Source organism: Pithys albifrons, chromosome 3 (genome assembly GCF_047495875.1).
Source record: "Pithys albifrons albifrons isolate INPA30051 chromosome 3, PitAlb_v1, whole genome shotgun sequence".
Taxonomy (NCBI): domain Eukaryota; kingdom Metazoa; phylum Chordata; class Aves; order Passeriformes; family Thamnophilidae; genus Pithys; species Pithys albifrons.
In genome coordinates this window covers 62,981,466-63,120,524 of record NC_092460.1, presented here as the reverse complement: position 1 = coordinate 63,120,524, position 139,059 = coordinate 62,981,466, and the positions used below count along the sequence as shown (strand labels likewise).

The 139,059-nt window shown below is 40.0% G+C and overlaps 2 protein-coding genes across 2 annotated transcripts; one reads left to right on the top strand and one right to left on the bottom strand.

Annotated features, from left to right (window-relative positions):
- The first annotated feature begins 25,198 nt into the window (after positions 1–25,198).
- On the top strand, positions 25,199–91,281 carry ZDHHC17 (zinc finger DHHC-type palmitoyltransferase 17). The gene is made up of 17 exons (XM_071552182.1): positions 25,199–25,306; positions 42,662–42,765; positions 46,963–47,085; positions 52,310–52,387; positions 53,813–53,957; positions 59,330–59,394; positions 60,736–60,898; positions 65,453–65,578; positions 66,831–66,973; positions 69,670–69,772; positions 76,835–76,957; positions 79,876–79,938; positions 81,026–81,119; positions 84,708–84,791; positions 85,196–85,353; positions 86,129–86,223; positions 88,146–91,281. The coding sequence occupies exons 1-17, from the start codon at positions 25,244–25,246 to the stop codon at positions 88,282–88,284; spliced, it is 1,869 nt and encodes a 622-aa protein (XP_071408283.1). The 5' UTR covers positions 25,199–25,243; the 3' UTR covers positions 88,285–91,281.
- A 2,907-nt stretch (positions 91,282–94,188) lies between these two features.
- CSRP2 (cysteine and glycine rich protein 2) lies at positions 94,189–103,000 on the bottom strand. Its single transcript, XM_071552181.1, has 6 exons — positions 102,892–103,000; positions 99,015–99,145; positions 96,910–97,078; positions 95,787–95,919; positions 95,090–95,183; positions 94,189–94,497 (listed from the first exon to the last, which is right to left on the bottom strand). The coding sequence occupies exons 2-6, from the start codon at positions 99,124–99,126 to the stop codon at positions 94,421–94,423; spliced, it is 585 nt and encodes a 194-aa protein (XP_071408282.1). The 5' UTR covers positions 99,127–99,145; positions 102,892–103,000; the 3' UTR covers positions 94,189–94,420.
- Positions 103,001–139,059: the final 36,059 nt, after the last annotated feature.

Sequence of the window (139,059 nt, the reverse complement as noted above, 5' to 3'; positions counted from 1 at the left end):
ATTTTTTTTTTTAAGTTGATAGCTGGAATAATTTGAGATACCATGACAAAATAAAATAAAGTAAAAAGAAGTGTTAATAAAGTAACTGAATTGCCACTGTCATCAAAATGCCATTTAGTAATTGAATCCATCTGTATTAGTGCACATTGTTGTTTTAATAATTAGCTCATGAAATATGTTCCACCCTCTGCTTGGAAGGGAACACTTCTTCTCTGGACAATTATTTGTTTATTTTAGCAGAACCCCTAACAACAAAATCAGCTGGGCAAGGTTTTATGAAGAAGTAACTGCTTTTATAATCAGTTTTCTGTCCCAGTTGCAGAAACTGAATTTGTGAAATAATGTCTTAGAAAAGTGAAAGGGGAAAAATTAAGAGAGGTCAAAGAGAAGAGCCTAATATATTTTTACTTTGAGTCAAGTCTGCCAACCTGTAAAGTTTCCATTGACTGATTTTCCTTTGTCCTGACTGCCCACAACATTTCTCAGCATGGCAAACAGTAGCAGTTAAATGTATATTTAACCACAAGAGGTCTTGGGAAAATATCCTCAAATCCCAACCACCCTGGGCTAGAGCAGCAGAAGCTTTTGTTAGAATTACACAACCCTTTGGGACATGTAAGAATGGCGCTGTTATGTGTAGAGAGCAGCCACTGTGTTTGTAATGGATGGTAAATGAATCCTTTTCCCACAGTCTCCATCTGGAATAATGTCACTTTAGAAGGATTACATTATCTTCCTGTTGCTTTTACCAACATCATTTATGTTTGTTAGCCATGGGGGCTGTACAACATGCGTGGGCATGCAGAGCCTGAAGAAAAGGAGTTCTTGAAAGTCCTTGGGTTTTATTGCTTTCAGATTCCCTCAGCAGCCCTGACTGATAGTTTGCTTTCAATTTCTCTGTGTAAGAAAGCAGTGACTTGCCTTTGTAATCCATGGTTCACATAGATATTGCCTGCTGCAAGCTGTGCTCTGCTAATCTGCTGGGACACCTTCATCAGCCAGAGGGGAGGATGTTTCTTCATTCTTTGGCTTGGGGTGCCTTGGAGGCTTTTGGATTAAAAGACCAGATCAGCGAGGCATGAGTAACAGGGGAACTTCAGAGCAGTTCAGAGAGCTCTGTCTCACACACAAGAGTGAAGTTAACTCACTGTTGAGAAAAATCTGCCTGTTACATCTTTGGCAGCCACTTCTCAGAAGCAAGCATGCTCCTGAGCTCTTCTACTATGCCTCCCTCATGGGAACAGCACTTCTTGCAGAGCAAGGGTATTTTTCATAGAATCAAAGCTGAAAAGTTTGTTTTCTGCATTAACAGTATAGTCTGTTATGCTGCAGGCTGTTCTCAGTCCCATCTGTACCAGTGATGGTTTTCTGCATCTCTTTCTGCCACCCCAAGTATAAAATAGCAAAAGAAGGTCATACCAAGCTTTCACAATATTGCAGGCCATTGTGCTTAATTATGTGTGATTTAAAAACATTGGCCAATCTTCCAGACTTTTTTTGAATGGAAAATACTCCTTCTCTACTCTTCTGGGTTAGGAGCTGGCTGAAGGGCTGGGCCCAGAGAGTGCTGGTGAACGGAGCTGCATCCAGCTGGTGGCTGGTCACTTGTGGTGTTCCCCAGGGGTCAGTGTTGGGTCCAGTCCTGTTTAACATCTTTATTGATGATTTAGATGAGGGGATTGAGACTATCATCAGCAAATTTGCTGATGACACCAAGTTGGGAGGGAGTGTCGACCTGCTGGAAGGCAGGAGGGCTCTGCAGAGGGATCTGGATAGACTTGAGAGATGGGCTGATTCCAATGGGATGAAGTTCAATAAGGCCAAGTGCCGGGTCCTGCACTTTGGCCACAACAACCCCCTGCAGCGCTACAGGCTGGGCACAGAATGGCTGGAGAGCAGCCAGGCAGAAAGGGACCTTGGAGTACCAATTGACAGGAAGCTCAACAAGAGCCAACAGTGTGCCCAGGTGGCCAACAAGGCCAATGGGATCCTGTCCTGTATCAGAAATAGCGTGGCCAGCACGACCAGGGAAGTGATCCTTCCCCTGTACTCTGTGTTGGTGAGGCCACACCTTGCGTACTGTGTTCAGTTCTGGGCCCCTCAGTTCAGAAAGGATATTGAGGTGCTGAAGTGGGTCCAGAGAAGAGCAACAAGGCTGGAGAAGGGACTGGAGCACAAGCCCTATGGGGAGAGGCTGAGGGAGCTGGGGTTGTTTAGCCTGGAGAAGAGGAGGCTCAGAGGTGACCTCATCACTGTCTAGAACTCCCTGAAGGGAAGTTCTGGCCAGGTGGGGGTTGGTCTCTTCTCCCAGGCACTCAGCAATAGGAGAAGGGGGCATGGGCTCAAGCTCTGCCAGGGGAAATTTAAGTTGGATATCAAAAAAAAATTCTTTTCAGAGAGAGTAATGAGGTATTGGAATGGCCTGCCCAGAGAAGTGGTGGATTCACCATCCCTGGAGGTTTTTAAACTGAGCTTGGCCGTGGCACTGAGTGCCATAATCTAGTAAATGGACTGGAGTTGGACCAAAGTCTGGACTTGATGATCTTGGAGGTCTTTTCCAAACCAATCCATTCTATGATTCTATGATCAAAGAAATATCCAATTTAGTTTTGACTTTCCTCTATAGTTCATGTAATCAATTCTTCCTTCTTAGTAGGTGAAAAGCAATTCTGGTCCTGCAGAAGTAGTTTATCCATTTATCATTCATATGTCTGGAAGTACCTGGTGAAAACAGCACAGAGGAGAGAGATTTTCAGGAAGACTTTTTTTAAACACAGGAAAAAAGAATGAGAGAGATTATGTAATGGGACCAGCAGGCAAGGTTTTGTGTCACCAAGCCACCACCATAATGGAAATGAATTGGCATCTTTTCTACAAGGAGGTTGTAAAATTGATGCAATGATGCTTAGCAACTTTAAGTCAAATAATTTATTTTTAAAGAAACATGCAAAAAAATGAGGACAGTCTTTTGAAGGTGGCTATACCATGGCTTGTTATACACTCTGTAATGATAAATTGTCATGAAAGATTTTTAGTGGAAGCTGTATTTATTTTTTTCTGCCCAGCCGTTAAACATCTGCTGCCCTAATTGCATTGATATAATTCCTTATCATAAAATGAAACTTTTCCCGTGTGCAGCTTGTAATTTTTACTGTCTCTTAGAACTCTAGCATCTACTGCATGTTTATATTTTTGGTTATTCTAATCAGAAATTCACAAATGAACAATCTCATAGTTAATGAATAAACCTTTTTCACTGGATATCTGTTGCTAAAAGAGACAGTCTTGAAATGTGAATAAAGACACACAAAGGAGACCAACATGCAGAACACTCAGAAATATCCAGACACAATTGACACAGGCAGCCACTAACAAGACTGTCAAGTGCCTGTCTTATTTCAGATGTTTTTGTTGTGAGGTTTGGGAGTGCCTCTGACCACTGCCAACAGATTGATAAAATAACCCCAGGAACACACCCTTTCTAGGTCAAAATCAACTGAGAAGCAGAGTGCACTGTAATTATAGTGCACTAAATGAGTTACCGCTTGAGCTAATCACACCCCACTGAACTAAAAAGCTGTAATTACACAGGGAGATAAAGTGAACTTGGCAGGACCTCCTATGCCAGCCTATGGCTTTCAAGGAAGCCTCATGGCCAGTTTTCTGGTTGCTGCAAGCTGGAGCTCAGCTGGGCAAATTTGCAGTTCGACAGGTAAAATCAAGTTTGTGCTCAAGAAAGATCAAAATTTAATGGTATTTACAAAGATAATTTCAATTTCAAATAATTTCAATTGCAAATTTACTTGAAATTAATGATATTTATCAAACCAACCAGTATGATACTGGTTTTATGACACCATTGTGCTGTTTGAAGGAAGTTAATATAATTGATCAGTGTAACTTCATAAAGAGCTGAGGCTTCTGTATGTTCCTCCTATACTGAAACAGGAATCTGGATGAGTTATTTGATTTAGGCCTTCACATTTAATTCTTGATTTTCTGATTTTCTCAAAGTCTGAGTTTTACTTTATCTTTCTGGAAAGGTACAAAATACTATTTAGGCAACTTTAACTTCATGTCATTAATATTTTATTATTGATTAGATTTTAATAAATGGATGATTTTGGTTCAGTTTGTGAGGCATATGGACTGTGTTACAAGCAGAGTATTTGATACATGGGACCTTCCTAGGACCGTAAAAGTCCCACAGGGAACAGTTCACAGAAATAGCTATATTAATCTTAAACAAAGTGCCAGATTGTAATATTTAAGAACTTCCTGGTGACCTCTTCTTCCCAAAGAAAGAAGCTTATCAAAGCTGTGATAAGCATAAGTAACAGTGGAGATCTTTACATTCAACAAATAGCAGCAGCCTGATGTAGTTGAAGCTGTTCCTGCTCATTGCAGAGGCCCTCAACTAAATGACCCTTAAAGACCTGTTCCAACCCAAACTATTCTAGGACTCTAAGAAATAGGAAGAGAAAAGGAAGAGAATGGAGAAGGAAAAGTCATTAATGAAATATTGGGTGGCTAACTCAGGAGAGTAGTCACAGTGCATAAGGTGAATCCTGAGCCTCTTGATGGAATATTTTGAAAGGCAGCCTGGCAGACAGTGGTCTTAAGAGTAACAGCTTTTAGTCTTGATTCACTCCTTTAATTGGTGGAAAATGGAATTTAGACTTTGTAGTCATTCACACAGTAGCACAAGCAAATTATTCTGCTACAACAGTATCTGCTCCAAAATCTCCTGTCTACCACAAGTATCACTGTTGCTGTTAAATACAATCTGATTACTCGCTCAACTAAAATGCTGCTTTAAATTTAGTGCCTGTGGGCACTGCTTTTCACTGGGGGATGTTTCTGTGTCACATTTCAGCTTTCCCCTCCAACCCTTTGGCTGCTAGAGAGAGCTGTGCAAGAAATGCTGCTCTAATTTTCTGGAAAATATCGCTTACAGAAAAGGACCAGATGTTCATGTGTGACACTGGAAAAGAGGTCCTCAAAGATTAGTGGCTCTGCCTACTTGAAGATGTTGTACTTCTGATGGGATTCTGAACAATCTGTTCTAACCATACTTTTTTTGAGCAGGCACCTCCAGAAGGTCCTTCTAGCTCAAATTACTCTATGACTTTATGATCTTGGCAGAAAATTCCTCTCTACTGGGTCATATATAGAATTTTATATTATTTGTAGATAGCTAATAAAAGATGCTTTTATTGCCTTACTTGTTGGAATTACAGTTGGTTTCTTGTTACTGTATCTCTAAATAACTGCTGTACTTCTCTGACCCCAATAACAGAGGAGTTAACAGAGGTCTCTGAGGAACACTCTCCATATACATTGTTTGATTTAAACCCTGTGTTGCTGATCCTATGCAGGATGGTGCTAGCTTTTCCAATTGTCTACTTTACCAGGGCATGAAAGGGCTTATGTCCTAAGCTATCTAACACAACAAGAAAAATAGCAAATAAGGGTTTTTTAAGAAATCCTTGGCATTTTAACAAAAGTACTCAGGCTGGAATGATTTAAAGCGTACAGTGAAAGTTACTTGGAATCCAAGACCATTATGAAAATCAATGACACAGGTTTGAAAGTATGAAAAACTTGCATATTCTTTTGATCACTTTCAGCAAACTGTTTCCAATTCTCTTAATGCATGGAAGGGTAAGGTATTTGTGCTGCACCCCTTCAATGGGGTTACATCTAGGATAATGTTGTCCATCTTTCACTGTCAGCTGGGGAATATTTCAAACCAAGACCCTGATTAAGTGTACAGTATTCATGAGCTGTGTCTGTGTTATTTACAGGAATTGCACTTAATAAACACATTTCCGTATTGCATCGTTAATGACAATCAGCATAATTACTGTAACCTGGATAGACTATTGCTTCTGAATTATCATGAAGCATTAAAAAAAAAATTACTCCAAGACTTGAGAGAATAGCTTTAATGGAACATTACTCTTTTTTTCCATTTTCTCCCCCCTCCCTTTCTTCCAAAGTCCAGTACTTTTAAGGCAATTCACCTCAAATGTGCAATTTAGAAGACCATAATCAGCAAAGGGAAGGACTGGAAGGCTAGAATTGCTTATGATGTTATCTTTAATGCACGTCTCTGGCTCATCCTTACTACAGTAGCCTTATCAAAATAATATTACCAAAATATAGAGAGCGTATGTACAAACATATATGTGTGTATCTATGTACACAATCACATGAGGCTTATATATGCAACAGCCTGAAAATCTCTGTGTGCTATACTTTAATGAAGAAAAAGGCAGGTTATTTGACAAAGGTATTAAAGGTCCTCCAGTATCAACCTAAGGGACATCCGATAGCTGCAGCCTAGTTTTTGCCAGCAAAAAATAAAGTGTAATTACTGGCTATTGCATTCAGTTACACTGTCTTGCAAGATTTAGATAGCATGAAGTGGTTCAGCCTCATCAATACAAAGAGCACTTCCTTTCATTGGTCATGTTTTTGTACAGCCAAAGAGCATCAGTAGCAACATAATCCCCTCAGCCAGCAATTCCCTTGCATATGGGGACCCTCATCTGCTCTGGGTTCACAGTTTCTTTCTCTGCTTATGTGTCTCACAGAGAAGTTTCACCCACCCAATTTTTCCAGACCTGTTAATGGGATTCAACATAAATTGCTAGGTTATTTCCCAAATTGTATCAATAGGCACGTTTAATTTTAGGTAATGAGATCCTAAGTTTATTCAATTTTTTCAATACCTGTTTCAATTTACAAAATACATAATCTTCCCTCAAATCCATTTCACTTCCTTTCCCTCTGTCAAAAAAATTAATATTCATGCTTCCCTACTTATTCCTTGCAAGGAAGCAACCAAGGAAGCAACACTTAATTTCTGAGAATTCCTGAACCAGTATTAAACACTAAACAAATGCCAAAGACAAAAGCTCTAGGCAACTCTTAGAATTATTTTATGGAAATTGAGGCTTTAGTCAGCACAGGACTTGCTTGAGATGATTCATTTATATGTTTTCATGATAGATCATGAATGACAAGCTAAAATCTTTCATCTCTTGTTTGTACATAGTTGCTACATCTTGTCAATAAGCAATTTGGATTTTGCCCAGTTCTTGCAAATAAATGCTGAAATTTCTTGTTTAAGTGAAAAATATTTACCTTGTACAAATAAGGGTATATTAATTACATATGGATTCTGAGCATGCTGATTTTGATTACATTGATTTTCTTCCACATCTTAAGGATTACTTTTTATCTTATCAAGATATCACAGATCTATTATAATTCCTTTTTTTATTGAGTCACCACTGAACAAAGCTATATTTTGATTTTTGCTTTGTTTTAGTTTGGTTATTATGTTGTGTTTGCATGATAAGGTTTTGGTATCAGGGAAATGCAGAAGCCCGGAAAAGCCAACTTTAGTTGCATCCACCCTCTGCTCAGGCCACACTGTGATCTGAGAGGCTGTAGGGGTGACTTCTCTGAGATTCTGCCAGAAGCTTCCCCCATGTCCAACAAAACCAATGCCCACCAGCTCCAAGATGGACCCACTGTGGACCAAGGCCAAACTCATCATCAGCAGAGGTAATGCCTCTATGATAGCAAACTTAAGAAGGAAAGAAAGTTATTGCACAGAAATAGTTAGAACCAGAGAAGAAAGGAGTGAGAACATGTGAGAAAAGCCTTTGCAGACACCAATGTCAGCAAGGAAGGAGGAGCAGGAGGTGCTCCAGGCACCAGAGTGATCTTTCCCTGTACTTAACTCTTGAGCCTTTTGTTGTTTTTTCTTTCTCCTGTGCTGCTGAGACAGTGATAGAGCAGCTTTGGTGGGTGGGTACCTGTCCTTCAGCCAGGGTCAAATCACTACAATTATAGCTTGTAAGCAATTTCATTACTCCTTTACTTGAACATAAGCAATGGAAAGAATGTTAAGGAACTTTTTAATTTTCTTGCCAGATAACTGAGGACTTTCATCAAGAGGACATGCAAGAGAAGAAGGGCATATTCTACTCTGGGATAAGTTTTTAATGTGAACAGTCTATGAAGAGATATGAAGAAAAAACCCACACAACCCAAAGCAAGAAAAAAGCAGGATTTCATTTTGGGGAAAGAGATGTCTAATACATATAAATAGGTGTGGGAATAGTTAGCATAGTGTCAATACTCAAAGAGTGCTTGCACAGACAGCCCCGGGGGAAGAATGCACAATACACGGTTTAGGTGTTGAAAACAAGGTAGAAGCATCACTGTGCTGTTTGCCTGGGATTTAATGTCAGTTGTTTCTCCACAGATCTAGTTAGCTGAGTGAGCTTCTTCAGAAAGGGAGCTGTGGTCTGTTCAGCTGATTCTGTGTCAGCACTGGTACATCACTATCTGTTGTGTTTTATAGACACCAGGGAGATGTCTGAAGAAATACCTGAGGGATTCCCTTAGGGAATCTCTGGCTGAAAGCAAATGATAAAACAGATAATGTTCTACCTAAGGTGAAAAGGAAGGAACAATCAGGAAGAAAGACACAGCACCTACATGAAAAAAAAATCACTGAATCCCTCCACAGGATAAAACCAAGGTTAATTTTGCCAACTCTGATGGGTAGTACTTGTTAATTAGTACCAGATACAAATATCTAACATCTGTGTATTCCAGTTTAGTGGAGAACAGAAAAATAAACAGGCTGAAAAATGTTCACTCTGAGGGTAAAACATGCAGCTGTCTCATTTGCTTAGTAGCTAGTCAATGCTCAAGAAGCTTTTGAGCAACCGAGGTGAATATCTGTGGACAAGTGAGGGTCTGTCAGGGAAGTGCTGGGCTGAGTGACCAAAAGGTTGCTGGCATGGAGGCTGATGACCTGAGAATTTCTTATTAGAATCAGATGATGCTAAACCTCAAGAAAAGAAAAAAATACAAACGAGACATTGTTAGGGTAGTACTGGAAGCCTCAAACACCTGTATTGGACAGAACAAGGTTAACAAAAGCCACCAGAATTAGGATTATGAAAGTCAAACTGCATAGTTCTCCTAGTTGATGAAGAAAAGGAATTTCAAGCAAGATACAGCTTTTCCAGTCTAATTAAGCACCCTACGAGAGGAAAACTACAGGAACAATGACACTAGTCCTGTAGGTAAAAAAGAGTGCAGACTCAGACACTGCTTTCTTAGCTGCTAATTTACACCAGGAGGTGCTGGTTTCTTATGATCCCAATGAGAAAGGCATTCAGACTGACAAGCAGTGTTTAAATGCTATTTATTACTATCAATGTTATAGAGAATGACAGGGTAATATAGGTAATCTTATGTCCTTTCAGATGCTAGCAATACTGTGTTGTGCAGCTTCAGACAGGCCTCCAGATCCCATCCACATAAGAGTTGGACTTCCTTTTATTTTTTGTTAATTTGAGCTCTTTCAGGATTTTCTTAAAACCAAACAACTCTATTCATAATTTGTGCTGTCAGACAGAAAGGACTTTCACAAGAGAACTTGTTGCTGCAGTTTCAGATAAAGGCAAGAGCATGCAGGTGGTGTGATCACAGTTACCAAGTCAGAGCTGCTTGCAGGCTCCTCTGTTTCAAACCACCACCTAAGTTTACCCTGCAGTGAAGGGACCTGTGCAATGCTGCACGGGTCAGAAGACCAAGCTATGGTGGAGCACACCTGCTTGGGTTAAATGCTGCTGCATGGATCACTCATGCATCAATGTACAGTGGTCTTCTGGTCATGAACACAGTACCTGCTTGCTGCATCTGCTTTCGGTAACTCAGTAGCTGGGTTTAGCATTTCTGTTATCATGTCTTTATATAATTAGGCAAATTTTATAAGCAAATTATATAAAATGTAACAACATATAAAAAGGAATGCAATTGCTTCTTAAACAGAGGAGGTATTTGCCTAAGTTAAGCTTACATTTCACTTGGAAGAATGATGTATTTGGCACATGTGAAGGAGTAACTTTAACTGAACAATAAAGGTTAGAGAGATTAAACCTCTGAAACATGGTTGCTGGCAGGTTTGGATGCTTCTCTCTGGAGACCCTTTAATAAATAACCCTGTATAATGGTCTACTTGTGCAGTGACAGCCATAAACATGCCAAGTGAAATGCAGCTAATTAGAAAGCATTTATTCTAGTCCTCCAGAGTGTATTATGATGGAAAGTATCACGTTCAGTCTACAACTTACTCCTTTCTTATTGTCCTATTTTCCTGTTGTATTGCTAAGATTCAGTGACAAGGCAGTACATCTAGCAGGCTTTTCAATGTAGATTTCTTTCTGTGGTCCTGCTGAGTAGAAGTCATTGTCTGGGGAAATTCAGTCACAAAAGTTCTTGAGGAAGCATGGTGTCAGCTTTTTTTGTCCATCAGATCATTTGCCCCTTACTCACCCTTCCCCTAAGCAAACACACACGTCTCTTTAAAACTCAGAACTGGTGGAACTGGGCTACCTCCAGCTGGGGCTATGGGATTTATGAGACTCCCAAAAGATATTGATACCTGCTGGTGCTGTATGCTGCTCTGCAATGGGATAACGCAGTAGTGACTCCCCTACAACTATGCCAAGACTACTCGTTGAATTTACTTGGTGAAGCAAAGGATCAAAAGAGACCAAATACATTTATTTAATGACAAGCAAGTTATTTGGAGATAGGATGGTGAAATTGTTCAAAACTGGACAAAGTTAAATTAAATCATATCTTTATATTCCTGATATTTTGGAGATAAAATATGAACTTCTAGCATCATTATAATTAAACTAACCCCTTCTACAGCATTATCCATGCCTGTGGTTCAGTTACTGGAGCATTACTTCAACTTTGGTTCTGTCTGCAACTTAGTCTAAGATAGACTTGCTTGAGCTATTCCTTACAAGTGAAAATAGCGGCTCTATTGAAAAGGGCTGGCATTTCACTCCAGCATAGTTGAAAAAATGCATTGTTTGTGCACTGATCCTATTTCTCTTAAGCTATACTTTTGACCAATGATCTCATCTCTCCTGGCCTTGTTTGAACACCATCCATTAGAGAAGAAGAAAGTAGATTAGAATAGGGCTGGAGTGTTTGAGTGTTAAATTTTCATATTTTCAGATTTAGAGAACTGGAAAGGGGAACTGGCCTTTTTAGCTATTGTTGAAGGTTATCCAGCTAGAGTTTGACTGCAGTTGGAGGAGAGGTATTGTTATAGGAGAGGAAAGTAACCTTTGAGATGAAGGGTCTTCATCTGGCTTTTGGGTGAAGACCGGAATGGACTACTTGGATTTGAGTCCTCAGCTGACAGGGTGTAATTGTGTAAGGTGAACACAGACATTAAGTTTATTATTTCACTTTTACTTATGGAAAGTTAAATGCCTCCCTGACATCCGATCCTGTCAGATCTCAGAAGCTAAGCAGGGTCAGCCCCGGATTAGTACTTGGATGGGAGACCTCCTGGGAAATGCCGGGTGCTGTAGGTTCTAGTCGTGAGGACTTCACTGTCACTGTCCAATCTCGCTCGGCTGTGGCAGATGGACCTCAGGACTTAAACGGTGGGGCCAGTTCTGCGCACCCTGAACCTCACCTAAAAAATCCACTGCGCAGGCTGAAAGGGCACACCCACGTGGGGAGAGCCCTGCCCAAATCTTCGTTCACGAAGATGAGCCACACACTTGTGGAAAGCCAAAGGCTGTGACTCTACATAGGAGAGGATAAGCTCCTTCTGTGCTGGGTCAAGGGTAGGGATGGTGTGGTAGCCACTATGTTCATCATGTAACTAAAGCAGGATTTGGGGACTGATGCATAAATCAATCTCTTGCCAGGCTTCTGGGAGTGCTGCAGTTCTCAGGTCTGACCTTGAGCAGGAAAGAAAAGAACAAATGAGGGAAAGCACTGTCTTGCAGAGGTCATAAAATTTGAACTCTTTATTCCTGATATCCTCTATTGTAGGGGATATTTGGCAATTGCACCATGAGGGATGGCCAGAGAAAAAGCTCTGTGGATCCACTATATCTGACATCTAGTAAGATTTACCACAACAAGAGCTTGGTCAGGACCACAGTCTAGCAAATCTCTCAGGGTGCTGGCTGCCACACCTTGCTCACATTACCGGGGCTAAACAAGTTGTTAGTTTTAGTGTTTATTTCACAAGAAAGGAAATTTTTCCTTCATGTCAGATTGGCAGAGGCTGAGCAGCTTTTGATTTCCAGAAGAGCATTGTGCAGGGTCCATCTGCTAGAAATTCTCCAGGGATGTTTCAGCTAATGGCACTGCTGTGACTTTCTTATGTTTTCTTTAAAGAGATACCATGGCATCGTTTTTGAGGCTTTTTGCCTTTTGTACTAATGGTCTTGTAATTGTTACATGGTCTCAGAGACTGCTTTATGGTATGAGGTTTAAGTGGGGGAGTGGGTAGTCTGAGGATCCATCTGGTCCTAATGTTGATGCCATGACAGTGTGATTGCAGGGAGTTAAATTCAGTCACACCCAGAGGTTCCTTTCCAGTCCCACATACTGCCTCACCCCCTGCCAGCTCACAGGTATCATATATCACCCTTTCTGTTTCATTTCTCTATTTGTCTGCTGCTCTTTAATTTTCTCTTCTTTACATACATGCTTCTCTACCTGCATATGAGACTGCCTAACAGTCTAAACAGAACATTTCCAAAATAATTGAGTATGGTTAATGATAGCATCGCTGGAAACTGTACTATTCTGATAGTTCTTACCCATATCTTTAAATTCCTGAATTAGCTTTGGAGCCAGTATGTCCACAAAGTGTTGGAGCTGGAGATGAATGCTTCATGTAGCTTGGAATCTGTGACTGTATGTTTTCTGATGAAACATGGTGTTATTTCAAACATAAATCATTTGAAATCAGCAGCCACTTAAATTAGATCAGAACCAGTGAATCAATGCCAGCAGAGAGGATGTTGGTGAAATAATGTGATTTTTATCTTTATAATCGCATGAACCACTGAGCCTAGAAAACAAACTGCTGAAGATCTTTGGAAGGCTGGACCAGATGATTAGCCCTCTAGTGGCATACTGCATTGATTTCTGTTCTTGATGATCCTGAGTCATCAATAGTCAATGAATTTTCAAATCAGACAAAAACGTAAGCCTTTTCCTGGACAGGACAGGATGTTTTCTGCATCTCAAGTGTCTTGAACCACTTACTTGATATCATCCAGCCCTGATGAAATAAAGACTAGCCAGCATGAGTAAAGAGAACCTTAAATAAAGAGGTTTTGTTCTCATAGTGTTGGAGAGGAAGCAATGCAGACAGAGATATATGAGTAATTATCTGCATGGGGCTTTCTTTTGAAGGGGTGTATTGTGAGTGTAAAGCTGCTCTTAAACATGCGCTTCTCAGGCAATGGCACTAATGGTACACTATGCACACAGTCTTCAGTTTTAATAATATCTGCGTTTTTAAAAATGAGATTCTGTTGCCTGGTTTTCTAACTCTGTGTGCCTTGCTTTTGGAAATATAGTTTCTGTGCAAAGCCTTGGGGAAAGAAAGTAAATTCTTTTCCAGTTTTGAGTGCCTGGGATTTGCGAACCCTAGAAACAGACCAAAGCTTTGATGCTATTCTTGACATTTTGAAGTTGGCTAAGCTAAAAGTCTAATACTGCTTAATCACAAACAAAAATTATGGCTTGTATTCCACATCAGATCATGAGACCCCATGGCCTTGTTCCCTTGCCCCAGCCTGTGGGCAGTATAATTTCTGTAGAAGATTTAGTACAAATTAAAAACTAAAAAGTAGTTCCTTTATGATTAACAAACACTGAATGAAAAAGAAAACTTCCTTTCAAGAGACAATGAGTAAGAGACTCCGTATTCTTTCTCCAGCCACCCTTCTTTGGCTTCTTTAGTACCCTTTCTCTACCGTTTACTGCCTGTTGTAATGGTTTGTCCATCATTTTCTCCCTTTCCTCCAAAGTCTTACTGACTCATATTCTTTCCTTTCTACTCAAAGACCTTTTTCTGGTTTCTCATGTGCTTCCCACCCCCTGTAGCCCACCCCTTAATTTGCACCTTGCCTGTTCCTCTTTTTATTTCTCAGCCTACTTATTGAGATTGCTTCCAGCTTGAGACAAGGCTAGTGGCAGAGGGCAGGATCTGGCTTCACTCCATAGGTGAGCTCTTCAAGGAATAAACAGTTTGGGAAGTCAGTCTTCAGTAATCTGCAGTGTGCCCTTGGAGAAAGCTTGAGGCTCATTAGTGCCTAATGCAATAAGCACAATCACAGGGTGACAAGGTGTCACTGGAGCAAAAGGGAAGAGCAGATACTCATCTCAGAGCATTGACTGATGGAAATCTTAAGCAATTTCCTCGATATTCATGATATCATACTGTCTACATCAGTGCTTGCAAAGATACCCACTGCAAATACTGGGCCTGACTCACAGCTATCTTTGCTGAAGTTTTGTACCAGCAAAACATCACTGCTCTCAGTGGAGACAGGCCAAGTTTAGTGATATGAATGAGATCAGAAGTAGCAAACCTAGCCTGTGTATTTTCTCTGAGTGCTTTCCAAAGTCTTCAGTTGTGTTTTGAGAGTCTCTGCATTTCTGTTCAAATTCAATTATTCATGTTTGACAGAATGTGCTCTGGCACTATTGTCCTTTAAAAGCTGAAAACTCCTCCAAGGTATAGTACAGAAAAAAACCCCAAAACCTGCTATTGTCCTTGAAGGAAACACTGCAAGGCTGCTGGTTCTGTTCTTTCAAGCAGAATGATAGCTTTTTGTTCTATTGTGTCTGTTCATGGTGGCTGAATGTATTCTAAAACATCTCAATTATTTTCTATTTTACAGACATTTTTATTAGATCTATAATCTCATGCCTCATATCCATGAACCAAGAAAGAGAGAAGGCAGTTTTTGATGTCTAAAATTCTCATAAAAATTCATTTCATGTTTCTGCTGACCTCCTTCTTGTTGATTCACGGCAGGTAAACAGAACATGTATACCTTTTTTCCTCTGTTATAATGCATCAGAGGCCAGGTTCCTCTCTTAGACATCCTATTTGCTGCAGAATAACAGGCTACAGAGTGGCAGATAATTTTGCAAGCTTTCATATTTCAGCTGTTCTTTCTATCCAAGCCTTTCACCTTGTCCTCTTCATATTCTGGAATATTTCACCGACCATAGGTAGTCTTAACCCCCCACCAAAGCATCAACACTGAAAAAGCATGTAAATGCTGTTCCCAGAACATGAGACTTCGTATCTGTATGTTGGGCTCTGCATTTTCCAAAGCAAAACTACACAGGAATATATTCCCAGCTTTTAGGTAAAGGTGTCAAATTCATTAATCATCTTTCTAGTTAATATGAAGTCTAAACTTCCATTGTCTTTCCTCTAGTCATCAGAGTAGCCATGTCATAGATATAGAAGACTTCTTAGAAGCATTGCACATGACATATTTTATTAATATAGTGGGCAATTTCAAATAGGTATTTCAAGGAATACAGGTATTAATGAATTAAAAGGACAGCATGTGAAGGAATCTGGCGAGACTTCTCAGTCTCAGTATTTGGGAGATGTGCTGCCAACTGGCTGCTATGAAGTTGCCAAAACTACAGACTGCTGACATACTTTAGGATCAAAGGAGAAGATGGGGAACAGGGAAGACAGCAACACTTTGAGAAATGAAATATCAAGACTATCACAACAGACTTTCTTAACATAATTCCAGTGACTCCTTACTCAAGCATCTAAGAGAGTAGCATTAGGTTTTTCACAAAAAGGCTAATCACGACAATGATTTTATTGATTATGCTGAAAAAGGGCTGCATTTATGTCTGCAAAAGTCTCACAATTTGAGGCTATTACTGCCAAGTTTTTTCACTTACTGATCCTGTAATTCTGAATGCCTTCTTCCCCATGCATTTGACAAGCCCTTGAAATACCACTACAAAAAAAATGCATACAAATTCAAGCCAGCATCCTCTTGCATAAATGTATTCTCTTCAGAAACACCTGCATTACTTTGGAGCCAAGGTAATTTTTAACCATGTCTCTCAGAGAACTGAGAGTGAAATTATATCATTTCCCAGGAGAGTACCAAAGGCAGTAGCCTCTGTTGGGGTCACTCACATACTCTTCCAGGCTAACACAGTGTCTCTTAGGCTGACGCCTGAGCAGTGCAATAGCTTTCACAGGCAGGATGTAGGGTCTCTCCCATAGCCAGAGAAACTGGCTTTTTTCTACTTAGGGAGCATGGGAGAAGTTGGACTGGCTCCATCATGAACCACCTATCTCACCAGTAAAACTCTGAAAACCTTAATTCTTGCCAGGCAGCAAATGAGAAGGACATAAATATTCATGGTCAAGAGTAAAATATTTAATGTTTCAAATTCATTGTTTTGGGGTTTTTATTGCACCAAATTTCTTGCAAAGGTTACCATCTACCTACTTCCCAATTCTGTCAGCTGCCTGTGTCTAGGAAAATCCATGTCTTGGTAAAAAAGAAGCTCACAGCTGTAGTTTTCAACTGCTCAAGCCTGATAAGAGATAGTTTTCAGGTTTAGAGTGACTGCAGCTTCAATATTGTGGGTCTTCCTGTATTGCTTCTTAAAAAGAAGAACACAGTTGCAGGTAGCTCCATTTGCTGTATTTTGCATTTCTGATCTGCCTTTTATTTGGACCTAGCAAGAATTTAGGATAGGAACTGGACACATGCAAAGGGCAAAGAGTGAGGGCTGACTGAGTTTCCAACCAAACAGTACAGTGCTTATACAACATAGCTTACTATGAGTTGTGCTTCTTTGTAGTGACTCTGCATTATGCTGTCTGAGGTCTCTTCATTTCCTCTTTTAGAACAAAGATCTGTTTTGATTTGTTGTCTCTCTCTTGTAAAACCAATATTTAAAAATCCTTGGACCTTGGGTCTAATGTGCATCTCTGACCCCATGTGCAGCTGGCTCTGCATGATCCTGACCCTGAACTGAGTTCACATGAACCTGCTCTGCTAATTCTGGAGCTGGGAGCCTTAGGCTATAATCCATCTGGCATCTGCAGAAGTGCTGCTTAGTTACTTCTTCTGCCACTCAATGAACACAGTGGCTCAGTGCTGCACCTGAGGGGCACTCGAGCTCAGGTTAGCCTGTACGAGGGCTCTCTGTGCTCTGTTCCATCCTGCAAAGCACCGCCTGTCCCTCCTTGACACAGTAATGCACAGAGGGGCTTTTAGGCAGTTTAGCTGGGTTTGGTTCTCTTTTTTCAGTTTCAATATTGTATGAGTGGCAGAACAAAACCGGTGATGATAAGTAATTGACTGCAGAAGGTGTAGATTATTATTTAGATTGTGGGTATCTATGTTTCCTTCTTCTTCAGGAGAATATCTTGGGGCAGAAATGGTAGAAGAATATTTGCCATACAATTGTGAGGGAAAATGAACCATGAAGTCAGAAGAGAGGATTTTATAGATCTACTCAGTACATGGAGGACGCAATGGCACCACCAGCTGTGTGTGTCCCTGCCCACGCTCCTGAGACTTCCCCCACACTGCCCTCCCCATGTCAGCACTGTGGGGCCATCAGCCCCTGCTGCAGACATGCCACAGCAGGGCCAGTTTCCAACTCCCCACAGCTGTGCCCATCTTGTCCCCATTTCCAGGGCAGTGACCAATGCAGTGCGTAGGCTGTCCCAGTGACCTCCAGCTGCCCCACTCCCAGCCCACTGGCTGCCCAGGAAGCAGCAGCTCAGCTCCTTTGCCTGGAGATACAGGGCATGGTTCTAGGAAGAATTACTGGGTTAAAAACTGAGAACACCAGACAGGAGCTGTCAAGAAAAATGAAGATATTCCTAAGAAACTAAGCATATGGCTACTAGGTCTGTAATACATTTCATTTCACCTTCATGGAATTACCGCTTCTCCCTCTGAGACAGGCAGGGACTGGGTTAGTGTTACACCAGAGAGCTCAAATCTGTGTTACTGCCAGAATATTCCCTGTTGCAATGTGCCAACCTGCAACTTTACAGATGAAATTGATTATTTTTGCTGTCAGCACTCTCTTCCTCTATTAAAATTCAATTTTATGGTGTAACAATCCCTATGGACATGTTTTGTCATTTGTGTCCAAAACTGGATGGAAGCATATATGTGCTTCTAGCAAATGCTGAAACCTAGGAGAAATAGATTATAAATTAGCAGCAGCATGTTATAACAAACAGCTTACTTTTTCATTACAATATCATATGTGACCATTTGTAACAGTTTTGAACCCAGCTATATACTTATCTATTAAATACCATTCTGTGTGCCAAGCCTTGTATTTCCACTGTATTAAAGCATGAGTGAGCCTTTTTTCTTTTCCTTTTTTGTTATAGGACCACTAAAAGCCTCAGCAGTAAACAAAGCCCGAGGTGAGCAAGGTCCTGCAAGTTCCCAAGTGTCGGCACTTCCCATTACCATCAAGATGTGCAGTTAGAGTGCTGCAAAATCTCTTCAAGTGATGGCATTTTTGAGAACAGGGGCTAAAAGTCTTAAACTTTGCAGCAATTCAAGGGAAGCCTGTGTCATCAAGCTGCAGGAATCATCAATGCTATTTTGACTGTGTTACCTCAGCATAGGAAGGCGATAACACAGCCATTACACTGAAAATGTCTCAGTATCCTGAGACTAATTTTTTTTAGAAAAGAATCATGAAAGAGGGTTAAATCATCCAGTTTGTTCTGGAATTATATACATTGTCAATGTTTTTTGATCCTTCTGATCAGGCACAGGTTTTGACCTTCGTCTGCAAGCTCAGAAAGGCAGAGTGGAAAGAAATAGTGCATCTGTAGAATTCCATCCTCTCCTAACCCAGATTTTTGCACAGCAGATTAGAGATGTGTAACAAGGCTGTCAGCTTTAATGTGACAGCTCAGTTCTCCCGCATTTATTCCAAAAATGGTGCCACTGGTTCATTTCCTACAGCTCCTACTATACCAGCTATGCACCTCCTCTCCTCTCCTCTCCTCTCCTCTCCTCTCCTCTCCTCTCCTCTCCTCTCCTCTCCTCTCCTCTCCTCTCCTCTCCTCTCCTCTCCTCTCCTCTCCTCTCCTCTCCTCTCCTCTCCTCTCCTCTCCTCTCCTCTCCTCTCCTCTCCTCTCCTCTCCTCTCCTCTCCTCTCCTCTCCTCTCCTCTCCTCTCCTCTCCTCTCCTCTCCTCTCCTCTCCTCTCCTCTCCTCTCCTCTCCTCCCCTCTCCTCTCCTCCCCTCTCCTCCCCTCTCCTCTCCTCCTTTCCCTCTCCCTTTATGTAATTTAATATAAATATTTGGAGCCCAATTATACTGTGGGAAACTACATGCAAAGTCTCCATTTGAATTAAATGGGTGACCATTTCACCATGCAAAGGCATTTCTGGGTTCCAGTAGTCAAATGGAAATTTTGTTCCCCCTAGGAAAATGAGGGTGAAAGAGCACAAATATATTGCTTTTCTAATGTTTCCTATCAAACATCATCATTGGGCCTCTTTTAAGACTAGCAACCTCCTGGAGTGTTTCCAAGGGAGCAAAAGACTATGTAAGAAAAGAGCGGACATCCTTGGGCAGAGTCATCCTGTTCCATACTACTAATCCTGCAAAACACCTATCATATGCAGACCAGTAGACAATATTATGGTTTCCTATCTCATCAAAAGAAGCTTGTCTCCCAACAGATTTTCTCAGCAAGAAAGGGGAAGAAGGTGGCGCTCCCTTTTTTAGTATCAGTGTTCTTGCAGTGTATGCTACAGGGTACAGTGGTTGAGGGAGCACTCAGAGGTCAGATGATAGTTCAGCAGGGATTTTTCCAACATTTATGCCCCTGTTTTAGGAGGATTGCTTTATGGTATCTAAAACTGCCTGGTTTGATATGTGGTATTTGGCAAATAGTAAAGGATGGTGTAAATATAGCATCTGACTTTCCTTGCTTCACAACAAAGTAAATGAAAATGACCACCACTGGAATTCAGGAACGCATTGCTATAAAACTGGTTTAAGAGCACTGTCAGGCTCTCTTCTGTGATCCTCAGAAACAAACTGCCTAACATAGCCACTGTGCCTGTCCCTCGTCACTGGCTGTGCAGAGAAGAGCCTGACCATGCTCAATAGCGAGGCAAATCACATCACCCACTGCTCTCTTGTGCTAGAGCACTGACTGACATGCAGCAGCACATTGCACGGTCACACAGCCAAGTGACTGCTGTCCCCAGTCGTGCTGGCTGACAGATGCTGCCACCTCAATCCCATCATGAATCCTGAACTGCCATGGCTTGCAGCCCAGGACACTGAAGATTCATGTTACCATAGAAGAGAGGGCTAAAGCCTGGTTCAGAATTGGACCCACTGAGAGATCTGATGGCTCTGCCTTCCAGGAAGAAGCAGACAGTTGGGACCAAAACCACGTTTAGTCACTCAAGTTTCATTCATATTCACACAACTGTCAAGCTCTGAATTATCACAGCAGCAATGCCTGCAGCTACAGGACGCAGTGCATTGAATAATTTCACTATCTGTTTTCTTTTATCAACACTGTATATTTAATATTCTTCTAATACACTTGCTTTGAGAGCATTTTCAGCTGGATTATATTTTTAAAGACAGATTCCGTTGAGCTGTCACCCAAATTCACAGGCTTTCCTGTCACCCAAACTGATCCAAACTGTGAGAAGTGGGTGCTCTCCCTCTAGGACTGAATGCAGAGAGAAAGCATAGACTTGGACAAACCCAAGCAGGACAACATGTTTTATGCATTTATTTTGGCATACACATTTATATTGGTGGATTTCATTTCCATTACGTAAAACACAAGGCTCAAACAGTAATGTGACTAGAAAATGCAGCATAGATAGAGAATAATGATGATTAGTCATAGCCTCTCTGCAAACATATATAGATCAGAGATATGATGTGGTTTCCCCAGATATTTTAGCCCTTGATAGTGAACCTAGTTTTTTTGGTCACTATGCAAGGGAAAATTTCAGAGGTGCCTCATTATGGCGGCAAATCCACCACATGACATATTAATTAGTACAGGATTAATCAAAACTGTGTATGAAAGTGAAGGACACACAACTCTTCTGAAAGTATTCATTCTTGCAGCATTAGATAGCGTACTTTTGACTTATTACCCAGTTTTTAACTAAGACAGTGGAATATTTTCAGTTTAAGTTTTGGCCTGTCATGAGAATAAACACTTAGCTTTATTTGCTGTATTTACTTGCAAAGGCAAACATGGTTTACTCACGCTTTTAGTTGTTTTAAGTGGTAATGGCATATTACAAAACTACTACTAAGACATGCATGTTAAATGTTTTTTTTATTTTACTGTCATATTTCACAGTTTAGTAGAAGATTGAAGCTAAAATAGCTGCACAGTCATCCCATACTGAACCATGTAGTCTATAAATACCTCTTGCCTCTGCCAAAGGTTTCCTATTTTCTTAATGGTTTGTTAAAGAAGATAAAATTCATGTTGCAGGATAGAGATTCCTAAGACTCTGTGTCACTTATTTCCCAGTTTGTCTGTCTTTAGGCTTACCTGAAAAATAAAAGGTATCCAGACCTTGTGCCCCTTTTCACAATTATTAATGTGAAGCAAAATAAATAGAAGAAAATCTGTGTGTCCATGGTACTGGTGAATTGTTTTCCTTTTGTGATAATAGGACCTAAAATGATTTTCTATTGTGTATGGTGTTTAACCAGTATTGCAGACCTGTCTTTATTGCATGCCTAGTAAGTAGAATTTGATAAAACCTCTTTGGTCAATATGGAAAGCACTTTCACACATCAGTTATGGACCATTCAATGCAATCACATAGAAGAGCATTTTCTACCATTGATCAACAATAATTCCTGACAGTTACAAAGTATCTTTAATCAGAGAGATAAATTTGCTCTGCAATGATAATAAATTCCCAGAGTACTCCCCTGAATTAGAGGACAAAGTATTTGATTTACAAATGAGCAAAGTAAATCACAGAGGAGTGAAATAATTGTTCAAGGTCAGATAGTAATTTCTTTGTCAGAGTCCAGAAAAAACATCTAACCTTACAGCGTTTTAGATTTGTGGAATATAAGGGTAAACTTTGTTACCATAGCAGATCATTGGGTTTGTATCTGCCGTTCTCTTCTGCACCGATGTTCACATGTCTGTAATGTCAATGCAAGACAGTGAATTACATGTTTCCATGTAATCGTGTTACAGATTAGGAGATGACAGGGAATGCTTGAAGTGTGGAAAACTTTAAACTTCTGAGTAGCTTTTGAACAGACCTCTAGTGCAGAGACACCTTAGCACGTTCCCATATTCTAATTCTGCTGTTTGTTGGTGGTAAAAGGAACCCTTGGTTCTGAAGAAGAATGTAATAGGCTGCACATGAACTATATACACAGACAAGGCCTCAGTTTAAAGGCAAAAATTTTCTGTGCAGATATATGAGGGAACCAAATTGGTTTCAGAATGTGTAGACCTGTGAAGAACAGATTTTAAATACCTAGTCAGATGTCAGAGTATGTGTTCGCAATGCAGTTCAGAGACATGGGATGAAGCACAGGTTCTTCAGAGTTACAGGGAAAACTAATCTGCATAGTAAAAGTACTATAAAGATTTTTGGTTATTTTATCACCCTTGCTTTTATTAGAAATAAGAGTGATGAACTGTTGTGATTGATAGGATTTCTATTTCTGGGGTTTGCAGGGGGATGAAAAACCTTTTCCTCATGCAAATCAAATTGCAAATTATATCTAAGCCTTAGTACATTTAACAATATAGACAGTTAAAAAAAGATCCTCTCCTGTATGCTCTATGTCTTGTTCTGCTCTTTTAGCACTTCTGTCCTTATGGTTTCAAATATGTGCTTTGAGACCTCTTTCACACCCCCCTGTCTAAATCCTGTATCATTCTTCTTGGCAATTTTGAATTTAAATATACAGCAAAAAAAGACATTTATGGTTTAACATTTTAATAATGCTGCAGTCAGAATTTATTAGTGCTTCTCTGTTACATTTTCCATGAGATAGGAAAGAGTAATGAAGAGAATATCATTGTGGAGTTTTAGGCTTATGAGCTTAATGTATTATGATACAACAAAATGTATTATCTGAAAGTCCCTTTCTCACAAAGGCGAATGGGAACACCATATATATAACAATATAATGCAGCAGTCAAACCAGCAATAACGTTCCATAATTGCAAAAACATTTTTGATTAAAATGTAATTTATAAAAAAGAAATAAATTGAAATAAAGAGCTTTAGGATTCCTAATCCTGGAATTATGTAGCCTGTAAGACCAGAAATGACCATCTAAACAGAATCAAACCTATTTTATAATTTGTCCTCTGAATCTGCAGCAGATACTTGGCCAGCTGGAGGGTGTTGTATGTGTCTGGATGTAAGAAACCATCAGTTTGGGAACAAATGTGCCCCAGTTGGGTATGAATGATTGGAGGGAATCATTTCCAGGCGCCTTCGGGACTTTTGGAGGTTTTCAAACATTCCTGCATCTGAGAGCAAAAAACTTCTTAAAATCTTCTTGATTTCTTCCTGTGCTCTCTTTGCTATCCAGCGAGCATGAAGATAATCCCAAAAAAGAATGGACAGATATGGTTTACTGTGGAAGGAAATTTACATGAAATGCACAGGGGAACTCTCCTTTTGCTTACATTCCAACTTGCAATGACCTTAATTAGGCTGAGTGCCTCCCCAAACATAAATTCTACTAAATATTGATTCCAGGAGTACTGATACTGGTATCTCAAAAAATACAGGGTCTGTATATACATATATGCATATACCATATCTATATAATATGGTGTGTATATATATATACACACACATACGTCGGTGTATATATATTTACACACACATGCGCACACACACGTACATGTATATATATTTACAGACACACACTCACACCCACACTCACACACTGACACACACACTCTCGCACACATACACACATTCTCACTCACACACTGACACACACACTCTCGCACACATACACACATTCTCTCTCACACACTCATACACACACACTCTCACACACATTCTCCCTCTCACACACACATTCTCTCTCACAGTCTCACACACATTCACACACATACACACACATTCTCTCACACACACTCACAGACACACTCACACACGTATTCTCTCTCACACTCTCACAGTCTCACTCACATACACACACATGCACACACACAGACACACACACATTCACAGACACATATTCACACACACACAGACACACACAGACACACATTCACACACACACAGGCACAGACACACATTCACACTCACACACATTCACACACAGACACAGACATATACACACACAGAGACACAGACACACAGACGCAGACACACACACACACGGACACAGACACACACACAGACACACACAGACAGACACACAGACACACACAAACACACACAGACACACAGACAGACACAGACAGACACACAGACACAGACACACACAGACACACAGACAGACACACAGACAGACACACAGACACACACAGACACAGACACAGACACACACACAGACACACACACTCACAGACACATATTCACACACACACACACAGACACACACACACACAGACACACACACAGACACACACACATTCACAGACACATATTCACAGACACACATTCACACACACACAGGCACAGACACACATTCACACACACACAGGCACAGACACACATTCACACACACTCACACACACACACACACAGACACACACACATTCACACACAGACACAGACATATACACACACAGAGACACAGACACTCACAAAGACGCAGACACACACACACACGGACACAGACACACACGCAGACACACACTCACACTCACACAGACACACACAGACAGACACACAGACACACACAAACACACACAGACAGACACAGACAGACACACAGACACAGACACACACAGACAGACACACAGACACAGACACACACAGACACACAGACACACACAGACACACACACACACAGACACACACACACACAGACACATATTCACACACACACACACAGACACACACACACACAGACACACACACACACACACACACACATTCACAGACACATATTCACACACACACAGACACACACAGACACACAGACACACAGACAGAGACACACACAGACACACAGACACACACACTCACACACACAGAGACACATACACACTCCTGTGTCTCTCATCGCCGCCGGGAGCGGACGGGGGGAGCGCGCGGGGGCGCGCGCGCGCAGTTCCCGGCATGCAGCGGGCGCGGGGCCGGCAGGAAGATGGCGGCGCCGCTGGAGGAGTACGAGAAGGAGGCGGGATGCGTCCCCATCCTGCACCCGGAGGTGCGAGCGCCGCGCCGGGCGAGCTCGGGGCGCGGCAGCAGAGCTCGGGGCTCGGGGCGCGGTCGGGGTGGCACCCCCGCTACCGGAGTGCGCGGGGCCAGGCGGGCCGGCGGGCGGGGTGCGCGCGGGGCGGGAGGTGCGTCCCCCGCCGCCGGCCTGGGTGTGCGCGGCGGCGGCGGCCGGGGCGGGCCGGGTAGGGCAGGGCAGGACAGGGCAGGGCAGGGCAGGGAGGCGGCCGGGCGGGGCGGTGGCTGCGGGGTCCCTTGCGCCCTCCCCGGCGGTCCTGCCGCCCCCGGGCCGGGCCCGAGGCGGAGGCGGAGCCGCCCCGGGACTACCGCGGCACCGGGCCCCCGAGCGGCAGCGCCCCGACCCGGCCCGTCTGCCGGGGGGAACAGGGTCGGGAAGGAGGAATAAATGTTTCCCCTTGGGTTTGGCTGGCACTGGCCCGCGGCTTCCCTGCAGGTCGGGCCTGGCCCCGTCCAGCCCACCCCGCGTGTCGTGGGTTTATTTTGAGAGCAAACGGCCTCTCTGTGCCCGTGCGTGGGCCGGGCCGTGCGGGAATGGTTACAGGTAACGTGTAGAGGTCGTTTCGTGCCGTATTTTATATCCTTTTCTTGTGCCGCCCACGTTTAACAGCAGCATGCCTGCATTCTTGAGGAATAGTATGGTTGTTTTGAGATGTATTTTAAATAGTTTAGAAAAGCTTTTACGTGTGGAGTTGTCACCTGATATAATAAGGACTGTAAGAATAGATTTTTTTCTGCCTACAAAACGGATAAGTGCATATGCCAGGCTCCTGTTTTTCCTAAGCAGATGGTACTTTTTTCCTTAAACAACATCCTAAAAGACACCTTCTAGTTTATTTCATGACTGAAAAGGCTCTGTAGGCCTCTATATGTTGGTTGTGTATCCTGCCCACTCTACTTCTCTAAACTGTGCTCATGACTTTAGAATAGATCCCTCTATTCTAAAGTTTAAGTAGCAAAGTAATAAGCCCCAAATGAGTGTCTTGATTATTTTGGGGGGAGAAGGGTTTATTTTAAGTACACTGTTGCTACATGTTTCTTCAGACTAACTGGAGAATTACCCTCCTTAGCAATGTCTGATGTTTTTCAGAAGTGACACAAGTTTTCAGTAACAATCCAGACTGTGATGTTGATGTTCTTTGAAAGAAAGTGTTCTTAACTTGCAGAAATTTTAGATGGGCAGTCTAAAAATTTAAAATGGAATAAAAAGCATCTACAGTCTGTCAGAAAATCATTGTGTTTTAAAGATTGAAGATCAGTGTTTGTTAAATTAACTTTGAGTAATTACTATATAGCAAACTGAAATATCTCACTGTAAGTTGGTGATTTTAACTAGTTAATCTGGTAGAATTCTGTGCTATTACTTGTATAAAGTTGAATGTGTGTACAAAAGACGGGGAAGAAAGATAATACACGTTATGTGCTTTTACATCAACCTGAGTGTTTTAATATGCAATAAATATCACTTATCTAACTAGTTTGGAGGGAGTTTTATTTGGTTTTCCTGGAAATGCTGAGTATCTGACTAGACCTTATTTAGAGGGCAGTGTTTACATGGATGTCAGTAGGTGTTCTCTTATTTCTTAAAATGTGTTTGTGCATATAAGCTTCAGAAGAGAAGCATGTTTTTTCATGTTGGCGGTGAGACAGACTGGCTGTTCACAGATACTCCAGAAAAGCTCTTTTAAAAACTTAAGGATTCTGTGCCATAACAGAACATTATTGTCCCAGACCTGCCTGCTGAACAGTGCAGGGCATCTGTGTTGTCACTTTTGAAGGTCAGGGGCCTTAATACCTGGTGATTTCCCAGTTTTAAGAAAATATCACTATGTCCTTGTGTAAGTGGTGATGTTGGAATATTTAATCAGTTCCAACATTTGTACACATTTAAAACTGATGCTTTTTATAGGGCTGACAAAATCTCTACCAGTTTTTTTTATGTTTCATGCTACTGTTGTCTGTGTCGTGTGCCTTTTCCGTGTATTTTTTCTCTGCCTTTTTTTTTATGAGACTTGTTTCTTACTGTCTTGTGTCGACTTACTGTGTTGAGTAATTTGGATTACTTTCAAAATTTTTGAGTGTTGATGCCACAGTTTTCTTCCAGTTGTAAGATTACTAGTGGAACAACAAAGCTTACAAAAATAATTTTAGTGGTGAAGTATAACAAATAACATTAATTGCTCATGTAATAGTTATAGAATGATCTTACATGATAAATGCATGGAGAGGTCCTGGGTAACTGGTACAACTTGGAAATAGTTGTTAGAGAGGGTTATTTCTGGATGTCATTGTTCCTGAAAGTATCAGAGGAGGTAGTCTATTAGGTTCAGATTTTTTCATTAATGGTTTGGAACTAATATCAAAATGTCATTAATAAAACTTGCAGACAAACAAGCCAGGTGCTAAGCAGGGAGGACAGAACTCTACAAAACTATCTGGAAGTCATTTTATGCTGATAAAGCAAAGTGCACCTTAGTGCAGCTAGATTCAAATTGGTACTTAGAAGGTAAGGAACGTAGGCATGGGATTGTACCCCAAAATTTGTTGACTGGTGCGATACAAATATGAACAAGCAGTTCAGCAGAATTTCCCAGTATAATGCCTTGATTAAAAATATGTAGGAACAAGGAAATGGTTTTTGGCCGAGTGTGTGGTAATGGTAATGATGGAGGTTTTGTGTTTTAAAAGTCATTAAGAATATGAGAAGGAGTTAAAAATAATAATGCCTTATGGTAAAGTGCTTACAAAAACTCTGTTCATGTTGTTTGAAGTAGAGAGAACCATCTTTTTTCCCCCCTTCAGTTACTCTTAACAGGATCCAGTGACTAGAAAGTGAAGTTGAATGGGATCAAATTGAAAGCCACAAGTGGTAAATGCTAAGGGTGAGAAGTAACTGTAACAAAGAAAGAAGGGCAGTGATGAATTATCCGTCTCCTAAGGTTTTCAGCTTGTATTTGGATGCCTTTCTAGAGACCATATGCAAGTTTGTGAATTCCACAAATGGATAACTGAGCAGTGTTTCAAATATGGGAATATAGAGTGTAGACTGTGTTGGAGTGCCCCTGATTCTGTGATTGAGATACCACCACTTTCATATACATGAACTTTTCTGTGGGGTTGTTGAGTGTGTGGATGACCAAAGCGAGCCCTGTGGGTGTAGCTCTCCAGGTCGACAAGGCATTGGCTGCCTCTCAGTGTGAGGTGGTAGCTCCAGTATGAGATGTGCAGGGCACCACAGGATGGCACAGTAACACCGCACTAAGTAGTTCCTGCTGGCTTGTTTCCTCCCAGTGTGCAGGTTTCTGGTGACAGAATGGCAAGCTCTGCTTCATTTGATACAGTGTAGCCTTAGTAGGGGAATTCTACTCATGCTAGTTGTGCTTGTTATCCTTTGACTAAACTATTTTAATAGGCCTGTGGCCTACTGGCTTTAAATTCCTTGGGTTTTCTCAACAAGAATGGCTTCCTGACTGTTCTGTGGTAGGTGATGATAGGTCTGGATGTTTTATTCTGAAATTCAAGGGATGGGAAGGGAGAAATCTTTAGAAAATGGATTTTGTTTGCATTGCTTCTTTGTGTTTGGAAAATATTCTAAATGTGGCCTAATATGGGCTGAACTGAAAGGTATTTCAGCTGTTGAAGGCTGCATCTCTTCCTAAATGATAAGAACTATTACTGGGGAGAAAGATCTGTTCTGTTACTGCAATGTGGTGCATTCACCAGTGTCAGGTGGTGTGGGATATATTTGAGAAAGATTGAAGTTATTGGTTATTACAGATCTCTTTTGGCATTAGAGAAGTCTCAGCTGAGAACAATCTTCCTGCAAAGTTGGAAGGAAATTTTAGGAGTTTTGGGCTCTGTCAGACAGGGTTTTTTCCAGATGGAAGCCTTCATTTTTATTGTTGTTTCTCTCCCTGTAGTTCAATTTGTAACTACCGAGGAAGCCAGAAGCGTGATATCTCCTTGTATTCCTTGTTGGCAGTTTGAAGATCACAGGGAAACCTATTGTAGATAGCTTTGGCTCTAATTTTTTTCTGTTTAAAATGTCAGTGAAAGCCCTGACTTTACAGTCCAACTCTGTTCCCTGTCAGATTTTGTAGATATTGTTGGGCCTGTACTGGGGTGCAGATTGTTCTTAGTTGTCCTGTGCAAGTACAGGACTTGCTGTGTCGCTCAGTCATGATCACTCCAGCAACAGGTCTTACATTTGTGAGCTCATTCAAAGATCAGGTATCGGTTATTATATTACTTAAAAAGGAGGATGGAAATGTGATGTCTCAGACAGATTAGGATGCTTAATATTGAAGAGTGAGCCTTGCTTTGTGTATCATGGGTGGCTTCAGAGGCTGAGGCCAGAGACAACTGCAGATACAATCCAACCTTATATCGCAGGTGCTGAAGTGTGAGGGTTTTTTTTTAATGTTTTATTGCCAGAATAATACTTAAAAGTAAAGAAAATAAAAAACACAGTAATAGATCATATTGTACAGTTGGGAAAGTTTCCCCCAAGTTTAGTTAATCTCTTTGGGACTTCAACCTGTTTCTAGTCTGAATGTAATTTATTTCTTTTCATTACATCTTGAGAGATAGCTATCCAGATATGTCTATCGGTATTTATTTAATATGCTGATGATTATCAGATCCCTGCACTGCTGTATGGTATGAAGTCCTGCTGATCCTTTTGAGTTTCTCGTGTTCTTTCAGTGTTTTCGTGGCTTTGCACTCTCCGCAGAAGCTGTTGCAGGGCTGAACTTGAGAACAGACCTCTGTTCCAATAGTCACACAGTTGCTGTAGTAAAGCACCCTCTGAATGCTCTGTCCCTGGAAGTATTTCAAGGGCAGACTGGATGGATCTCTGAGCAACCTGGTCTTGGGAAAGGTGCCCCTGCCCATGTCAGGGAGGTTGGAACTTCAAGGTCCCTTCCAACCCAGGCCATTCCGTGATTCCCCATATATATATTTGTACTTGTGCCCAGATAATGACCCACCTCAAGGTCTTTTCCGTCCTTTTGAGATAGTTTCTAGGATTGACCTTCATTTTTATATAGGACTTTGCTCTTGTTGATGTCTAGAAATCCTTATTCTGGTCTGTCCTGACCTTCCCCAAGTTGTATCAGAACACTGATACAGAACTTTGTCTCAGAAGCCAATATTATTCATTCCCCATTCCCCTTTCCCTCTGCCCGCTTTGACCCCAAACCCCTCAGTTTAACTGAGCGTAATTTACCTCTGGGTTGTGGACAATGGTGAAATAGACTGGGGTCAAGGTACAAGTTCTGAAGAATGCCTGGTGTCCTCTCAGAAGGGCTTTCATATTAACATTTCTCTGAGGTTTTAAAAATGGGAGCTACTGAAAAGACCAAGAGGGGTTTTTTTTTGACCAGCATAGTCTTTTAACTAGGACAGTATGTAACAGTCACAAAACAAATCATAAGCATAAAGCTTGTTAACCTCTAATTTTTAATACATGTGAGATAGACCAATTAACTTTATATTCTAATTTCTCAATAAAATATCAGACAATACTGAATCAAACACTTTGGACATTAACTGTATTTGACCATTACTACCACTTATCAACTGAAAGGACTAGGTTTGATTTCCTGTGAGGCCACAGTGTCAGTCTTTGCTAGTCTACTACTTTACCAGAATTTGGTTTTTGTAAGTTCTGTATCAAAACCTGGAAAAAACAGCAATAGCTTAAAGTGGTTACCATTTATAACCCATGTCTTATTTTATCCACATCACTGTAGTTTCTTCTGGCTTAATGAAAACCCATTCATTCACATATTCAGTTCATTCAAATATTTATATATTTTGGACGATATGGTTGACCCGAGCAACCCGTATTTTAGAGAGGTTTAGTATTTGTTGTTCTGTTAGAAAGCACTTTCTTGTGGCAGCAGGATATGATTTAAAATTTCTGGCTAGACTGTTTTTGTTCTGCACTTGTTGAACATTTCCAAATTGTGGCTTGGTGTTTTTATTACAGTTCTATCATTCTTACTTTGTAATCGTTAGAAATTTATTAAATTCTTTTGTTGCTAGGATGATGCTTGCCCTTCTAGGGATAGGGATGTATTGTGTTCTTTTGCTAGCATTTCAGGTTTTGGAATTTTTCTAGTTTGTCATGGTCATCATTAATGCTTCTCTTGCCATTTTTACAAGACTTTTTTTGCAGTTGTTCTCACTTCCCTTGTAAACTGCATTTTTTCAACACTGGGCTTTTTCTCAGTGATAAAATTGTGGCTTCTTGGGCATCTAGTAAAACACTTAAAATAGATTTCAACTATTTACAGCTTTTTTTACCTATTTTCTTCTGATTTGGGCAGTAATTGATTTTGAACTTTCTGAGACATCCCTTCTTAAAGCATCAGTGATAAATGTCTAGTTTGACCCAAATTTGTGTTGATTCACTTTGCCTTGACTTGTTAGGAACAGGCTTTGTTTCTTCTAGATTTCGTAAAAGATTAGTCTTTCAGCAGCATGTATCTCACTGTGTTTGCCTGTTTGCTCAGGAAAGTAATGAGACTTTATAAATGCAGAAGAGGGTTTATGGAATTAAGGAGGAAAATGTTTGCTGTTTGCTTGAAACTGGACAGTATTGCCATTGGTACTGACATGCTTAGGCAGGAGCAGCCTCAGTAATTGCTGTTTCTGCACGCACACCCTTGTCTGGCTTTTCAAAGACAATATGAGATAAAGATTCGACATTCAAGGCAGTTTTGTAGTTGAGAGTAACACTGGACTGTTTCAAATGAGACTGTAGAGAAAAGTAGAAAGCTTTTTCTGAAGTCAGAGGCAGTGTGGCTTAATTGAAGCCTTGGGCCTGACATGCCCAGCACGTGCTGTAACATTTGACAACAATTTGTCTTGTGCAATTTTGAAATGTAGTAATTTCTTCCTATGCATTTAGGGTGCCCTGAGGATTGTAGAAGTGTCTTCTTTTATTGTCACTGTAAGAGGGGAAGGTATCAAAAATGGAGGATAGTGGGAATGCTGCAGTGAGAGCTAGGAAAGCTGCTTCAGATGGGGAGAATATGACTAAGAAGGAAGAAGCACAGTAGCAAGAGAGAGAGGACATCAGAGTGCTTTAAAAACACTTGTATTGCTGGCTCTGAAGGAGGTGATTTTTACAGTTGAGTTTCAGCTGGTCTAAAGCCATGGTGGAACCAGACACAGCCCATTCCCCTTCCCGAGGTAAGCTCTTGCAATTGTGTGGCAATTGTGGGACAATTGGTAGGTGAATTGGGGAGGTTCTTGCTTTGTGAGTCTGTGACCTGATCTAACTGAAACCATCACTGTGCTGTTGTGAGAACCAGTGAGAGTTAATGGAGAAGGTACAGCTGGGACCATGAGTGTGACCACTGCCTGATGGCAGGTCAGTTTTAGCTTGTCTTAAGGATGTGAAACCTACCTTTGAATGCTTCCAGCTGCACTCACCTGCCAGTGATGCTTGTCTGGTCCCAGGATGAGCCAGTTCAGGGAAGGAGATCAGTAGAAAATGCATCCAATAAAAAACCTCTCAATAACTTCTTGCCAGTTCATTAAAACTACTCACGGTAGGATCAAGTGCACTGCAGTATTAACCGAAGGTAGGTGGTGAGGTGGCAGGACTGATTTGGAAGATGGACAGAATGGGACTGTTTGTAACTGTGAGACCTTATTTGCTGCAGAAAGTTGACGATTAGTGTGACTGGAAACACCTTTCGTCCACTTCCTAGTTGTGGTGGGTAAACCAGCCCATGTTTATCGTAGGTGAGAATGGGAGTTTACTTAGCTAAGACTGTTCGTTAGAAGCTCCATTTGCTGCTTCAAAAGTTGTGATGGGAATGGTGAATTGAATTCTTTTACAAGGGTTGAGCTTCACTTGTACTAACTTTTTTTCTGTATCTGCCAAGAAGAAAAGAGCATCCATACGTAGGCTGACTGCTCATTGTGTAATGTGCACTTGCCAGTGCTCTAATTCTTGATTTAATCTTTCTACTGGCTTGATGTTAGCAGGTTTGAAAATTGAATGAAAAACCTTGATCTTTGAAAAAGAATTTTCAGAATATCCTTTTCTATGAATTTTCAAAAAGAGGGCTTATTTTCTCCAAGTAGCTGAGTGTCAGCAAGATACATACTTGGGTGCATTTTGAGGTTCAGCACTTTAATGTGAAACGAAATACATATTTCCCTCTTTAATCTCATGACTGGCTACTACTGCTGGGTCTCTCAGGGATTTTTATGGTGGGTTTTTTTTTATGTTGCGGGATCTTCAATCTCATGAGACCTAGACCTGTGTAAATCACTTAGAAAAAGAATTTCATTTGGAACTTTTCACCTGGAAGAAGTTTCATTTCTGCCAAAAGAATTGTGTTCTGCTGAGAATATAATACAACATTCTTCTAAGAGAAAGCCAAAAACATGTATGTATGTGTTAATGTAAGTTGCTGACTAAACAAAAGCTTTAAAGTGAGCTTTAAACCATGGTATTTTAAACTTTTAGTTTTTTTAACCTTTAAAAATGCTTGTAAATGCAGCTGTTTTAAATAGCACTTGTTGGTGACGCTTTATGTGCAAATACAAGGCCTTCCAAAAAGCCTATTTGTGACGCCATTGCTTGCTAAAGTGTAACACTGTTCAATTTAGGAGCATCTGTAGGAAATAACTAGAAAGCAGTTGATTGGTTGTGGATAGTTGTTTTGAAGGAACAGATTTGCTCATTACCAGCTGCGCTTTAAATTGCAGGAGCTCTGACCTCTGTGTAGAGTGGATGGATTAAGGGCTCTAGTTGAGCATCTCTAACTTGTTATGTAAAAAATTACATTACGTTGGGGAGTGTGCAGAATGTGTGATGGCTCACTTGCTTGTGGGTGGAACTCTGTCAGCAAAAGGAACCACTTTATGACATTTGAAATGGGGCTTTTCTCAAATTATTTCACTGCTCTTTAAAGAAAGCATTGCCAACTTTCACTGTGACTTGCTTTTTTTTTTAAAAAAAGAAGAGTATTAGTTACAGATTTTTCCCATTGTTTATGTATTCTATCATTAGCTGCTTCAGGGTTTTTCATAAATGCATCTTTTCTTTTGGCATGTCAAGAAACCATGCAAATAGACCAAAAATTTGGGAGTTAAACTAAACAGACTTCAAAAGATACGGTAAAATTTCAAAAGTAATGGAAAACAGTGACAGAATTACCACTGAATGGAAGTTACTCATTTTGTGTAATTTAAGGCTGTAATAGGGATTGGGGAGAATCCTTGCAGAAATTGTAAGGGTCAAAGTAAGGCAAGGCTGATATTATAAATTTGCAAGCCAAACACCAAACTTTTTTTTTTAATGCATTGCTTGAGCAGTTAAAAAGAAAAAGTGATACTGCACACTTTTTTTTTTTTCCTGTGGAGAATGTGATCTGGTTTAGGTGAAAGTTCTCTGGCATGTATTAGCTAAACTGAAGGTGTTTGTGAATCATCCCAGTTCAGACAATCTCAACAACTCAGAGCTGCTGAACACTCTGGCTCCTCAAAATGATGAACCTTCATAGCCCTACAGAATTCTGGTTTTGGCTGGGACTTCATTGGTCTATGAGAAGGGTCAGACTGCTCCCACTTGATGGCAGCCAACAGCTAGTCAGGTTAGTGGGTACAGCAGTACATGGAGAGAGTAACCAGTTTCTAGAGAAGGAAAAGCTGTTCTTCTGATGCCTATAAAGAATTAGATGTGATTCTCGCTAAAATTAAGAGATGATCATTTTACCCTCAGCTTAGTGACTTTCTGTGTTGAAGATTAGGTGAAGGAAAGTGATCATAAACTTCAGAAGGGGGTTTTTGATTAAAAATATTAAAATACCAACAGTATTTTTTGTGATTAATTTGTGAGCATTTTTCTATTAATGCTGGGTCATGAGTAACTAGTCTTTATGTGTATATATATGAGTGTGGATGTGTATAATATATAACTATATAGAGATTTATATGTGTAGATTCTTGCACCTTTTTAAAAGTAGGAGGAAAACAGCTAAAAAATATGATACAGTAGTAAATAAATGAAGGACTGGGAAATTGAACACTCAAATATGGAGGAAGGAATTCTTTAATATGAACCTCCAGTAGTTCCAGCTGTGTGCAACACACATACGTGAGGATTGTTTTGTTATTTAGCTTCTCTGAAATAGTTGCAGTCACTTCCTATTTTGTTATGATTTTTTTGACTGCAGCTATATATGAAAATGATGTAGTCATCAATTGAAAGAGAAATTGCTTTGTTTTTATTAAGAAACAAAAGCATTAGTATGCAATATTTTATGGAAGACAATGCTTTTAGTGCTAAATTTTTTATTTTAAAACGTATTAGCATTTTCTCTTTAAGTCTCAATGATCTTGGTCACCATTCAGAATTTGAGTATCTGGTTTTGAACATGGTATCACTTCCTTGCAGCAATTGCATAATGGTGAAGGAAAAGCAGTCCCAGCCATCTGTTAATGCTACCAGGGCCATGTGGAGCAGCTGCAAGCAGCAGTTTCTGCCTCCCTTCCTTATGTCCAAGCAGACACATCAACCTATTCACATCCTACTGCTATTTGTAATTGTGAATTATAAAATTGCTCTCTCACAATAATTCAGTCTTGGTCATCTTATTCTTTAATGCATAACTTCTTTTTTTTTTTCTGAGAATACTCCTCTCAGAATTTTCCTTAAGCTTATTTCATTTAAGCTTTTTTATTACAAAAGGTTAAAAGTTTTGAGTATTATGGGGAAATGAGCATAACTTTACTTGTGCATTTGGTTATGAGGAGGATTGATTGGGAATGCTGGTATTAGCACATCTTCCAAAAATTAACATTTATTTTTCCCTCTCATTCCCCTGCACTTTGTCTTTTTTCCCCTGCGGGGTCCTGTTTTCCAGAGGAGGTTCCCTTTTCTTCTCTGTGTTGTTTCTTTTTTCCAAAACACCTTTAACTTTTTTCTTTTCTTTAAAGCGTTATTCTCTCTTTGGAGTTTTTTCCTGCACTGCATTACTTACGCGTCTGTGCGAGCTGTCTGCACACTTTGTAACTAATGAGTGATGGCAAACTCGTCACGAATGCACAACAGTGATTGGGGCACTGTCAGAGAATAGTCACTGAAGTGGGAAGCTCATCTTGAAGAAATGACCCTTGATAGTAATTGAGGAACCAAATTTGATTCTTATGAGTAAGGAAGATCTGTCTTTCTTGCAGTCTTCTAAGCCAACCAACTCTAGCAGTTTCTAAGTAGAATCATTTTCTTTAACCTGTCAGCCTGACATCCTTGAATATTTAAAAGCTGGAGTGTGTTGTTCCATGATTACTTAGTCAAATTAACAATTGACAGCTGCCAAAATATTCCTGCTACCTTCTGTTTACTTGCCTTCCCTCTGTTAATGGCTCTGGAGAAACAGATTCAACTTGCTGTCCTAGTAAAAGATTGAGTGTTTTCTGTTTGTCATTGATCCCTCTGCCCCCCGTTCCTCCCGGGAATCGCGTGGGCGCAGCGTGGCCACTGCCCCGAGCACCGAGGCTGGCTTGAGTCAGGCAGCAGGAGCACAGCCAAGAGCAGGGGGGGAGAGTGGGCAGAGAAATGACCTTTCTCTTCTGGTAATGTGAACTGCTCATTTGGCTCAAGTCAGACTTGGAAATGGCTCCTTGAAACAGAATTAAATAAGTGGAGATTTACTGTTTGCTACCTGCTTATTGTAACTCAGTGAAATCAAGCTCTGCTCTACTACCTTCTGTTTAGTTTTCCTGACTTTCAGCTGGAGAAGAGCTGTTGCCACTAAAGATCAAAGTACTGAAGAACAAATGTGCTTGGGTTTCAATGAGTTTTTCATCTTTTAATTAGCTGGTAGTGTTTTTTAACGGTGGAGCATCATTGAAAAATTAAATTTTCCTGAAATAAATATTTTCATCATGACGGGACAAATACTTTAACACTTGGGAATATTGTTGAAGCCATTTGTGAATGTGGCTTATATCCTAGGCTGAAAATATTATGTTGTTGCTTTATTATCAGTCTGTTGTATCATATGTTTAAAGAAAGTCATAGTAGTTTCAAGAACTTTAAGCATTTTCCTAAAATTTGTGTGAGCACTTATGAATTTAGAGAAGCTTCATTCTTTTAGATGAGAATTTAGTAATTTTGTCATTATTTTCACTTTTTTATGCTTATTTCTGTTCCTTTAATAGTGAGAGGCAGATAACCTAGGTTAGTTTAGGATGAAGTTGAACTTTCTCTTCTGTCCAGCAGGTTGGAAGAAGTAATATCTCTATTTTGTCTGCTTTAATTTTCTGTTAAACTCGAAAAAAAGATGCTGGCCGAATGTCGTAATTTCTTTCTGGCTTAGCTGCTGATTCAGCATGACTGACACTGGGCAAACTCCCCCCTGGTGTGGCACCAGCTCAGTTGGTGCTGCTCGGTCTGAACACGCTGTGAGACACCTGGAACAGGCAGCTTGGGTCGGGCAACCTGCTTAGGGACGTGCCTGCCCATGTTGGGGCACAGCGGATTGTTGTGCCTGTGTTGAAACCATTGTGTTTGGTAGCAATGCATATAGAAAGTGATTGTGTTTAGTGTCCTCAGCTTTTTAATTGACAGTCTTTTAAATTGCTATGCTAAACATTTAAAAACCTTGCCAAAGAACTGTTAGAAAGGTTAAACGTTTGCTAGTTCTTAAGCTTTGCTGTGGTTTGTTCTGAGCCATGTCTTTTACATGGCCTGTAATGGGTAAAGAGATGTAAGCAGGTATAGACTTGTAAGGAATTCTGGTGTCTCTACAAGCTGTATTAAGTAACAGAGTTGACATCCTTGCATATTTAGTCTTAGCTTTTCCACTTTTAAATGTTGCGTTGTCTTACTGCTGTCCTTTTTTTCAGTCTTAGTAGTTTAAATATACTGTCCTTGACAAATTAATTACTTTCCGTAATTTGGCATTTGAAGTCTCTCCGATTGTTTGCAAATCTGTAGTGTATTCAGATTAAACAATCACAATACTCTCCTTTTCTGATTCTTCTTTTTCAAATAACTGGAGAAACACATGGCAGAACTTGACCAATGGCTGGGCAGATACACAGAAGAGTTTACATTTATGCTTTTCTTATTTGAACAACAAATGCTTCAGAAAACATTTATGTCTCTCTAGTATAGTATTAGAAATGATGTGTTTCAATTACAGGAATTTTTTTGTCTTTTTAAAGGGCATAGTTTGAACTTCTTGTGAGGTTTAAGAATGTGCTTTTGGGTTTCAGTGCTGTTCATTGAATAACTAAGAATTTTGCTGTTCTGTTGGAAGTGACTATTGGTAGGACCATATACATGTCAGGCATAAGGTTGTACCAGGTTGACTGAAGTAATTTGAAGTCTGATTATGTCTGTTTTTTCCATTGGTGGGTGTATGTGTCCACTCCAAAAGCAAAGGTGGCTAGAAGTTGAATTCTGTTGACTGACTATTAGTGTATCACAAGCTATAACATTTGGGAAGTTGAGGTGTTGAATTGCAACAGTTTTAGTTTCCTACCAAGCTGATACTTAATCAGACTAGTAGACTTTCTAAACAGAGACATAAATTACCAGACTGTTCTCAGAATTGCCTCAGACTGATATGGACTGCGAAATCAAAGGCTCAAGGTTCAAGGAGAGAATTTGGCGGCTGTGTTTGGTAGGCACAGAGGTAACACCTTTAGCAGATAACCAGGTTTGCATTCACTTGGTGTAGGTCTCCTAATGATCTCCTACTTGAGGCTGTCAGTTGATTTCCTGTTACTGGGAACTTGTGCAGTTAAAATGTTGGAAATCTCTATTATATTCTCTTTATGGTTATTTCTTTCTATAATAACTAGGAAAAACTACTCTTCTGCATTTATAGTACTGTGTCCTAGCCCTGCACATGATTTTCAGAACCCTGAAAAATATTCCTTTTGGTTCCTGGCTGCTGCCTTGCTTCTTTCATTTTTGCACTGTCAGCCAAGCGTAGTGTGTACCAGCATTATTTTCACTGACTTGGTCCAAATCACCTGTCACCAGGTGATTCAGGTACTACTGTGATAACTCAATATCCAAGTTCTCTTTTCTTTTGATTCCTGCTAGCGTTTTGGCTTAGGAACCAAGAAGTTACTCTGCAGATGAGTCATAACCCAGGCACTGGAAATGCCATGTAAGAGTTAAACTCAGTAAAATGACACTGACAGCAGTGAGTGTGCTGCTGTGAGCCAACATGCAGGTGCCTCGTTGCATAGATAGTACTGAGTGATATATTTTGAGTCTAGGACTGGGAATCTGTGTCCTGGCTGCAGGGAACTGACTGTATTGATTGAGAAGTCAGATTTTATTTGCTTTCCTGTGATTTGTCCTAAAATACTTTCTTCCAAAATGAGCGGTGCTTGCATCTTCTTTTCAGGTATATCTAAAGTCATCCTTTTTTCCACATTTCACACTGTGGTATAAAAGACTCTTGGTATGATGTTGGAGGATCTGATGTTCATATACCTTTCAGGATTTTAGGAATTGTTGGAATGATTCTTAAATATAAAACATGAACTCAACTCCCTTAGTAAATTGCGAAACTTCAGGTTCACTATATTTGTTGTGAGTCTTTATATTAAGCAAATGGGTTGTGTCTGCTCATGTATGTCTGGCAGAAAAGAGGGAAAACTGCTTTTTTGCTTACTCATGTTACGTCACGCATAACCTGCTGTCGCCTCAAACCTTTTTTATAGCTTCAACTATTCTGCATTAATGTGTACTGAAACTTTCAAATTTTGTTAAAACCTGTGTTTCAGAGACACTCTCTGTACCAAAGGAAACTAAAGATTATATATTTTTTCAAGTTAAGGGCACTGTCGTCAGCTTTAAGGCATTAGAAAAGTGGTACCTGTGCTGTAGCAGGAGCAAAGGAATGTCATCTCACTTTTTTGAATGTACATGGTTAATAGTTAATATGTAGGGTTTTGTTGTATTCCCATAAATGTTTTTATGAAAACATTAGTATCATAAGACTGATTTCATGATTGCTCTAGGCTTGATTTAGGACATAAATTTTACACTGCTTGAAAATGTTCTCTTGACCGGCTAATGCAGCTCAAGGGGGCAGAAACCTGATTTGCATGCTTGAAGTGGTCAGGAAAATGCAGTTTAAGAAAAATAGTGTTCTCTGGTACAGTAATACCTGACTGAAAAGCAGCCCAAGTTTCTCAGTTTTCTTTTAATAATTGTTGGATGAGACACTTTTTCCTGTGCAATAGCTGTGGAATGCTAAGAAATACATCAAATTACTGTCTCCTCATCAAGATGCTCCAGGACAATGAATTTTCTTTGTTCTGGCCTCTGCCTACTTATCCTTTAGCTTTTCATGGTCTTTACTTTCTCTTTTTTTTAGTTGTAATGATCTCTGATATCTTTTCCAGCATGTTTTACTCTGGATAACACTCTGGCTTATCTAATAGCTGGGGAAAAAATGGTTTGGTTAAGCTGTTACCTTCTTCAAATACAAAGTGAAACTGTGTTTCTGAACTGTGGGAGACAACTGGATGTCAGCAAATGCCCTGTTATATTTTTAGGTTGTCTCTGCTGTAGAGATGGCAGCAGAGCAACCTTCCTGCTGGGCTGGCAATGCTTAACTGGTCCTTTAGTTTTTCAGGTTTGGAAAGAAAAATTAATTGACACAGAATAACATTGTGGTCAAGAAAAGATGTAATCTGACAATCACTTAGGTATTGTGTGACATGGAAAAAAATGTTTTTCTGAAGAAAAGTCATGTATAAGAACAACTCTATTTTCAAAATAAAGACTTGTGCTGCACTAGTTGTCAGTGTTACTGACAGATTGGATTGCCAGCATCCAGTTTCCAGGAATATTGGCTGTATTTTTACAGCCAAGATGAGTAGCAGTCTGGATTAAGAGAGTCGGAGAGCAATTGAACTCCCATCCTGTCAACAGAGAGCTGGTTAATGTTGTCCCAGGAACTAAGAAAACACTTTGGTTGACCAGCCACAACTGGGCACAGTAAGAAGTTACTTCTCATTGTGACCAAGAGCAGCTTTTGCAGAAATTACTGCATAACTGAGAGAATGTGAGGAACAGGGAAGTTACTCATCTTGGCAGTAGGAAGTCTCCCTGCCTTAATACATCTCTTTGTCACCTTGGCTATCAGGGCAACATCTGCCTCTTGGGAAAAGTAGTGGTGGGGATTTGGGACTGAATCCTTGTTAACGTTGGGTGCGCTACATGATCATTGTCTTAACTCATTTATCTTCATTTTTGAAAAAAAAAATAAAAGTGTGTCTAGTATAATAGTGAACAAGTTGGCCACTCATTTCAATAATTAACTGAATGTTGGAATCGTTTAATTAAACACCTTTCCTAAGGTGTTTAAAAGTGTTTCCAGGTTTAGGTTAAAGAAAAAAATTCTGCTCATGGAATTATACCTTGGGGAAAACTGAGTGAAAGTAAATAATGCATTTTAATGAAATGAATCAAAATGATTTTTTAGAACTTTCGGAGAGCTTGCTGCTTTTTTTGTTATTTTCACACTTTATGTAGCTGTGCTGAACTGCATGGTGGATACTGTAGCTGATGCCTCTGTGTATGTGTAACAAACAGAAAATCATCCAGAAGATGTTCAGTTTCAACTTGCTGAGCTTTCACATGCAGAAAGTTTGTAAAGAAAAATGATGTGTTGCTGCCCTAGTGATCTCTCAATGCAGTGTTTGAATATATCCAGGGAAACAGTGAGCCTGGAAGTGTTGCCCTTCATCAACAGAATGAAGTCAGGGAGCTGTATCTGGTGAAAAACATGTCATGGCTGTGCCATTTATGTCTGAGGCCCATGGGTTAAACATACACAGATCAGCTCTGAAGCTTGGACTGGAGCTGAAGAATCAAAAAGCATCAGTAGGGTTTAGTCAATGATATTAATCATTCCTAGTTACTTGTTTTCTAGAAGGTTTTGACTGTGCTATTTGAAATACACCATTTATTTGTAGTAACAGAGTGAGACTTTATTCATGGCGAGTAGCTTTTTTAGTTATGCTGTGTCATTTATAAAAGCAAAGTAAATCAAAACAAAAAATACGAAACCAAAAACAATCAAAGCAAATTTTTGTTACATTTTGTTAACATTCTGTAAAATTATCCTACTCTAGGATTTGTCAGAACTCTGCAATTACAAGTCATATTTCTGTAAAGTGTACGGGGAAATATGGTGGCCTGCATTCCAGTACGTAGAAATGTACCACTCTCGCATTTAGGTAGTTTTAGTTTTGCTTATAAAATTTTTTATTTCTGAGAAACTTGTTGATTTGGGTGTTCTAAAAGCAAACTTGTCTTTTTTAGGAAATAAAACCTCAAAGTCATTACAACCATGGATATAGTGAATCTCTCGGACGGAAAAGCCACATTGATGATTACAGCACTTGGGATATTGTTAAAGCCACACAGTAAGTTTATTTTTGACTGTTAGATTTGCCTGTGTCTGTATTAATTAGAAAAGTAAAATGGATTGTATTATGTGTGTTAAGTGGAAGAGAAACTGTATTTGTCAATATGATAGTGGAAGATTTTAGGAGTGAACTCTATAAAATTACAATTGCAACAAATTTACGAGCATTGTATGAAAATATATGGGAGAAAATATGGTAAATTGTAAACATAGGGTTGCTGAGCAGTTTGTTGGAAGAGAGCATGAAGTTTTCTTCCTGTTGATACTGATGTTTATTTTCTGTAGGTGGTGGTTAAGAGGTATTTTCAAACAGAAAGTAAACCCACCAAATACCATAAGGCTTAAGAGTAAAACAAATAATGCTGCTAATATATTAATTGAGTGTTATTAATGGATATACTTTTTCTACTAAAATGATGTAGTTATTCACACTTACAGAAACACGTATGTATGAAAATAGGTGATCTTATCTTCTATCTTTTGTCCTCAAAAATCAGTATTCACATAGATTAAAAAATCTGCTGACTCTCTTTTTAGTTCAGATCTAATGTATATAAGATGTCACAATAAGTTTTTTTGTAAAAAAGGGCCACTCATCGGTCTCCTAGCACAGTATCCCCAAACAGTTCAGTAAGTTCAATCAAAGTGTAGCAAAAATAGAATAAAAATAATTTTCAGTCTCTTTGTTTGGGTGGTTTTTTCCCCAAGTCAGTTTCTCCTGTGCAAGAAAGTAGTTATGTTATTGTTGAAATATACATGAAAGTCAAGAACATAGTTCCTTCAATTTTATGATAAGGAAAAAAATGGGATGAAAATGTTTGAAATTCATCTGTGTTTTATATATGCTATGTGGCTGTAGAATTGTATTTTTAGATATTTTTATTGACACTAAATTACAGAGAAATAAAACAATGTTAGCAAAATAATGCATTTGATTTTATGTTTTTCAGCAAGGAAAAGTAAGAGCTTGCAAACTCCATGCATTTTTCCATAAGTGTTGTTCTATATTTTATTGAACTGTGTCAGTGCTTTATCTTCTCGCTCTGTAGATTGGACACATTGAATTAACACGCTCATACACTGAGAGCTACAAATCTGGTAGCCTCCTATAATCACATTAGGACTTTTTATAGGAAAGAGTGGTTCTCATTGAAGAGTGTATTGGTATTAGTACTTTTTTTCCATGATGCTCCTCATGAATTCTTCCACAGACCTGGGGCCCTGGGCATGCTTTAAATCAAAACCAGTCTCTTTCTGTTTTTATTTTGCTGAAACTTCTGCTGGAATAAAAGTGGTAGTATTTGATTTTAGTATTTATGAATACAAAAACCACTTTTCACTGGCTTTGTTAAAACATGTCCAAGAGTATCTACGTAGCTTTAAATATTGTAGTGTCTCAGTCCTCCATCTGCAGGTGTAAGAATATGTGTGTAATTTTTTGTCATATTTGGTTACAGCAAAATTGTTTCATTCATAGGAAGTTTTCACTGTGTTTCTGAAAGCAGAAGCAGGCCACTCATCTGGTTTTGAAAAACTGTTTTCAAAAGAGTAGTAAAAAAACCATCAATGCTTGCCTGTGGTTTTTTCCCTCTGTGATAATCAGTGTTCTTGCTGCAGCTCCAAGGAAATGAAGTCTTGTTACTATAGGAAAAAAACCCCATAAGTGATTTATAAGCAAAATTTAATCGTGATGTGTTGGATATGTTTATTTCTATCTCCTTTGGCAGCAGTAGCCCTCTATCAGGAGTCTTATCTTTTATTATGATGTCTTGGGAAGGGTATGGTGTGAACAACTTAAAGTTGCTGCTTCTGTTTTGTTTTAAATCTTTTAAGCTGTGAAACTGAGGAGAAATAGCAAATGTTCACAGGTAGAGAAGTATATGATGAGTTGTCACCAGGAGAACAAAATCTGAGACACATCAATGCTTGCATTGTGTTCTTCAGTTCTGCTGAGAAGTGAATAGACACCTTTGGGTTGTAGTGAGCTTGAGCAAATTCCAGCTTTGCTGAAAGTATGTTAAATAACCATTATGACATAAGTATTAAACATTAATGATATTAACAAGTGCTTTTGTGACATCTGGAAGATTGATTCCTAGTGCCCAAGTATTACAATTTCATGATCCCCATATTAACTTTTCTGTTAGTTTTATTCACTGCATTGAAAATACAGCTGTGTGCATTGTGAAATAGTGCAGCATAAAATATGAAATATGCTGAATCTTACCCCAAGGCAAAAGATTGTTGATTACATTTCAGAATATGCTTTTTTTCATCTCTATTTCTCATCAGTCACAGGGTAACTGATAAAAGAAAAGATATATTTGGAATAATGCAAGTTGGTAAAGGTTGGCCGAAGGAGTGATTACACCTGGTTTGGGGTTTTTTTTAAGTACTACCAGGGGAGAGTGGGTAGACTGGAACACAGGTACATGTCCATTATTCCTGGTCATTTATGCCCATGGGATTTGATTATACTGCTGAAAGTGAGGTGTACCTGAAGCTCATGTGGAAGGATGGGACTTTTTTAACTATGTTAGTAATAAAGCCACAACTGTCTAGACAATTTAGGGCTTAGGAACATATTTAAGAGCTGAATTTCTCATCTTTCAACATTGCTGTTAATGGTTCATTAAGCAGCTCTTGAGGTATACCTTTTCTGTTGAAAACAAAGCTGTCTTACTGTTTAATACAAAAAACCTTGGGAATGTGTTAAAGGCTTTGTTAGTATTTATCCACGATCATTCATGGGAATGAGATTTCAAAAGGTAAAAAAGATAATCTTTCTGTTAATTGCACCTCCCATTAAAACAGCTTAGATGTGAGTTACAGTGATAGCAAGATGAGGGAGTGAGCTCCTGGCTTACCTACCCTGTTGGCATGGTGATATGCTCACTGTAGAGAGATTCCTTCCTATTATTCTGCCAAATTTAATGTCAGTCGTGCAGCAAAGCTGGCAGTGTCTATTTTTAAGAGTCTGTGTGTTTGTAGACAAAAGATTAAAAAATGGATTACATATTTAAATCACAAAAGGCAATAGGGTGCTGGTTTTCAAAGTATTAAGGTCAGAATATCTTTAACCTGCGATGACAAATGTTGCAGGTTAGTTACCAAAATAGCTCAGACTGTGATAGCAAAATGAGCTTCCACGGTGGTATTTTTGCCCTGGAAGGACTAGTCCTATTTCTTTCAAGACAAGCTCAAAAATGTGCTTTAGTTGTGCTCAATATGGATGTTTATGGCATCACCCTGTAGAATTCATTCAGATGCTAAAATATTTGTTAAATTATTGCATCAATCTCCTGTGAGGGTATGAATCTTTCCCTCCATGCCTCTGGAAGGCCATAGAGCCCTTTATAACAATATTACAAGCACGATTAGGCTGAATGTCTGAAATAGATGACTTCGTCATTTTGTAACCTAACTGTGTGTCATGAACCTTTGGAAAAAGGCAAGGTGCAGTCAGCTTCAGCAAAGTGGTGGAAGACTGTAGGTTGTATCTGAGAGAAGAATGCTGCATTTCTGGGACAGAGCTCAAGAAACCATAACTGCAACATATTCAGTGTTTTATTTAGTTGTTGAGAGCCTGCTGCTTCCAGGAAGAGGAGCAAATTGTTTTATACTCGTAGGTTTTTTTGGCCAGGCACATTTTGTCTGCCAAGATCCTTGAGTTCTTTTGTGTCGATTCAATACATTGAAAATTCATTAAATTATACCTTGTATGTTACATTTTTTGTGATCAGTTATGATTGAGTTCAAGATACCAAAATAAATTGCTAAGAACAGACAAACTGATGATAAATTAAAAAATTGCTGTGTAGCTCATTCTCAGTATCACTTTTGGAAAGAATTTTGTTTCCCTGGCAAGACTCTTCTGATGTGTTGCAGAACTTCATGTTTTGCTTTGTGGGCAAGTAGTACCAAGTTACCTGTGACTTGCAGTTGGTCTTTCAGTGGGGAGAATGGGAAGTCTGTGATGCTAAGCCTGATGAAGCCATTCCTACTATTCCTTTTTGTATCTGAACCCATGCAGCTTCTTGTTGCAAGAGATTTGTTACCATATAGAAATGGAAAGTGTGCTTTCTTCTTTCTTTTCTGTTGAAGATTTTGTAGTGTGACCAAAAGTATGGTGTTTGATGAATGCCTTTTTATCTGAGGTGTAAGAGCTATGACAAATCTTATTTTGTTCTTGAAGGTATGGAATATATGAACGGTGTAGAGAGTTGGTGGAAGCTGGTTATGATGTACGACAACCAGACAAAGAAAACGTAACGCTTCTCCACTGGGCTGCAATCAACAACAGGATAGATCTGGTGAAGTATGTATTACACTTCAAGTTAAACAAAAACACCTACATCCTTAAAAATGTTGATTTCTCTTTTCAAAGACAACTGGATGTCTTTAAATGTAATGTATCTAGTTTGTCATTTTTTCTTGATAGGATGTCAAAGCTCTTATCCCTTCTTGATGCATCTCTACCTCTGTGGTATACAGCGTTGCATATTCTTCCTGCTGTTTACTAGAGTGCGTGTGACTACTGATGTGTTTAACTGTATCGTAAATTCCTTTCCTCTGATGCAGTTCTCACACTCTAAGTTCCTCTCTCTTCAGGGTATCTTGTTTTATTTTCATTTATATCACTCTCCTTGTTGTGTGCTCTCTCACTTTTTTTGCAAGATGCTAGTTTGTTTTATGTCCTTAGAATGAAATTATTCTGGTTTGTTTTATTTAAGCCAATCACATCTTTCCCCAAGTCTCCACTATTTCCGCTTTATGTGCAGTGGATAATTTCATTAAATATGTTGGCTATTAAGCTTGGTAGTACAGAGACAGAGTATGTCGTCTGCTCTCATGATACCAGATCTCAGTGTGCTTAGTCGTTATTGGCTATATACTGTCTTCTCAAAGAAGTCACTGTCTGTGGAGAGGGCAGGCTTGGAAGTAGACTTTTCTTTAGTATTTCTTCATCCCATCTTAAGATTCAGAATAGGTAATGGTGAAACCCAGTGGTAAGGATAACTACTGACTTCATAATTCAGTAGGATCAGGGATGAGTGTCTACAACACAATTCTCTTTCCATCATGGCACTGATCTAGTGGTATCTCTTCAACTCAATGTTGAAAAAATGCAAGAAATGGCCTTATGTCTCTACAGTTATCTACTGTTTGCATTTTCCCATTCCCTATATCAAACTTTCTCCAGACAAGAATTTCTCTTTACCTTTCCTGCTTCTAGCAAGTGACTGCATGCCCTTTGATTCCACAAGCACTGAATGCAAGCTGGGGTAGTTTTCAAACACTTGGCAAAGACTTTAGTGATCCTAATAGGGAGATAAGTGGAAGTATTTTCTTCTCAAGCCAACCTCTTACTAGATCTTGCTTTAAATATAAGTAGCTTGCTTAAATATGACTTGCATACCTTGCATCTTCTGGTAGAAGCTTAGATGACTCACTGAGAGTAGAATTGCCCAGTTCTTTCTTTCTTCAGGGACATTCTCAGTGAGCACAAAATTCCTTCTACAAGATCTGCTTAGACAAGGAGATTAAGTTCTTGGTCTGGTTTTGCAAAAAAATCTCACCATTTGTATGTACTGAAACTGAAATGCAGTGATAAGTCTCAACTTAGAGTAAGAACTTATAGAAACATAAAATGTTATTTCAATGCACCATCTGGCAGGAGATTGTCGCCTTGTCTTTTCCCAGTTGTCAAACTGCAAGTTCTTCCATCTAAATAAAACCTGCTAATCAGTAAGCAGTTTTGCTGCTCAGTAGAATCTGAACATATTCTGTGTTTCTGCAAGGATCAGTGTTTGAATGAAGACAATCTGTTTAGCGTTCACCTCCCCGTGAGTGACTGTCACATCAGAGAAATGAATCCAAGCTTTGACTGTGAATTTCTCTCTGCTGTCTTATCTAGATAAGATTTCCTTTGGAACTCCTTCCCAAAGGAGACCAAATAATTTCTCAGTGTCTTTTTCAAATTCCTTTGTTGGTAGTTGATACTTCATAGTAACAAAATTGCATTGTCTTTTTACCTTACATGTGCTCTGTGTTTTCCCCTGTGTGGAACGAAGACTTTCACAGAATCTTTGGTTGTTCTCATAGTGAAATCCAAAAGCTTAACTTCAGAAGAGACATATTGACATTGTGTTCTTTTAGTGTTGAAGGCCAGAGGAGTGGACTGTCCTGCATCAATCAGATCAGATCTTGTTTGTCATACAAACACGTTATTACTTTGGCAAATTTGATGAAGTACTGAATTGTGTCTGATGTCTCTAAAGCAAAAAGAACATTTTCTTTAAATGTTTTTAGTGTGGACATGTATTGTTAATGCTATTTTCTGTTCTTAAAGGTTCCTAAAAGGGCTGTTTTTGAAATTCCCCTCTCTGAATCAGTGAGCACTAAAGCAAATGAAAGTAGTTACTTAAGAACAGTATTTTTCAAGTTGTTCTGTTTGTTGCCCTTCTTTTTGCCATGTCTTGAAACACTTACAGGAATTTGAGGTGCCAGAAGCTCATTTCTGAGGATTTGAAGGACAGCTTGTGTGGGCAAAAGAGCAACATTCATATGTACCTGACAGATATTTTCAAAGTGAAAAGTCTGTAGGCACAGGTACTTGAAATGTGCAAGCACGTAGGAATCTATAGCTAGGTAGTACTTCCAAAGGTTCATTTGTTGGTGAATGAAAAACTAGAAGCCTTCTGGGAAGGCCTGTATTTAAAAACATTAATTTCCTTCTAAAGCTTGCATTTCCTTTCAAAAAGTTTAGTGTCCCAGATTAAATGGCAAGGAAAGCCGTTCACAGAAACAGTACAAATGACTGGAACTATCAATTGTTGCAGTTAAAAATGAATAACCTCTTTTGTTGCTACAGGTAGATCATCTTTTTATAAACATTCACAGAATCACAAGATATGCAGAGTTGGAAGGGACCCCAAGGATCACTGAGTCCAACCCTTAGCCCTGCACAGAACCATCCTCAAGAGTCACACGATGTGCCTGAGAGTATCATCCAAACACTTGAACTCTGTCAGGCTTGGTGCTGTGGTCACTTCCTGGGGAGCCTCTTCCAGAGCCCAACCACTCTCTGAGTGAAGAACTTTTTTCTAATATCCAACCCTGACACAACTTCAGGCCATTCCCTCGAGTCCTCTCACTGGTCACCACAGAGAAGAGATCAGTGTCCACTCCTTCTCTTCCCCTGAAAAAGAAGTTGTAGACTGCAATGAGGTCTCCCCTCCCTCTCCTCCAGGCTGAACATGCCAAGTGACCTAAGCTGCCCCTCCTATGGTTTCTCCTCAAGGCCCTTCACCATCTTCATTGCTCTCCTTTGGATGCTCTCCAATGGCTTAATTTCTTTTGCATATTGTGGCACACAAATCTGCACACAATATTCAAGGTGAAGCTGCCCCAGTGCAGAGCAGAGTGGGACAATCCCCTCCCTCGATTGGCTGGCGATGCTTTTCCTGATGCCCCCCAGGACACGGTTGGCCCTCCTGGCTGTCAGGGCACTGCTGACTCACATTCAACTTGCCATCAACAGGACCCCCAGTTCCCTTTCTGCTTTCAGCATCTCATTCTCCAGTGTGTATGAACATCCAGGGTTGCCCCATCCCAGGTGCAGAATCCAGCACTTCCCCTTGTTTAACTCCATATGGCTGATGATTGCCCAGCCCTCTGATTTGTTGAGGTCTCTCTGCAGGGTCTCCCTGCCTTTGAGGGAGTCAACAGCTCCTCCCACTTTTCTGTCATCTGTAAACTTGGTTAGTATCTCTTCCGGTCCTGTGCCCAAGTAATTTATGAAGATGTTGAAGAGCACAGGGCCCAGGATGAAGCCCTGTGGAACCCCACTAGTGACAGGTCACCAGTGTGATGTCACCCCATTCATTATTACCCTCTGTGCTCAACCCGTGAGCCAATTACCCACCACATGATGTGTTTATCCAGCTGTGCTGGACATTTTGACCAGGAGGATCCTGTGACAGACAGTATCAAAAGCTTTACTGAAATCCAAAAAGATGACATCAACTGGCTTTCCTTGGTCAGTTAGGTGGGTTACCTTATCATAGAAGGAAATCAGGTTTGATAAGCAGGACTTTCATGAAGCCGTGCTGGCTGTGACCGATGACTACATTGTCTTTCAGGTGTTTTTCAAGACTTCCTGGAATAATCTCCATAACTTGACAGGTCTGTAGTTTCCATGGTCCTCTTGCTTGCCCTTCTTGAAAACTGGCATGCTTTCACAAGGTTCCAGTCAGCTGAGACCTCTCTGGATTCCCAAGACTGCTGAAAAAATCATCAAAAGAGGTTTTATAATGATATCAGACACCTCTTTGAAGATTCTTGGATGAATGCCATCATAGATTTGTAGGGATCCAGCTGGAGCAGCAGATCCTGCACAGTCTCAAGGTTGACTGGGAGTTGATCATTCTCAGTCATGGTCCTCCAGCTCAGGGCACTGAGACCCCCTTGATCCATCATCTGTCTTGAAGACTGAGGCAGAGAATGTATTAAACACCTCTACCTTGTCTCTGCTTCTGTTTGTGAGATGACCATACTCATCCTGAAATGGGCCAGTGATATTTCTATACTGCTTGTTTCTGTGAATATATTTGAAAAAACTGTTTTTATTGTCCCCCGCATTTCTGACCAGCTTCAACTCCAGTTGAACTTTGACTGCATTAATTTTCTCCCTACAGCAGCAAGCAGCATCTTCTAAATTCTTCCCATGTCACTCGACCTTGCTTCCACTGGGCATACATCTTCCTTTTTTGCTTCATGTCCAAGAGGAGATCCCTGCCCAGCCAAGCCAGCCTTCTGCCTCCTCTGCTTGGCTTCTGACACGTGGGAATTTCCTATTCATGTGCCCTTAGGAGGTGATGTTTGAGAAGTGACCAGCACTGATGTTCTTGAGGGAAAAGTAATTTCTAGCTCAACATTTAGAAATATTTTTAAAATACTCAGATGGTTTTTGTCCTTTGATTGATAACATTTGAGAAGTGTGTAAAAATCTTAGTCCTTTACTAAATGTGTAACTTAAATGTGATCTCTGGGATCAGTGACTTCGGCAGGGCCATTCCAGTGATGATACAAGCTGCAAGTCTAATGATATATAATTTTGCCATTTAGCCAAAGTTCTCTAAAAATTACAGTCTCTTGCAGCATATTCTTTTACCAGTAATTCAGAATTCTACTTAATGCAACAGCCTTTAGATATTTAAGAAGAATCCAGTTTATTAAATCCTTCAGTGGTAGCAGAGTTTGTATCACTTTATATAGCAAGTATTCTATTTTAAGTTAAAATCAAACTAGGAAATAGCATCATGTTTAAAACACAGTAGGAGGCATCCCTACTTTCCCAACCCTTGTCAGAAAGACAAAAATTGAACGTATATGCATGACCTCTAAAAAGGAAGTTTATGTGAAGACAAGAAAAAGTTCTGGTCTCTAACTGCCTGTTTTGCATAACATCAAACATCCTCACTGCGTCCTTTCAATTTAACTGAGACAAGCAATGATGTTTTCTATTTGTGTTATTCCAGATACTATATATCAAAAGGTGCTATCGTTGATCAGCTTGGAGGAGATTTAAATTCTACCCCACTTCACTGGGCAACAAGGTGGGAAAAAGTCTTCTGAAATTTTCTTATCTGTTTCTTTGCTTAGCATGAAATCTGCTACTGATAGTTTTATGAAATTGCTGTATTTTATGGAAATACTTTGTATTAGAATGAATTCAACCTTTAACTGAGCTCACTGGGAATCTGGTATGTTTGAGCTAAAGGAGCTTTCTGTATATGATTCATTTTTTGTCTTACTCTTTCTGATGCAGAGGAAGGTGATTGCTACAAAAGGAAAACAAGTAAAATCAGAGTCTATAGGCACCTTCACATACTCTTACTTTGGAGATTATATTTTTGTCAAGTCTTCTGAAGTTCAGCAAAACCTTTCCAGATGGGTCTTTGGATGATTTTTTGTGACACTGTCCTTGCAGTGTCCTATTGCATTTACATTACAGTGTTCTATTGCATTTACGTTTTTAAGATGTGCTTAAAATCAAATTTATTATGTGCAAGATCGTCAGAGAATGATGAATGGCTGGAAAAATTGAAGACAGCCTTCAAGCAGTACTTGTTCCTTCAGACAACCACCTAGAAATAAGCGAGAAAGAAGCACTGTCCATATTAGTATTTTTAACTGTAGACGGCAAAAGGAGACTTAGAAAATGAGCTTTTAGAAGATTAATATATCAAAATAACATGTTTACTAAAGATGAAAACTTGCTTGTCAGCCTTCATTAAAGATTTTAGCTTCTGTATTTCTTTTTGTTACGAATCACATTCTGTGATTCTGTGTTGATAGCACAAAAGCTTGATTAAATTTTCTGGTGTTCATTCATACCTGTAATCTGTTGCTCTGTGAAGCTTTGTCTAAAGCTGCTTCTGACAAATTGAAAAGGTCTTTTTGCTCATCTCAGAAACCGTGTGGTGACAGTCAGGCACCATGTCTAAAAGCAGGATGTGCCTATACTCATTATGCCAAAAAGATGCTTAAGCTTTTAACGTAATGCAGAGGAAGTGTAGACCTTCCGTTTTCCTTTTTTTCCTCTCTAGTTTTGATTTTGCTGGTTTTAATCGTAGAAGGATAAACCACAAGCCCACAAAAAGTGAGAGTATCTAGCCAGTTTATTTTAAAATAAAAGGTTTCATAGGTTGATTGGAAGAAGCCACAGTAGAGTAGATTTCTAAACTAGTAAGTTGGAGATTTTTTGTTAATAGTCTTTTTTGCTATACAGTTCACCTAAACTAATTACATGTGATGAATGCATTGTCTGCATAGAATTTGCTTCTACGAATGAGTTTGCTGACTCAATTGGAGAATCAGGTCATGACAGTTGTTGTTTTCAAAGTATGAGTTAAAGTGCAGGAGCTCCAGTAGTGTAATTACTGCTAAACATACTTGTTGTATTCTAGTATTCAAATTTTAATAGGTTTTCTGTATATAGTTATTCAGTTGTTTGTTTTTTTGTGTTTTGTTACATTTAGACAGGGTCACTTATCCATGGTTGTACAGCTGATGAAATATGGGGCAGATCCGTCGCTAATTGATGGAGAAGGATGTAGCTGTATTCATTTGGCTGCCCAGTTTGGACACACTTCGATTGTTGCTTACCTGATAGCAAAGGGACAGGTAAATTTTAAGTAATGTCATATTTAAATAGATTCTACTCAAATTTAGAGTATGAAAATAATTGAAACCTATACCTGTCATTCAGGAAATGCAAAATATTTGCCTAAATAAATACAAAAATAATTCCATGTCCTTTATTGTAGAATGTAGTGTTGATGTGCCACCTACTGAATTAATTTCCTGTAACAGTAGTCTGAGTAGTTTGGCTTTAATTCATACTCATCTAGTGTAGTATATGGAAATTCTGGCAGTTACTCCATTCTTTATTTCTAATGAATTTAATCTTTAGTTGTAACTGTGACAATGATAGCAAGTCTTGTCGAATTCTTCACAGAATCATCAGTTATACATGGATAAAGAAGCTAGTGATGCATCAGTCCACAACTTTTAATTTATTGTTTCCTAATTACTTGCACATGTAAATAGAAGTAAAACTGAACAACCCCAAACCTTCTTGCTACCCTCTTATATTATGGCTAAATCTGTAATGTGTGTATATAATGTGAAACCATTACTGGTCTGTTGTGTCCCATCTGTCATTCTGTCTGCTCCAAAACTTGTTCATGTTTTTGCTGCTCACCCTGCACTGTAATTTGTTGATTTACTCACCCAGAGGTATGTGCCTAAAGCAAAAATTGGATTTACTGTGTAAACTATATAGAAAACTTAAAGCCCTCATCTTGTATGACTGTCCTACCAGTGCTGTTCAGGTTTCTGTATTCTGCATATTCTTTCACGTACCAAGTGAGATATGATCCAGTAACTCATGTAGAATATGGAATCAGTGGGTTTCGTCTATGTAAAACAAATACTAAATTTGCTACAGAAAATTATTTATGCCTTACATGTAAAAAACACCAAGCTGTTGCTCCATGCAGTGTTCAGTTTGATAACTGTTTGGTAAAATAGTATTTAGTGTATGGTGGAGAGTAAGATAGGCAAAAGGAATAGTCTGGTCCTATTTTGTATAATTGCTGTTGTATAAGAAATAATGATTGAAGAGGAATGTGTTTTCATGGGGAACAAGTTTTGTATTTTCTTGAAAAAATACATGCAATTGTATGTGGGTTTTATGTTACCAGAAACATATTGCTGATATTATACAAGTGCGAACTTGTTTAAAGCACAGCATTAATGAAGTATTAATGGCCTTTAAAGTGTTCTACTCTGATTATGAAATCTCCCTGTAAATGTTTGTTTGTCCTCATATTTATGCACAGTTTTGTCCTGCTTATTTGAGCATATAATACTTCAGTGCACAAGAAGCTGTGTGTCTTTACATGAGTACATACATGGAGACATAAAAGTAGCCTTAAAATTTAAGACCTATTATCTTGGAAACAGCTCTCACTATCAATGGCATTTAAAAGGCTGATTCTTACCAAATCCCTCAAATGTTATCAAATATGATTTTGGTATCCTTTCTGTGATGCAAGTTTGATGAATTAATTTTAACAGTAATTTTTCAAAGTACTTCACAAAGTTCAACTTTAAAATTATATATTGTTTTATATGTTTAAAAATATCAATAGCATGTAGTAATCCCTAAACTCCTAGTTCTCTAGCTATACTACATACAACTAGAGAAACTATATGGTTTCTCTAGAAGCTATAGGAAATAGGCAATTTTATTTTTTTAATACTCCTTTAATCAATACATAGGAGGCCATTAATCTGTTCCCTTTTTATTTAATTTCCTCACCTTCTTTATGATACTTTCATTTGGATTTGGAAATTTCAACTGCTTTTGTTTATATGGGCTGACTCTATGTACTGCTACTTTTTTGCCTTTTGTCTTTAGAAAGACTGGGTATATCCAAAGAGTAGGCTTGCCCTTGTTCTGACCCTTATTGTTGTACCTGCACGGTAAATGACAGCTAGCAAAGGTCAAAATAAAGGTCAGTGTAGGATGTTGTGCTTTGTTAGTCCTGGTCCTGATGCCTTTGTGGATGAGTGTGGTCAGAGAAGAGCCAGCTTTCAGAACTGTGATCATCCACTGATAGGTGGATTAAGAAGTTGCTCCTAATTGCTTCTTGTAGCTTTTTGAGACAGAGCTGGAACCCAGCTACTGTATTGATGCTTCACTCTTTTCTGGGCTGCAGCAGCCAATGGTGACATTTCCAATCTGTGACATGAGTCCAGTCCTTTATCTTCTGAAGTGCAGCATAGGGGAAGAATTCTTGGTCAGATGCCCTCTGGTTTAGGTTGGAAGTGAACCTGCTTTCATGCCAGCAAGTATTACTCAGTCAGGAGGCAGCAGTGGCTGATAGCTGTTGCTTTTTATTTAATCATGTCTTACTAAATTTTGAGAGACTGTTTCATGGCTGTATCATAATTTGCTCATTTTTTTGTGTCATTTGGTTGCCTGGGTCAAAATCAAGCCTGGGACAAGTACCTGATATGATCAGATGTCAAGTAACAGAATCTGTAGCACGGTTCAAGTTTAGGTAAGATCATTATTTTAAAAAAATACAAGAAAGAAAAACTGAAAAGAACTTGAAGGCATTTAAAAGTGTACAGTGTACAATTTGACTGCCTGACACTGTGCTTGCACTACTTAAAATGCCAAAGGCATACCAGGACATAGCATAGAAAAACATTCACCTGGACTAAGTTAAGATGGACATGATATGTCAAACGGTTGAATAACGTGTTCTCATCCTGTGGCATGTGTGAGGTGAACTTAGCTCAATCACAGATAACCAGTGACTATAAAGTTGCTAGTAGGGTAAGATCATGTTGTAAGCAATATTGTAGTTCTAAAATTATAGTTTAACTTATTAATAATAGTTCATAGTTTCATGCTCATAGTTCAACTATCACTTATTCATCAAGTACATGTTTTTATTGTCAGAGTTGCAACTTTGTAGTACCACAGCCTTGGTTGTTTTGGTGCTGCAGTTCACGAGCAGTGCTCCTATACACTTTTACCTCAGTTGCTTTCACAAAATAGTATCAAGCAGCAGAGTACTTCCTTTTTGTGCAGAAACCTCTTTCTTCACAGGATTTTTGCCTCTCTGAAAGCTTTTTGTGAAATCTTGTATTAGTTTCCTACGAGTAAGTCTGCTTATCTTTGCATATGCAAAGTTTTTTTCTTTTTCAGAACCAGAGTTGTACTTCAGAAACAAGTGAAAATTTTGCCAGTTGTGTTCCACAGAGTTTGCACTTGAACCACATTCAGAGGGCAGCAATATGTTCAATTTTTGATCATTGTGTCACTCATTCTTGGACTCTTTGGTTCTTGCAGTGCTCGTCCCATGTCCTAACAGCAGAGGCACACCTCTTCATGAGCACCGATCTGTCATTAACAGTTAAATGAGAAATTAATGCTCAAATGCCTGTTGGTACACCAGAATAGGTGAACAGTCTTTTAATATGTGCCAGCTGCTCAAGGTTTACGTTTTTGCCTCAGCCCATTTTCTCTGATAAAAAGCAGGAATAGACCTTCCTTTCAAAAATGTCTCACTTTTTGTCTGGTTGTGGTAATAGAAATAATAAGGAATTTTTGATGAGAGGTTTGTTAGAGCATGCGTCTGCTATCCCCAGCTACATGATCTTTATTACATCTAGACTACAGTTTGCAAATCAATCTTAGTTGCTTTGCCTCTCGTTCAAGTTCCTTTGAAAAGGGATCTATCTCAGCTAACATAGTAGCTTAATATGAGTAATACCTGTGCCCTACCTTGGTAATGTATGTCCAGGGAATAGTCTGGAGCTCAGTGTCAGTTAGTGTGCAAAGTGTAGTTTTGATTTGTCAGGTGGAATCCCTGAAGAAATGGTTTTACTTACATGCAGGCAGGTCCCTACTGTCACAAAGAAGCACTTTGTATATGAAATCTCGAGGAGAAAGAGTAATTGTTCATGTTACAGTAATTCGTATAAGTTCCAAGTATGTTGTTCACACAATGTAACCTGTTGGTTGGGCTTCTAATGACCTTCACGATCTCAACCACAGGAGGTTGAAGGGAATTCTAGGAGTTGTGCAGTCCTAGTAGGTTCAAAAGTATCTACCCTGTACAAGTAGTGTGGGCAAACAGAATTGGATCCTGGTCTCAAACCATGTAACTCTTTTTGAACAAACATTGCAATCAAGTAACAGTTCTCTTTCTCCTCCATCAATTTTGGTGATTTGGGTTTTGGTTTGTGTTTTCTTGTTTTTTTTTTTTTTAATTAAGCAAAAGAGTAAGTACTAGGAAATACAGAGTTATCTGCAGGCTAGAGACATTTTAAAAGCAATTATTTGGAAGAACTAGATTGGATTTTCTGGAAAGCAACTGCCAGGATCAGGCTAGCAACATTGTGAGTCGGGATCCCAGGGTGCTGGACATTTGGGAGAGTACTGGACCAGAGAAGGTTCTGAGGGTGATACAAAGCGACATGATTAATTTTTTGACTTTCTGGCAGGAGACTCTAGGAAAGACTTCACTGAGACATTTTCCTAGTAAGAACTGAGGCGAGTGGCATAGGAAATAGTGACAACTGTATTGCCTCTAAGGAAAATTCTTCAGGTCCTGCATTAAGTTAGCTTAGGATGATTTTATTAGTGCTGGTCTATGAAACTTGCCCAAATGTGCTTGAGAGTCTAATCTGTCTTATTTAGGAATTACCAACTTCCATGTTAAGTGAGTCAGATGAGGAAAGAGGAAAAAATGCTGTAGATATTAAATACTTTCTGATTTATTAAAAAGAATTGTCTGAGTGGTGCTGTTTGATCATTCTGTGGTTCTCTTGTGTTAAATCTAATAATGTTTTTTGGTTGTTTTTTTTTTTTTTTGCCTGTCAGTTTAGTCACCGCTTGGTTATAGATCAGTTTTACTTCCCAGTAGGTTGTTTTTATTAATGGCTTTTATTTAAACTTTGAAATCTTCTGACATCCATTAACTTGATACCCAGATATGTAAGTACCATTGGAACTGACTTGAACTAAGGAACATGGCTTTGCAAGTTGAAAAGTAGAGGCAACTAGTAGGGTGTAGGATTCAGACAGTGGTATTTATATTAATTTATCAAGTATTTTTTAAAATATTGGTGCATCATTTTAGTTTTCCCCTGCTTTTGAATGCAATAATAGACCATCTGCATATATCCTTTATGTTGAAGATCAATAGTAAGTTAGAAATGTCTAGTCTAATACAGCATGGCTGTTACTTACTTTCCTAATAGATTGGAATGCTTATATTTTGGCAATAGTGGTGTTAATGTTTGTTTTAATTTTTTAAGGACTATTTGATTATGTGCTAAAAGCCTGCCAATTTTCCTCCAATTCAGATGGTTAGTCTTAAAATACTGCTTCTCATTGCAAGCTTTGTATCTACTGGATCTTGAGTATGCTTCCTTGTTTCACTAATGTTCTTTTCTTTCCCTTTTTTTAGGATGTAGATATGATGGATCAAAATGGAATGACACCTTTAATGTGGGCGGCTTACAGAACACATAGGTAATGTGTGCAGTTTGGCTTTCTCTTAATGTTAACCAAGTGGCATACAGTAGTGATTGGTTCTGATTTTTTTCTTTTTTAAAGTTTTTTTTCTGTTGTTGTTGAACTAATCAATGTTCTTTCTGCAGTTGTCATTCTTATCTTTTTTTATGGTTATTGTGAGTTCACCACGGTTGGCAGCTCAGCTGCATGCAGCCACTTCTCACTCCCTCCAAACAGGATGGGTTTGAGAATCATGAGAGTACAAGTGAGAAAACTTGTGAATTGAGGTAAAGACAGTTTAATAGATAAAGCAAAATACAGAATTCATTCACTGCTTTCCATTGGTAGGCAGATGTTTAGCCATTTCCAGGTCAGCAGGGCTCCATCACCTTTTAGAGTCAATTGGCAGAGCAGATACTGTAGTTCTGAATGTCCCTTGCTTCATCCTTTCTCCAGTTTTTATTACTGAGCCCAGCATTATATGGTCTGAAATTTCCTTTTGAGAGTTGGGATCTGCTGTCCCAGTGTTCTCTCACAACTCCTTGTTCATCCCCAGCCTGCTCACCGGTGGGGCAGTGTGAGAATCAGCAAAAGCCTTGATTCTCTGTAAGTGCCGCTCAGCAGCAGCTTAAACATGGGTGTGTTAGCAGCATGGTTTGGGTCACAAATCCAAAACACAGCACCACAGGAGCTACTTTGAAGGAGATTAACTCAATTTCAGCCAAATCCAGTACAAGGACTTACTAAAGAGGAAAGATAATATGAAGAAGTACTCAGTAATCCACATCTTTCTGTGGAGATGATTGGAAAAAGTTGATGGAAAAACTTCTTCAAAGAGCAAATTTGTTTGAATTAGATTCCTATTTGGAGGAGCCTATCCATCAATCTTTGGGAGGAACACAGATTAGCTTTTACCAGTACCTGCCATTACCAAGATTGTCATCCTGTTTTATTTTCATCTTCTGGATTATGAAGTGAAATTACAACATGTTTTGAACTTCAGTTGTTTGAGTATATGATCATGTGCGTGTTTTTAAGACGTGTCAGTAGTGTTACATTTTGGTAAACACAAAATGTGTTAGTAGTGTTAGATTTTGGTAAACACAAAACCAGAATTGTATAACAGATGTGTTTGATGACATAACAGAACAAGCTGTCTTACTGAGCTCCTTTAAAAGGCAACAGAATTGTGACTGCTCTTTGGTGGGAAGAGAATTCGAGCCCTTCATAATCAGCAGCAATGCTCCTTTGCTATTACATAGTGCACCTGTTCCATGTTCTTCATAGAAATTGAATGTATAAACAGTAAGTTGGTATGTATTTATCTTCTCTAGATCTAACAAGAATTTTCTTTTCTAGTGTGGATCCAACGCGATTACTACTTACATTTAATGTTTCTGTTAATCTTGGAGACAAATACCACAAAAACACAGCATTGCACTGGGCTGTGCTAGCAGGAAATACCACAGTTATTAGTCTTCTGTTAGAAGCTGGAGCTAATGTTGATGCTCAAAATATTAAGGTAAAGATTTGGTCTGTTTTTATTGTAAGTGGTTTGAGCCAGAAATAACAGAGCCTATGATAAATCTCAAGAATAGGTTGTTGTTGTGGGTGTGATGAGATCATGAAGATGGAGCAAAAGCCATGCCAATAATGTGTCATTTGGAAATCAGATTTTCTTAACAGTGATGCATAACTACTAGATGTGCACTTTAAAATAAAGCGTCAGTGATTATGTGTAAATATATGGGAGTGGGATGTGCCATTAGACTGCATGTGTGAAGACCTGTGCATTTGGGTGCAAAATTGGAAACCTGACTGATTATCTTCCAGTGAACTTCTGGGATGGCTCTTTGTTGGAGTGAGATGTGAGACGTGTCTGCTCTCTTCCAGAGAGCTGGCAAATGCTTGTGTCCATCACACAGTGTCAGTAAGTTGGAGGCCTGAAATTACCAGTAGGAGTAAAATAAGAAAATGGTCTCTGTTTTTTGCATCTGAACTTCAGGTCACGTGATTATCAGAAGTTCTTAACAGTGAGGCTAGATTCTGCACTAACAGAGCCCATCTCTGGCATGTGTTAGACCTGCAAAACAGCTCTTAGAACTTCTGCCATGAAGTTGGAGTCTATGTTTCCTCCAGCCTTGGAAGATGTGCCTTTTGAATGTGGTTTTGACCATTGCCTGCAGATACTCTGTATTTTGAATTAGATGCGTTTTGCTACCCAGGCTGTTTCTTCTGTGATGTCAGAGAAGAATTCACTTTTAGGAACAAAAAGTCTCTACTGAATTTCTCTTGAAGTATTTGTATTTTCCACTTAAAGAGTGTTACAGATGGAGTAGTTACACTTGAAAACACAGATGGAAATCTACGCTTATAAAATATTAAATACTTAGTTAAATTTATTTGGCTGCTCACCATTTTTCCTACTGGTTACGATGGCCAAGGACCTGTTTTTCTTGGCTGCAAGCAACAGAAATATGCCAAAAAAGAGTAATGTCCACATCAATTTTCTTAAGGAGCGTGGAATAGCTTTTTTACAGGTGCAGTCAAATTCTGCTAATAGCTTTCTAAATACTACATGCACTTTAGAATGTCAGAAATACTCTTGATCATGAATGAAGACTCATTAGAAGAAATCATATGGCTTTTCACATGGTTGAAACAAATCAGCTAGCCTATTGCGTGCACTGATATGGATATATAATCATTATTCCTGGTCTGTAAGGTCAGTCATGTGGATGAATTATGCCTCTAGTCTCACTTCTTGTGTGGCAAAGCTTTTTTCCTATGCCACCTAATGGTACAAAATTAACATATTTTTGTGGAGAAAAAAAAAATCAGTATGTCATACTGATTCTTCTCCTGACAGACTGATTAGTCTGTTAAGAGTTTTAAAGTCATCACCTTACCTACATTTCTGGACTCTTATGAAATCTGTGACAAGAATTTCGGTTTGACCAAGTGAAAAAGTATCTGCTAGCCTGAAGCAGTTCATGGTCTTGCCTTCTTTATTGACAGACAGCAGCAGTCACTAGAAAAATAGGTTTTTGAACCTGCTGGATCATGATCTTTCCAGTCATGCCAGAAGACATGTACTTGATTTGTTTACCCACTGCCTGTTTCTGCAGTGGAGTCTAGGTTTCTTGCATGCCTTCCAAATTTTTAGGATCTCAAGAGAATCAAAATTATTTAAGCAATGGCAGTTTTGCCATCCAGCAGCGGCTTTATGGGAGATGCTGATTTAGGTGGTAGTAAATATATAGGAGACATTAAAATTTGATCAAATGTTATAGGTATATAGAAACTCAGTTTTGTGCCCTTCCTTTGACTCTTCAGCAAAGAAGTTTTCGTTGAGCCAAAACCCAGTTGTTAAAGTGTCTGTGTCCTGTTTCCTCAGAAATAAAAGGAGTTGTGAAGGGCTCCTTTCTGATGCAGTTGCTTCCAGATTTCTGCAGCACTATCTAGTGAAGTTGTTTTCTGATAGCCCATTGACCAAGAATGGTGGTAGGACAGCTAAGGTTAAAGAAATACATTGGCTGAAACCTGTTCATCTTTTTCAGAAAACGAAATGACTGAAATATTAGGTGTGAGCTCTGACTTGGTTATTATCAGCTCTAGGCAGTGTGTTAGAAAGGCACATACTGCTGACTGCCTAGGCTTGGAAAAAATTGAGACCAGTCATCTCAGTAAGGTGTTCTTTACTTTGTGTGAGTGTGAAGTATTTGAACAATAGCGCTTTTATTCTAGAGCAAAGCTGGATACAAGTAGTGAGCTTGTCCTGTTTGTGTATTTGCCCTTGTTATATTATGCTGTACAAAGAAAACAATACTTTCCTTGTGGTAGCAAGATACTTGTTTTTTTTTCCTTTTTGAGAATGAGATTAATGTTAGAGTTGGAAGTTGCGTTTCAGTAATCAAAGTAGAGTGGTGTTTTTTTGATTTTTTTGTTTGCTTGTTTGTTTTGTTAAGGAAGTTACCTTGTCACATGAGTAGGCAGACTGGGGAGATGAGGACAGGATTTCCCAGAGAGTCACATTATCACTGAGGACTTGAGGGAAAATTGTAAATTTTATTTAAATATAAGCAGAAGCTCCGTTTTTTTACTACAGAGATATAGAGACCTGAAAGAGCTCTTATGGTTTAAGAAGATTTTTTTTTATCTGTTAATGAATCATCTATTGAACTTTAGATGTAGTTTCTTGATTATGCCGTGTATCTTAGGCTAATCCATGGAAGTCTATAAGTAAAATTCCCTACAGTAATGACTCTTCAGATTATTTTTTCTATCTAAATACTTCAAGTATATACTGTTGAAGCCTTATTTCTTGCTGGCAAACTTTAAGTGTGTTACTGGATTAAGTTCCCTGACTTTTTTTTTCTTTCTATCTAAGCAAGGCAGCCATCCACTGTAAATACAAGGAAAACACTAGAGTATTAAAATGGCCAGGTGATGAGAAGCATAGTCAAAGACTTCTTTAAAGCTCCCTCAATTTTTTTATCTAGGCAGTTCCTAGGTGTCTCATGGCCCTCTAGTGGAAGGGATGCTCAGCTGGACCCCAAGACAACTTCAGGATTTACTTGGGAGATCAACTCCCAGAGGGGATTGCTTGTCCACAGGTAATCTTTACAGTCTGGATATATAAGGTGATATTAAAACAACAGCATCTCTGGAGTTTCCCAGATGTCAGCTATTAAACTTGAGTTGAAGCAGGCACCATAGTTTGATTTCAGGCATTTATGTTGAGGGTGGAGTTACCTTGATCTGATTTTTAAACATCTGGCTAAATAACTTTGAAGCCAAGTTTAATCAAAAGGTTATTCTTTTTTAACTGTTTTTGTTAGTTAAACTTCTTGCACAGAAGGAGTGTAAGGTCCTGTTAAGTAGCAAAGAGCTTCACTTCATAGTCTGTAGTCTCTGCTATTTGCTCTCCTAAAGATCTGGAGCAAGATTTCAAAGGCAACAATGACAGTTGAGTACTCAATTCCCATTGTCTTTCTATGGGATATAGGTAGCTGACTGTAGTTTTTAATCTTTGAAATCGCTTCTGTCTATAGTGATTATTGCCCTTTCTGGGTAATTTCAGTTTCTGGTACCTGTCTACTTTTTTTTTAGGAGGGGGCCGAGCGATGGAGGATTCATCCATTTTTCAAGCCTCCATGAATGGTTTGTTTAGGAGGGGAGTTAACTCCAGTAGAAGAGAGGAAGAGTCAAATGCAAAACTGAAGCTGGAGGTACCTGCAATTGGTTGTCTCTTGCCTCCTCTGTAATTTTAGATCCAGTCAATAACTTTCATTTAGCTCTCTTCCTAAATGTTTAAAAACCAATAAAATCAAATCAGTTTGGTAGGCAACTTTGGCCCCTGTATCTCTCTCTGTGTTTCTCTTTTGCTTCGTTTGTCAGTCCTCTCTGAAAGTATGGAAGAAAAAACCTGGACCATTGCTGGCTTAGTGCCCAAAGGACATGAAGCACAAGCTCAGCATAAAAGCTCAGAGTTTTGAAAATAGTTGGACATGAGTTTATTCTTTCCTGTTTGCTTCCTAGGACTTCGATAACTGAGATGAACATAAGAACGTTAAGCTTGTGAACAAAAAATTTCTTATAGAAACATTCGATAATATTAGTAACTTCACCAGAAAGGCAGAGAATTAACTGAGAAGTGAGGCTTTTGATTTGGGAGAGTTTCCATGATCCAGTGGGTCACAAGTTCTTATTCTTTGCTTGATTTCTGCTGCCTGTCAATAGGTGAGGGGGAAACACAGCCTTTTATTTACAGACTCATAGACTGTGTGTAGAATAGTGAAACATAGATGTGCTATGCCAAAGGCAACAATTATTGCTATGTCAGGACAAACGTTTTGTCAGGATCGCACATTTAATATTCGACTTGTCCATGCGCGTATAGTTATGAGTGAACAAGATCTAAAGGAATGAATGATGTTTGGTGTCAAGTATACCAGAACGTACCTTAAACTGATTTAAAATGTGTTATTTTTACCAGCCAATCTTCTGTTTCAAAAGTGTTCTGAAGTAATTTTCTTTTTAAATTGGATGTTTCCCACTTTTAAACTCTTGACAGGGAGAATCACCACTTGATCTCGCAAAACAGAGGAAGAACGTTTGGATGATCAATCACCTACAAGAAGCAAGGCAGGCAAAGGGTTATGACAGTCCATCCTTTCTGAGGAAACTAAAAGCTGATAAGGTAAGTAGTAACAGAACACTTGTGTACATCAGTCTTACTGCTGCTTTTGGTTTGGGGACATGTTTGCTTTTTAAAGGGAAGCAGTTCAGGACTGTTTTTGCTTCATTACAGTTTTAAGAAATGTTTTTTTATTATGACAGAAGTAGTTGCAAAAGAAACAAAGAAGTGCTTTATTCTAGGCAGGAAGAAAGAAAACTCTAAGTCTCCACACACTTACCCTTAGGTTTTGTGCTAACTAAATGTTATGAAAGTACCAAGTGATTTGCTCTTGTTGGAGTTAGCCAAAATTTTTCAAAGCTGACTCGCAGGTAGCTGAGGAAAGAGGCATTTTAGGTATCCTGAACTCTGATGTCCTCTCTAATTATGTATTATTTTGCACTGAATGACAGGAGTAATCAGTCTTGGGAGTCTAATGTAGTATATGAATCTCTAACATGGAGGCCTTTTGCTTCTCAGGTTATTATTTAATACTGCAGATGGGAGGAGGTGGGAAATGAGGATGTAGAGGGTAATATGCTGCTCTAGCATGAAGAACTGCCCTCCTGCCTGTTGTTTGATAACTTCTTCTTAGTATCCATCACAACATGCAGGCAGAGCCTTGTACTAGATATTAAATATTGCTACTACTGATTTGTTACAACTTCTTGATTTAAAGATTTATGGCATCAAGATGCTTAAAGTACTGGCCACAGCCTGTGCCTTAGCCCTGTGGTACTGTAACAATGCAGTGATTATTGACCTGAAGTGATTTGTACATGGCATTGTGTGTAAATGTGCATTGTCACTGTGCTTTGAATACCTGGAAAGAGTTCTGTGCTCTCATCAGGAGTGGTACCCACATAGTATAAGACAAATAACTCCCTATCTTCATAGATGCCTCAGTATGACTTTATTAGAAGTGAAGTTCACTGAGATTGTCAGTACATAACTGCTACACAGCACACAGCAGACTCTTGAAAAAAAAGCAACTGTTGCCTTGATTCTGGATTAACAGCAAAGTCTTTAAAATACAGTTCTAAAATAAACAAAGTTACTGCTTTGTTATAAAATTTTAGGAAGGCTTATTTTGCTTGCAAATTCATTGAAGATACATAAATATAGGAAATGAGAAAAATTTATGAAGATTCATCCCCCAGTGTCAAGCTTCCTGAAAAGTTAAGTTTTTGTGACTGTCCTGTTTATTAGAAAATATTATTATTTTACAATCTGTTCCTGAAAATAGAGTTAGTTACTGGTATTTTTTTCTATATAGGAATTCCGTCAGAAGGTGATGCTGGGAACACCGTTCCTAGTTATTTGGCTGGTTGGGTTTATAGCAGACCTAGACATTGATTCTTGGCTCATTAAAGCGCTGATGTATGGTGGTGTTTGGGCTATGGTGCAGTTCCTTTCCAAGTAAGTGTTTTACTGCGACACTGTCTGTTTAGTGTGCATGCAACATGTATTTTGCTGGCATTTTTATTCAATATATAGTCTTATATTTATTGGAATTAGGTTTTATTACTATTTCTGGGAAAGATCTTATGTGACTGTAGCTCTTATAATGCTCTGTTGTCTTGCAAAACATATGAGATTACCTTGGGTGAATACCACTGAGCTAATAGAAGCCAACAACAGAACAGAAATTCAGTCATTATCCAGAGGAGGGTGCTGAATGTCTGTCTACAAAGAGTTATCTGCATGAATTTTGCAGAAAGCAGTCAGAGGGAAAGTTACTACAATGCAATAGAAGAAAAATAATGTGCAAGTGTCCTATTGAAACTGTTGTGGTTTGTTGGGTTTTTTTGTAAATTGTGAATTTAAATACCCAAAGGCATCTAAAGAGAGAAATAAGTCAGAATCAGATTTTGTAGCTTCTGTTGTTGTGGTAAGGGGTGACTAAAGAAAAAGGCCACTTTCTAATAGTGGTTTTTGTACATTTTGTTGCATGATCATAAAGAATTTTGATTGTGATTGTGATTACTTTAAATATATGTAAATACACCTACAAATATGTGTGCACACATGTAGCCATGCTCCAATGGATTTTCAAGATCTGTAGACTGCTTCATGTGTCCTTGGCTTTTTGTTACCATGTGTGGCATGGATAGGAGCCCTTGTTTTATCTCTGCACTTAGGAGCTTTCTGCTTTTCTCGTGTAGAATGTCATGTATATTAGAATCACTTGCTTCTCTTTCCTTTCTGTATAAAGAGGAAAATATATCTGTTCCTTTAACCAAGTGCAGAAGAATTTAGTGAACTTAGTACACCACAGGGGAGGTAGAGGATCATCAAACTTTTGCAGGATCTTGGAGATGATCTCTTTGGCCTTTTTGTCATCTCTGAGGCTGTGCAATCTGCTGACTTCCTCCCACAGAAATTATTTGGCAATGCAAATCCTCAACCATGCTTCCTACAGAAAAGTAGAACAAGATTTCCAGTCTCTCAAGATCTGTGTTTTGTCAAGTTTTGTATTTTTGGCCTACCTGATGTGTGTTCAGGATTGACATTCTTACTTTCTCTTACCTTTTCCTTAATTGTTGAATATAAGTACTTTTTGAAGTGTTTTTCACAAAACCAAGGTTTGAATTAAGCTTCTGCTCTTATTCTAGCAGTGTTTTCTTTCCCTGTTGAATTTTAGCTGATGTACTTAGCTGTGTTTTCCTCCCTACTTTCACATACACACAAAAATGCACAGAACTCAGTGGTTCCAGAGTAACTCCGTGTGTCCACATGTATGTTCACTTATTATTCATCACATCAGCTCATGTTTCTTATGGGATTTTCTCAAAAAACCTCAGGAACTTCCAATAGAGAAGAGAGAGAGATTGCAAGGAAATAAAGAAGCAAAATGGAAACTACTCCTTGCAGACTTTTGTCTGTGGCAGCTCTGAGGGCACCACCAGCACAAACAGCAAAATGGATCAGTATAGTGATGTTTAGACAGATGGTGCAAGAAGTTTTATTTTTGAGAGTTAGCTGTTTAGAGTGTGGCTTTTCATATTTCATAGCATTTGTAAAGCAAAATATATGCAGGTATTCCCCCCAAAAATGCCAAAGCAGTGGAAGGGATTCAAAAGGGTTTGTTTCGGAGGTGCGGACACTGAAAACGAACAAAACCTCTCAGTTCCGCGAGACAGCCCTGAGCCTCAGGGGAAGGCAGAACCTCCTGGTCGTTCCCCAGCCTTTGTCATCGCTTCTACCCTCTTGGCTTCCCTGCTTGCTGCTGAGGCCCTGTGGCATGTCTGCGGGCGTTCTCTCTCTCTCATACCTGTGGAGTCAACTACTGTGGAATGCATGCAGTGAAACATCTAAAACTCTCTGGGAGTCAGGAAGGCTCCTTGTTCCAGTCAGGAAGGCTTCCTTGAGGGAAAATAACTGCCTCCTCAGTAGCAATATCTTCTGGAAAAGAGTTATTTACTCCTGCATGTTTTTTTCTTGAACGTGGAGTAACCTAGTTAACTTGCCAGTTTGTCTCAACTGTATTCAACTTTATCCATAAGAGTCTTTAAAATACAAGAGTATAAGAAGGTGAAAATAATTCTGACGACTTAGTTTAATTTTTAAAAAAATTAAAGGAACATCATTCTGGTTTAGAACTTGACAAATATAGTGATATGGAAATGAATTAATCTGGATTTTTTTTCCCAATTTTCAATTGGCAACTATAACAGAAGCTAATATTCAATAATTGAATTATTTCAAGTACATGGGCTGATAACACCAAGGTCTCTTAAGCTTTTTTCTTACTGAAGTAATTTTAACGTGTCATTTTCATTGTATGAGTTTCCAAAATGCCTTTAGTACTGGAATCTCAAAAGTAAATATAGTTTGCAGCCACTATCCATGTGGCCAGGAATCTCATAGGTGCCTGACTCCTTCCACACTGTAGTTTTAGCATCAGTATTTACTCATTCTACCTGTCTTGACTGGTTGAAAAAGGGAAATTCTCATGAACTTTGAAGGGAAAAGTGAGGAAAATGTTTTTATGGCATATTTTGCATTATCCCATATAGGATGTATTTAAACAGGAAGTGTTTTTCTAAAGCAATAGTTCAGGATTTACTTTTTATAAATTGCACCTTACCTATGATATTGTTCTTACTTTACAGGTCATTCTTTGATCACTCCATGCACAGTGCTCTGCCTCTTGGAATATATTTGGCAACAAAATTCTGGATGTATGTGACATGGTTCTTCTGGTTTTGGAATGATATCCTTTCTTTGTGTGCACTATTTTTTTCATGTTAATAGTATGAGGAATTACACAGCTATATTCTACATATAATAGTAAGTAAACCAATAAAAATTTTGAAAAGGGAATCTCCATTAAACACTGCTTTCTATATTAATGGTAATTATTTTATCGCTTTGCTTCATTAAGAGAAAGATTTTCCTCAAAATTGGCTTACAGTAGTCTGCAAAATTTCCCAAGTTTTACCCATGTCTTATGTGGAGGAAATATTAGCAACTCTACAAAACATCTCTGGCTGTGAGATGACACAGAGTAATTGACTGCCTTTTTTAGAGCCTACTCTTCTGAAAGGCAATAGGCCATTTTATGGTCTATATTAATTCCAGTGGAATTGGTTTCATATTTAATTCTTCCTAAGATTTTGCAAATGCATGCAAACTTTAGATACATTTAATAACTGTATTTTCAGTCTTTGAAAAAGTGTGTGTTAACAACACTAGATTGTAGAGATTCTGCATATGGCCATCTTTTTCTGGCTTTAATTGTCTAATTGTGAACTTTTCGTACTCACAGAGATAAAAATTGATTTAGAGTTTGCTGAGGAATCCAGTTTTCCACTGCAAGGAAATAGATTCAGATTTTTCAACAACTTTGTCCTCTGGTATTGTGATTTCAGTAGCCAAGAAAACAAAATCGAGATTTAATATTTATGACAGTTCTTATAGTTGTAAATAGTTGAAGAGAACTTTGTGAGAATGCTGGCTTGGCTTTTCCAGAAAGTGATTTTCCTTTCATCATGAAAGGAATTGCCATGAAATAGGATAGTAAGAGTGCATATCTTTTGGCATCTTGTTAATATGTTTTACAGTGAGCCCTGTATTTGTGGGTTGAAAACAGAGAGGAGACCCTGTGTCCATGATGCCTTTGGCTTGAATTCTGACAGTGTTTGCAAAGTGCTGCTGTGAGTAGCATTCCCATGTGAGTGGAAATGACTGCTATGTCATATTTAAAAAAAAGCCCAAAACACCTTAAAAATTAAAATCTAGTTGCTCTTAAATGAAAAAAAAATCAATATTAGTATGTCTTGAAACAGTTATTTAGAAATGCTAGTCGTACTGCCAGTCTCTCTGCCTGGCCTCATTTTCTGTGTTTCAACTCAAATTTACTTAGTGACTGAAGAATGAGGAAAGCAAGTGCAAAATGATTATGAAAAACACTTTAAAAAAGCAGTAGTTAAAAATAGAAACTTGTGTTTGCCAATGCTATTACATGTTTTGGGTTGCAAATGTTGATCTTCTGTGAAATGCTTTCTTGTGCTAGTATAACATCAGTTTGAATCAAATCTAAGCATGTGTCCAACTTTGATTTAAAGTCTTTGACCAACATTAAAATGGCTGCACAGCCAACACAGCTTGATGATGGTCTTGTATTAAGGCTGTCAAATTGTGAGACTTTTATCTTGAAGTTCATATTTCCTTTATATTTTTACCAACTTGCTTAGATTTTTATTTCTGTTAGTGTTCTGGTTAAACAGCTTGAAGTTTGGCATATTTTGTGTCATACAATGACAATTGTCCACTACAAGTAGTAACCATAGACAATCAACTACTCTAATAAAGCCTGACTTCAGAATGCAAATAAAATACTCTCCTGCTTCTGTCCTGAGCTGATGTCTCAAAATCTATGTAATAGTCTTTTTTGTAGTTTAGTAGTCTAAACCCTTCAGTTACGAATTGCTTTCATTACAGCTGACAGTTGTCTGAAAAGCAGTTCTAGAGACTGAGTGCTTGAGGCCATCTTCCTTTAATTGGTGATTTTTAATTGGAATTCTTGCAATAAGATTCCAAGTTTATTCTTCTTCTGGAAAATTGCCCTGTAGCTTTATTGAAAAAAAAGAAATTGCATGCCTGCTGTATTTTTATAACATGAGGTACGGCATTGTGGTTGAAGAAAATCCTGTATTTTTACAGCTTTATATGATTGCTTACAGCAGACCAGAGTACTGCTTTATATTCTGTAGTTTTCAAGTGATGAAACCTGTCCTGGTAGTTTTCACAAATTCTGCCTTTTGCTAGGGGAAAAAAGTTTCTAACCTTTAAGAACTATCAGGAATTCCCTAACTGGAACTTTATGTTATTAATAACATAAAGGTCTTAATTGCTGCAAGTGCTACTTTAATCATTACTGTGTTTGGTAAGAATTTTCTTGAGTCTGGAAGATCATCAGGTCTTCTGGGTTTATCCCAAGGGGACAGAAGGCGGCAGTTGATACAATGTATCATAAAGAACAAATAAAAACAAATATTAACAGTACATTTTCTTGAATTTCAGGATGGTCACATTAAAAATAAGGCACTAAATTCTAAGGTTTAATGATGTATCTTCCAAAAGACTAACCTTGAAAGTATAATGGAATTTTTGTAAATGTTTCCATTCTGTCAGATTTTCCTCAGCAGCTTCTGAGTCTGTGTATTTGTTAAAATAGAAATCCTATTCTTGCAGGGAATGAGGAAGTTATGATCTGTGTATTTATGAGTCTGTATAAGCGTTTATGGTCCTGTGCTTCCATGCTATTGTTTTGCTGCTTCCCCGTAACTACATTTTGCCCATAACAGAGGATAGTTATGTCTTGTTGTGTTAGTGTATTCCTGTCTTCTACTGTTTGCAGAGTAGGGGGGAAGTGCCCTCAAAAATCCTACACACTAAATCACTTTATTTTAATTTAGTCTTATTTTTAAAAGAAAAAAACTTATTTAAAATTACACTTTCAATAATGTGAGAGTAGAATTTCACATTTCATTCTTTTTCATCAGCATTTATAGGTGGAATGTTGTCTTGTGTCCTCTAAAAGACCAGGGCACACACACTGCGTTCATATCTCAGTTGTTCTTGCAGTCTTATCACTTCCGGCTGAATAAATAGTGCCTGGTATGTCAGAACATTCTTATACTGCTCTGTTTTTCTACGGTGTCACAGTTTGCTGTAACCCAAAATATTTTTAGCATTTTTGTTTTTGTTTCTGCCACTTTCATTTGGTGCAATGGGAGTGTGCAGTTTTAATTAAGCTCTTTTTGTTATAGCATTCTACTTGCAATGCTGAGATAATGAAATAAGCCAATTTATATTTTTTAAAATTACTCATCTCTGACTAATACTGTATTGATTATCTTATTTCAAATATACTTCATGTATTGATGGGTTTTAGATGAGAGAAAGAAACATTGCATGCTTTTTCAATTAGAATCATTTTAAAACTGGGTATAAGAAATGATAATTTTCATGCTTTCACAAAGCTGATACAGTAGCATAGGATTTTAAAAACTGTAACAAGCTAATTGGTACGGTTAAGCTATTAAAAAAAAATTCCTGTTACCAAGATTAGTGTCAGGAAAACAGCAAAAAGCCTTGCATGCTGAAAGAAAGAAGCCAGCAACCATGTTTCTGGAGGAACTGAAGACCCCAAAAATCCAAGCTCTGGATCCAGCTACCCAGAACTTCTGTTCCATGTCTAAATACTTTTCCTTAGATTTAAAAAAAAATTTCAATCTGAGTTAAAGGAGATAAATTAACTTAGTGTATTTGCAAGCTAAAGAATTTTTTTTGTATTAGATAGAAATGGAGTAAAGGGCTTTTGCAGAGTTTCAGCTGATTACAAATGGATTGTGTCTAATAAATGCCCAGTCAGATGAGGCTTCTCATGTAGTTACCTACTGTTGTCTATCTGGACTCTTGGATACAGATGTACAGGTGTTACGAATGGAGGATCTGAAGCATCTCTCATATGAGTGAAGTTGGGCCTGTTCAGCCTCAAGAAGAAATGATTGAAAGGGGTGGTCTCATCAGTGTATATGAATATCTAAAGGGAGGGTGTCAAGAGGACAGAGCCAGGCTCTTCTTCCTGTTGGTGCCAAGCAATGGCACAAGAAGCAACAGGCAGAAACTGATGCACAGGAAGTTCCACCTGGCTATGAGGAACAACTTCTTTATTGTGGGGGTGGCCATGCACTGAACAGGTTGCCCAGAGAGGTGGTGAAGTCTCCCTCATTGGAAATACTTCAAAACCATCAGGATGTAATCCTGTCCCATGTGCTCTGGGATGACTCTGATTGAGCAGGGAGGTTGGACCAGAAGTACCACTGTGGTCCCTTCCAACCTGACCCGTTCTGTGATTCTGTGACATTAACATGTATTGATCTCTGACAGCTTACACTGACCACACATTTTTCTCTGTGGGAGAAGGGGATTTATTGCTGAATTTGTAGTTAGTGGGAGGGAGCATCTTGGTCTGTAATGTGCATTTTGGGATTTCAGGTTCTCGTATGATGTCTGATAGCAGGAAGCTGCCTATATTTGGGGCTTTTTAAATAGAATGCAGTTCATGATGAAAAATTAGCTTGTCCCATGTTTACCTCACTTAGGGGTTGTGTTGGTGCTTCTTTGGTTTTAATTTTCTTTAATGAGATGGCCTTTTTGGTTGCAAGTGGATGCTGGAATAATTTTCAGCCTCTAGTATTTATTCTAATAATTAAAGGATATTGATCAGGACTAGAAGTAGGAAGGGTTCAGTGAGTGTTTCTGCTTTGTTTCAATGAAAACTGGGGAATCTGCATGAAAGACGGCAAATTGGTGGCAAAGCAGAAGGAGAATGCCTGCTATATTGTGCATTTTGCAGCCTGTAATAATATGGTGATGTATTTTTTTCCTTGTGTAGTTGTAAATTGGGGATGTTAGAACAAAATGAGGCGCACTCTGGAGAACCAGTTCCCTACTCTGAAGCGACTCACGTCAAGAGTTTTAAGAGATGTCTGTGATGCAAGTTGCCAAGATCTCTTTGGAAGTAAACTTCAGAGAGGAGTTCAGCATGATTTTAGATACCCCTAGTGTGGACATCTGTATTGAAGTTCAGTGTTGAGGCACTCTTTATAGGCAGTGACAGAAAATAATCACTCTGCTTCTCTGACCCAATATAAATGTCTTGATACTGAAGATAGATTCTATGTGGCTTTTTTCCTTTCTGATGTATGTGAAGGCATACTGAGTGATTTAAGGTGGATGACATGAATCCTACAGTTGCAGTTGTTTATCTACATCACATACTGGAAATATCGTGGAGAAGAAAACTTTTCATGTAGTCTCCCGACATCTCCCATCCTCAGCACAGAAGTACCTTATCTCCCACCATTTACATTGCCAGAATTGCACTCATCTGACACCACCATGATGAAAGGACATGGAAACCAGACTCTGTGGGGTGTCTTTTGTGTTCTCTCTGTATTTTATAGAGTAAAATGGGAGAGTAGTAAGTTCAGAAAATTGACAGCTTATTTATCACACAGGTTGTGCAAATTTTAGTGAAAAACCAATTTCAAAGCGTTAAGGTTATAAACCCCCTCTTACTGGATAGGAAAGAAATTATCTTTCCCTATATCTTCTTTAAAAGTCTAAACATGGTAATTTGCATGGTAATTGGAATGGGTCATATAATTGTTTTCAGTTGTACTTCTATTGTTTGTAACAGGTGTCTGATTAAGGTACTTTTAATGAAAAAGCATTTTTAACTGTTGCAGTAAACCCCACAGTGATTGTTTGAGTATTCTAAAGAAAATGTAATCTCTTTCTAGCTGTACAAATCAGTTGAACCACTTTATTCTTGACAGCAGGTAGTTTTAGAGGAAAAATAGGAAGAAGTTGAGTTGTATAAATTTTGAAGTCAGAGCTTTTCATCTGTAATGTATAAAATAGAACTGTGAGTGTTAAGGTTTTAGTATAGCTGATGTGGTTTTCCATTCTATTATAAACTTGCAGGAAACAGCTTGGTAGAGGAAAGATTAATTAGCCTTTAGTGAGCTAACACTAACATTGTACTATATAAGACAAATTATTAAAATTTTAGTTTTACTTGCCAATATTTTTATTACAAATTCACAGCCAGTTCCTCCCTCCAACAGGAAAACAAAAATTATTTGGGAGACACTTCAGGTGAACTATGAGATTTTGTTAGTATTTCAGAATCAAAAAAGAGGCCTACTTGTATTTGTTTGTATTTCGGGGTTCTTTTGCATCACAAGTTACTCAGATCTGTATTTTTCTCAAAATATAGTCTAATTTGGGTATGCAGTCATTTATATCTGAGTAATAGGTGTCCTTTTTGCTTGGATAATGCTGTAGAGGCTTCTGCCACCACAGCTTTGTGGGGCATCTCCTTGCAGTTATGACTGACAGCTGACAGCAGGTATCTTTAGTCAGGTTGGTCAGGTCTGTTGGAGGTTTATCAGAATAAATATAAATTTTCCACTTTTTGTGGAAGAGGCATATCTGAAGTATTTGTTTTTTCAACATCATTGCTAAGAAATGTTTTAATTCTGTGAAAAATGTCAAATGCTCTTCAGACTAGGCATATTGTGTGGCAACACATTCAATGCAGGAAATGTATTTTAAAACAAATGGTTATTTTCTGTCTTTATATGGTAAGTGATTCTATAAACACTTCTAGAGAATAATAAATCCTGTGGGTTTGTAAGTATTAAACATATCAGTATGCTAAAAATAACTTTGACTGATGCAAAATGTGGGTATTGCCTTATTATAGGGCTAGGTTTCAGACACTACCTTTCTTGGGGATAAGTGGTGGTGGGACATGATTGGAATGCAGCACAATTCCTTCTATGGCTAGAAACAGTCCATCCTGTGATCTCACCAGAATGTCAAGCCACTGAAGACATAGGCAGTCAACTGTCTATCTTAGTAGTAGAGCTCTGAAATCTTTGTGAAAACAGGAAACAGTTATTAAGAAGATAAATTTCATAGGGTTTAATTTAATTAAAGAGAAAATAGTTACAAAAACTGAACTGTTGTTACTTGTTCTTTAGAAGGATACTTTTGAAATGCCTTAAAGAATACATCATTCTTAAAAGTAGGTTTTTAAGTTTGAGCAATAGAAAATACTGAGTACCCAACTAGTTCTTACAGCAGTGCAGAAAGTCATTAGTGAAAATTTAACTAAATGTTATTTCAGAATTATCAGTGGGTATGTTTAAGATGAATTTTAGCTTTTCACTTTAGATTCCTTGACTGTATGCACATCTCAATTTTTTCTTTATACATCTTCCATTCCTTGCTAATAGCATTGCACTTTTCTACAATTTCGGAAAATCCTGGAAATCTGATCCAGGAATCATCAAAGCCACAGAAGAACAAAAGAAAAAGGTAAAGCCATGACATATGTGACTCTTGTTCTTCAGCAGCCTTCCACAGCTGATCACTGTAGTTTGCTGTTCAGAATACTAAATTTCAATAAGGTGTATAAAAAAAGGTTTAAAATGTTGAAAAGTCTTCCAGATTTCTTTTTTTTTTTTTTTACATTTGGAATGTATTTCAAGTCTATTTCTGGTGCAAAATTGCATATTGGTAATTTTACAATAAAATTGTAACTTATATTTTCAAGATTAAAAGTTAGAAAAGAAGTTGGGTGAAAAGGAAAATGTGAAGATTCAGACTTTTGCCATACTGAAACATATAGCTCATTATGGAAAAAGTGTTAGTTAATTTTACAAAAACTTTCCAGACTTTTAAGTGCCTCTAGTTTTCTTCTTTACCTTTGTATCTAAAAGTATTAAGTTGACAAACATTTTGAGGCTAAAACAACCGAAACCTGTGGAGGTTTAGGGTAGGCTTTTGTTTAGCACAAATATTAGAGAAAATACGGATGATCTAATGATTCCTTTCCAAAATGTTATATCATTATTATTAGCATTTCAGGGGGTTTTTATTGAAATGCATTGTTCTCAGCAGCCAAACTGAGCTTTCAATATGCCACAATTTTACAAGCAGCAAAAGCATTTGGTTTAAGTTTCCTAGAAGACCACGCCCCACTAAAAATGAATTTTGAGCTTTTACTTCATATTTATTTGTTCGAACATTGTGTGGATCAACATCAGACCACTAGAAATTATGTCCTTATGTAGAAATGAAAATACAAAAGCCTTTAAAAGAAAGGTTGCGGTAGATTTAATGACTTTCGTGTTCTCCAACAAGTTATAACTGAGTTGTTATCAATGTGCAGATTTTAGATTTACTCTGCAAATTTCATTTCTGCTATTGAAAATTTGCCAAAGTAAATTCCAAACTAAGTTCTCTTCCTTCAACTGGACTAAATTAAATAGAATATCCAGCAATGGCACTTTGGTTTGGATTCAGCAAATTGCACAAATATGCAATTCATCTGATCTACTTGCTTGTAGTTAAGTATGGTTACAAAAGCCTTGTTGAATGGGGTAGGAATTGCGAAATGCAATTTCTTCAGGCAGATACATATGGCTGTGAATGTTTTGGATTTCTTACTTTGCAACTAACCACATTTTAAAATGTCGTGTTATCAGGGATATGAATTACTCTATGACTTGTGTCTTACTTTCATGCAGGGTAGCACTTCCTAACATTTTCATTATTTGTTTCCAAGTATTTAATGCTGAGTTAGCATTTAACTTTAGAATAAGTAAGCAAAAAAAAAAAAAATTTAATTCCAGATCACCAAGTATGTTTGGAAATGCGTAGTAAGCAACAGTTTCAGCTGTTTGTTATTCTAATGTGTCATGTCCTTTCTTCTGTGTTACAAAAGAACCCAAGTCACTCTTAATATAGGTCAAAAGCATAGAAAATAGACAAAGGTTTACAAAGCACAATGATGTGCCTCTAACTTGAGTGCTTCTGGGTCTGCATGAAAGTTTTATTTAAAAGCTTTTCATCTGCTCTTGTTCAGTTCTGTTCTCCTGAGCTTTGGGATCTTGCTTGAGGACAGTACTGAACTCCAGTGTTGAGCAGCACACCATGTCCATTCGTTTGTTGATCCTTTCATTAGTCTCTAGTATAGTATTGTACTCCTGCTGAAATCAGAGGCACTATTTATGAAATTGTCCAAAATTTAGCGTATGAAATTGTCCAAGGTATCAAAAGTCATCACACCAGCAGCATTGAAATCACAGTAGATATGTCCTGATGGTGTTTTTGCTGTCTTTTCTTCTGGTTTATTTGCAAAAGTCACTCTTGTGAGGGGGTCCCTTTATTGTCAAGTCCTGTTGTGCTGGTTTAAAGGCAAACCAGCAGGGGAAATGAACTCACCACGAGAGAGATTATAAGTCAGACCTAAAGTTTCATAATAATATTACAATAAAAACACTGACACAAAAGGGAAATTGCTTTCAACTCACAAAAAACCCAGCAGTATAACTCAGTGTCCTGGGGCACAAACCCAAGGGGGTTTGTTTGCCCTTGTGCTGAGACCCCCTGTGGCTCCCCCAAATCCAGAGCAAAAGGAAAAGAAAAACCTGTTGGTGCAGGCGAGGGCTGTGGTCTGGGCGAGAGCGGGGATCTCCTCCTGTCAAGGTCCTGCTGCTGCTCTGGATCTGACGAGAGGTTCCCGAGGTCTTCTTACCCACCCCTTATGTACCCTCAGGGAGCTCTCAGTCCCTCCCCCTGGGCGGGGACTCACACAATGGGTGATTAACTCTGGGAGCCAGGGGGTGTTGAGCTGTTGATGGCCCATTAGCAGCTCCGCCTCCTCAGGCTGAGTGTGAAGGTGATAATGACTCCCTGGGCAGCTGCTGCTAATGGCCCATTGACCGTGGGGAATGAATAGAGGGGGTAGAATACACAGCTTTGATCACCCACACACAGTGTCAACTGGTCCCTCCCGCTCAACTAGGACACCTGTACTGATAAAAGTTAGAGCAGTGAGGGATGATGGGGGAAGGGGTGAGAAAGGGATGCAGACTTGCATGGCAAGTTTCAAGGGGGACATGGAAGGGCTTATGAATGGCAGTGGTTGGTTGGAGAGGGAATATGAAGGGTTACAGTCGGGGCAGAGCAAGGATACTGGGCAAATAGCAAGTGGAAATACTACAGATGAGGGGAAAAGGTATTCGAGCTTTCAGACTTTAGTATCAACCAGCTTTTACTGGTTACTTTGAAGAAAAGTTTCCATAAATTTTCCCTAACTAGTTTAGTATTTTAGAGGAAAAGCTGTGATTTCAGTCAAGGTACCTTGGTGTTCATCATCTAATTAAGGAGGTTATCTTTGTATTGCTATGAAGAGAAAATAACCGTAAGGACTATTTTTTTTCTTGCAGACAATAGTAGAACTTGCAGAGACGGGAAGTCTGGACCTCAGTATATTCTGCAGTACCTGCTTGGTAGTGTATTTTTTAATCAGTTTCAGAATTTACTATTATTTTTTTCCTTTAATGCTAAGCCAGAGTTAGTCTTCCTGTAATGAGCACATATTTGACCTTGATAATGCAGTTTCAAGGGCAGATTTATTTGTAATATTTAATTGGTGGTTTCTCTAAATAAACATCTGTACACAACAAAACTGCAACAGTAAGAGGAAAAAAACCAATCAATCTACCAAAATGGTTGGTTATACACTCAGACAGGTGATATACCACTACCTCTCTAACTCACAGTAAAAATCATGTTATGCTTCTAGTGAAACATTCTGTTCAAAAATTCATTTCTCTATTTGGCGGTAGTCATGAGGGAAAAAATTTTGGAAAGCAAGTGTAATGTGTTTCTTCTTTGGAGCTAGCAAATATAAAATTCTTAAGGTTCTCAGTGTTGCACTGCAAAGCTCTGACCTGTGTGGAACATGAATGATGTTAATACTCCCAGTTTTGAAGCTGGAAAATTATATACAGATGTGGCACTTTAAAAACTATGTGTGTATGTGTGTGGGCGTATATATATATATATCAATCAGACCACTTCTTTCAAGAAATAACCTTTCAAGAAAAATTGTTGGGAGTAATTTAGCATTTTAGGTTTCACTGAGTTCTGCTTGTTGAGTCATATTTCTGTCTTTAAAAAATGAACTGAAGAGTTTATAATAGAGCTCAGTTAAAAAAAGATACTGACAGAATCCCAGAACTCAAGCTCATTCTGTATTTTCATTGTTAAAAAGCTTGAATGAAGCTGGTTGCTATACAAAGCTTAATAGCTGGAGGTGATAGAAGAGCTTTGTATGGAAAAAAATAATCCTTTGTAAAAATAAACCAGTGTGAAAATCACTTCAGTGTGGTTGAAAAGATGTTTTTGTTAAACAGTGTATACATTAGGTTTAATAGCTAGGATTGCTCTAAGAATTAGCATAAAGTTTGAAGTTCTGTAAGGAATTAACAATAGCAGAATCAACTTATATTTAAATTGAGGGTTTGGGGTTTTTCCATTTAAAATGTATCAGGGTAATTTGCTTTTCTAAACAAATCTCAATAACTATTACAGATACGGAAGCCAGTGAGGTCCAAACACTGTGGTGTTTGCAATCGCTGTATAGCGAAGTTTGATCACCACTGCCCATGGGTGGGTAATTGTGTAGGTGAGTAATTTGCTAAAATGCTGTGCAAGATTGATTCTGTTCTCATTTCGTGGTGAAAGTAACGTGACTTCTGCCACAGTCTGAGAAAAACAGTGGAGGACTTTTGGTAGAAGAAAAAACTTTTCAATCTTGAGTGTGATTCTTTTTCTACATGTGATTGCTTGCATTATTCTCTTTTGTATTGTCTATTATATATGTGTCTCCAAAATTGTTCTGTGTCTAATGCAGTTTCCTACATAAAGTAGTAATGAAAAGGTGCAAAGCTTAACTGCTGAACAGGCATGTACCAATTCCACAACTGACTATTATTCATTACACAAGATTAAAATTTCATTTTCCCCGATAATATCCAGTAATTTAATGGGAAAGTATACGTACTGAAAAATGTCATTATTATAGCAGCTAGATACAGAATGACTTCCTATTGAGGTATTCTCTTCTTTTTGACCATCCAGGTTGTCTTTTATTCTCCCCAGTGATTATGAAAGGAATGCATATACAATAGAAATAAGGTCTCTAAATGCTGCTCTTCCCTGTCATATTTTTTGAGAAACTTATTTGAAAACCATTATTGTGCGTGGAGCACTGACAACTTCACAGCTAGGAAATGAGTGCATCTTCCTTCACTGGGTTAGTGTTTTAGGACTCAAGCAGAGGTAACTTTAATCTTGGGGAAGAAGTAGGAGCTGGCTTCACTGACAGTTGACAGTCAATAAATGCTTCATTGTAGTCTTTCCAAATAGATAGTGATAATGCATAATCAGAGTAGTTTAGTCTGAAGATCAGGAGTAAAATAGTCAATTCTGGCATTTGAATTGTAGTAGAACAACTCTCAACTCTCACAGAGATCAATTTATATCATGCCTTTCTATTTTATGTTTCCCACAGATGTTGCTACCTGAGATACTTGTGACATATCTTAGAACTAAAGTTTTTAATTCAAACAGGCAGGGGAGCATGGACTCAGGTTTTGGAGACCGCTTAGTGACAGTCTGTTTTGCAAGAGTGCTGAGGAGTACATGTCAGTGTGACAGAACCAGTATTTTAATCACCAACTCGAAAAGCAAAAAACAGGTGGGGGAGGAGAGACCTTAGTTTGTGTGTAATGAGAATATGTGAGTAATGAGATTAGGTTAGGTGGAGGAAATGGTTTTTTAAATAGCAGTGATGATGGAAAAGCAGAATCCATCTTGTAGTGGTGTTGTACAGAGTGGAATAACTGGAGGTAAAAGTAAACATTAGGACCCTTGAATGTATGCTGGAAAAAAAACATTAGAAATTACAGTATGGGAGCTGGAACTGAACTGAAGGAAGTGATGGTCTGAACAACCTTATATGGCTTTTCTGTCTCTGAGATTGGTACATGGTCACTCTAAGAATAGGATGGCAAAACAGAATCCATTCTTAAAACAGCAGTTGTGGTATGTTAGCCAAAAAGGGAAACATGAATCATGCCTTTCTGGAAAGGTGGAATTTGGATGTGTGTGGAATGTATTAGAAGGATAAGAATGTGGCTAAAGATAGGACTGAGAGATCTTGTAAGAGTGTTTGCAGACACTCTAAAATGAATCCTTTGGGGATAAAACTTGGCACATAAAGAGACTTCAAATGTTTTTACCATTCTGAAGAGGGTGACAAAAAATGCAGACTATTTGAAAAATAAATAAATTGGCAACTGGGGCAAATTATTTTCCTCATACCTGCAGAATTATAGTTAAAATTACGGCAGGCGAATCTCTAGAAGTGATTATATTTATCTTTTTAATGGAGTATCAAAACAGGATTATGGTTCTTTATAGTTGGATGTTTTTTTAAATTAAAAGTAACAGGTTTTGCTAGACTTGTAGTTACATTTCAAACAAAAGTGTAGACTTGCAACAGAAATGTAGTTTTCAAGTAGTATCATGAAAGTATCTAGAGCCAAATTTTAAACTATCCTATCACGATGTATGCTGACATTGTACTGAATTATTATTGTGATAGCAGTGACCCAGAAGTGAGGTCTTGTGTACTTGAGAAATTGTTGTATGATTGAGACATCATTTATCTCTATTATACGGTATTACTTATGTAATAAGCACAGTCATATAGAATAAATTAACAATTCTTACAACACTGGTTTAAGTGTGGAGGATAACTGACTGTTCCTGCCAGTCCAGGATGAAACTGTGTAGAGCGTGGTGCTGTGTCTTGCCCAGTCTTATTCAAAACACAGTTTCTCTATTTATTTTTCGAAGACTTTTTTTTTTAACTGTGATAAAGATTGTACCTGTTTCATTTACAGTTTTAAACACTACACCTACGTTTTTACCACATATGTATGGATTTTCTGTTAGGCAGAATTTGTTTTAGTATCATTGAAGATGTTGCTGAAAGAAGCATCGCATCAGATGCCTCTCAGATGGACTTCTAGGTCACTGTTTAACTGCTGTGTTTTTTAAAAAAGGTCTTTTATGAAACTTAACAGCTCTGAAATTTAGAATGCAAATGAAAGCGATACCTTAGGGACATTCCCAGCACTTTTCTCATATGCCCTTAGGTGATAAGACAATGTTACAACATAATTTTATGTCTGCAGGAACTTGTTTGATTTTTCAAGGAAATGTCCTGTGTTTAGTCTAGCTTGTGTTGTATGTATGTTTTTCCTCATCTCTTATTTATACAGTCTTTCAGCTCACTTGCTAAAAGCACTTGATTATTTTCTGCCTCCAGAGGATGCTCTTGTTTTAGCAGGGAAAACATTTGACATAATGAAGAAGTAAATGCTGTGCTGGTAGATGATGACAGCCAAGTCTTTTGTAGCCATTATCATCTGTGTGGGTTTAGTTTACAGCCTGGAGCTGTTGGAAGGTTGCAACACTGGACATATTTTACAAACAGAAGGAAAACTGAGCACTTCAGAATTATGATGTACTCACATAAGAGGCATATTTTAGTTCTTTGAATGTTAAAAATAGATCAGTCTTTTAGTAACTGAATTTTCTTGCATTTATATTCTGTGTAAAGCAGAGTCCTTTTTATCCCATTCATTATTATAGCCAGGTTCTTAGGCCTCATCTGCATATATTTGTTTTACAAGTTCTATTAGATACTTTATTTTTACCTAGCTCATGAAGCATCTAAACCTAAGATGTGAGTTAGCTCATTATCAAGGAAGTTTGTGTATTTGCTCATATTTCTTTTAAGAAAGTGAACTCTGCAGTCTGATGACTTTTTAATGGCTTTTAAAAAATATTTACTAATGTGTTAATTCCTGGCTATTGAAGTCTCTACACCAGCTGTCACCAACATTGTTCTAAATATTGTCTATCAATAAGTTTATTAATTCATTAAAGAGGTTACAAATTAATTAGGGAATTGCAGTTGTGACAGAAACTGAAGAAAGCTGAAAGAACATTGCTTTGTTGTCTGAAAAGTAAAAAAAATAAATCATAAACCAGCTCATTTCACTGGCTTGAGGTTATATTGGCTTAATATTAGAGTAATGTTTCTGTATAGAAAAATAAGCAGTACTTCTAATCAAGCAATGAAACTTTCTTGTCATTTTACTGACAGTATAGTAATTTGATCCCTGTTGTGCAATTTTAGGAGCAGGGAACCATCGTTATTTTATGGGATACCTGTTCTTCCTGCTTTTTATGATCTGCTGGATGATTTATGGATGTATCTCTTGTGAGTAAATGTGATGTTTTGCTTTTTGGGGTTTGTTGTTTTTTTTTTTAATTGCTTCTAAATACTTCATCTCCTCATAGGGGTTTTTACAGATCTTTGCCTTATCAGAGTTTTGGGTACTTTTATTCTGTAATCGAGCTGCACATTAATACTTGACTATATTGGGTATTTTAATTTAGAAGATGATGTTTTCCTTGTCCTAGATCTTTTTTTGATTCATCACAGCCAAGTATGTGCATATGGCATGTAGTCAAGGAGGTGGGAAAGGAAAAGAGAGCAAGTAAAATTATTTTGGCACTTTGTCATTTTCTTATTTAATTTATCACATTCTAATATGGGAATTATGTTGATATACAATAAAAATACCTTAAATCTGTACATTTTTTGACACTTTTTCTCTGTAGACTGGGGTTTCCACTGTGAGACAAGTTACACAAAAGATGGATTTTGGACCTATGTTACACAGATCGCTACCTGTTCTCCATGGATGTTTTGGATGTTTTTAAACAGTGTATTTCACTTCATGTGGGTGGCTGTGTTACTCATGTGTCAGATGTATCAGGTATGGAAGAGCACTTCACTTGTAATGCTGAGTCTTGGGAGTGACATAAGAATATGAAATAGTTCAGTCATTTAAATTTTCATGTGTGTTGTGCAAGACCAAGTGTTTGGTCTCTCAGCCTTGCTGAAGTAGGCACACATCTGTTGTCTCTCGATATTAGGCATCATTCACTTCTCATTTGCTTGGGTTTTCTTTTTTTTTTAATCTGGCTCCTGCTTTCCATTCTCAGAATGACAAAAAAGAAAAACAGATCAGAGAAAGGCAATAAAGACTAACAGAAGATAAGAGCTGTGGGGCCAGCTTGGAATAATGCTGTATGTCATCAGCAGAAAGAGAGTGGTAGCTTCAAAGAAGGTGCAATAATTTCTTACACTGCCTCAGTGTGATTTGAGGCCACATTACTCTAAACTAACTAAACCCAAATTTTCGTCATCCTTTCTAAGGAAAGTCATACTTGAAAGACTTTCAGTATGTCTTGTCATTCAGGAACGATGACACTTAACCTTTCTAGAGGTCCTAGAAATAGAAATTATCCTCTAATGTAAAACATCTCAGTAAATTTAACTTGTGTCCTCCTTTTGCTATAATATTCATCACTTAAAACATGTATCAATTTAAAATCTTACATTTTTTGTTTAGACCAGATAATTTCCACAGTCAAAAATTCTGCTTCAGAAGAAGGAACTAAACCCAGTAAATTTGGTCCTTTTTCAGTCTAGTTTATGCAGGACTTGGTTGCATGTTTTCATTTACTTATTCTTCTTCCTGTCTTCAGATATCTTGCTTGGGGATCACAACAAATGAAAGAATGAATGCGAGAAGATACAAGCACTTTAAAGTTACAACCACATCTATTGAAAGCCCATTCAAGTAAGTTTTAAAGCATATACACATTTCTTATGTGCAGCCTTGCATACACTTGGATTGTGCTGCTTGTTGAATCAGAGTATAGCTAGATACTTTTGGACTATTTTCTCTACTTGATGTGCTGATTCCGTCAGCTATTTTTACAGTAACACATTCTATCCAGTTAAAGGACGTGATAAATGTTTTGTAGTGTAGGGATACATAAACACAGAAAATAATGATTTCCAGCATGGTTGTATTTTGCTGAGAGTTTATGGAGAAATAAATGCCCTCTTTGTAAAGCAATTGCTCAGACCAGTAGTTGCTTACTGCAGCATATTGGTGTTGACCAGGATCTTCACTTCCACACTGGGCACTTGCTCCTGATTAATACTTATGTGCTATTGAACTTGCTCTGTGCAGTAGCTCCCCTTTCTCTCTTTTCTGTGAGAAAAGAGGCTTCACTTTCTTCCTGTTCATGAGGAACAGCGTAAGCAAAGCTATTTGTGGGGAAAGGAGCAGGATGCCCCAGGAACTGAAGTGAGTGTTGCATGGGTGAGACATGGGCTTTTGGGCATCAGTATGTAAAAAGGCAGGTCGGGATTCTGATTTCTGCAGGGGCGAGGGTGCAAGATGAAAGTGGAGGGCTCAGAAATGAAGTGGCACTAGGATGGGAATATGGTGGCACGGGGCAGCTTGTGGAGCTGAGGCAAGAAATACATGAAGGCACGAGGCTGGTATATGGGTGGATTGAGAGCATGTTACAAAAGGAGCTGATGCTCTTCCTGGTGCCACATGGGGAAAAGGAGATAGGAGTTGTGATCAGGAGTAATCAGCATGGATTCATGCAATCCTATGCATGCTCTAAAATGATCCTGCTTGGGCAGGCAGTTTGGACCTGATGACCTACTGTGGTCCGTTTCAACCTGACTTATTCTGTGATTCTGTTTTGTTGCAGATGGATTTCTGTGCTAGAAATAATAAGTAATAAATCTTTTTTTAATATCTTTTCATACAAAACCTGTAGTAAGAAGCAGACAAGCATCTCTGTATGGTTGAAGTGTTCCTACAGATTAGAGTTGTAACAAAATCAGATAATTATTTTGCCTGAAGAACACAGAGTGGTGCACAGAGTAGGAAAAAACTGCTGGTTTGATCCCCAAGTCAATGTCACATTCACAAAATATTTTCATTGAAATAGCTGCTATTATAAAAATTACTTGTGAAAATCACACCAGATGTCTAAAATAACTGACTTGGCATCACCTGTCACATAAAGCATTGACATCAAATAGTTGTCATCTCCTCTTTGCTTAGACTTGCTGTTGCATCTGTCATAACATGAGCTTCTCTTCCAGAAAACTGTGATCTATTCAGCCGTGTGTAATTCAGTGAAAAACCCCCAACATATTGGAATTTTTATGTAGGTTTCTTAAATATTTGGCAAGTAATTGATTCAGCCACATGAAGGGCTTGAATTTAATTGACATAATGCTTTCTTAATTTTGTATTGTCAAGGGGCTGACTTGGTTCATCCTAGACAAGCAGCAGGTGAACCAGTATGTATGCAAAAATAGATATTAGTAAAGATAGGAATGCAACCTTCCATTCCTCTTAGAAAGGGATCTGAATTACTGTGCTATGCTACATGATGGTGCTTTGCTAATAACGTTACATTTCTCCATTCAGTTTTGGTAGATAGTGAAAGAAAGTTTTGTGTCTTGATTATGTCCAACGATCAAACATTCACCAGCCTGGTGACTACTACTTTTTGTTTCAGAACGTGCTTATCAATAAGCATTAAGATAACTCCAAATTGAATTGATTTTCTAAATGTGGGAACTTAAAGGGTGAATAACTAAATTTGTAGGTAGGTAAAAGATGTTGCACTTTGTTAGATGAGCTACGATATTGCTTACTAACTTGTGTTTTTGTTTCATTTATAGCCATGGATGTATAAGGAACATTATAGACTTCTTTGAATTCAGATGCTGTGGTCTTTTTCGGCCTGTTATTGTGGACTGGACAAGGCAGTATACAATAGAATATGACCAAACTTCAGGACCAGGCTACCAGCTGGTGTAGCTCCACCTTCATCCTGTGAGCATATCATAATGAGTGGTGCCTGAAAAATTTTCTCTCTCTCTCTCAAATCCGCATCCCTTGAAGGGTAGCATGCTATGTGTAGGGCTGATGATGAATCATAAAGGTACCTTCTCTTCATCAGAATTTTATTAACAAAAGTAAAAATGGACAGAATAAACTGCCAAACCTGATATGGAAGAGGAGGAAGATTAAAAAGGGATTTTAACAGTTCTTAACATGAGAATTATTCATGACAGCATATTCACAGTATTTATTGTTGGGTTTTTTATTTAAGGTCTTTCACAATGGAGCATGAGATTATTGAAGTATTGACATAAGTAGTTACGTTGTGCTGAGCAAAAAAATTTGTATCCCAGTATCAATAATTTCACTGAAACAAGAATCTAGAATATAAAACTAAATTTCATGGTACAGATTTCACTGATCGCTATGTTGTAGTTCCTGTAATGTGATTTTTAATACAAATTTTCTGTAGTATGATGTAAATTGAAAAATGTGCTTTTTAGTACTGTTATAAACCTTGTAGGGTGGGTATCCCCTGTAACATGTTAAGTTATAGTAGTCAGGTAATGTCGAGGAAAAAATACATTGCCCACATTTTTTGGTGATTGTTTTTGCCACCAGTTAGTGGTAAAGCTAATTACTTGTAATAACCCTGTTCTGAAATAATGTAGTCTGAAATGAACAACTGCGCCAATAAGGAAAGCTTTTCTGTCAAGTTAAAGCCCTGCTTAAATGCATGATACACCTGTAAAATTAGTTTTACAGTATATGATGTTCAGGGAAATAAAAGTGGGGGAAAAGTCATTGTCTTTGAAGTAATTGTATAAGCAACTTACAAACTAGCAATGTTTTAGTATTAGGTTTGGTCCTCATACAGTAAAGTGTAGTGTATTTGGAGACATGTTGGAAGACAAATTGCATGGGGGACACCACAGATGTGAAAGCAGAAGTCTCAGTTATAAAAAGACAAGGTAGTCTTAAATTGAATGTGACTGCAGAAGAAGAACCCAAAGTTGTCTGAAATGCATATTTAATTTGGATGTGAAATAATAGAAACCAAATTAAAAAAAAAAGAATCCCCATAATTGCACGCACACAGAAAATGCAAAGCAGCGTTCTGAAGAAGGTGGTGTATTGGCACATGGAAGTCGCCCTTAATTTCTGTTTTTAAGTTCTCATGTTACAGATATGTTTGGAAGGTAAGGAATGATCTGAAATTGCATTCCAAAGGGGCTTTTCTTGAATGTGATGCACTGATTTTTGTTATGGTGTTTTCATATACTCATAGTGAGTTGTTCACTGCTTCCTTAACTATTGTTTACAGAGAGACTGAGAATCAGGTTAGTTCTCTTTTAAGTGCTGTAGCAACCCAGTGGTTCGAGGAACCTGTGAGGAGAGTTTGGGGAGGGACCTGAAAGCAGATGTCTGAGACCAGTGTAAAGAATGTGTATCTGTATATAAATAATTTATCAAATAGTTTTCTCTCTGTGAGTGTGTGTTTAGTGTATTTAAAGCTGTTCATTTTCATTTTATTCAACCAAAAAAGTGTAGGAAGATATCTAATGAGCTTTTAGTGATGTTCAATATTGCTGTTAATAGGCATTATGCCCTGCAAATTCACTGCATGTTTGATGCTTGGCAAAATTAGCATTTTCTGTAATATGCAAATTACAGGTAATAAAGCAATCTAGTGGTATTCCCGGCCCTTGCCTTAGTAAGAGGAGCAGTGAAACTGTAAATAGTTGATGTTCAGTATTTGCAAGTAAGCATTTTTTCTGTAGTTGTTCATTGATCTCAAGACACACACTTAGTTTGCAAGTACCAGATATCAAGATTTACAGAAGTGCAGCATTAGAGTACTTGAATGTTTAATACTGGAAAAATCAACATCATCTTGGACACAGTTTTAACAGGAGAGGTTTGGGAGAGGAGAGGAGTGGCAAAAAGCTTTTGCTATTGTTGTCAGACAAAATTTGTAATCCTAATGAAGAACACATTCTATTTCAGTGAAAACAGTATACTTCAGTTATTCATATTTTTTCCTAATCAAAAAAAAACATGAAGACTTTACAGTGTGGTTTGTTTAAATCACCAATGATGTTCTGCATATTTGTTCTTTTTATTTCCACATTTCTGTTGGGGGTTGGTTGACTTGAGAAGCTTCAATACACTTTATTAAATATCATGTAGCCACCAAAAGAGCAGTTCAGTACATGATACAAGTTTTGGTTTTAGTTGCCCAGTAGCATTAACGGCCATGAATTGTGTCATGCACTCTGTATCAAAAAGGTTTGCAAAAGAAGAGGTGATCTTTGGAAGCACATGGCAAGTTCTGCACTATTTACTTATCAGTAGCTCTCTGGCAGTTTTCTTGAGGCCTGCAGAATTTGAGCAATAGTAGGTAGTTTTGCAGATTAACATGCATATATGAATTTGGGATGTATGAAGTTTCCAGTGCAAAATATAACTTGTCTTGAGTAACACTGAATTGTTTGATGTGAAATCATAAAGCAAGAGGGGGGAGCCAACTATGCATTTTTCTGTCAAGTTATCAAACTTAAAATTCACTTGTTGAACCAAAACTGCATTGCTTCTGAAACTTAACAAAGCTGATCCAGACCAACAGCAGATCAGACCAACTTAATCTGACGTAGGTAGAATAAATAGGAATTTTGTCTTGCCCTAAACATGTGCTTTTTCTTTGCAAGTTTTTGTATTCTTTGATGTCCACCAGATTTATTTTTTTTTCAAATAATGTGTAAAACAGCATCACTACATTTTAAGCTATGGATTCTTTTGTATGTTCTTTATTTATAACTGTGCCAAGTATTATTTTAATACCGTTGAGATCTTGATGTGTATTACATTGTGAACAAAAAAAAATCTGTAAAATGTTTAATAAATTAGCTCTCCTTACATAAATTAAATCTGTTAAATTTTGTAAGTTATTAATCAAATAAATATTGACTCTTAGATGCAGAGTTTGTCTTGACTTGGGACATGATTTCACAGTGTTGTTTCTGCTCAGTTTCAGAAGCTGTACCATGAGAAAATAGCTGTCATCTTGCAGCTTATTTTAGTAAAGTCTTTCTGAAAGATGTACAGGTTTCTTACAGACAGCATGCACCCAGTTCTGTGCAGATGTGAAATCCTCTGAGCTACTACACTGGGTTTTGGAAAAGTATACCTTTGTGCTACCAGTTAAAGTTACCATTCACTAATTAGATATTTCTGTCTTTTGAACAAAGCATGCTGACAAGGTTACTTTTCTTAAGGGAGAATTTCATCTAGGGAATGTTTAAGGTGGTCAAATGAATGTATTTAATGATATTTGATGTATTGTAAGGGTAAAACAGACATCCACATAAGGGCTAGGGGGTGTGACCAAGATGTGTGCTTCTAGGTGGCACTTGCAAGAGACAGGCTACCTTGACTCTTCTGGTCCATGCTGTTTGAGTAGAAACAAGGTAACAGTCCAAGATGGAATATAATCAGGATATTTATAACCAGCAATATGTATTAAAGCATAAGGCTGTGACTTAAGAGCACACCTAAAGGAGAAAAGAAAGTCTGTTTTCTACTGAGTGTGGGTTCAATGTTGATGTTGAGAATTGTTGGTGCTGTTCTCCATTTCCTGAGGCAATGTTCCTGGTGAGTCTGTGTCCAGGGTTACCCCTGCTGACCACCCTTTGGCTTGTCTGGTAAAGTCCATGGAAGGTACTTTTTAAAAAAAAGACATTCGACCTTCTGTGCTGAAGATCTCCATCCAAGATTTGCAGTGCTCCATCAGAGCAGTTGCTGCACTTGGGAGGTATGGGTGGGCTCCTGATGACTTGAAACCTGGTTCCTGGGTTTGCTTTACTTGGGAAGAAGCCTGCCCTCTGCACCTTCATACAGCTTGATTAGAGTTCAGTGCCTTGACCTCCCATTAGCTGCCTTTAAGTAAAATCACATGTTTTTGCTATGAAAGCAATGTTTACAATATGAGTTGCAGGACCAAAGGTTTCTGCCCAGGTTTCCTAGGCTGTGCTGTTCCTTGCTTCCTCATTCCCACCTGAAGTGTGTGCTGCTTCTGCCTGTCTTTTTTGGGTTTAACTTTTCCCTCTCTGTGAACTGTACAAGCTCTTGGGTCACATTTTAGGCTGGTTGTCTGTTTTTCCTCCTATCCACATGATTCCTTTGTAACCTTTACTGAATGCTCTTTATGTATTATTTTGAGTAACATGTGTTTTTCTACTAGGCTTTTGGCTTGCACTGCTTCACTGCCTCACACCACGGTTGTAGGTGTTGCTGGAAACTGCCACAGACCACACTTGCTTAATGTTTTGTTGCAGCATTCCCAGTCTTGAATGTTTCCATAAATTCACTCATGAAGGGTTCTTTCTTTCCCAGAAAAAAAAATCATTTTTTTTCCAACTAACTTCTGTTGGGCATGATGAGAGTTGAAACTGAACCCCCTCCTCCATCCCAGAACACCACATGGAGTGTAGTCACTGGGACAGAGCTCGTGCCTCCCCCCAGCTGTGGTTGGCTGATAGTGAAGTGCTCGCTGTGCAATAGTGTGGCCTTCACTGGAAGGGATGGAACGACTTTCCTACAACCACCTGTTTCTACCTGCTGGAGCTCAGGTGTGCTCCTCTGAGGCACGGTTTGTGCTTTTAAGTGGCACTGATGCCCAGATTTCATGTGCAGAGGAGCCTGAGCATGCTGGTGAAGGTTGCTTCAAGAAACAGGGGACTAGATTAAGAAAACACAGCATTAGTAAAAATTGTGAAGCTACTCAGAGTGGTTACTTGCAGAAAAATAAAACAAGTTGCCTTAAACCAGGTGATTTTTAGTAGTTGTTTTAGACTTAAGCCCCTTCTTCTCATGTTGAGGCCTTTGTGCTGCGCTTGTCCCAGGTCTCCTGTTGAGAAGGTGGCTCCCGTGTTCACTTTGCAGGAATTGCAGGTTTGTGGGTGCTGTCAGCTCAGGCATTGCAGGTTTGTGGTGGGAGCTGCTCCAGCCCCTAAAAGTAGCCAAGCTCTTCTGTGAGCTTTCCACTCAAGTTCTAGCTAAGGCACAAGTAGTTGTCCCCTACTCACAGACCTTTATTGGACACAGTTCCTGAAGTGTTGGGTGAGCAGAGTCAAGGCCCCAGTCTGGCTTTCACCCACCCGGTGTGTGTGCAGGTAGCAGATCTATACTGCATTCAGTGTATTTAACTGCACTCAACTCCTTGCCCATCAATTTCAGTTCAAGTCACATTTTCTACCAGCGCATTTCAAGACAGAATTTTCTTCTGCTCTGTTTTTGTGCTGCAGTTGCTTTGTCAGGTACTATATCCTCAAGAGGCCAAAACGCCTCCACCATTTTCAGGGAACGAGGAGTCCTAGCACTACCAAGAAAAGGTGAAAAGCTGCTCTTACACTGGAGTCAGATATGATAATCCAGAGCCTGGTCAGCTGCTGAGGAGGGATGGTATTAATCTGCAACTGTTGTGCAGTATTCTATTCTGCACAGCAAGTTCTGTGTATAATAGCACTCGCTACCAAAGCATGGGTAACCACAGAATATTACAGTGAAAATGGTTTGTTTTTCATTTACTAGAGCCTCTGTGGCAGAGACAGGCAGCTATTTAGATACCCAGCTATCCCTTATCTTCACTTTCAGAGCTGTGTCACTCTACAGAGGCTCTAGCAGCTCGTTGCCTTGCATGTGCATATAATGGTGTGATTCTGGAGGGCAGACATTTACCACTGAAGGCCATGACCAGTGCTGTGTGTGTCCAGCTTTCAACAAAGGTCTGCACCAAGTCTGTAAGTGTTGTATCTCCACCCCTGGAGTACCTCAGCAATACCCCCCTCCCCTTCACTGCTGACAAAGCAGGCAACACTCGGCTTTAGGGTGTATCAACAAGCAAAGCTTTATTGAATTGATACTCAATATTAAAGGTGTTACAGTGTGATACACAAAGCAAGGAAAAAAGCAGTGTGGTTTTTTTTTTAAATCATCTGCACAATGTATGCCCAAGCACTACAGTTACTAGTATCTGTTTCACAGTAGTTAGTAACATTTAGGAAACTCTTGTTCCTTCTACCAGGATGTCATCAGGGCTGCAAGGGGTAGCCCCTCACTGGGCATGAACAAGGGCACCTGCGCCCTGGCCATACCCAAATCCCTTGGGGCCAAAGTTCTTTGCGTAACAACCTGCAAGAAAGATGAACATGGAGAAGCTGCATCTTCTGCTGTGTTAATTAAGAACAGCACCATCTAGGCTAAGCCTCTCAGCTGCTTCTCCTTAAGTCACTAGAACATCCCCAGGGGAAGCAACTCTCAAAAACATTTTGTTAAGGTGCATTAACTACCTTGACTGAACTCAGTAGCCAGGGCTGTTCAGCTCCCACTCACTCTCTGAAAGTAACTCATTGGTTCTGTGCCTCAGTATCTGTTAAGCATTTGTTGTCATCAAACTACAGTATTTAATATCACATACCAAGTTTATATCCACAATGCCATGCAACAAGGCATAGCAGGATGCTTTCTGGCTTGTTTCCTTAGTCTGATTTCTCTGACTCCAGCACAGGACAGGCTGCTGCACGTTTTGCTTGATGCAGATGTCAGCTGCATTAGCAGCTTCTGTAATATTTATTTCATTTTCCACCTCTATTCCTAGAACTTGCAGAGCACTTCCATCTTGACAGGAGCCTGAAAGTTTCTTATACCAGGAATAAACGGACCCATCTGTCCTTTAAGCTATTACCTTGAACAATAAACAAATGACCTTTGTTTCTTTCCTCACCTTTACAATAGATTTCTCCCTCCTTTTCAGTTAGGGTTGTAGATTCTAGGCTTTTTCCACACTTGGCACATCGAAAGCAGTTTTTGTGCCATGGCTGGGGAAAAAACAAAAAAAGTAGTTTAAATACAAAGGATGCCCAAGCTGGTAAAAAACCACCTTAACTGGAGAGATTTGCATCAGCATTGTTTATATATGACTGGTGCGATAAAAACCAGTTAAACTGCACCAGCAGCAGACAAGAGAATCTGCATTTCTGTGAGTGGCCCAAAGCTCCAAATTCCACACAACATGCTCTCTGTAGCAAGTGAGTCAGAGAGCTGGTAGCCTGACATGCAGTTTTACACCTTATTTTCAGAGAACATCTCCTTTCTGCTGAAACATTCAGCCTCTCTCACAAGCTGCACACCCCGCAAGACCACTCCCTTTTCTGGGGGAGAGGACTTCTGCAGTCTGCTTCAAGTCTGGCATGAGATGATACTGAATCCTCACCTCTGAAATGTAAGGTGATCACTATCAACCTGCATTTCAAGTGCTTTTTGTTCAATTAAGTTCATTGATTTGACTGTTTCCAATGCTAAGAAATACAACTTTAAGGTAACTGCCCTGCAGTTGGTTCCCTACTGGGACCCACAAAAACACACCTTGCTCACTTTGAAGTCCACATAGCAGGTACAAAACAGCACATGCAGTTTCTTACCTTTCCAGCTCCTATTACTTTCTCTGCTGCATAAACAGAATCACCACACCTTGAGCATTTCTCTGTCCCTCCAAACTTCTGAGCAAACTTTGAAGGGTTTGGATTTGTGGTGGGCCGGTGAGGAGAAGGCGTGCTGAAAGAAACAGGACAGTTGTTGTCTCTACTTTTTTACTAAATGACCTCTTGCTCTTAGCAACATGAACAGAGCAGCATCCAACACACGGTGTGGTACTTTTGCAAAACGGAAGAAGGAAGTTAGGAGCAAGGCTATCCAATTACACCTGGTAGGGAGAAAAACCAAAACTACAACAACAAAAAGAGAAAGACCATGCTTCAAAGGATAAAAAGAAGCTCCTGTAAAGCCTAGTTTTCTGAGGAGCCTTCCCCTTTCCACTTATCTAGAAGTGCTGAATTCTTTATCAGGACACAGATTATTTTAGATATTAAGCTACAAATAATTCTATTAAATTCCTGTCCACTGATCATAATCTGAAACCTGAACGGATCCCTGAACCTGGCTTGAGAGCATGCATCACATAAATGCTAAGCAATAATTTGTGAACTTGCATGGAGCAAGTTGTAAGGAATACCTCAGCCTCTTTCCACATGCTTTGTTTTACAGCAAGAACTTAATCAGACTAGGAATGTTTACTAGGCCTGTTGATTTTGGCTATAATTAAGCATAAATGGTTCTTTATTTGCCAGTTAAAAAAATCACTCTTGTAGCCCCAGATTCTCAGCTGCCCAAATCCATCCCAGTCAGAACCTGCTGAACATTTTAATTTCCAGCTTATTTAGGAGAGCGACTTGAGACCCAGAGTCACCTCCGTGAGCTCATGCAGAGCCATCAGTATCTCTATAATCCAATGCCCTTGGCTCATACATAGGATTAGTGCATCCTTGTCTGCACTAACTCCTCCTTGTACTATTCCTACTTACATAGTCACCAGTGGGAGTTTTGTGCAGTGTGTAGGTTCAATGCCCTGCATTCAGCTAGACTGGGGTATTTTGCAGCATTTCTATTCCAAACAACATGAATTAAAAAAAAAACCAGCCTAAAAGACTCCTCTGAAAACCATACTGAAGGACAAGGGCCATGCACTTGCCAACCCAGTTCACTCACCTCTCAGGCTTGATGCCTAGTCGCTCTCCCCTGTCCATGTTCAGCGTGCCTGCCCCTTGGCCATATCCATAACCTTTTGGGCCATACTTTTTCCCATAGCAAGATTTGCAGTAAACTTCAGCATCATGAATTGCTACAGTTGTGCTGTCCAAGTTTTTCCGGCAGACCACTGGAGGAAAAAAAAAAAAAAAGAGTTCAACTGCCTTAAGGGACCATTTCCATCAGCACACATAGCAAGCCAAAAATCAAGTGAGAAATGATGTTATGGGTTTCCCTGTCCACAATTCTTCTCATTAGGCTGTGGGACCACCAGAGATTAGAGGGAGCCAGTTGCCCTTTGAATTCATGAATTATGCTTAGCCCTGTAAAGGTCTGTATTCCCTCCCACCTCTTCATGACCGTGACATTTGAAGCCTGGAAACTTGCTGTGGTTTGATAAATGAGGCTACTCAGAAATCCAGAGAGGACAGTCAGCAGTTTCCCTTGACAGATGCCATACAGCATGAAGGAAAAGCCTATCAGTACAGAAAAGCCCCTGTCCTGCCCTTTTGGCCAGGGTGGGGCTGAGGAAAAACCCCAAACTTTCAATGTTTCCACCCTGCCCCTGCCTCAGTTCTGCTTGGGACAGAGCTGAAGCTGGTTCACAGCTGTCACCGGAGGGGCTGTGCTTTTCTGGCATTCTTACATTGTCCTTCAGCACAATGCAAGCACTCTACTCAAGGTTACAGTAGAAGGGAGAACTATTTCCTTCTTAAACCTCCTTTTGTATGCCAACTGCATGCTCTTTCCATTCACAACAGCATTATGCCCATGATAAAGAATGTGGGAAGAAAAAAAAAAGACGGCCTTATGAATTTTTTGTTTAAAAAGAACTTTAATGTCTTCTAAACACTGGGTGACCTTTGCTTATGGCATTCATTAGCTCTAAGGTTCTTTTTATAAGACACAAATAAAGTAAATCAACTAATGCATGTTTGTTAAGTCTACAGAGTTTAACCCCAACAGAACTATGCACTAAAGAAAAGCACATATTCAGACACAGTAGAACCATTGTTTGACTTTAACTTCCATGTTTCTTTTAATAGTAACTCCCATAAAAGGCTGAAAATGAGGCAGCCAAGACATCTAATCTTTGTTTTTTGTGACCACTGTAGAGCTAAGGGAAAGGAGCATAGGTGTGCCAAGGCTCTTAATGCAGCACAGGGCACTGTTAGGCAGCAGATTAACAGTGAACTTGCTTCAGGGGGCCAGTTTTAACTGCAGCTTAAATCCTAGCTCTGCCCATATGTATTAATCACCAGCAATTGGGGCAAAACAGGACTTCATGTTTGCAATAAGGTAAAATTCCGTGATTTAGACACCTAGATTAGTCTCTTTGCAAAGTGGGAGCCTCCGATTCACAGGGACCCTTTGTTCCCTTCATCTAAGCAGAGGTCTTTTCAGCAGAGAAAGCAATTTTCAATGCCTCACTGGGCTTGTTGGTTGGACTGGAAAATAATGCTTTGGACTCCTTTCATCTGAAATAAACCACAGGCCCCTGTGCCAAGAAATTTCAGGCTTTTGGCTGTGCTAAAGCATCAACAACTCGGCTGTGCTCAGGCACGCTGGTGTTCTGATCTGTGCAGGGCTCCAGAGCAGCAGTTTGATAACTGTTCCTTCAGCCAGCCCCAGGACCACCAGGAGAAGCTCAGCTGAGCTCAGATCAATGCAAACGGGCTTTTTCCTCTGCATAAGCAGGACTTAAGCCAGGTTTCCAACCTAAAGAACCTTTAGACTCCTGAGGAAAAGGCTGGCAAGAGTGCAAACAGAAGAGAAAATCATGATGTGCTCTGGTCTGAGAGGTGCATCCCACTGCTTACACACTGAATAGGTAGGATAATACTTCTCCAGGAGACAAGCTCTCCCTTCGGGACTGCGCAACCCAAGAAGCACATGGAGAAGCAGGAATCAATCCCAGCAAGTGATAGACAAAGCCATCCCCAGCCACTGCCATCCCCAGTGTGTCATGTGTGCCAGCTGAGCCTGGGATATCTCCTGTGGACCGGCACCTTGCTGCTGTGATCCCCCCAGCTATGCCAGAAGAAATTTTGGAGGGAAATACTTACTGCAGAGGAAGCAGCACCGGTGGAAGCTCCTTCCGTCACACTGCACCTCCTCAGCATGGTAGACAGTGCGGCCACAGGCGCCGCATTTGTTGCCACCTCCCCAGTTCGGCATAGTGGTTCTGTGTGCCCAGCTGGGCAGGAGGGGAGAAGGGGAAAGGTTTGTTAAACACAGTGTCTTCCACCACCCTGGCCCCAGGACAGTTGGTCTTACAGGCTCCTTTAAAGCAGATCTGTGTAGTTTGTGTATCAGAGCACAACCCTGTGATTTCACCAACTGTTTAAAGATGTGACCTTCCACTGCATGAGAAGTTTTTGGGATCAGTTCAACTTCCCAGCTCTTCAGGTCCCAGACCAGACTTAAAGGCTTAGACAGGCTCTCTACGGCTATTTGTAAAAGCAGATGAACTGGCAAGGGGAACAGAGACTGTTGCTGCTGAACAGCAAGAAAACCAGAGACAGAGTCTTCATGAAACGTGTCCTCTTGTCACTGTCTGGGGATTTTGAAAGTTAAATAAATTGGATATGCATAAATTACAGTTTTGTGCACAAGGGCTTTACTGTACCTTGAACGAATGCCCCCCTAGATGGATATAATTTTTGTTTCTATGCTTCATTAATACTGGGCCTCTCATTTGATAGAAGCAAACCAAGTGTGCCAACAATGGCATTTTGTTTTACTGCAGGGCCTATCATTTGGGATGTGGTACATGCCAAAGTTCACCTCACTGGAAAATCACTTATTAGGGCTGTAGGAACATTCTGAACCCCTCTGAGATCACACCTGCGCTTCAAAGAAGTTTAAGGGTGATTATTTCCCCAGGACTCCACCACCATTACATGAACCACACCTTTACAGACAGGTATATGAACCAAACCAAACAGTTCAAGGAGCCACAGCTGCTTTAAAAGGAAGTAAAACTCCCTTTCATGTATTACATATTACTTGCAATGGACACTGCTGGCTGGGCAGGGGAGGGGCAGGCACCTCACCCATCATGTGAATGGACAGCCCTGGGGACAGTCTCCTACACTAAGCCAGAAGCAGTGACTGTCCTATCTCATGCTGAGCTGCCCTCTTCCCTGCACTCCCAACACCACCACCAGCAGTTCCCACCTGGCTTGACTGGGAGCTCCTCCTGCTCCTCCCATTAACCGTCCTGGGTTAAAGCACCAAATCTGAGCACTTCCCACCACCTCCTCCCACCACCACTGCGAGGTAACACAGAAGTGTTTGTTGAAGACTTATCTCCTTGTTTTATCTCTGAACTGCCATTGGCTTATGACTGCTGGTTAATGCTGGTTTCCTTTCCTGCAGCTCCAGCAAAGGACCACCTCTTGTGAGCACAGAGGCCAACAGCAGCCAGAGACAGTTACTGATTCAGTGAGCTTAACCCAGCAGAGCTGCTTAGGACTCATCACCCTCACTGCTCCTTACTGACCCTTGTTTCAGACAGGGTTTCTGCCCACTGGAAGCCCAGAGGGCCCCTCCTGCCACCCCACCCCCCCCAGCAGCACCGTTCCTTTCCTGCAGACTCCCCACAGCAGCAATGTAGTCCAGGTCAACGATCACAGAGGGAGGGAAAGAATTCGTTGGGAGCTTCTGACAATTTCTCTGCAAAACTCACCTTCAGTTACCCTTAGAAGCTCTCCTACACTGGCCAGACAGGGAGAAGATACATACAACAACCTCCCCACACAACAACCTGCTGCCTTGTGTCAGCTTTGCCACTTATCCCTCCAAGCCACAATCAGAGGACTACCCATCTCCAGTTGTCCCCTTAGCCAACAGAGAGGAACAGAAGCATCACTACATGGATCCGGATAGTAGCATTTTTTTTCAAGGTGTCCTTTCTTTAAAGGGCTCTTCTTTCCAACGTGTGCGAGAGGTCTCAGTGCAGTGTGAGGCATCTCGTGCTCCCCAGGCAAGGTAGAGCAAACATGTAAATCACAACTGAGCGCAGCAGTTGTGGCTAAGCCTGAATTACATGACCCATGTTACTTGTAAAGCAAGCCTCCCTCCTGTCCCAGCAGCATGACCAGCAGTTTAGCAGTTTTAGGGATGCAGGGTAGGTTCCCAAGACATGCTGCCAGATACCTGCTACAAGACCTTGGTCTGAGACAAGCCACTGATGGCATGTGGGAAAATAAGATTAGTTTATTAACCTAAATTGGGGCATCTTAGGTACATTCCTAAGCAATAGCTTAGGAAACTTCCTCAGAGTGGCTGAACAGTGCCATTTGCACACTGACACCAATTACTGAGATAGCCCTTTGTTTAATACTTCCACAGGATTAGCATCATTACTGCTCCATGGTTTAGCACTAATACCCTGACTGAGCTCATAAAATTAGTTTTATGACATTTCCCACTTTGCTTTTTTCATTCTTGGCACAACCGTAGAGTCTGAAAATTAAGATTCCATTTCTTTTATTCAAGTGCTTGGCTGTGCTACCGCACAGCAGCTGACATCAATCATGGCAAAGAGCGTCCTTAGTTAAAGGGAATATAGGCTGCACAAAACTTTGGAAAAGGAATGCATGGACTGGAGGGAAAAAAAAAAAAAAAGATTCCTTTCCACTCTGTATGCTGTCCAAAATGTAAATGGTATTTGGTAAAAGAACTACATCTGTCTTTTCCTCTCACCATCCCCACTCATGTTATTCTGTGCATTTATATGAGCCTAAATTATTTTAATAATTTTGTTAGCAAACAATAGTTTTCATGCACACTAGAGCCAAGGACCTGAATCAGGTTTCCAGCTTTGCCACAGATTTCCCATGTAATATTGAGCAACACAGGGTGCAGTTCCACGCTTTCTTCCCAAGAGAGACAAAATATTAGACAACCCACAACATTAGCTGACTCAAATCTTCTGATAAAGACTCTGGGAATTCATGAAATGAAAACCAAAAAGGAACTGAAATAATTACTTCAAGGTGACGATAGTGTCTTCCATGGAAGGTATTTCTATTCAGCCACCCCATGATGTACCCATGGCGGCTTGCATGGGAAGAATGGTGATATTTTCTCAATTACCCAACAGCAATAGCTGCCCTTATGGCAGTGGTGCCCAGGAGGCACCTCAGGGAAACAGGGCTGGTGACTCAAAGAAGCTCTGCCGCAGGACAGTGCACAAGCCTGTCCTACTGCCCACAAGCCACTGTCTCAGCCTCGTGCTGAGCCTCATGCTGCCCAGATCTTCTTCCAGAGCTCCACAGGTAACTGCTTCAGACCTCAAGTCCTACCTTAAGCCTTCCCTGCTCCCTCAAGACTTTTTAGCTAGTTCAGACAGGCCTCTGTGGAGCTCAAGAACAGTAATTAAACATCCAGGTGACCTCAGTACCAGCACCAACAATTCTGACTGTCGGTTGCAGGTTTGTTGGCAGCTACTTGTACCCAGCCAAGAGGGGAGCACGTCATTTGGACAGGCCACGACAGCAAAGTCCTCTCCAACCCGTTTGTTAACAGCAGCTCTAAATGCAAGGGGCCTAAGCCATCCCAGGACAGACACTGAAGAATTCCAGCCTATCCAGTCATCCTGAACGGCTTTTTCGGCGGCCAGCTGGCGAAGCCCTATGCGTGGCAGCTCCATCATTACAAAGCCAAGCAACACAGACGGGATGAGCATCGCTCCCCACCCGCCGCTTCCCCTCCCGCCAGCACCGGCTCGCGTTGTGCCGCTCACCCACCCCAGCCCTGCCCTGCCCGGGCGGGGGGTCTGCCCCAGCTCCGCACTCACCCGTGCCCTCCCACTACCCCAGCCCCGCACTCACCACTACCCCAGCCCCGCACTCACCACTACCCTAGCCCCGCACTCACCGCTGCCCCAGCCCCGCACTCACCCGCGCCCTCCCGCTGCCCCAACCCCGCACTCACCGCAGGGCTCAGCTCGGCTCGGCTCTGCCCGGCTCGCCTCGGCGCCACTCAGCTCAGCACGACTCAGCCCAGCGCGGCCCCGCGGCGGCTTAAAGAGCCGGGGCGGAGCCTTGCGGGGCCCGGCCCCGGTCCCGGCCGCGGCTCCGGCCCCGCAGCACTCTCGCCCCACCGCCGGCACGTCCGGGTGCGAGGGGCATTGGGGGCGCTCCTGGCGCGGCCACCGCGGGGAGCGGGAGGGAGACAGGAGGTGTCCAAGCTGCAGCCTCGGAGAGCAGAACCCCAGCCTAGGGTTTTACCCATTTTTAGGATTTTGCTTTACATTTTAAACTTCTTGCTTCCCGGAGCACGGGAAAGGCATGCGGGGCTCGGAGAGAGGTTTACCTGGGCGTGAGAAGCGGGCTGGGGCGGCAGCGGGTGCTCGGGTCGTGGGAGCCTGCCGGGAGTCGTGCTCGCAGCTCCCGTTGCTCCCCTGCTCCTGAGGGGCTCATTGGGGGGCGGGGGGTGGGGGGGGTGGGGGGGAAGGGGGGGGCAGCAATTCCTACAGAAGGCCAACAATTAGGGCTGTCGACACCAGCCAGCTCCTGCTGAAGGAAACAGTGCAGGGCTTGAGCTAGTTTTTAAAAGCGTCCCCGTCTCCCACTTTCCCAGGGCTGCTGTGTGCTAGCTGGATGGGTTCAGGATTACGAACAGGGCTCCTCGTGTCTAGAGGGAGATGTAGATTTATCCCCTCTATTAATCCAGTACCAAATCATGTCCTTGTTGGCTGTAGGAGCGCCAGTTTGTTCTGTTTCAGCAGCAGGAACAGCCTCCTCAGCAACTCACACAAACCCCTCCAGTGCAAGCACTGTACGGTGGGATGGGCTGTCTGAAGGCTGGGTGTGAGACAGATCCCGTGGGCTGTTGGTACAGGCAGATGGGTGACATGCAACCTGCCTTGTCCAGCGGCTGGTACATGGGGCCAAATTGCCTGTGCTGTGAGACTAGAAATTACCTCCACATCAGGCCTGTGAATGAAAAAGGTTAACTGTCCTCTCCCCTTGAAGTGTTCTTCCAGTGTGCTGCAGACTGTGTGCTGACAGCTGCAAGTCACTGATCTTTTCCTTCCCATTGATAATTTTCTTTTTCTATTTGCAATGAATCATGAATGACCAGATTGTGCATGATTTATGCGCATCCTGGAGCCCTGCTCCATAAATGAAGCCAGTATTGGTTCCTGTGGAACAAGATGATGTTCCCTGTGAGAAAGACCAAGAGTCTGACCTCAAGCATCATAGCAAAAATTTTAGTCTAGGTTGAAGGAAGCGAGCACTATGAGAAGCAGAAGTATTAGCAACGTTGTTTCTTGAATTGGAGGTTACATGAAGGGAGAGGCTCTCTGGAAGTCAGACAGTAAGACCTGTATGAGTCAGAGCAGGCTGATTCCATTTATTACATGAAATGCCTGTGCTCTCTTGTCCAACCTGTCCTGCTCCCAGCCATGATGGAACTGCGTGTGATGATCTTAAGTTATTTACCATGTCTCCTCAGGTAGCTTCCAAAGCTATTAAATTTTCCCTTTTGATAACATTTCCTACAGACAATAAAAAATAAACAGCAGAGATTGTAAAGGGAAGAGAGAAGCATTGCAGTCTTAGTGAGCTCTGAGTGTACTCAAAAAAAGGAAATTCTCTCTGTGACTAAGGGACCATGCTGGTATGAAATAAAACACTCTTCAGTGTTGAGGCACTGCTGAGTGAGATAGAAGACAACCTGACATCTAATATTTAATTTTCTCATGTTTAGTACTTAGTCTGTCAGAAACAGAATAGCTATGAGGATTGGACATAAATATATCATTAAGTTCATTACTATAGAAACTATAGTAAGAAACACACTACTGCAGCACTTGGGAATAATACCTAGTAACAAAGTAAAACAAAAGCAAAATTGAAAACTTTCACCACATACTTTTTTTATTGGTAAAGGCTTCTTCTACCAATACAGTTTATAAATATAAATATGTAAATGTATATTTATTATCTATAAACACATAGTTATTTTATTTATAAGCATACTTATTCCATATCCTCAGCAACTCTGTTCTTCTCTGCCTGTCTTTCCTGAGGGCATAGTTCAAAATTTAAGATAAAGCCTGAATCCAGCCCTCCTACATTCCTCCTTGCTGTCCCGCAGTCCTTCATCCTGGCACCCTGAACTTCCCTGCCACTGATTGAGCACTCCCACTGCCCCCTTCACCCTCCTTGCCATCCTCCTGACCCAATCCTTCCCTGTGTTCTTGCCTAACACCTGCCATAAATTCCTCTGACTCATTTGCCCAAAAACTTAGATGATACCTCTTCTCACTGGCCTGGGGAGGAGATCCCACCCTAACCACTGTGGCAGCTGGGCTCCTGCAGCCCACCAGCCTTTTGTCTGGCTTCTGTCATTTTGAGCTCAGCAGAGTATAATTGAGACAGTTTATTTCTGAGAAACAGTGTTCAAGTGTATTAGCAGCTCCTGTTATTTTCCCCTGTTTATTTGGCAGCTCTGTGACCGTGGGTATTTGCCTCTCTGTTCTTCTGCTTCCTTGGCCATGGGAAAGCCCACAGGCTCTACAAGAAACTAGTTCTCCCTTCACTTGTAAAACTGACCCAAAGCATGTTCACTGCCTCAGAAAATAATTCTCAAGGTTTTAGCTATGCCATAGTGTTACGCAAAAGTTGTTTTCCATGTTTTGGAGAGCTGAGTAAATCGTTAGCTTGTCTGACCTAGTTACTTCTCAAAAGACTTGTCTCACATCAGTGTACTCAGGCCTTTTACATCCATTAAATACCTTCCACTCACCTGGGATTATTTTATCCTTGTTTGATCTTGTAAGTGTGGTCACATGTCTGCTTATGGCAGAGGCAATCTGCTTGCTCTGCTGTAAATCCTTGCTACCATTTTATGAAAGTTCATTCTAGTTACTCTAGATTTTACTTTGCAGCATTCTAGTCAGATTTTACACTATTTTTATCAGACCTAGTTTTATCCAAATACTGCTGATAGAGCTCCCTTAATTATGTTTTTGGAAGAGCATAATTTTAGCTATTTTTCCTATCAGGAACAGTGTTTTGAACCTAGCATTAGAGAGTTTATTGTTTACCAGCCTGCAAGGTCAACCACCTCACAGTGGACACTGTGGTACCTCAGTTAATTTCTCACTAGCCATTCCCTTAACTTGCCCCTAGTACAAGGGATATTCAAGTGACTTATATGCAATAGGAGATAGTGAAAAATTAACTTGTACCCAATATTTTACCTAGATTTACCCTATCCTAGAAAGAAATATATTGTTTAGCTGATTTTCTTATCTAAACACTCAAGCATCTCAGGAGTACTATACATTTATTCTACTATAAATATGATAATTATAAATCAATGAAGTTTGCAAAAATTAATGAAAATACAGCAGACAATTTTAGACTTTACCAGAGCTGTGATTTTTTTTAATCAGCTCTTTAAGTCTAAAGTAACATTCAGTATGAGAAGACTGTGCTTTCTAAGCTTATTGATTTCTTTATTATTGGTCATATTTATAAATTACTTTGCTTTAGGGGTTCCAAGCAGAAATGGAAGTAGCTGTGGAGCTGCCCACTGTTAGAAGTATAAGTGCCAGTGGGATTTTAAGGAGATTGGGTTTTGACTCACAGACTCTCAGATTTCTCTTTATTTCAACAAAATTTTGGGGACCCAATGTGTTTTTGGTCCCCCAGGGAGATGGATCTATTTGTTCCCCGGGTCTTGCATGCAACACTTCAGCCTGATACGAAGTTTATCTAAATGAAAGAAACACTCTGTTTGCATCTAATCCTACATACATTTAGAGAGGTAAAAGCACAATGTAGGGTGCTGGCAATGCGGTGATCAGGTGATGGCACTGTAAAAACCCAGCAAAACACTGAGTTACTATATTGAAGTTCTGAGGTTTTGAATAGAGGTTTCTGAAAAGGCTAGCGAAACATGAGCTCTATTTCAGATGCCAGCTCAGCAGAACTCTAATACCTGGACTAGTAATGATGTCACCTGGCTGTCAGGAGGCAGAATTTAGGCTGAAAGTATTGATTTCATCAATAAAGCTCGATTTATTAACCGTATGCTCACAAGGACAGATTGTCCCTTGTGTTGTTTCATGGAAAAACCTGTAGGCAAGAGCTTCAGTATTCTCAACCATACAAATTCTATTGCTGACTGACAGGATATCATTAGGATAGGACAAAATTTGAGGACCCACACAGCTTGTTCCAATAATACTGTTACTGATTTTGAGGAGAGCAGAGAAATGTGTTTAATATTAGATAGCAGGCACAGAGAGGCTAGCAAGATGAAATGGTCTGACTCTGCTGTTTTTGGAAACTTCCCACCTTCATCAGGCTGCTGAGGGAGTTACTTGGATAGTAGATGGCAATCTCACCAAATCCATAATGTCAAAAAGCAGTGGCTGGGCTAAAAAAAAGAGCCCATGAAGTCTTTTTTCCCCTATTATCTCCTTTCCCAGTAATGGTTAGGACTCTAAACCCTTCTCCACCTTGCCAGCACCTCTGCTTGTAGCTGCTTGTCCTGATAAGAGGAAGCTCAAAGGCGAGTCATGCCAGAGTGTTACATCACCTGCAAGCAACCTTCATCAGAGCCACTGGCAGTCTTGTGTCAGAGCATCCTGCTAACTCTTGTGAGAAAGAAGAGGGTGGATTTTTTCCAAGATGCATCGTGTTGCCATTGCGTGAAGTTCCTGGCATTCTTACATCAAAGGAAAAGCATTTCAGATTCCACAGAAACAGCTAGAGGATGGTCAACAGTAAACCTAGCAACGTGCCTATACTTGCTGGAAACAATTGTGCCTCTGATGTCCCTTCCCCCGGCAGCACAACATGCTAAGATGCAATAATACTTCACCTTTTCCAGGCTAGGAACATGAGATTGAGAGAGAGAAAGTAGAAAATTTGTCAGAAAACCTACCCAGCCTGAAGGTGAATAAGCTATTGAGTGTAGTTAGGCTAGTAACTTTCTAGCAGGTCTCCTTGCAGCCAGCAATGCTTTAATTACCCTCACTGTCTGCAGAGGCGTTTGGTGGGATTTTGATCTCATCAATAAAACATGAGCATTGGACTGCTGCTTTGCAACAGACTGTAATGCCAATGACAAGCACGTGCCATGTGGGAGTGTATGAGCCTGCTGTGAAGCCTGTTTTTTCCAGCAATAGGAAAGGAAAGGGTAGGTATACCTTATCTCACATTGAGTCTCCTGGTAGGAGAAAGACACGACTCTCCGTTAACAGTGCGTCATTAACAGTCTGTTGAAGATGAATAGGTGGCAGTGATCACCACCTTAGTACTAAGACTGAATGTGGTAGCAGTAGTAAGGGCCAACCATAAGCTACAGCCTTCTTCTCTTTCCTTTGCCTGAAAACTAAAGACCTGTAGCAGTCTCTGTCCAAAAACCAAGGGTGTTCTGGGTGCAGGCATCTTGCCAAGGGAGACTTGTGGCTGAGAACTATTCTCAGCCTGCAGAGCTCCTGATTTGGTGCATAGCAGTTTTAATCTGAGCCCCTGTGGTGAACCAGCAGCAGCACTGAATTTGTGGTATCTCTCCAGTGTATGCTACCTCCAGGTGAGGCAGCATTAGCTCCTGTCCCCAAAGTGAGTTTCCATTAGTTCTGGATGGATCTCTTTCTGTCTCTGACATATCCCTGGTGTGCAGGATCCATCACAGCAGCTGTGTGACACAACAGTAATACCTCACATGTGCATTTTGAAGCTGAACTGTTCACCTCAGTGCCACCTGAGGAGGAAAGAATACCTCATGAGTTAAATCAGCTAATGCTTATTATTAATTCATCCAGTTATCATCACTGCTTGGAGTATTTTAATTACCTCTTTCACTAAATAATTATTTGAACCAGTAAAATCAGGTAATAACAGTACCATGGAACTGCTGATTATATGCAAGGGTTTCAGCAAAGAGAGAATGTCAAGACTGAGTACTTGGAGATGGATCTGTGATTGTATTAAAATAAAGGTCATTGTAGTACACAGAGAGCACCTGATGTGAGCTGCCCAGAAGAAACTGCTCATCTGGGATACTGCTTTCCACCATCAGCAGAGATATCCATCAACCAGCACTGACAATGGTGCTCCCCTAGTCCCTTAGCCCCAATGCTCTTTCCTACTCGCATTCCTGTCCATGCTTTGTCTCTCTTATTGCCTGCAGCATTAATCAGGGTGCTCAATGGTTCCCAGTTAAAACTAGATGTGCAAAAATCATACCTAGCGGCAATGCAGCATCATCAGCAACAAATCATTGTGAGGCACTCTGCTTTTCTGTGGTTTCTTACGACAGAAATTTATGACCCTCTTCCACACATAGCAAGTAAAAACAACTGTGTTAAGAAGAGCACATTTGGCCAGCTCTAGCACATCACACAGTCTTGGCAGTGATCCCTTTTTCTTGGCATAAATACAGAAGCACTAGGAGGCTACAGAGTGTCAGAATCTCGTCTGCATGGCGCCAATGGTCAGTTTTCAGTGCTTGGTTTAGTCATTATCGTTAATGCTGCATTGAAATTATGACAGCCATCGTCGTGCAGCGCGTGGTCTGTAACAACCACACTCCGTCCGTCCTGCTAAGATAGATCAGTGCCTCTAAAACACAGATCTCTTTTGCTGAGAAACATGGGTGTAAAAAAGCAGTACAAGAGCTGAAAGGATTCCTACAGAAATTTTAGCACTCAGAAGAGAAGACCCAGCACCAACAACAGTGAAATTCCATGGTCAGGAAAAAGCCCAAACAACTTCCAATATTTTCCTTAATTGGATTACAAATGTCACCTTTAGAACACATTTAAAAATCAATTGTTCTTTCCTCTTTGTTGTGCTGTCAGTTTGTTTTTTATACTTCATTAAGTAAGGCAATGAAATGAGACTGTTGTGCTTCTTATTGATTCTACTTTGTGATCAAAGTCAGTTTATATTTCTAGATGTTAGGGAACAGTACACTTTAGTACAGATGAGACAGCTATCTGCACAAATTTTAAAAATTAGTTCATTTCAGTATTCCTTGAAATGTAGCTTCTTCCATACACCTAATTAAAAGACACACCATAAAAGAGATTGTATGGAGATTGGGAAGACAGTCTGCTTAACACAGAAGTTAAACTGTGATAAGAAACTCTAACAGAGATTGAAGGGGAGGTAGTTGAGATTTATTGCCTAAAAGACAGGAATTAAAAAAGGATTAAAAAAAAAAAAGAGTTCTGGAGGTTGTTTTGTAGGTGTAAGTGGGGACACCATGACAGACAGAAGAGAAAGTGTGAAGTTGGGAGTCAATACAAGAAGCAAAGAGAGTAAAAAGGGTAAATGGAGGAAACAAGATGAGACGCATTAAGGGAGTGAAATAGAGATAAGTAGGAAGATAATATGAAAGGTCCTAGTGGAAAGGTCTTGGAAGGAGGGAAAAGAACCAGTATTTGATGTTGTTTGAGACTGAAGACTGATCTAGGGAGGCAGTCATCAGCAGGAGAGAGGTTTTAGTATTAGGTTTAAAAAAATAAATTTAAATTCAGAAGTTTATTAACTGCAATCTGGCTATGAGATGCAGAAATATGTGTATTTTCTGCATTCCTTGCAAGTTATGGTACTGCTTGTACAGTTAGATTTATCTTTGATTTTATTTTTTTGCCCTAAGATTTTTTTTCTGCAGCAGTCTATATTTTCAGAAGCTTTAATAAACAATACATTAGTTGAAATTTTAGGATTTAGTGGTTATCTTCCTTTACCACCAAAAGGTTTATTCTTCTAACTCAAAATAGTTTGTACATTTGTTCAGAGACTACATTTTAAGTCAGAAATGCATATAGCCATCTCTGTCTCTCTGTGTATATCAGTATACAGGCATGGACCCATGGAACAAATCCAGAGGAAGGCCACAACAGTGATCAGAGAGCTGGAGCACATCTGTGAAGGCAGACTGAAAACAGACTGTTCAGCCTGGAGAAAAGAAGGTTCTGATGAGACCATATAGCAATCTTCCAGTACCTAAACAGGCCTACAAGAAGACTAGAGAGGGACTTTTTACAAGGGCCTGTAGTGATAGGACAAGGGGAATTTGCTTTAAACCAAAAGAGAGTAGGTTTGGAGTAGATATTAGGAAGAAATTCTTTCCTGTGAGGGTGGTGAGGCACTGAAACAGGTTGCCCAGAGAAGTTGTGGATGCCCCATCCCTAGAATTGTTCAAGGCCAGGTTGGATAGGCCTTTGAGCAACCTGGTCTAGTGGAAGATGTCCCTACTCACTGCAGGGGGTGTCGATGACCTTTAAAGGTCCATTACAGCTCCAACTATTCTATTTCTATGATAGTGGTGTCTCTGTAATTTTTGGTCCTTAGTTACACATATTATTATTTATGCTCTATTATTTTCTTAGTGCAAGTACAGACCACCAGTCCAATGTAAATCACCTAAAAGTTTCCACTTCCAACTGAAACCCCATGAATATTGTCCCCTGCAGTTTCATATTATGCTTTGTGTGCACATAACAGCCTGGTTGACATGGTTCAGAGTGGGAGGAACAGCAAAAGATTTTTTGGCATTTCCCTCTCCCGGGGGCTGGTGTAGGCTGTGATAGAGCAGCTGTGGCTTTTTTTTTGTGCAGCTGGGGCTCTGATGGCATTGTTGGGCTGCAAAACCCTCCTAAGAGTAGGTGATCCCCGTGTCTAGCCAGGGCTGGGGCCAAATCAAGAACCTAATAGTCATTGAATCATAGAATGGTTTGGACTGGAAGGGAACTTCAAGTTCATCTAGTTCCAAGCTCCCTGCCATGGTAACTAAAAGAGGCCCATGGATTTCACTAAGGCCTGGATGGTTTTCCACTCTTTTTTTCATGGCTGTCTTACCCCACTGTAAAGTAAGGATTACAGCAGCCAACATTGTGATAGCTGAACAGAGGCAAAAAGTTTTAACTACTGAGAGCCATATCACCAGCACGGCTGGTTGCAACTTAAATTAAAAGTCACTGATTAAAGGTCAACATACTAGTCTGAAGATGAAATGCTGGGCATTACTGTTGTACTGCTGGTCATTTAACAAGCAGCCTGCTGTCTGCCTCTCTCCACTGTAGATGGTTTCAGTCTTGTTCCTGAGGTGAGCCACAACTTCAGTTTATCCAACAGCAAATTTTCAGCACAGCTCAGGCCAAACTCTGTAGAAACAGCAATGGAGCAAAAGTGCAACAAGGTCTGAAAAATTTCAGCAGGTATTGCAGCATTAAAAGCTTTCATATTAATTTTACATTCCAAAATCTAACCTTTGTTTTTGCTTTATAACAGAAATAAAAGACTTTTGTTTACAGCCTGTGGTTATTTGGTATGAATTAGGCCTTTTAAAGGCCCCTTGGCATTGTACCCATTCTTTCAATCCCAGCTTTTAATTTCCAAAGAATAATTACATGGGCCTGAAATTCACAACTAAAATTTGTTTTAATTTATTTACATGTAATTGTTGTCATATAATCATGTGCTGTTTTCAAATAGACATTATGTTCCCAGCAAAATGGTTAACAGAAATTAAAAGTAATTAGCTCTCCTAAAAAGCAGTCATTTTATGGCAAACAGAAGAGGATTTTTATTTTTGCAAAAGATGCAAGGTCAAATAAGACTGCTTTGCAGGTTAGCACAATTTTTGCTGTTTGGTGATACTTTCAATTGTCTTTGAAATCAGAGAAGAGAATGGGGCAAATCCATTGTCTGTGGTGCATTTGGGTTCTGGTGACAACTTGGGAAAGAAATCCATTTACCATTGGACAAGACTCTTGCTGACAATTACACATTTGGAATAATGAATGCTGGTAGTTTCCATCAGGCTGTGGCTGTTTCTCTTGCAGGGAGGACCTACCCAATTTAGGGCACACAGCAGAAGACCTCTAATGCACAAATTGCCTCCTCTCTCACCTCATCCAGTTTCCTCTTACCCATGTGGTATTTCAGGAAAATGTTCCCTAAGTTTTGGTGTGCTTCAGGAGTACAGCTCTTGTTTGGAGAGATGGCAGGCAGGCTGGTTAGACACTAAATCAGTTTTTGGTCATGCAGATTAGACACCAAATCCTATCAACTGTACAGCAACTGGAAACCTTGGAGGTGTAGGAGATTTCTATCAGTTTCTTTCCTTGCTTCCAGCCCTCTAGTTCCCAGCCCAGCAGTAAGTTCAAGGCTGGCAGGGCACTCGGCCAGACATTTTCTATCCTGTTTGCCTGTCTTTTGTTCACTGTGCTGCTGGCTCAGGAGTGGATTGGAAGTGCTCAAGCCTGTGCCAGCTCAGTGAGGCTTTCACCAGTGGGGATGGAGACCCTGCACTTGCCTGTGGATGTTTGGGGGTGGGTCAGCACATCACTGGGGCCTTGTTGCTTGAAATGAACTTATGTAACTGAGGAAGCAATGGGTTGCCTGGTCCTGTAAGTGGGGTGCAGACCATTGACAGCCTGGCAGCCATCAGGGCAGTGCTCTTGTTGCTCTGAACTTGCACAAATGGACAAATCCTTCTTAAATAAGGAAAGTCAGTGATTTCTTGGAGTTGTTTATTTTAGCAACTGTAATTTCATATGAAAATCAAATCTATGTAAATGCAATCTTCCTGGTGTTTTCTGTGCTAATCACCTTGGTAATTTGTATGGGAGAAATTTCCAGGGGTTACTCACTAACTCATACAAACATTTCCTGATACTCATTTTGTTTTCGTTACCTCTCTGCTCCTCCTTCTCTGACTGTATGGAAAATTCAGGACATACCATATTGCCTAATCCTTTATTTTCCCCTTTGCCTGGCAGTTTTTCTGCAACCTCCCCCCCAAAGTCTTCATCTGACTTACTTGTCCTTCCCTGAGCAGCCCACAAGTTGGTACAGAATGCATACATGTGAACACACATCCATATCCAAACATTTTGTTTTCATGGGGACTGGGAGGACCACATGGTTTACATAATCTCACAACTATTGCCCTGATGTTTTCAAATAAGTCATGTGGAGTTTCAGTATTATTCTAGTTTATCTTAACAGCATGTTTGCAGTTGGATTTATATAGTATTTTATAATTTGATTCTTTTCTTCTTTGTTTATATTTCAGGGAAGAAATATTGGGAAAATAAATATATATGAAAGAAAATTATTGTGTAATATGCCACTGTAATGTTAGAATTTCAGTGTTATAAATAATTTCATATATAGGCGAGGAACAGATTTCTGATTCACTACTGTCTGTCTGCATTAGTCATATACGGTAAATTTCTGTAAAGGGGCCATATTTGACCTAAGGTGTCTGTTATTGTTGGCATTAAGTGATATGCTTTCTAGAACTGCTAGACTACTCATGGCACTGGACCAGTTTGTTATTTGGGGAGTAGATAAAGGCTTTGTTTAGCCTTCTGGCACTCAGTGTAGCTCTTAAAAATGGTTTTCTTTGTTTTGTTTAAGATTTTCTGTTCCTCTTAAATCTACTCCAGTCTATGGTTTTGTCAAAGGAGACAAGAGCCCTGAGTATTAGGTGTACCCTTTCTTGGATGTCTTCCCAGAAGGCTTAATTTCAGGTGGGTAGGAGGGGGACACGTGCAGATAATGTACAATACTGTGTACATTGCATTGTCAGCACTCCTGCCTTTGTCTAAAACCAGCAGCTGTCACTGTTGCTGACATTCACTAGATGTCAGATATGATTTTCATATTATACAATAGCACCTGGAGAAGTTGAATCATATTATTTTCCACATATAAATGTTACCTCATTGTTTATAACTTGCAGTCAAATCCGGTAGAGGACTTGGACAGTTAGAAAACTGTGTTATTACCTGACTGTAAAGCTTCCTCAGTTCCTGATTTTAAGGTTGCTGGATCTACATGTTTACGCAGACTCAGAGCTGCCCCAGCTCTGGCACAGCTGTTACTTCAGGGTGTGGAGGATACCTGAGACCAGCTGGCATCCTAAGCAAAATGTTCCTGCTCGACAGCCATTGCTGCACTTAGTACACAGGCAGGATTGTTCTTGCAGAAATACCATTGCCAGCTTCCCTGAAGGCAACTTCTGATGCCATTGTGTGTGATAACCTTGCAATTAGAGGAGTCAACAAGAGTCTGGGAAACCTGGATTTAGTTCTTTTTCCAAGCAGAAAGTCCCATTGCTAGGCTCCAAGCTGCCCTGTGAGAGTGGGACTGAAGGGAGGGAAGAGAACACATGTGCTGTTGGGATGAGGGGTTATCCACTTTGTGCTTCCCTATGACAAGAACTGCTTTAGTTTATCACCCAGGGACTGCTCCCTGTAAGAGCACCCATAGGGGTCTGACTGTCTGTGCCAGTCCCAGGTCTGTGGGCTGATCCCAGCTGAGGGTTTCATCCTGTTTCACAGCTGAAAAAGACTTGTAAAGCTCAGGAGGTCAGTGGACTCCACTGATTTACAGTACAGAGCAGCTTGCTGCATTGTTTTTATTGCAGAAGTTTCCAACAATGTTTTTTTTTTTTGTTAGGGATGAAGTAAAATGCCCTGGTAAAATGCCCACTTAAGGACATACCTTAAGTTCCATCAGCTTGAATGAATTTTAAGGACATTGCAGAATAGAGCTCTGACCTCAGGACCTGACTTCACTGCCCCTGAGTTAGTGTGTGAAAGGGCTGGTATTGCCACAGCATGGCTCAGGTCTTGGTCCTGAGTGAGGATTTCAGGCTTTGATTCTTTGCAGAAGACATGACCAGGCCTTTGGTCATATAGCACAGAAACGACACTGTGCTGTCTTTCTGTACCCTCCTGCCATGGCATGTTTTCTACACAGTTCAACAGAGGTTGTAGACTTGAAAAATTGTTTTCATTTGAGGCCCATAAAATATTTTCCACTCCTCAGCCTTTTGAACTGAAGCACTTCCATATTTTCTCAAGGTACTTATTAAAATGCTAGTCAAGGAAAATGTCTCCAGGATTCCCATTTTCAAGGAGATGGCTCCTCATTCATCATGATTACCAAGTTACACTGCAAAAGGCCCAACTCAGCAAACACAAACCCACAAATTTACCTAAAGTCTCAAGGGAGCCTTGCTGAATACAATTCTGGCTTGCATTAGCATGTGTTTGAAAAGCCTGAATACAGAGATTTGATATTAGAAATATTTATGATGGTCTGACAGCATTTGTTTGCAAGTGTCACTCCAGCAGCACGTGGATCTTACTCCAGCTGTTAGGAAAGTAGCAGGTGGTGCCCTGTGCTGCAGGTGCTCTTGTAACAAAAGTTTAAATTATTTTTTGAGGGATGAAAAAGAGTGAGAGCTGTGAATTCTGCTGTGGATGAAAACATGCTTGAGCAATAGATAAATTTTTATCCAACATGTGTCCAGTCTGTACAATTTAGATGGCTAAATGTGAGCTTGCAGTGTTGTTTAAATGTATGGCTGTACTTTGTAGTCTTCCATCAGTGGCTGCTTGAAGCTTAGGCATTTAGATCGTCCAAAACTCAGCTGAAGGTACTGGTGTGGACAGTGCTGTGTCACAAGTATGTGCAGTATCCCCCATGTCCCTGTTCTCCCAAGGCATGGGCTCGTGACTGCAACCTCACCTTTTGGAGGGCCTGAAACAGAGGACGTTCTCCACCATCTTTGTATGTAACTCCCTTATTCTGAAATCTCAGAGATGCCATTTGGTTTGTTTGTAATTCATGTGAAGCGATAAGACAGGGAGTGTTGCATGGAAAGAGGGGAGGTCATCTAAAGAGAGCATATGCTGGGGTGCAGGCTGATGAGCAACATGATGTGGGCTTGAAAGGTATGTGTGAATGATATTCCTGGCTAGATCCTGTAGTCCTTGTGCTACTGTTTGCTCAGACAGGCAGTTAACATCAGAGGGTTTGTCTGTATGAGTTGAGAATATACAGAATGAGAGCATCGGTATTTGATGTCTTACAGCAAGGGAGGGAGATGTAAAACTCTAAAAAAGAATACGTTTTAAAAAACAATTTGAAGAGCAAAAGGGAGTGAGGGGTTGGACAGAACAACAGGTCTCTTGGCTTATAGCTAAAATGAGTTTTAACACAGAAAAACATTGAGTGTACAAGAAGACTCAGCTCCTTTTTGATTTGGTGTTTTGGCCAAATCATCACTTTGCTTTTGTCTGAGTGGCTGTAGTGGCTTGTTTCCATGGTCATTGTTGGCTCATCAGCTTTACTCAATTCTTTGACATTTTCAAAGGGCCCAATTAAGGCCATTTCCTTGAACTTCATCATTAGGGACGGTGGTCAGTTTGTGAACCCTGGTTGCATGCCAAATCTGGTGCAGCTGTCCAGTGTTTGGGGACTTGTGTGCAGTTTCCTTTTGTGGAACTGGGATTTTTCCTGTCTGTAGAAGAAAACATTTTCTACCTGACTTGAATTTCCACAGGCCTAGAGTGATACCCAAGAAACTGGAACCCATGTTTCTTTTAATTTAAATAGATCTGCACAAACATCTGTCTTAAAGGAGGCTTCAGATTACTTGGAGCAGGGGTAAATTGGAGCACTCCACAGGGTATGGGAATGTTCTGTAATGCATAGGATTTGGATCATAATTTGAGGTTTAGCCAAAAGAAAGGTGTCAAAATATTGATCTTTCCAAATTCTATGCAACATGTATTAGAGTTGGCTGCTGAGATTTTACTTCAGTCTGCATCAGAATTGTTGATACAAATCACTAGTATAAACATTATTAAAAGGTTCATTTTACTTCTTTAGCATGGCTGTTAGTGCTCTGGAGTTTTCCATTTCGTATTTTTTTCCTGATTATTACTTACAAAAAATACACATTGATTGAGTTGCCTTTTTGGATAGATAGATATTTTATGGTGTGGGTCAGTGATGTTTATTGAAAAAAGCTACAGCCTGGGTCAAAAGTGATGTAAAATTACAAGTATGCATTCTTACCTTTTAACTAAAAAGTAATGAAGAAAGTTAGTCAACATTCTACAGTACCCAGTAATGGATGCATTTTCCTACTTGAAGATTTCTTAGTGTCTCATTTTTGTGGGGAAATTATTCATATTAAATTTTTCAGATGGAATGAGAGGCATATGGACATTTTAATCTTTGCTTATTAACATTACTCATTGTCATGGTTTAACCCCAGGCAGCAACCAAGCACCATGCAGGCACTTGCTGACTCCCACACCAGTGGGACTGTGGAGAGAATTGGAAGGATAAAACCTGGGAAACTCATGGGTTGAGAGAAAGAGAATTTAAATAAGGAAAGCAAAAGCCACACATACAAACAAAGCACAAAAAGAAATTAATTTACTGCTTCCCATGGGTAGAAAGTTGTTCGGCCATCTCTAGGACAGCAGGGCCCCATCACACACAACAGTTACTTGGGAAGACAAACACCATCTTCTTCCTCTCCCTGCCCCCCCTTTATATGCTGACCATGATGTTATATGGTATGGAATAACCCTTTGGTCGTTTGGGGTCATTGTCCTGGCTGTAACTTCTTCCAACTCCCCATGCACCCCCAACTTCCTTATCAGCCTGGCAGTATGAAAGACCTTGGCCCTGTGTAAGTCCTGCTCAGCAATAACAAAAACATCTCTATATTATCAACCCCATGTTCAGCAAAAATCCAAAATACAGCCTCATAACTAGCCACTGTGAAGAAAATTAACTCTACCCCAGCCAAAACCAGCCCATTCCTCAGAAAGTTGGGATTAAAGAGAAGAAATTATGCTTCAACTTTTCTTTGTTTCTTAATGAATTAAACAAATTATTTCCTCCTGCCCTGGGCTCTGGCAACCTGAAACACATAGATCTAACAAGGGCTATTTTGCAGCAACAGATTCCTTCTCTCTTTTTTATCTTTTCCTATCTCACCTATTTGTTTCAAATATGTCTAGCCATTTCTCTAAGTACATATAAATAGGACTAATTGCAAAATCCAGAAGTTATGTTTCCAGATAGTAATATAGCTAGGAATGAAAGTTCAGATTGGCCCAGGTTATCCTGTACAGGAAATAACTGTACTTCTGCTACAGAAAATCACTTCATTTGCAGTGTTTTAAATGAATAAGCAACCAAAGTGATAAATGTCATACTTTTACTTTTTTTTTCCTTTTCAAAAAGAGCTATTAAAAAAAAGGCCTGATACATTTAATTTCAATTCAATACTCATCTGGGTTCAGTTCTGAGTTATGGAAAAGCTGTATCCTCTCCATGTCTCTGATACCCATTTCAGTGAGTCACCTCAGCTGGAAGCACTGGACGCTGTATCACATTAACATGTTGATCTATGCCCAGGACCACACACACCTTCTCCATGCACTGTTTACAAATGGCCTGTGGTGAATAAACACTGGTTCAAGGGTTTCCATCAAATGCAATCATTGACTGAACTGGTTTTGTATGAAGCAATGAACCTGAGCCTCCCTTTGCATCCATGAAATGAGCTTTTGCCTTTGGATAACTAAGAGGATTGTTTACCAGTAGATTTTCATGTTGAACAAATGAATGCAGGAAATAAGGATAAGTAAGCACAACAACAGATGTAAGAAGTTTATAACCCTGAAGGAGCAATGAAAGTTTTAGGATGTGGACATTTTTCCCCACTGCAGTGTTATGACTCTCATATATTATAAAAGGGAAGATGATTACTCCATAGTTCTGTTACTGTAATGTTATAAAATGGATGGGATGGTGTCTTTCAAGGAGACTCTCAAATGACTCAGTAGCATGGATAACTAACTGCATATTTCTCTGCATGACAAGACCAGGTTGTAATAACTGCTTGGGAATAGTGATGGTATATTTTTCCATTAATGAAAGTTTAATTTCTGGAACTTTGACATATTTTTACAGTAACATAGACTTTTCTTACCACTGAAGCCCACATCTTTATTACAAAGCCAAACTGTTCTCTCTGAAACCACATTATGCATGTTGTAACAGTGCTCTCCCACAGATGATGAATATTTAGGACATATTTTTCCATGTGAATCATCCATTCACTTAAAAATAAATTCTCTTATTAAACAAAATACAGCTGTGTGAAAAGTTTTTAGGTTTGTCTCTCCGTTTCATGAGATTATTAATGTTTTATTTCTGCTTTAAATATTTCTCTGGCGATTGCATTACTTTTCCTCTTTACCCTCTCCTCCTTTTCAATGTGATATAAAGCAGTTTTCATCCTCACTTTGTTGAAAATACACCGCAGTAAAATCAAGGAGCAAGAACTGCTCCTGCTGTGGGATGAGTGCAAATAGATCTGTGGTGCTTCTTGAAACCAGTGATCACACAGCTGCACATAAATTTGCCTGACGGCATTTCTCTGATGGATAAAGCCCTTAAAGAGATACAAAGCCATCCCTGACCCTGATCACTAAAGAAAACAGTGTCTACATTCTTTTTATATTTTTCTTCAAAACTAGAAGGTTATAAGGGAGCAGGAAAAGCATATATTGCTGTAATGCTGACACTCTGGGTGAGCATCCATCACCAGATGTTAAGCCTTGCCGTGGGTGATACGGTTTTCATGGTTATTATCTGACTGTTTCATAGCCCCAGAAAAACGGTAAACAAGAACCCAAGTTCCAGGAGTGATTAGTTTTGATAATTGTTCTGCTGCTTGCATTGTGCAATTTACTTCTATAAATACACACTAGGGAAATCATTTGTCTAGTGTACCATGGCACAGTAATTTCCTATATAATTTCATCCAACTGCTGCAGAAACTCATTTGAGCAATTTTTAATTAATCATTAGCAGTCATTAACTTTGTGTAGCAATGATTACTAATCAAGATTTCCATGCTGCATTTTTTATTTCTGAAGGTTCATAATTAATCAAATTAGTAACATTTTTTGTTATTTGCAGAAAAGAAACAGTATGCATCCCATCCGCTCAAAGGAACTGTTAGTAACATCTTTGCCTTTAAAATCGTTGCATGCCTTCACTCTGGCTGTTTTTTTTGCTGCGTAAATTGCTTGAAAATATTTGCAATTGACTGTGTTCTCCCATTGTTCATGCTATTGCTAGGAATAATCATGAAAATAATGACACCACTCCAACAATTTCCCTCACGGTTAATTTTCTTTGCCTCATACCTCATGGCTTTGAAAAAACCAACAAAACAGATATTTATGATACTTTTAATGCAAGCTTTTTCTCAATAGTGTAGTTAAAAATGATCTATTTTTCTATTAGTGTACCCTTATGGCTCATCAGCACCATACTTGTAGATGAGGTAGATGTTGCTACATCAAGACTTTGTGCAGCTCTGCAATAGAGGAACATTTAATTCTAATTTTCTCTTGCAGAGAAGTGGCTTTGCAGTGTCTTCTTGGAAAGAAGAGAGCAGCACAGCCCATGGAAGACATTCACACAGAAATGTTCCCTTAGTGAAAAAGTCTGGCCAGATGTCTCTGCTTTCCTTCTTCCACACCTTTGCCTGCCATCCTTGGTAGCAATGGTGGTAGGAAGAAAGGAGTAAGACTGGAGCGGAGCTGTGCCTAGGCTCCACCACATCTGTAGCAAGGACATTCACCCCCTGTAGCTTGGCCAGGCTGCACCAGCCTGTTCCCATAGTTCCAGTTCCACACAGGACTTTGGGTAACCACGTGGGAGAAACAGGAGTTGGAAAGTCAGCTGTTTCCCCTTTCTGAGGCATGATGGAGAAGCAGCTCAGATGCTGTCAGTCTTACAGTGGGACTTTTGCAAGCATTAGGAGGGCAAGGCCAGCAGGATCCCTAAGCTCTTGGCCCCTGTCTCAGCTCTAGTACCTTGGCCTTAGGCAAACAACTCTCATGAGTGTGCCTTCACTCTGGCCAGAAAAAAAGGAGTAATAATTAACTCACAGGGCTATGAAGTATTTGGACAAGAAAAGAGCACCATATTTGAACAGCAGCTAAATCCAGTTGAGCCTACCCGCATGATGCTGGAGCGAGTTGCTGGAAGCTGCCAGGCTGGGGCTGTGCTTATCAGGGTGTGACCAACCAACCTAGGGATGGAGAGATTAGCTGCTTCTATCACTACATTTAGTGATGAAAACTGGTCACACACCCACCTCACTGGGAGCTGTAAAGACTAAGGTTGGCGAATCAAGTCCCTTGACAGTGAAAATGCTATTGAATGGCGCCAAGGCTTTATCGTTGCTGCTTGCTGCACAAATACTTGATATTCCATTTATTATTAAAACAAATTTCCCATAGAGCTATAGAGGCAAGGGTATGAATAGTCTAAGGCTGACATCAGGGTGATCTTATTTCAAGGAATTCCAGAGGAATGAACAATAATTTGCTACTAATTGCAACAAAGCTTTGATAAAAACTCTGAACAGATTCCGAACAATGCATATTTTCCAGAGGCTGCCTGGTAGTTTTCAGTAAACGCCAAGAACAATACGATCATTAACTTGTATGTTAAATGTTATCCAGATTTCTTCATATCCTTCTTCTCTTCACTATATTTTTCATAGTTTATGGCATGTGGCCGCATTTGGGCTTGCTCACTTATGCACCCATGGAAAAATAGTGGATGAAGGTCAAATGAAGCCCACAGAGATGAGTGATTACCTTTCCCATTTGTGTGTGTATGTCCAGACTTCACAAATGGAGATTTGGGAAGGGCTCTCCCCATGTGGGTGTGTCCCCTTCCAGCCTGCGCAGTGGATTTTTTAGGTGAGGCACAGCGTGCGCAGAACTGGCCCCACTGTTTAAGTCCTGAGGTCCATCTGCCACAGCCAAGCGAGCTTGAACAGTGACAGTGAAGTCCTCAGGACTGTCTAAAGCACCCAGTTCTAACCGGGACTGACCCTGCTGAGCATCTGAGATTTGACGGGATTGGATGGCAGGGAGGCATTGAACTGCCAGGGGACGGTCCCCAGCGAGACTCGAACTCATGACATTGGGATTCAGAGTCTGGAGTGCTCTCCATTACACCACAGGATTTCCCATTTGATTCATCTTAAAAAAGTACCAAAGTTATCTTCTAGCCTGTGACTTCATTTGTAGATGGATTGCATCTACACAGACCTCTTCTCATGTAAGGGTTTAAATATGTTCAGTCAATACTTTCTTGAAAAGAGCAAGGTTATGAACAGTAATGGCATTTGGATTGCATTGTGAACCACGCAGAGATGGCTTGTGGCAGTGTCTGCAATGCTGTGCTGGGGCATGCTAAATAATGTGATATGCTTGTTGAGAAAAAACCCAAACCTTTTAATGCCTGGCTAGTGCTGCTGCTGTTTGATGGCTGTAAATGTTTAGGAAGTTGCCACCTCTTTGTGAGGTTATGCTGAAGGCTTCCCAATTCTAATAATGCTGATTCATTATTGTGAGCACTTACACAAGATACAGGTTGGTTCTGCTTAGATTTGTTGCACTTTAAAGTTCTGATAGCATTAATCAATACCAGATGACTTAAGTCACCAGTCAAACAAAAAGACTGATGGATGGTTGAAAGATTTTTTAATACCTCATGGGAAGGTTAATTATTCAAATTATTCAGCAAATGTTTCAAGTTCTCAGACAATTAGAAAATCTTTTGAATATTTTGTCATCATGAAAGTTCTGTGTCTGTACAGAATATTATTTTAAATTAATATTTCAACTTGCTCATGTTATATTTATTTTGTGTAGTTGGCCTCATTTTGTCCTGTTGACAGAGGGAGTAAAAATGTATGAATGTACTCTGATTCTCCAATTCCCTATTCAATAAAATATATTAAAAAATAAAACAAGCTTTAAGGCATGTCCCAATGTGTGGTTAGTTCTCTTAAGAAAATTAGCAGACATGATGGCATCCTAGTCCTAGCTGTGCTGGGATCCCAGCTGCCAGTTGCTGAAAGGTTGGGATCTCCCCTCACATATGCACAAGTCATTTAAAAATATAGTTGTTGATGTTTTAAGTTGCCTAAATTAGGAGAGGTCCTGATCCTGCCTAAACTGGGAGATGTGCTTGATAATTAGTTCAAATCCTTTGCTGACATAAAGCCACAGAAAGTAATGCTACAAACTCTGAAGATCTAGAAAGACCTTTAGCACAAGACTTTTTATTTCAAAATAAAAATATTGTCTATTATTGTTCTGTGTTTAAATGCCAAAGGTCAGTGCAGATGAGATTCTTTGCATCATACATTGTACTTGCTAATCACGTAGGTAAGGTTTTTTGTCTGTGTTTTGCTTTAAAGTGTCCTCTCCACCTCATGTCTTTGGTGTGGCCACCACTCTTTCTGGCCATTTGTCAGACTGAAGGCACCAAAGAGAAATTTTGAATGTTTGAGTTTCTTATAACTTAAATTCACTCTGATTTAAAATGTAGAACAATGTCAGATGCTGATGTATTTTTTCTGAAAAATAACATGCAGCTTGTTTGCTATGAAATCTCCTTGAGAAATTTTGTACGAAAGAAAATGGCCTGTACTCAAGCAAAGCATGGACACTTTGCTGGGACCTGTTGGTCTAATTTTTCTAAGGATGAGAACATGACCAGGTAGAGCAGGGAGCTGTACCAAGAGAGGACAGTGGGCTCTTCTCAGGGACTGCAGTTTTCCCTTTGCAATAAGTTACAGAAGCTGGTTTGTGGGCTAGAGCTGATGAGCCAGGATGTCCCTCTGGTTTCTTAAAGCTTCTGCCAGCATGGACATACCTGATTTCACTGTGCACTTGAACAAACAACAACTCAAATCAGGTATTTCCTAAAATTCCTGAAAATCTACTGTGGATGCTTTCCACATACTTGATCAAAAGTGTGCATCTTACACATGGGATCAGCCAAGATAAGGACTGAATGCTTGAGCACCATTACAAATGTTAGCAGCTGGTCTATTTTAACAGCAAATCCTTTATAGATGCAATGCTGGGGCAGGCACAAAGTAAAGACTCACAGGTAAGAGTGTGAGTCAAACCCTGGCAAATGTGTCAGGCCAAGAGGTTCAGAGCATGTTAACCAGCTTCCCACATTCACGTTGCACTCTGCTAGCAGGCTCTGCTGCTAAAGACAGCATTACCTGGAGTACTTATTGAACTGGAATGGTCAAAGTGCAATTTGTCAACATTAGTCTAACAACAGGGGAAAGCTGCCAAACAATACCCCATAATAAAACCCACTATGAAACAAAAACCTGTTTTTCATTCAGGCAAATTGCAATTCTACATCTCAGTTCTCCTACAGTCAGAAAGCAAGAAGATGAAAAAATGCTTACCATTTCAAATATTTGTGCAGAAAGACATGGATAGCTGTAGTATCTTCATTTTTCCTGATTTATGTCCTTTTGTATATTAAGGTATTTTTAAATTGCTCCCTTCCAATAACTTTAGAGAAGAGCTATAATTTCTTTTCTTCCTTCCTTGCTGTGCTTTCTAAAGTCACATTACACTGCAACATTTAAAGCATGAACAGAATTTGACAGTACTTTTCAAGAACAGAAATAATAAATGCCCAGGAAATTACTACTATTACTGTTAATGTTCATCAAATCCATGCAAAGGGAAAAAGTACACAGTTCAATTTGATTTTAAACACAGGAGAAACTTCAGGAAACTTCACTGATGTGTTTTCTGACAGAAGAAAATTCTGAAATTAGGAAAATTTCATTTAGAAATTTATAAACTGCAACTTATTTATACTTTGCCCTTTATTCTGAAAATAAATTTTCCATATTTTTGTCCTTGTATTAGGTGTTTCATTTCAGGCCAGGCAGATGTTGTAAGGCCAAAACCTCAGTTGTCATTACATTTATTAATCAATTTTGCTGCAATAAGGAGCTCCAAAAGAAATGAAGCAATCTGATATTTGTTATAGGAAACAAATTGTCTTCCACACACTCAAAAGCATAATTTTTGATTGCTTAATGATAATATTCTGTCCTTTTCCTGATTTATGTATTTTGGCCCTTCTGAATACCCTTTATCTTCCAATTATTTTCCCCATTACATGTATAATTAAGGACAAACCAGATTATAGTGATTAGCATATATTAAAAGTAATTTTACTAATTTATGAGGGCATACAAGGGATGACATAGAAATCAGAAGACTAATTAGGCCAAAATTACCTTGCTAATGAATCTAAGCAGTAGTTAAATCCTTTAACAAAAGATACATTTTTGTGCTTTGGAGGTTGAAGGTGTGATTCTTAGGAATGAACTTTAGGAATAAACCCATGGAGTTTTAAGGTTTACAAAGGACTCAGTTCCAAAACACCTGAACTAATTCTCTGAAGATCAGATGCAATTGGGTCTAACTGTGGTTGCTGAAGACATTCATAATATGGTAGAAGTCTGAGGGGAGAAGAAATACCTCTTCATGAAGTACATCTCTTTGTTCTTGGGACTCACAGAGAGAAAGAAGGAAGTCTGAGGAGCAAATGCCAAATTTTCCTTGTGGTGTGAGGTTATGGTCAGGCAAGAGCAATGGTACCCCATCAGCAGGGTGGGTGAAGGCAGAGTGTGTGTCTATGCGCTTGCATCTGGCCCATTGCCCAGCAAAGAGATGTAGCACTGCAGTGGATGAGGGGTTGATGCAGAGTCATGGCCAGAGCATGGAAGGCAGAAACCTGCAGTGGAGGGATGCCCTGCATCTGTTTGTGTGTGTTGTTACTGCACTGGTCCAACTCCCTTATTCAGCAAGAAATATACTGAATTTGGAACCAGGTGTTATAACAGAAGAAAACATCTCTAGATGTTGAAACACAAGCCTGGGGCTCAGAAAACTCAAGATGACTTGGGGTCATGGAGTGGGTACACAGCCTTTGAAGGCTGCGTAATCCCAGACCTTTACATGCATCTGAGTTGTTGAATCTCCTTTGAATTAGGAACCAGAATACCTTTGAGGGCTCTGATCTCAGTATCTCTGTCCTAGAGTATTCTGTCTGTAAAGGGGAAAAAATACTGCTTTCTGGTGAAGAGAGAGGAGTGGTTCAACAATGGAAATGAAAGGGAATAAAAGTACCTAAAATCCACCAACTCGGAATGCCAGAGCTGTTTCAGACACAGTCTTTCCCCAGGTTTAGACTCATAATGAAGTGGCATTATTGACTGGAAGAACCCTTTCGCCCCAGTTCTCCACTGGGATTGGAACCTGTGCTCATTCTGGAGCAGAGTGCTTCTTCCCCTCATTCTTATTTGGGGTGTATATTTGGAATATCACAGTCAAACTGCTCCTGTTTAACTGCTCTATTTTCAGATGCTAATTACCTGCCGAAACTTCCAGCCTCTGAGTTTAAGCTTTCCAGATCAGGTTTCTACCATGGAATAATTTCATTTAAATATGTAAATAACAGAGAACACCTATTCTTGTAGGCAGGGAAAATATTCTCCCTTCATCTGAAGGGAAAAAGAAGACAGTGATAGATTATTTTGAACAGGTTTGGTGTCAAAATGGGTGGGAGCAAGTAAAGACTGAAAAAGTATAAGAAAATAGTCTTTGGAGAGGTAACGAGACTTTTGGTATTTCAGTGAAGCTAGCCAAGGTTTGGGATGATAGTTTTCATATGCATAACTGGTTTGCACAACTATTTCCCTATTTTCTGCATAAAATGAGGCATTGGCGTACATGATGATACCGTTCTTTGTACACAGTGAAATATCTCCCTAGCTGGTGAGATGAGCTGTACCTCCATCACTCTGCAACAGGTGTGGGTATGGGAGGAGTGAAACTGTAGAAGGGAACAAACTTTAAAATGCAAAGATGTCCATTATAAGTGATGGGGTTTGATCTGTCCAACAGCTGGACAACTTTTACCTTAAAAAAAAAGGAAACCTCCTACTGCAGTCAGTGAGCATGTGTGCATGTGTGTGTAGGCCATTCTTAAATGAAACCTGGCTTAGCTGACTTCAAGCTATGTGCATCAAGCTGTTGTGACTGAGGCAGTATACAATGTAAGAGAAAGTGAACTACACATTTCAAGAGGAATGTTTATGAACTCAGAAAGAGAAAGATCTGTGGAGAACAGAAGTAGGTTAAAAGGGTAAGGGGCTTTTTGCAGAATTGAATCATGTAAAGGGCTTGTAACTATTCAAATTTATCTTTAGTACAAGGGCAATTTTCGGTGTATCTCTGGCTAAAGAGTTTTGACTTTGGGAATTGAACTTAATTTAATTTTTGGCAAATTAACATAAACTTTTTATTACTGATCTGGATTTTGAGAAAAAAAAAAAAAAGATGATTAAGCAAACACTTAGGAAAACACCTTTGCTCCCCATTACCCTGACTCAACTTAAGCCAGACACCTCCCAAGCCTCAGATTCCCTTGTTTCTGCCAGACTTCACACCCAGTCCCTGCCAGCTCCTCCAGTGAGGTGAAGGACACTGCTGGATGGCGGATCTGCTCATACAGGTTTCTTTAAACTACTTGTCCCATCTTCCATTTTTCATCTGTCCACCAACTGCAGGAGTGTCCCTGACCTGACTTTGGTCATGGTCCCTCTGAGGTACCATCCCTGGCACAGAGCAGCTTTTCCTAGGAGTGCACCACCAGAGTGCTGCCATGGAGGGAAGAACAAATGTGAGCAGTAGGTGCAGAAGAAATGAAAGTGAGGTCAGAGCTAAGTGCATAAGTTACCTGGAAAGAGAAGGCAACATTTCTGCTGTACATCAAGTGTTGTGTGTGAGAGGGGTATGTACCCCTGGCCAGAGAGTGAGCCAAGAGAAGATTGGGCTGGAAGTGCAGCTCCAGGAGCCTGTGGGAAATAATCCAAGCCTGGGAGGAGTGTGGCGGAGTTAGGTTATATTACATCCTTCCTTTCAGCATTTCCTTTTGGCTAGCTTGGGTTTCTGCCTCTTACTCTCCAATGCTGGCGTAGTCAGGGACTGTAAATCCCTCTCTGGAAGGCAGCCAGCTGAAAGCTGGTCACCACTGCAGCAGCTCTGTGGTTTTACGTATGTTTACTTGTTCAGAAGATGCTACTGACAACCCTGCTCCATGTACAGCAGCCCACAAGTCCAGATTTTGTGTAAAAATTCTAAATCCCAGCCAGAATTAGGTGAATGGTGTTATGCACACTATCACTGGGCAGGGACAAAAGGACTATCAAAAAAGAAAGAACAGAGAAAATTCTGGGGATGTAAAGTGAAGTTCCCTTGGGTAGTTTATTGTCTTATATCCTGAGCATTAAATAGATAGGTTCCCTTCATTTTTGATGAAAATCATTGCCACTCAGCACCTATGTTTCCTCTTCAACTCAAGGTCTTCCTATGGGCTTGTACAACAATTTATCCTGATGTCTGTGGGCTTGGTAGTGGCTCTTTGGCAATGACATAAAGCAGCCTTAAAGCACAGCTCAGGCTGACTCCCCAGAGCAGCTCTCACTGCTTTCCTGCACTGGGTATAAAGCCTTGACACCAAAATTACCATCACCTAGAGAAGACCTGCGGTGAGGCCAGCACGAGTGGAGCAGCGGGAGACCTTCTAAAACACATTGTTCTCAACCTTTCTTACCCCTGCCTGACTGTGCCAGGGGTTGCTGTTGTTTGATTGATCTATCTCCTTGTTCTCTGAAGTGGGTACCCCTCAGAGGGGTGTCCTTGAGGTAGCTGGACCTGTTCATGCTGCCTATAACCATCACTGCAGCACATATTTAATCTCACTGAACTTAACTTCAGAAGGGTTTTCTGTTAGTGCGAGACCTAGGAGATAGGCTGATTAAGCTCAAGTGGGTGTAATTTTTACTGCCTTGAAAAGAAAGGGTTCCTGCAACATAACATGCAACAATTCATAACACTTTTCTTCCCTTGGCACTTACAGAATATGTAAGTGTGAAGAACTGCAGCCAAATATAGAATTCAAGACATGAAGAACTTTAATTAATTTTCTGGAAGAATTTTCCATGGGGGAATCAGTGGGAGATGAGAAGTAGAGCTTTTCCCTTTATTTCCCTTAGCTGTATGTGACAGTAGCTGTCTCTCAGCATGGCTCTTTCTTGCAAGTATGCTCAGATACAGCTGGAAGATGGCTAGACTGTGATGGATGGTGCCAAACCTCTATTGTTTGGCTGAAGATGGGTATTTTGGAGTGGTTTTGCTTTAAAAACAACTCTCCTCCAAACTTTAGATTCTCTCTAAGGTCCAGGAGAGGTTCCCAGTGAGGCAGGAACATGGAAAAGATATTGATTTAATGCGTGTAAATCTACCATTACTCTGAGATAATTTCTTTGGGCTGAAAGATGGAAAAATTCAGAAGCATTTTCATGCCTGGGTAAGTATTACTGATGAGCCATTGCTAGATCATCATGCTCCAGGACAGACCTTTCACCAAAGAGCAGACAGACGCTGCCGATTGCGTACGATTACAGCTGGCTGGGAGCTCTAGCTAGGATTACACTAGAAATGTTGGCTGCAACAACAATGCTGGCTGGGGTAGAGGCATGTGTTTTAATAGAGAAGATCTGTGCCAGCAGCAGCCTTAGTGCAGATGCAGACATGCTAACAAAAGTGCTGTTGCCAGCACAGCCTATACAAAGTATAGCAGGAATTCCCTTTCCAGCAATTGGCATCTGCTTGGGGATTTGAACTAGATCTTCCTGTGCAAGTTGCAGAGCTGAGGCCTTGGAGGCAGAGTTATCATCTCCAAACTGGGCTTAACACACCTTCTGGGGGATGCTGGGGCTACTGCCGCTGTCCATAACCAGTGGTTCCCACTGGTGGAGCAAGTTGGACCTTCAAACAGGGACAGGCTTTGGGTGCAGAAGGAGCTGGTTCTTCCCATGCACTGGGGATTTCATGGATGTGTCTATACAGGAGATTGGTCTTCTGAGAGCTCAAATCAGGACTAATCCCCTTTATTGGTAAGTCCTTATAAAAATTCTGCTAAGAAGGGTAAATCTTGGCAAACAGCCGCTCCTCTTGGCAAGTCACAACCAACTGGCTGAAGCAGGCTAAGCTAGCTGGTACTGTTTCTTCAGACTGAGCACCCTCAAGGCCCTTCAAAAAGCACCCCCACTGATATGTTTCTAGAACCAGCATATTGCAACAGCCAAAGGGATCTTAGGTAGAAGAGATTTTGTCTATTGCTTAGGAGTTAGACATCCTGAAAGAATGGCTTACCTTGTAAGAGGCTAGTGGGTGCCAGTAGGAGGGAATTTGTGTACACTAGACAAATGCAAATTCCACTGAGAAGATTAAACTTGTAAGAGTCTTATGGAAAATAAACATCCTGGTTAGGGAGGGAGGCTGGAGAAACAACACTAAGTATAACCATCGGGTGCTTAGCCCCAGCAAAGAGTGTTAATGGATAACTTGATATCCAAAGCGCTGAAGAAACCCTCAAAAGCTCATGTTAAAGGAGTTACAGAAACTCTGTGTGTGTATAAGATAAGGAAGGAGGCCAACAAAGAGGACGCTGTAGAAGATCCTGGGAGTGATTTAAGAGACAGGAAGGAGATCTACAAAGCTGTTAAGGCTGCAGTAGACCCTGCTTTCAAGGGTAATGGGATTTTGATTGCCCCAGTCTGAGGTGTAGGATACAAGCAGGACAAAAGGATTTTAGTCCCAATGAAAAAGTAACCAAAAAGTAGCCATTGGGAACTAGTAGGACTGTAGGGCAGAGAGTAAGTCCTGCCTGACCATTTTTGAGAAGCTCACACACACACACACACACACACACACACACACACACACACACACACACAAACAAAGCAAAAAAAAAGGTTATTTTGTATCTTTAGAGGTTATGGGAAAATGAAAAACTGAGCTACCTGGAGGGAAGCAGGACATGGACACTGCCATGATACTGATACTTTCTCATACTGGTAAAACTCAGTTCTGTGACAACAACCTTGCTGGTCTGTGTTCTTATCGTGTCTTTGCACACAGGCCTATATGATTATGGCCTTCCCATCCCAAGGGAGGATAAGTTCTTGCTCCTTTTTAAGCGAGAGATCTTTATTCTTATAATCACCACAAGTAAACGTATGCATTCTTAAAAGTATCCTTTAGGATATTCTTTAGCAATGTGATTTAATATAGTATAGAAGCCTGACTCAGTACTTTAAATCAGAAGGAAACCAAACTGAATAAACAGCTGCAATGACTCCTTGGGTTTGCTAGCTTTTTTATTTATTTATTCTGTCAACTTTGCACAAGTGGGAATGACTAAAGAATGTGCAAGGCCCCAAAAGCTGCAGTGCAATAAGATGTCAGTGTTACATCTTCATGGGCCTCTATTTTAGAGCTTTGCTGTAAAAATAAATAGACACTGACTGTGCTATGGCTCATCTTTGTCATTCCTCATTGCAAAATTCCAAGCTTTTCAAATGTAGCAAAAGATACAGTTTCTTCAGACAGCAGCAGGAGACAGAAGCAGACAACTATAGAGCTGTTTTCATTGTACTTATGAAAGTACAATGGGCTTGTTTAGATAATAAACAGGTTAAAGGATATGTTTTAACAGTGATTCTATGGCTTAGCATTCAGGACAAAAGTTGGTGAACTAAAGACAAAAAAGGAGGATACCAGATGTTAATAGAAGGGCTGTCAGCAAAGGAGTGATATGAAACCATAGCTTGCATATGTACACACAAAATCAGGAAGGTCAAAGTTCTGGATCTGATATTAGTGAGAGAACTTAAGGATACCGGGAATCCTACAAGCATGCTGGTTACAAAAGCAGATGCAGGTCTGTTGGAGGAGATGAGTTAGTATTGGTCAGTATAGAGAAGGCTGAGAAATAAAACTTTGTGCTTTGGTTTGCACAAGCAAAACCTGCTCCCAGACCACTGCGTGTATCAGCACAACTTGGAGACTGGAGGGACAGGCAACAGTGGGGGAGCAACACTGTAGGTACTGCCTGTAGAACTTGGATGCATTCAGACCTGTGGGGCTGGATGACATTTTCTCAAGAGTGCTAAAAGAATTGGCTTATATAATTTAATAGTGTGTTGCCTGTTGTCTCTGACAAATCATGGTGGTTGGGGCACGTCTGTGAAAACAGCAAAAAAAGTAGTAGTAAATCGTTAAGAAGTGAAAGAGGGAAGGAGTGACCTAGGGAACCTCACTGTGTGAAGGCCAGCCAACTTCATTTTTGTTCATGAAAAGGTTAGGGCATACATCTTCTTGGAATCCATTCACAGATGTAATGGGTAAAAAAATACTAAAAAATAGTCAACATGGATTGCCTGCTATAAAAGTGTGACTGTCTGTGTGGAGAAGGTGAGAGCCATGTATACAATGCACTTTATTAGTGATTTTGATGCCATCACCCACAACATTCTCATTTGGAAGCTGAAGAAATATGGGCTGGAGAAACAAAATGCTTGGCGGACTGAAGAGCTGCTGGACCTCTGGGCTCAAAGGGTGGCTCACGTCTGGTTGGTGGTCACTAATGAGAGGAGCACTGCAAGTGTTGTTTAACATGTTCATCAACAGCCTGAATGATAACAGAATGAAACATCAGCAAATATAGAGACAATGTTTAATTAGAATAAATATTCGACAAGATGAGTGACAGAGCTTCAGTCTGAAAGACCTTTGCTAAATGTGAGGACTAGGCCAGCCTAAACAGCTCAAATAGTTTAACAACGACAACTGCAGAGTTTTGCATCTATGTCAGAGTAACCCCAGGTATCAACGCAGGCTGGGAAGTGACTGACTAGTGGCAGCCCTGCTCAAAAAGCCCTGGGTGTTTATGGTGGATACCTGCTCTCATTCCAAATAGGTAACCCCTATCTCACTGGCAGATAAGACAAGTCCTATCATAGCTTTCCATTAGGAAGAGTCTTGGGATGGTAACAGTCCTGCCTTGAGATTGGAATAGATGACATTTAAAGGCATATTCCAATCCACATTTCTATGATCCTATAACTTCAATCTCAACAGCAGCTTAGTCTCGTAATACTTTAGTGGGTTTTTCTCAGAAAATATGTATGAAAGGGTGAGGAATTGGATTTTTTAATTGCCTTAAAACATTGCTACTGTGCAAAGAAGCCTCCTGTCGGGAGATTGAAGATAAAGGCTGAGGGGAAGAGGCTGTAGCCCCACAAACTGTTAACTTTGTGGAGGCCTAGGGGTGAGAGTCTGAGTGTGTGATGCTTATCTAAAGAGAGCCAGTGGCAAACCTTTGAGTGTGTGATGCTTACCTCCAATGCATCAGGCTATGTCCAAAGAGGCCCTTTGTGCACATGCCCACCTCTACTGTGGAGAAGGCCTTGCTCTTAGCAGGGATGCCTCTGGAACACTGCACTGCTTCAAGCCTAAATGGCTGTGTGAAAACCAGCACCTTCGACTTCTGAAAAAAACAGCATGAATGCAAAAACACCACTGCCCACACACACATGGAGGAGGCACCAGGGGTATTTCTGAGGGTATTTAAACCCATCAAACTTTATGTTTCCTGGGCTTCACTCAGACATAGAGACACCAGCAATGACAATGACACCAACCAAGTTTGTCAGAGACCTCTGGGAAGTGAATATATGCTCTTACTTTTTTCCGTCTTTCTTTCTCTCTTTCCAACTCTTACTCTCTCTCTCTTTTTTCTTACACATTTTCTTGGGTGATATCTTTGTACTTTTGTCCTAGTTCAGCAGGAGGGACCAGCTAACCCTGTGTGGGGGTGATCAAAGCTGTGTATTCTACCCCCTCTATTCATTCCCCAAGGACAATGGGCCATTAGCAGCAGCTGCCCAGGGAGCCATTATCGCCTTCACACCCAGCCTGAGGGGGGCGGAGCTGCTAATGGGCCATCAACAGCTCAACACCCCCTGGCTCCCAGAGTCAATCACCCATTGTGTGAGTCCCCGCCCAGGGGGAGGGACTGAGTGCTCCCTGAGGGTACATAAGTGGTGGGTAAGAAGACCTCGGGTACTTCTCGTCGGATCCAGAGCAGCAGCAGGACCTCGACAGGAGGAGATCCCCGCTCTCGCCCAGACCACAGCCCTCGCCTGCACCAACAGGTTTTTCTTTTCCTTTTGCTCTGGACTTGGGGGAGCCACAGGGGTCTCAGCACAAGGGCAAACAAACCCCCTTGGGTTTGTGCCCCAGGACACTGGGTTATATTGCTGGGGTATTGTGAGTTGAAAGCAATTTCCCTTGTGTGTCAGTGTTGTTATAATAATATTATTATTAAATTTTAGGTCTGACTTATAATCTCTCTCGTGGTGAGTTCATTTTCCCTTGCTGGTTCACCTTCAAACCAGCACAACTTTTTATATTGCAATATTACTATAGGTAGTAACAACCACCTGTTTTTCTTTGCAACCTGTGATAAACCATATATATATATATATATATATATATGCAAACACTAATCTAGTATTAATTTACTTTAATTCATCCCAAGGAATTTATTAGCAGAAACAAGAAAGTTACTTCTCCCTTGCAATGCAGGTTGTAACAGAAAAACTCCACTCTCTACATATATATCAGTGTGAAACTGAGACATTACTTCAGTTTTCCATACAGAGTCATCTCCCTCCCCAGGCAAGATCACTTACCATGAAATTGTAACATAGGCAGAAGGTTATGAATATATTGTGTGAAAGCTGGGCGTTTGGCCAGTTACACTCCTACCCTGGATATTTCTGGCTGTATTTTAAGACATTAAAACTATTTACTTTACAGCTTAGTTAATTGATGCTGGTTGTTATGAATCTTGATAGCTGTGAGGAATTGGATAATAGTCCTTTCCAGTTTTCATTACTGGCTTGCATAATTGCAGTTAATAAAAGCAGTGATTTCTTAAAATGCGCTTGGTGTATTGCAGAGGTTCTCAGACAAGAGAACAGTATGTCTTGTTAAACACTCAGCCTTTACAGCAGTATCAGGAAATCTGATGTTCTCCTCTGATCATGTAAAGGGAGAAAGAAGCATTCCCTTGCAGAGGATGGGGTTTTGAAATTATATACTCCATCTTGCTTTGGTTTCTCCAAACTCATTTTGGTACACTCATCTATACGCCTACTCTCTTTCTAAATTGAAAATAGAATGCTTTGTGCTTTTGGGGATTAGTGACTTGAGCAGAGCCACCAATGAGATCAAAGACTTGTGGGAAAATGATGAGCTAGACTTTCTCCAAGTAAAAACACAGCAGCAACCCTTCCAGGCTCCTGTTGTTGCAGTGACATGAACGCTTTTGCCCAAATTCATCCCATTGCATCATAGGCACTTAATGCAGTATCTAAATTAATAGTCCAAATGTCTTAAGTTCTCTTATTCCCATAGTCAAGGAATGTAATTTTTCCTCCTACAACCTAAATTATTCTTTCAGGGTGCCTGTCTCTCTCTGGATGCTCAGGAAGCCTTGGGTGAGTAATGCAGGCTCTCCAAAACCCTAATTTTTGCATGAAAGTCAGAATCTAGATATTTGGTCTGTGGAAAGCTCGCAAGTTCTGGTTAATTCTGTTGATTGTATGATTTGGTGCAATGAGTCAGTCCAAGGCTGACACATTCCTGGTGTACCCTATCCAGTCAAGAGGATACTACAGAGGAAATGAAGGAGTCATTAGCCCCGGGGACAGTGCCATGGACAGAGTAGCTAAGGGTAAGGTCTGAAGTTGAGAAATAGTTCCACCATTGAGCCCACACAGCAGATAAATACTGTCAACATGCTGCAGCTGTCTCCCCTTCATTTTCTTCCTTGTCTTTCCTTCTGGGAGGTGTCAGACAGGCTGTGAGAGCATTATGGTATGTCGCTTCGGTCTGCATATGTTGAGGGAACAGACTTCCAAGAATGAGCTTCTTTGTACATACATGTACATCAGCTCTGACTGTGTTGTTAGCTGTGTAAGACTCTGAAACAAATTTAGGTGGAAAAGGATCTGCTGTAGAGGTCTGGTAGCACTTAAGTAGTCTTCTTGTCTCCCTACCTCTCTCTTTTACTTATGCCTTCCTTCAGTCTCTGGATGATCCAATTGCTTTAGAGAGGCTAGCAAGAGTTAAGGAAACTTCCTAGATCATTCACAAGGCAGTCACACTCCCAGTGCCAGAGACAACTGCTGGGACCAAAACTCCTCCACAGCGAGTGACTCCAGTGACTCGATGGGTGCCCCATTGGCCTCTCTACACACCCCACAGTCATGTATTCAGGCCAGGTTTCATTACTGATTCTACTAAGGATTTCCCATAGCAGAGTCCCAGATGACTCATTCCATAAAGCAATACATTCACGATGCAGTAACATGGAAACAGCTCAGGCTTCATGGCTGCTTGTTTTGGGCTCCCAGCCCCCAGAGCTCAATCTGCATCTCCATCTGCAGCCTGCAAACTGAGCTACCTGCAGCAGGTACCTCAATACAAGCATGAGCTGACAGGCTGTTTTCTGATGCTGCTGCCTCCTGCCAGCTGAGCTCTTCCAGAAGAAGTATGAGATGGTCACGGTAACATCCTTCAGTGCAGCGTTTTGCATGCAGGTACTGCTGCACACTGTGTTGAGGATAACATTTAGCCTTTCCTTAGCTCAGCTGGATTTCCTCCTGCTAAATATTTCTTTACCAGGAGCTCATGTGTCCACCCCTTTAACTTCAGCTGATTCAATCTTGTTATTTCTCAACACCATTTCCAAAAACTTCTTCTGAAAGGTGGCACTGCCTTTCTTCTCCCATTCCAAGGAATGCAGTGATATGTCCTGTCTGATTTACCACACTCACCAGGAATTTTTCTGGACACTCTAGTTCTGTCATACTTCAAGAAAAGTATCTATTGCCAGTGTATGGCTGGAAACAGAAAGGGGCACTGCAAAGACAATCTTTAGCACAGATATCAGGAAGGAATTTTTAAAAAAATTATGCTAAAAGCCCAGTCAGTCAAGCTGATTCCAGGTGACAGATGTTTTAAATTTTTTTTAGCTTGCCTCAGGTACCATCAGAAAATGTCCATCTTTCTCTACAGTTCACCTTCCCTAGGCCAGGACTGGACTGTGCCATAACTCCTGAAGTGCTAAAGGAGGTTGTCCGCATCCTGGAAATCCTCTTTCCTACTGTGAGCCTAGCAAACACATCTCAAGCCTCAAGAGTTGTTCCTATGAAATAAAGATGTTGGTGCCCATAAAAGATGCTGGCTTTCCTGTTCAGATGTCCAAATACACATTCAGCTTTTGTTTCATACAGCTATCCACTTGTTTGAAGTTGTGAGCACGTGCTGAGTGTTAGCTTCCTCTTTTCCTTGTTTCAAAGTGTGCATTGCAAGTCTGTATAAAAGTGTTTCTAAGCACAGGAAATCCTTCTTCCTTTCATTGTGCATCTCTTGGACATATAATCCATTTTTGTAAACAAAAAGGGAAATTTTGAAAAAGTGGAAAGAAAATCTGAAACACTTAATAAAGTTAACACATTTGTTGCCTTTCAGTAGATTGTATTTACCTGAATTTACAGTGTTATGCTACTGAAACTCTCCACGTGTTCCTGAGGGATCCAAACCACTCCAAGGGACTCAAGGCATCAGACTAATCAGGGATGACTCTGATAGCCAGGTAAGCCTGGCTACAGATGGAGTGGGCTCCCTCTCACTGAAAATCATAAAAGGAATAGAAATTCTTAGTTCATTTAGACAGAAAGAAGCTGTGCAGACACAGGTAACTCTTGCATACTCAGAAGAGCTCTTCTGCAGGGTATGTGCTCTCCAGCTGTGATGATAGCCAGGCAGGCTGGGGAGTGATGGGGAGATGTAGCTGCCCATGTGGTGCTGCCTGCTGCAGCATCCCGTGTTTCAGCTCTACAATACAAGAAACCTAGAGCAGCTGCACAGACTCCAGCAGCCAGAGCAGGGCTGGCCCAGCCCAGGCTAACACAGGGGACCTTGCTTTGTAGGACTACAGCAGCAATTGCTGCTGTTGTGTAGCCAAGTGTTTCTGTATGATTTTGAAGTGCATTTTTCTTTTTCATAAATAGGTAGCTATCTTGTTTCCCAAAAGAAGAAGAGAGTATGTTTTACTTCCCAAGTACAACCATGTGCCTGTGGGCAGGAAAGAAACCTCTGTGGACTTGAGCAGGTGTGGTGCAGAGTTCTTGCTCTGTGTTGGTTTGTGGGAATTCATTGCAAGCCACTTGAAGGTGTTAAATGATGTGAGTAGTGTGCTATTGTTCTGGCTCTCAGGAATGTCTCAGGGGTAGTGTTTTCAATTTGTTTTATTTTTTGCTTGTGCATGAGATGCCATGAATTACTCAATCAAGAAAACTATTGCAAGAAAATAATCATTACAAAAAAAAATTACTTGGAGGGGTTGTAGATGCACTGAGTTTGAGTGACTGCCACCATCC

What these genes read in the sequence shown, in the direction of transcription:
- CSRP2 (XM_071552181.1), bottom strand. Translation starts at nt 99,126, where the DNA reads ATGCCGAACTGGGGAGGTGGCAACAAATGCGGCGCCTGTGGCCGCACT. An exon ending in CTAGGCATCAAGCCTGAGAG is followed by an intron (nt 95,920 to 96,909) that starts GTGAGTGAACTG and finishes TGTTTCTTTCAG; the next exon opens with CACGCCTTCTCCTCACCGGC. An exon ending in AAGTAATAGGAGCTGGAAAG is followed by an intron (nt 95,184 to 95,786) that starts GTAAGAAACTGC and finishes TTTTTTCCCCAG; the next exon opens with CCATGGCACAAAAACTGCTT.
- ZDHHC17 (XM_071552182.1), top strand. Translation starts at nt 25,244, where the DNA reads ATGGCGGCGCCGCTGGAGGAGTACGAGAAGGAGGCGGGATGCGTCCCC. An exon ending in AACAGGATAGATCTGGTGAA is followed by an intron (nt 47,086 to 52,309) that starts GTATGTATTACA and finishes GTGTTATTCCAG; the next exon opens with ATACTATATATCAAAAGGTG. An exon ending in TTGATGCTCAAAATATTAAG is followed by an intron (nt 60,899 to 65,452) that starts GTAAAGATTTGG and finishes AACTCTTGACAG; the next exon opens with GGAGAATCACCACTTGATCT.